Here is a 144,179-nt window from a genome sequence, read left to right as displayed (position 1 = left end):
AGAAACACATAAATTCATCCACCTGTAACATGGTAGACTAATGTGCCTGTGTTAATTCAGCTCCATATTATTGTGTGAAGTTGCACTGGGTTGGGAGTGGTTTTTTGTGTGTGTGTGTCACATTTTTGGTGAGCCAATGGCTGGAATGGGGTTGGACTAATTAGAGGCAGGTGTACTTGATTGCACTGATACACTGGTCTACTTATAGCCCACACTACAAACACTGCTGTGTCATTTTGTCTCTCTGTGCAGGTATGTAATGTGATAATCTGATATGTTTGGGATGGATGGGTTTTGCGCTATGAATTTTATACTGAAGGTGTCATTTTGTCTCTCTGTGCAGGCCAGGGCCTATTATATGCCACAGCCTAAAGGCAGCAGAGTTGCGGAGGCTGGAGTGACCACTGGCTATATGCTTGCAGGGTGGTGGGTCTCCAAGGACAACTTCTACCCCTTGTTAAAGGCAACATGTGGAGTGCAACTGGCCGTGTGGCATAGCTGGCTCTGGCCTTGGGACTGTGTGTTTTTTATTTGATTCATGAATGGGACACTGGACTGTTTTATCTTTTATCTCTTGATATTTTTTGTCAATAAATTATCTTTTAGAATTTTATTGACTGTCATCTTTTTGCCCACGACTGAGACGGTTGGTCAGACCTAAAATCTTTCTTTGGGTGTGTTACAACTGGCGTTGTCGACAGGATCTGGCCACCATAATCTGTAGTGGGCAAAAGCAAGATGACTGATCAGAGTGAATCACAGTCTGGCCCCAAATAGAGAAGCACCAGTTTCTAGTGCAGGGTTTAGGCCCTTTGGTATGATCCCTATGTTTAATATGGTCACAACTAAATTTAGAGGGAAGGATTCAGATATTAGTCTAGGTGAATGGAAAAGTAATTTGCAGACAACATTTGCTTTGCAAGGAATTCCTGTAGATTTTAGAGCAGAATTAACACTCTGTTGCTTGGAAGGCAAGGCTAAAAGAGAGATTTTAATTCTACCACCAGAGAAGCGTAATTCACCTGAGCTAATTTTTAATGAGTTAGATAAGTTGTATGGGGATAAAACAACTGCTTCGGTCCTGCGCTCTGTTCTTCAACGCTCGCCAAGAAACACATGAAGACATCAGTTCATTTGCACTGAGATTACAAGAACATTTTCTCAGGTTAAAGAGGAAGGACCCTAGAGGTATGAATGATGAAGATATTCTTCTCAGAGATCATCTGGTTGAAGGCTTGAGAGACACTGCCCTTAGAGGTGAATTCAGAACAAAAATTCTAATGAATGATCAGTTGACATTTGCAGAAATTAAAGCAGAACTAATCCTGAGGGAACACGTTTATGGTGAAATGGTTGATCCAGTCCAGTGTTTTGCTGCCAAAGGGGAAAGATACAAGACCTGTAATGCTAGGGATATAGAACAGATTAAATCAGAGTTGTGGGAGGACATGAACAAGCAAATGACCACACAATTCAATGATTTATCACAGACTTTGATCAAAGAAATCAGAACTTCATCAAGCTACACAAAAGACTTTGGACTGGAAACAGACTGACCAGTACAAATCAAGAAAGAAAGAAGGGAGCAGACCCAGAGTTTACTCAAACAGGTATGATGAACAAGGTAGCCCCATCTGTAACACTTGTTCCCAGCCAGGCCACATAGCGCGGTTCTGTAAAAGCAAGCCTAGATCTGGATCGTTAAACTAGACGACACCACTGTGGCGGCCCAGACAGTGGTTTGTGTTGATGCCAATGGGCCTCAAACTGATGCGAAAAAACTGATTGGAAAAGTTCCTAAAGTCAGCTTGTGTCTTGATGATGTCCCAATACAGTGTATTCTGGATACTGGATCAAATGTGTCACTGATAAAGAACAGCTACTTCTCTAAACACTTTGGCAGTAATGGTATGAAATTGAAGGATGCAAGCAGCTGGCTGGCGCTCGAGGCTGCAGATGGACTAGATATTCCATACCTGGGTTATGTATTGCTACATGTGAAGATTGGACAGGTGGAACTCCCTGAATGTGGGTTTTTTTGGTGATTAAGGACCAATGTTTAACCGACAGTGAAGGCGTCCTGGGTATGAATGTTATTTCACAATGTTACGAAAAAATGGATCAGGAGAAGCCATCAGCCTACCTCTCCTCTAGTGGGGCCGAACAGAGAGCTTGGACTGCTGCTTTTCAGATTTGTGCCAGTCAGGCACGGTTTGCAGCTTCAGATGGGTCCATTGGGTATGTACGTACCATAAATCGCCATCCTATACAGATTCCCACTCGGAGTGAGATGTTGGTTTGGGGTCGTACGAAGACTGGAGTGGACGGCAGGGATTATCAATGCCTGGTGGAACCTGTCAAGGTGGGTGAAGTCTTAATTGCTAGAATATTATCTACAGTCCATGATGGGAGGCTTTTGATTAGGGTCCAAAACCTTAATGACTCACCAATGTACCTTTACAGACATCAGAAGTTGGCTAAGACTTTTATTATTGACCCAGCAGATATCATACAAGAGAATAGTGTGAACATGACTCGTGTTGGTATAAACACAGTTAGAGTGAGTATGGACCAAACGCAAGCCCTGCCCAAGGAGAAATGCATGTTTCCTGATTTAACTGGTCTTCATTTGTCCACAGAGGAATTGGAGAAACTGCAGGCTTTATTGCATAAGCACCGAGCAGTGTTCGCTGTGCATGAGGAAGATTATGGATTGACAAGCACCATGCAGCATTCAATTTCTACGGGCAATGCTGCACCAGTCCGTGAGCGCTATAGACAAATTCCACCAAAGTTATATCAGGAGGTGAAGAGTTTGATTCAAGGTATGTTGGATGCTAACATCATTGTGCCTAGTTGCAGTCCATGGGCTTCTCCAATTGTGTTAGTCCGTAAGAAGGATGGGACACTTAGATTTTGTGTGGATTATCGTAAACTTAATGCTGTGACCCATAAAGATGCTTACCCTCTTCCAAGAATAGAAGAGTCACTTGCCAGTTTGGGTAACGCAAAGTATTTTTCCACACTTGATTTTGCCAGTGGATATTGGCAGGTTGGGGTGTCCCCACCAGACAGAGAAAAAAACTGCCTTCACTACACCCATGGGTTTGTTTGAATTCACCAGAATGCCCTTTGGCTTGTCAAATGCACCAGCCACCTTCCAAAGGTTGATGCATGTATGCCTGGGTGAAGAAAACTTACAGTCTGTGTACTTGTCTACTTAGATGATGTAATAATCTATTCTCCAGATTTTGACACCCACTTGGTTCATTTGGATGTAGTCCTTGGTAAACTGTCCAAGCATGGCCTCAAATTAAAACCCAAGAAGTGCTGTCTTCTAAAACCAGAGGTTCAGTATTTGGGCCATCGTGTTTCAGCAAAAGGGATTGCTCCAGACCCTGACAAGATTAAATGTATTCAAGAATGGCCTATTCCAACTACTGTGAAACAATTACAATCATTTCTGGGTCTGGCAGGCTGTTATCGGAGATTTGTGAAAGATTTTGCAAGAATTGCCCAACCATTAAATCAAATATTAGTTGGAGCATCACAAAATTCTAAGAGGAAGGATGTTCCCTTGTCCACTAAATGGAACTCTACATGTGACACAGCCTTTAGTGCTTTAAAAATGGCTCTAACATCTGCACCAGTGTTGGCTTTTGCTGATTTTAATCTACCCTTCATCTTGTACACAGATGCCAGCAACCAGGGTTTAGGAGCCATACTTGCACAAGTTCAGGATGGAAAAGAGAGGGTAATTGCTTTTGCTAGTAGGAGTTTGAGCCCTTCTGAGAAGAATGATAAGAACTATAGCTCCTTCAAGCTTGAATTTCTGGCCTTGACCTGGGCTGTAACTAAGAAATTTGCTGAATATCTGTATTGTGTACCCTTTACAGTTTACACAGATAATAATCCTTTGGTACATTTGAGTTCAGCTAAACTTGGTAGCTTAGAGCAGAGATGGGCAGCACGCCTGGCTAGTTTTCAATTTGAGATCAAATATAGGCCAGGGCGTATTAATCAGAGTGCAGATGCACTATCCAGATATCCATCACCCGTAGTATCTGAGGCTACAGAGGGACAAAGGGAAGAAGTAGAGGTTCCATCCTTTAAACAGGTTGAAGTAAATGTGGTCAGAGCAATGTGTGTTGGCGTAAGCAACTCTAACCAGGAGAGTTTACAAAATGTAACCTGTGGTGTGCCTCTGTTTCCTGAACGCACGCCATCTCAGTAGTCTGCCTTGCAAGGGGAGGACCCAACGCTAAGAAGGGTGGCCTGGTATCTACGGAGGGGCCATTAGCCAAATAAGCGTGAGAGGCAACAGGAGTCTAAACCTGTTCTGTCTTCTGCGGCACTGGGAACGACTGTCACTAAAAGATGGAGTGCTGTGTCAGACATTACGTGATACCAAGGAGGTCGATCCAGTAGTTCAACTTTTGGTTCCTGAGGGTGAGAAGGATTCTATATGGCAACTGTATCACGAATATGCAGGACACTGGGGTCCAGAAAAAACAATATCCCTCATTAAAAGAAGATATTTCTGTCCCAAACTAAATGCTGATGTTATAAATTGGTGTTCCCAATGTAAGGCCTGTGTCCTGCGTAAAGCAGCTGCTGCGAAACATGCTCCTTTGATTCCCATTAAGACATCTACACCCATGGAACTGTTGTCTGTAGACTTTTTGTCTATAGGTGGTTCAGAAGATCTGTATCATAATGTTTTGGTCATGGTGGATCACTTCAGTAAATTTGCTTGGGCTGCAGTTACAAAAGACCAGACTGCAGTGACAACAGCTAAAGCACTTTGGAGCAAGGTAATTCAGCCCTTCGGTGCACCGAGATGACTGCTGTCAGATCAAGGTCCTAACTTTGAATCGCAACTAGTGCAGGAGCTGTGTGAATTGTATGGCATAAAGAAGGATCATACAACACCCTATCACCCAGCTGGAAATGGGGCCTGTGAACGGCTTAATCTGACCCTTCTGGGGTTGCTGGGCACCAGAGATGGGCAGTAACGCGTTACTTGTAACGCGTTACTGTAATCCGATTACTTTTTTCAAGTAACGAGTAAAGTAAGGGATTACTATTGCAAAAACGGTAATTAGATTACCGTTACTTTCCCGTAGGAACGCTGCGTTACTGCGTTACTAAAACCGTGATTTTCTTGCGAGAATGTCTCATGACAGTGACGTAAGCGAGTGCGAGGTGTGTGACAACAGCTGTGTGCAGATCAACAATGGATCATATATCAAGTGCGGGAGAGAGTATGAGCGTGCAGCGTTTAAAGCATGGACGTACTGACCTTATTTTGAGTTTGATTCCGTAAAAAGTGACAAAAACATTAGTGTCCGTTGTGCGTGGGAAGAAAACTTATTTTTACAGCGAAAAAAACCCCTAAACTTCCAAGCAAGCACCGAGTGCGCTACGACGTAATGGGAAACTCACAGAGAAACTGCCGTATCCTTCCACTGACCGCTGCGGCACACCTGCACCAGGATAACCCTCCGCCTACCCTACTCCTGCTTTACAGGTGAAAATAGAGCAAAAGGACCGCTAGTCTTTGACTTTATTTATTTTCTGCTGTGTTTTACTTGCATCTGAAAGAGTGAGTGTAAACACACACATGTGTGTGTATATATATATATATATATATATATATATATATATATATATATATATATATATATATATATATATATATATATATATATATATATATATATATATATATATATATATATATATATATATATATATATATATATATATATATATATATATATATATATATATATATGTATATGTATATATATATATATATATATATATATATGTGTATATATGTATATGTGTGTATATATATATATATATATATATATGTATATACATATATATATGTATATATATATATATATGTATATGTATATACATATATATATGTATATATATATATATGTATATGTATATACATATATATATGTATATATATATATGTATATGTATATACATATATATATGTATATACATATATATATGTATATATATATATGTATATATATATATATGTATATGTATATACATATATATATGTATATACATATATATATGTATATATATATATGTATATGTATATACATATACATATATATATATATACATATATATATATATATATATGTATATGTGTATATATGTATATATATATATATATGTGTGTGTGTGTGTGTGTGTATGTATGTATGTGCTGGAATGTGCAGAAAATAGGTTTAAATGTTAAACTAATTTCTTCCAGTCACAGAATGGTGCATATAATTAAAATTTTGCTTCATGCATAAAGTTAAAAGATTAAAAATAACAAAACAAGTTTTAAAAAGAGACTTTTCCATTTGATTACATTTTGTATGATGGATTATGTAGAAAAAGTAGAATTGGGCTGAAAGATCTATCGCTTTATCGCCTATTCAGGTTGTAAAATGTTTTTAAAAAGTAACTAAGTAACTAAGTAACTAAGTAATTAATTACTTTTGAAAATAAGTAATCAGTAAAGTAACGGGATTACTTTTTTGGGGAAGTAATCAGTAATTAATTACTGATTACTTTTTTCAAGTAACTTGACCAACACTGCTGGGCACATTAGGTGAAGAGAGGAGGAACTGGCGAGATCACCTGCCTGAGATGATCCAGGTATATAACCATACAGTGCACAGTTCTACAGGATATTCACCACATTATTTGATGTTTGGAAGGCATGGATTTCTTCCCCAGGATCGGCTGATGGGCCGTAATGAAAATGTGGGCTGCTCTTCTGTAAGCAACTGGGTGAAATTCCATCAGAGATGGCTGCAGTATGCCTTCCGGAAAGCTCAAGACCATAGAGACTCTGAAATGTCCCGGCAAAAGAAATATCATGACCTGAAAGCAGATGCTCTTCCATTGCTGCCTGGAGAGAGTATTGCTACAGGACTTGAGAGCAAGGGGCCGAGGTAAGTTGGCAGATAGGTGGGAGCAGCGACCTTATGTCGTCATAAAACAAGCAGATCCTGATTTGCCGGTGTATGTGATTAGACAAGAAGGGGGAAATGTTGAGAAAGTGATGCATCGTAACTTAATGAGACCTTGTTTGTTACCTATGCAACATGATATGCAGAACTCTAGGAGTGAGGTGGAGACGGCTAGGCAGGAAGATTTAAAAACTGGAAATGCATTGCCACACACTGGTAGATCTCCAGCTGCTCCACCCTGGGTTGGGTTTTGGCTTCCTACAGAAATCCCTTTCGAGGCTGGCCCAGAAGGCATTGAGACAGGACCAGTTCATCAAGAACCCAGACGGTCAACAAGAACAACCAAAGGACTGCCTCCACAGAGATTTGGAGACTAATATTTATAGATTACATGGTCATTGGGACAATGACCATTTCAGCAGGGAGGGGTGTAACATGGTAGACTAATGTGCCTGTGTTAATTCAGCTCCATATTATTGTGTGAAGTTGCACTGGGTTGGGAGTGGTTTTTTGTGTGTCACATTTTTGGTGAGCCAATGGCTGGAATGGGGTTGGACTAATTAGAGGCAGGTGTACTTGATTGCACTGATACACTGGTCTACTTATAGCCCACACTACAAACACTGCTGTGTCATTTTGTCTCTCTGTGCAGGTATGTAATGTGATAATCTGATATGTTTGGGATGGATGGGTTTTGCGCTATGAATTTTATACTGAAGGTGTCATTTTGTCTCTCTGTGCAGGCCAGGGCCTATTATATGCCACAGCCTAAAGGCAGCAGAGTTGCGGAGGCTGGAGTGACCACTGGCTATATGCTTGCAGCGTGGTGGGTCTCCAAGGACAACTTCTACCCCTTGTTAAAGGCAACATGTGGAGTGCAACTGGCCGTGTGGCATAGCTGGCTCTGGCCTTGGGACTGTGTGTTTTTTATTTGATTCATGAATGGGACACTGGACTGTTTTATCTTTTATCTCTTGATATTTTTTGTCAATAAATTATCTTTTAGAATTTTATTGACTGTCATCTTTTTGCCCACGACTGAGATGGTTGGTCAGACCTAAAATCTTTCTTTGGGTGTGTTACACACCCTTTTGGCCTGTCTAGGTGGAGGTTAACTTTGAGTCGTGGTCAAGTCTTGTCAGCTTTTACCAGTCAGTCAGTTTGTTTTTATTTCCATTCATTCATTCATTCATCCATTCTTTCTTTCTTTGCGGATAGTGGAAACTATCGCCGCATTTGATTTCCACCCTCAGCAAAATGACGTCATTTCAAAAAGAAAAAGAACAACTTTAGATCGGATTACCTCGCTGAATCCTTTTTAGGCAGGGACTCTCATTTTCTAATTGTCCCAAATAAGTGGCTTTCTCCCGAGCCCATTTTAATTTGGAGAAGTTCACTTGTAACAATTTTCTCGACGACGTGTCGTACAGCGCTTTCTGTTCTAATCGTGCAGATTTGCTCAAACAGAGATTATCGAACAAAACTTTCAATGCACTGTGAAAGTATCAAAATAAAAAAGGCCTTGTTAAGTCATGACACAAGCTCCTCATCTCAGGAGGGTAAATCATACCATTAGCATGGTTTATCATACCATCATACTAATTGGCAGGCTCAACTTCACAACAAAAGAAAAGTCATCAGCTAGATTAACTCCAAATCATCCATCAGCCACACAACGCACAACATGACCCTAATATGTTATTAGATATGAGTTTAATCCCCAGGTCTGTGCTTTTCACTCATTTAGGCCACAGATCCATTTTATCCAGTTTTTCTTTTTTCCCGTCATCATAAAACGTGTGACATGTCATCAGCTATTTCACAAATATTTGTTCTTATGTATTCAGAGTTGTGTAGTTGTGTTGTCTAGGTACAGGATTCACTCGCACATCAAAACAGGAAACTCAGTGTTTGAGTCTCCACTCTAACAAACTCCAACACATCCCATTCACTCATGCTAGAATTCAGTCACCTTTCATTAATCTAAGAACGATCAACTAATTTGCATATCAGCTATTAACCCACTAAGATGACAGGACAACAGAAATGCATGTTCAAAATGTTATCACAAAAATAGAATTTCCCTCATACAGTAAATTACTTGTGCTGCATCAATCAAGCAGAAAGCATCTCCCAATTTACTATATTAACAACTAAATTTATTGTCTGATCACTGGTTGGTCAAACCAGAATCTTTTTTCCCACGAAAGTTAAACTGTTGTCCTGCAACCTAGAGAGTCAATTTTTTGCATTGGATAAATTCAGCATTTGATAACAAGTGTCTGTTAAATTTACCCTATTTTAACACCGATGAGAGATAAGCTAATTTTCATTGCATGTGTATTTGTGTTATTAGGCAGGTTTAATGCATGTCTGTGGAGCTGCATATCCAGCAGAGCATGTTCTTAAAGCTGCCTTTCCTACACATTTCTCTACTATTATTTAATCATTTTGTAACTGATGTGCTATGAGTCCACTGATCTTTGCATCACTTCTCATCACACTAAGTGACTTGGACAAGATGGTAAACAGACTCACATGCTTAAGATGTTGTCTAATCTTCATGAGCTCTCTTGTGTTTGGAAGTGTTAGTAGGGTCAATGCATGTTCTGCTTGTGTGTGTGATTTTGTATATGTTTCTTTTTGCAGTGTTTCAGACTGCTTCACAATTTTCCAACTTAAACAGTCAGTTTTGTTTTTCCCAGGTTTGCTAACCCAAATTTTGATTTCCCACTTTAAACACCAGCATTCTCACTTACTCTCACTGTTGTCCTCTCCCACTTCAACAGTCCAATAGCAGGCAGTTCTCTTTCATCTTTGTCCTGTGTTTCACTGTCTCTTCTTGCCATTTTCTCCAAAGGTGGCAAATGTCAAACTCCAACAGCCTCCTCAGTTCTCCTCAAACGTTCTTTTTACATGCACAGTGAATTTGCAGCTTGTTGGAAACACAGTGCCATTCATCCAATCAGGCAGGATGATGGGTTTGCTCTTCTTCTCTGACGCTGTTTGTCCACACTGCTGCTGCTTGCTGGGACTCTTTGCCCAGGACTTTGCTGCTGTCTCTTTATCTGCCATGTTATTGCTCTTTGGAGCTGCATTCCTTGTCTTCAGGGAGGAGTGAGAGCTCGCTTGCGAGTTTGAGAGACACATGGTGCTGTAAATAAGTTAGCCAGAAACTTGGCCTGAATGTTTCCAATGATGTTAAACTATAACTTTCTTCCGACCGCTGCATGTGGAAAATTGATTCAGGTCTGCTTTTCACCTGAAAGTGACAAACTAAGACATTTTCATTATTATTATCACTGCTTAATCAACACACATCTCTCTCTCTGTTTTTGTGAACAGTCCTTTAAGCAGAAAATGAGATTGTAGTTGTTCTTGGCTGATCAACACAAAACCTTTTTCCTATAATTATTTTTCATCTACAATGTAAATTTTGTCTCTTTTTCACTCTTTTTTTTAATTATTATTTTTTTTTTACAATAGCTGGTGACCCGTAGAATCACCGCTCTCACAATCAGAGGCAATTACTTTTACACAGCGCACAAAAACACTGTGACGTCAGACACATTCACACTCACTTTTTCATCTGTATAAATAAATCACATGGCTGATGATATGTGCCATGGTGATCCATAAGTATGATCACAAGTTTATTTAATTATTTTTCAACCCAATAAAACAAATAACAAAAACATGATGCTGATGCTATGAACACTCTACACACATGAGTCAAGATGCCGGAAAACTGCTCACGGAAACACTGCACACTCCAGTTATCATAGTTATCATAGTTTCTTTTCCCTCTCTTTTATGAGTTCTTAGCCAGATCTCAATCTGATAATGTGTAGCTTGCTCATCAGCTCAGAAGAGACCGCAACGCAGTTTGCACAGTGGTTTCATATTCATGTCAGCTTCTCCATCATGTAGTTTTCAGCTGTTTCATACAGGGTTCAGCATATTAGTTGTTTTCATAGGTGTGCTCTATATCTCAACAATGGCTCATATTAGGATGACAGTTTTTCAAACAGGTCAAGTGCCTCTATACACGTAATTAGTTTAAATATTTACCTATTTTACTTCATATGTCATTGTACTGAATTTGAGCAACCCTGAGCTTAATGCAGATTACTAATAACAACTGGTTAAATTAATGGTCTGGAGCACCGGCTGTTGTTGATCAGGGCAATCTAAAGAATCTGCGTTTTTTTGCTTTTTGTGGATTTCTCCACCTATTTGCACTGATTTTACCTGCTCCGGCTTGTTGTTTTTCTAACCATTTCTCATCAGGTGTTAATTTTAATTGTTTATTCTCCATTTTCAAAGATTTTGCTGGGCCGTCGCTGGCACGCTTGACTACAGAGTGGTTTACTGATACGGCCTTCAACTTCACCCTAACGGTGAAGCGGTATCAGTTTTATGAGATGAAACTCAACCGTTCTCCTTTGTCACCAGTACATGAGCCTCAGCAAAGAAAACAAAAATGGAAGTAGTTCAGCAGCGTATTGTGCTGTAAAATCAACTTACTTCCAGACACACACACATATAGACATTTGCGCGCTAATTTGTCACGAAGTATTTCACGGCTACCTCTAAAACCAGTCTAAACACAGTTCCTTTTGGCGAACTTAAACCTAATTTAATTTCTCTGTCTCAACGTGTTTTCATTTGCTTAAACGTATTTTAATTTGTCACGAAGTAATTTCAGCTACCTCTAAAACTAGTCTAAACACAGTTCCTTTTGGCGAACTTAAACCTATTTTATCACGTTACTTTAAACCTTTGCGGCCGTTTTATATACCAAAATAGTGTTTCTCACCCTCCGACGTCTCACTGGTGGTTCGGATCATCAGACTGAATCCCAGCGCCGTGGACCAGGCCACCGGCCCAGACCCGAATTCACGTCCTGGGGCTCTCTCCTCGTCTAAGAGGGCTGTGCGCAGGCTTCGGTGCTGGCTCCCCACGGCGTCAGGAATCAGTGCTGGATCCTGGAACAGAGTCACAGATAACAGTTCTGATATTTTCTGATCCGGCTACGAAGGACCAAATAATGTTAAGAGATATATTCTAAAACACTTCTTCAGTAGAGAATCAGAGAAGAGAAACACACAGATTTTCTTGCTAGCAAGGGCAGCCTCCAGAACTCACACTCCAAGAGTGAGGCTCAGAGACTAAGCACTGAGTACTGCCCTGGTCTTTTATTTATACACTTCAGTGAGCGTTTGTTCCATACATTGAAATGTGGAGGTGTGCGTGTGTGTGTGTGTGTGTGTGTGTGTGTGTGTGTGTGGGGTCAGAGTGTGACCCCATAAATGACTTCCCTAAACCTGCTGGACTGGAAAGTCCAACAGTTCATCTAAACAAAAGGCACTTAGACTAAAACAGATATTACTACGTTAATTCTACCGTAAAACAATAAGACAAAGTACGACCTTTTCCCATGCTCCTAGGATGTGGGGGTGAACGCCAGAACACCCTGGAATGTTACAAACCTCCTAGGATGAGACATTCTTTCAATATGCCACCAACTATATACTTCTAAACACAAATGATTACGTGCAGTATTCTACCATATACAAACTTATATCATTAAAATATTATACTGACTACTAAGTACAATTTTCCATTGACACTTCTTGATAAAAAAAGGGAGAAATATACTTGCCAACATATGCTATTCTACATGCTTTTAAACCATTTAAAATTACAATTCATAGTTTTATATGTGAATTATATAATGTTAAGTTACTATTAAACAAATGACTGACTAAGTATTTTAGACTTTAGTTTACTTCAGCCATATTCCATATAAATCAGGTATCATACAAAAATAAAAATAGCTTCAAATACAGTCATGACAATAAAAGAATATGACTTTAAGGACTTAACAACATTACTTCAGTTATACTACACCAACATCTCTGATACATCAGCACTAAGGGAATACTGAATGACCTGGTGGTTTTTGTCCATAAAACTACTCATCTAAGATTACCACAAAGTAACAGATCTCTCAGCAAAATTATGCAACATTTTAGCCACACTATTGCCCCGATCAAATCAGTGAGCTGGGATGTTTTACTCTAAACATGAACTACTGTTACAGCAACAGACATGGACTACTCATGTCCAACAACTCAATGTCCACTATGTGAAGGAGCCAAACACATGCCTTCTCCTCTCGTTAACTGAGATAAACTGCTGGCATATTTGTTTTTCATCTATACTGTCCAGTCTCTCCTGGTGGACATGGTAACACGTTATTCATAGTTACATACAATTTTAGACTGATGTGGGCTGTTGGATTATAATGTTATTTTATGCCATGTTAGACCCCTAATTAAAGATTGTGAATTATTATGTAGTTTTAGTTTGCATTATTCTCCTGAATTAGAAGAAGGTGATAACTATTACATTTGGTAAACTGATTTGCATTATATTAGACTGTTGATTTATTGTGAATGAATGATATTGTTTTATGATGCATTATACTGCTGAGTTATAAGAAATACTGTTCCAGAAAGTCATCGCCTTATTTGTCTGGTTAGAAGAGAACAGAGCATACTGCCCCATCTCAGCAGGAGCAGATGAACAGGGAGCCAAGGTCGTAGCTTAGGCGCTGTGTGAGAGAAAGAATGTGAATGTTTAGGCTTTTATGATTAGGTGGGGGCCACTAGAGGCTATAAGAGTTTGATCAAGGCTCCACCATTTTGAGATCTGATGCTGTCTGCTGTATGGTGTCCATCTCCCACGCGTGTGTTCATTAAATCATCGTTTGACTTGACCCGGCCGGACCAGTGTTGTTATTTTGGTTTTTCCTCCTGTATCCATCCCCAATATTTGAATCCGTAACAGTTTTGGGGGCTCGTCCTGTGGTATTGGGGTGGAAGTTTTGGAGGCTTGGACGGTCCGAGGTGGTCAGACGGGCAGACATTATCTGGCAATCGAACTGAGTGGACAGGTGCCTTTATGGGGGTTAAATGGGTTAAAGTCCCCATTGGTCATGGTTGGACCTGCCTCAGTCATACTCTTGTTTTAGTGTGTTGACTGTTGTTTCAAAGTATTATAAATTTTTCAGAGCGGCAGTTGGACTGCTGAGAAGCACAGTGCTCAGAGGTAACGCTTGCCAAGGCCGGGGACGCCTAGGCCTTGTCCTCTTTGAGGGATAGTCAATTGGTCACTGTGGAGCTTGGGGCACTCCAGAATAACTAGTGGTTGGACCACTTTACCGTTTGGAACGGTGTCTGTGCTTTTTTGGGCAGCAAAGGTTGGACCTTGGGTGTTGGACACTTTTAAATTGAGTTAGGGACTTTAGAGATGAGGCCAGAAACTGTTGGACAGATACTGGTTAATTGATCACAAAAAAGTTGGACTTTTTCGGTTGGACCGTTAACGTAAATTTGTCAAAATTGTTAGGCGCTAAAACTTTCAGGCCTGAGAGTGATTGTAAATATAAGACGTCTTTGTTATAGAATAATAGAGTTGGGTGTGAAATGGAGAGAAAGGCTGTGTGTGACGACAGCGCGCTGCAGCGCTGCGAGCTACTTTTAGACGGTGTGTAAACATGCAAATGAGGTGGCTGCTGTGAAGCGCACAGAGCATTTTCACTTCCTGTTTAGCGTGTTATTGAGTTTTATAATTATGATTTGCAAACAATGATACATGCCTGTAATTAAAACGCTGATTTTGCTGATTATAATATTACAAATAAAGTTTTGAATGACTACTGTGAATGTTTAATGTTTGGCTGGGTTTTGATCTAAAAGAGACGGCTTTGCAGCTGCTGGGGGTGAGTAGCTGTGTGTCTGTGACCGGAAATCTGCATGCCCATAAAAGGCAACTGCCTGACTGTGTGAACTATGCACCAAGAGAGAGAGAGAGTAAAATCTAGGCAGATGAACCAAAGGGATGTTTTAAGAAAAATAGTAAATGAATGTTTTAGTCTCTTAATACAGGTGGATTTCTCTCAACCTGGACACCTGAGTACAGGCTGTACTGTACCTGAGTACAGCGGCAAAAGGATAGATTAACAGAATTGGGACGACAGACAGGCCAAGCTCTGGCTAAAAATTTTACAGCTTGACCTCTCACTTTGTCCCCACCCTGAAAAGAGGCTTAAAGGACATCTTCTCCTCCAGTTATCGGTTACCATCACTGGAAATTTTCAGGCAAGTTTTTTGCTGAATTGTTTTTGGCACCATGTGTCCCTGAATCTCACAAGCAAGCTCTAATTCCTGGCTGAAGACATGGAATGTTGTTATTTAAGGTGGGAAATCAAAATTTGGGAAACAAAATTAAAAACACACACAACTAGAGAAATGCCTTGTTTGAGAAAAAAGTTAAAATAACCCACCCACAAACGCACACACACGCAATGAAGAAACAGCTTACACTCATGAACATGTGAAGATTTTCCAGCAAGGTTAAAGCAGCGAAACTTAACACACACCTGATGTTAAATGATAAAGTTTATCCACTACTAACAAATAAACTCTCTGGGTTGCAGGACAACAACTTGACTTCAAAAAGAAAGACACTGGTATGACCAACCAGTGATGAAACAACAAATTTAGTGGTTAAAAGAGTCAAATTGTGACATGTTTTCTGATGATTGATTAATACAAGTGATTACTGAATGAAAGAAAATTCCTTTTTTGGGCTATTAAACATGATCTTAAGAATTTTAACATGTACCTGTGTTGTCCTGTCAACTTGGTGGGTTATGACTTGATTATATAGTGAGAAAAAAAAAAGGGGGGGGGGGGGGGAGAAAGCTGACACAGGGCCTGGCCCCTCTCTGAATAACACAGCCAAAACAACATCATTTTCCTGTTTGTCTGCTTTTGTTTTGTTTTTGTTTTTTCTCTTTATGCTTGTGTCATCCAGGGAAGGACGGATGTTGTTTTACTTTGCTATGTTTTAATGTGAAGTGTGCTTATTTATTTTTTATATTGCATGTTTTGGTTGTGTCTTGTGGAGTGTTTTTTATTTATGCTGCATGTTTTGGTTGCATCCGTCAATTCGTCCTGGAGAGACTCCGCCCTTTCCCCCCTTTTTACTAATTTGACACACCTGAGAGGAACGGGAGTGGTAATTTATAGAGTGCTCAGTGACACATAAGGCTGGTGGAGCTTGGCGTTCGGGAGGGGAGGATACAGCGCCGGCAACCAGAGACGCAGAGCGAGCGGTCCGACTGCTGCAGCAACAGGAGGCCAGAGTACGCGTCTGCAGGGAATTGGAGGCGACGAGACGGGCCGGTGCCGATTGGCAGTTACAAAGAAGCGGCGGGCAGAGTTAAGAGCTCTGCCCACCCGGGGTAAGTCTCTTGACTTTCCCCTTTTAATGAATGAAAGCTGCCTAAAAGAGTAGTAACTGCCGCTGCCTCCCTTCTCTAGCACACCGGGGCGCAGAACGTGGAGAGGAAGGCGAGGACGCCGCCGGGTTCCCCTCCTGCACAGCTCCACTGGATTTTTAATTCTTAGTGACTCTTATATTGTGGCGGACGCCACTGGATTTTTAATGTTGTGTTTTATTGATTTTTATTGTGTTGTCCCCTGGCCAGGGTTGTTTTAATTCATTTTACATTTTTAACTATTTAAATATAATAAATTATATTTTAATTATACAGTTTTAAATTCGTGTGCTTTCCCTTGGCGGCTCCACTGCTCTGTCCGTTTGGAGGAAGGTTTCCCTCCTTTAAACAAACACTGTGAAAAACATCACCTTTGCTCCGTTACACTTGATTACAGGCTGATTTGTCGGCCTGGAAAGCCGAGGCTGACCTGGACTTCTGCTCTCCCCTCTACCATCTTGGCTCTCCCCTCTACCATCTTTGATGTGACCCTGACCAAATGCTACAGCAGCTGGACCCACAACAACAACCTGAAAATGTCAACAGTGCTGCAGGAAAACGATCTCATGCAGCGGAGACGGAGAACGTTAAATCCAAGGCCCGTTTCACTACACGGGGGAGATTTCCAGACGGCTTCAGCTGACAGAGCTGTGACGAGACGCCTATTAAGCCCGGATGAAAAGTGAGGCCGAGCAAAAGAATGCTGACCTTAACAACTCTGCATTAAAACTGTGCAGGACAGTGACGGACCAACACGGATGATCGGGCAGCAAAAAGGGCGTGCCAGAGACAGGAGGAGTAACTGAGGTCAGGAGGCACCTGAGAATGGACAAAAGCACTAGAAGAACATAAGCTGAAGGCACAGGTGTCGGGGCTTGGCCAGGAGCTGACCTCTGAGAAGAGCCGGACAGCAGAGCTGCAGAAGGCCATGGAAGCAAAGCAAGGAAAACATCAATAAACTTCAATCTGACGTCTATGGAAAAGACTGAGGTTTCTGCCCTCAGTAAGAGCTCAAGGCATCAGAGCAGAAACTGAGCATGGCTCAGGAATTAGCTGGCTGCTAATCGAACCCATCAGTCAGGCTTAGAGTCCCAGATAAAGGACTTGAAATCAGGCCGGAGTTTGCTGGAGCGGGAGGTCGCCAAACCTGACGAGAAGCTCCAACACCAGGAGCAAACCCTGAAGGAACTACAGAAGCAAAAGGGTCAAGTTAAGGAGGAGCTGGACAAGGAGAAGATGCAGGACACTGGAGAAAAGGACTGCCTCAATTGGGGCCAGAACCAGTATGGACAGAACTTTGGGCGGCAGCACCAATGGACGCAAACGGACTGAAAAGGAGGAGGGCAGGACCCCAGGGCACGCTTCAGGCCGTGATTTTCCCAGAACACCAGAACAGGAAAGTGATGAACACAAACACACACAAGCACACACATCTACATACACTGACTCAGAAGAGAAAGAGAAACACACATATGAACACATATGCACTCGTTGATTGACTGAGAAATGACACACACACACACACACAAATCGAAATGCTGATTCAATTCACTGAGAAGTGATCCACACACACACATATACACACGCTTGTGCAATGAAGAGTGATACACACACGCTGATGCAATGAAGAAGGCTTTACTAACAAATGCTATGCTGATACGCAAAATGCTGCACACAAACGTCCAAATACAGAATCTGTTACAACAACAAGAAGCCATTGATTGTTTATTGGTTAAATGCATTTCATGTCACCCAGAGGGCATTTGTGTAGATTTAGGGGACAGGGTCTAAAGCAGTTTGGTTATGAAAACAATGTCTGTGAGTGATGTCTGTTTATGGCTCAAGGCCTCGACTGAATTGTTTACTGTGCTTCACACAGCCTGATAAGGAGCAGTGGTACAGAGTGAAAATGATGAATTAACGGTGTGAGCCTTATTTCGGAGCGCCACATTTTTGTGATTGACATTTAATTGAAGGTGGAACATACTGAAAGAAAAAAAATATTAAAGAAAAGGGGGCCAGCCCTTGGATTTACGAACTGTGTCCGCCTATGTCTGGCAACAACAGTGAACCGCAGCTGTGTCCTTCCTCTGTGGAGCTAAGAAAAAATCCCGCTACAAACAAAAATTCTTCCGGTCCATTTTCCGATTTTCCAGCATCAGCATCAGACGATGCACAAGAGACGTGAAAGAGACGTGAAAAGAGAGTGCAGGAAGTGTGGAGTGGCTGGAAGACAGCAGCAAGAGTGAAAGGAAAGATTTACAAGGTGGTAATAAGATTTGCTATGATGTATGGCAGGAGTGGGGGAACTCTAGGCCTCAAGGGCTGGTGTCTTGCAGGTTTTTTTGATGCGTCCTTAATCCAACACACATCCAACATGTCTTGAAGTTCTCCAGAGGCCTGGTAATGAACTAATCATTTGACTCAGGTGTGTTGACCCAGGGTGATATCTAAAACCTGCAGGACACCAGCCCTTGAGGCCCACAGTTTCCCCATCCCTGGTGTATGGTTTGGAAGCAGTGGCAAGAACAAGAAACAGGAGCTGGATGGCACAGTTGAAGATGCAAAGTGTTTGTAAGGAGTGGTCACTCCTCCAAAAAAAGCTTTGCTGCATAGAGACAGATGAGCTGACAGAAGAAAGGTTTGCATGCCTCCCTAAAGCTGATCACATGACATGACCTTATATATTCATAGAGAGCTACTTTATTTGTCTTTAGTGGCTTTCTTAAATAAAATACACTTCATTACACATTGAATATTTTATTTGGTGACTTTGAGGAAATGTATTTGTATTTCCAAAAAACAAAGACTTCACTTGTCAGTTAATAATTAAAGTTGTACCCTTACTGCAGTTTTTCAGTATTAAACTTCAGTAATATTGAAGTTTAATACTAGAGAACAGACAATGTATTAGAGAACAGACAATGTATTTTCAAACAGAGGACTGACATCAAGGTTCTTACAGGTAGCTGGTATTTTGATCTATATAACATACTATCATTTTCATTTCAGATGACAGAAAGCCTGAATCGCCTGGGTGCCCTAGAATGCACCTGGATCCTGGTAATCCTGGTTTATGATTAACCTTGGTGCTTCTAGTACAGAAAAGAAAAACACCTTTGCAGAGGTGCAAGTGAGAAAGTTCCAGCTCTCTTTATGCATAAAACAAGAAAGACAAGAGTATTTGGTGACCTCATAAGGTGAACACAGGGGGAGAAAAAAGTAGACATTAATTTACTTGCATAAATAAACACAGTAAACACACTACAATGTGTCCATGTTTGATTTTATTTATTAATTCAAAACACAATCACAAACCTGGATAGAGCCCTTTTGTCCACTTGTGACAAGTAAAGCAAAGTGCATCTCCTGTCATTTACTAAAGTTTTATTATAAGGAATCTAATAAATTATGTTTGCATAAACTGAAACAAAATCATTACATAATTCTAAATATTAGGAGAACAGCGGTCCTTTAGAAAATGCAAATATATCATTATTTTGTGTTTAATGTAATGTTTCAATGATTTGGTGTTCTCCCTATTGAGGAAATGAACTATTCTGCATCTGAATCACATATTATATTTGTGGTCTTTTTATTCTATAGAAAGACAAAAAACACACAAGCAACTACATAGCATGTGTCCTGATTGTGGTTTAAAACAGATGATTTGAACTAGACTTTGATTTGTGCTTATTAATCATTGCGAAATAGTTGCAATGTCCAGGAAATGCATTTATGTATGGATATTTCCTCTATGGAAAATAAAGCTATTACATATTTGGTGTACTTTTTATCTTGCTTACTTCATCCACATCTGCAAGTTTTCCCATTTTTAATCAATTCCTTCCTCAGTCACACTCACTAAGGGTTGTATCACTAATCCCACGCCACACTGATCCACTTTTCAATAACTTCCTGCTACTTTGCCTGCCATTTGTATTTGTTCTATTGTACCTGCTTTGCTTAGCAAATTTTATCTATGCACCTGCCCAACTACTGCTTGCCTGTAGCGATTAAGTCACGTGTGATCTACCTGTTGTTTTTATGGTATGCCAGGGTTGACCGTGCATAACTATGTCTTATTTGTTCATAATACACTAAAATTGTTCAGTGCTCTTATTCTTTGATTTTTTTTTATTGTTGGCATTGATTCAGTTTATCCATATTCTTATTTTTAAAATCACAACAAAAACATAATTTTACTTGCATTAATATTACCAACAACTCCACCAGTAAAAGTTCCCTTGGCAACATGTTAGCAATGACTAATGTATAATGTAATGTGTCAACCTTTAAACCCAGATAAGGAGTGGAACTCCAGATTACAACAAAACTATGCCACAAGCCCTCTTTTTCCCCCATATTCAGCACTGTGGTTTTTAGTGCCAACAGACAACCACTATGATTACTCAGTGTCACCAGATAAGACACAGATAAGATTTGTCTTTTAGCTTATCTGACTAAAGAGCAGTCAGAAAAGATAAAAGACTTATCTGATTGTTTTTTAGAAGAAAAGAAAAAAAGCTAAAAGAAAAGTCTTTATCTTTAAATTTCTTATATTACGGGGAATTCATGGGCTAACAGAATCCCAGTAGTGAGTGATGAGTCTATCTGCTTCTCTCCACCCAGTGATAATTGCTCCATGGACGGTGGAGTAAAAGCAAGGATGGGTTGCCTCTCCAGCAAACAACACCTGCAGGGGCTGAAACACACAAGCAGTAAAAGTGAGAAACATTTTTCAAGGTTATATTATGTCACTTTCTGTCTAACTATAAAGTAACAGAAGTCAGTACTTCCCTGGGCAATATGACTCACTTGATTTACTAATAGTTCATCTGCTGCACACCATGCCAAGATATGTCACGTTTTCTACTAGCAATTCTTATCAAACTGTGTTGTGATTTGGCGCTATATAAATAAAATTGAATTGAATTGAACTGTGTTATCACTGGCATTTTTTATAGATTGAATAAACAAATGTGAACAAATGATGCATTTTTTCCAACAGGCTGCTAGTAACAAAGCGCTAAAGGATGCCATTTAAAATGGATTTTAACGGACAAAACACTCCTCTGAAAATGGTCAGGTACAAGGACTGGACTGAACATTTTTAAAGACATTCAAAAAAGCCTGGAGAATTCTTACTCAAGACCACTTTAGAAAAATGACATGAAAGTGTGGCTCCTTGGAAGCAAAATATTAGCGGTGGCTCAAGACGTTCTGTACCTGTGACAGAGTTTCCTGTGAAGGCAGAGGTTCCATCATGTTCTTCAGGTCCTTGGCTGTACAGCCTATGGCTGGATGACAGTAGGAACCGTATGTCCAGGGATCAGTGAACCACCGGGAACACAGGATTCTCTTTGGTGTGATCGTACCGTTTCCTACAGACAAATATGAAATAACCAAGGCTCAACCACTTCAGAAAATATATATAAAAAAACTGATATAAATAAATTACTTTTACTACCTATTAAAGCCTTCCCTCTATGTATGACAGCTTTCTAGGACTTGAATACTGTATATCAGTAACTATTTGCTAGCTCATTTCAGCAGGCAGTGCCTTATACAGCCTGCCCCTCCAATATGCCCCCTGTGACAGCCAGTGGGGTGGCCTTGTGTTCTTGTTTTCTTGTTGCCTGTTTCTTGCAGGTAAGCGGAGCTGACCCAGTTATAGATGCAGCACACCTGAGCAGGCCAGTCCCAGTATATAAAGACACCTTGACTGAACCATGGCTGTCTCTCTTTGTCTGTCACTCATTATGTTCATTTTGTTCTTCAGTTATGGCTGTTGTATTATTTAACTTGTGTTTAAGTTTCTTTACCTTATTTCATTAAACATATCTTACAGCCTTTAAAAGCCTGTGTGTGGTCTCCCACTTGCTTGTCACGTCCTTTGAGTCAGGTTGTGACACCCCAAACATTCTGGTTTATTAAAAAGCAGCAGCTGGATCAATTATGGATCAGTTATCTGAGAAGAATATTTCTTGCAGAAAAGCCTCAAGCTACTTTTAGATGCTCCCCTTTCCAAAACATGTTACCACATTAGGCAGCTCTGTATATTTGATTTGACAGATTATTATGGGTGCCCTTCCTGACGTAGTGTCCAGGCGATTTGTGTGTTTTCTCGGGCACAAACCAGGTAGCTTCTACCTTAATGGTGCCCATTCAATACCTATTCAATACTCGGTCTAACATGTACATTTCTGCACTAGAAGGTTTCAATCGAGGAAAATAGCTGCATAGTTTTCTACAATCAATTGTCATATGCACAGTGGCCTGTTTTGGGCATGTCAACATCAGAGGATAAACTCTGAAATCTGACCTGGTTTCATAAATCTATACTGAACTATTTTCCCAATACTAATATGTTATATATAAGTAAGAGTGTGATGACTATCAGCTTTTTAAAATATAAATACAATTTGTGCAAACATCATATTAGCAGTTTCAACCACAAACTCAGTCTTATTGCTGTAAGACAAAGATATTTAGGTAATAGTCATACACGTTTGCTGCTCGATTTAATGCCATTATATCTGCATATATACTCTGTATTACCTGAACTTGTTTTATTCCTATAACAATGAGATGTTTTATAGATTTCTAACGAAAAATTGAACTGTTGTGATGCTTGTGCATACAGAGAAGTTTTCTTAGGTATAACAACCTTTCATTTTAATTATTAGTCTCTTTGATATTTATTTTTTATCTTTAATTATGTTATAGAGGAAAGAGCTATAAGGGTTAGATCAGATATAAAACTTACCTGTGAATGTACGGACGAGCTCTGTGATTGACTCTCTCACTTCCTCCTCAGGAAGTGTCTCCATATACTCTGCCTCATGGCCACAAATCCAGCCACAGAGAACATGGCTATCCCTGAGAGTTTGTGTTAATCAACAAGAGAAGTCTGAATGGTGGTTTGAATTGCAAAGGAAACTTTATAGGAGGGAAAAATCATTAATGGTTCCTCAGATTAACATGTCACTTACGTTTCAGAAGGTTTATGCACAGTGAATGTCACCAACTTCCTTATCCAGGATTCACTCACATCTGACACTTGGTCTGACACAGTCTCCTGAAAACACAAAAGGGTTTATGTCCTCTCTGATCTCTGGCTCTAAAACACAAGTTCACACAATGTCTCTATTGTTTTACCCTTACTAGGCAACATTTCTGAGATATTTTATTGCATTATATACATAAAAACAAAGAAAAAGGCTCATATCTTTAATATTGTGCAAGAAAGTTTAAAAATATCTGTCAACCTGTTATTAAGACAGGTTCGGTACATATGAAACTATTCTGGCTGCTGCATTACAAACCTCGTCTTCCCACACGAGGTAGATGATTTCACAATCAGCATCCCACCACGGCGATTCAAACTCCACAAATATTTTGTCACATGTTCCAAATCCTAGCGTCTCGATCGACTTCAGCTTGTGGGCCGGGAGAGGAGGGTAGAACAGAGTGGAGTGGTGCTTCTTCAGATATCCTGACAAAAAGAAAACATATTAAAAAATTGCATAAACTGCAGCAGAGGGTTAAATCTAACTTGGTCTGTATTCCATTGTGACACTACCAAAACCCCGCCATTAAGATTAAGCTCTGACATTGGTCGTAACACGTAATTTACAATTAATCAATTTCATGCAGAGATACGAAAAAGAGGATGAAGTATATGAAAAGAAGTTCACCTAAAGGCACAGTGACAATAACGTGATCAGCAGCAATCCTCTCGCCATTCTCACACTCAACCGTCACAGGACTTAAGCCACACTCTGTGTTGCTCCAGTGGACACAGCTCACAGGGCAATTGTAGGTCACCAAGTCAGAGGGGAGTTCAGACATCAAGTTCTCAATTAGGCGCTCAAATCCTCTGCAAGATAAGATACATTAAGATGACCACAATGCAGCATCTGTAGTACATTGGTATTTTATATTTGATGTAATAATCATAGCTGTTGACAATAACAAAGTGATGATGAGTGTCCATGAAGTGTGCAAAACTTGACTCACTGCTTACTATTGAGGTTCATTATTTTAGAGCAGTGGTTCCCAAACCTTTTTTTGCTAGGCCCCCCTTTGTTTTACAAGAAAAATGTTCGCGCACACACACACACACACACACACACACACACACACACACACACACACACACACACACACACACACTTATTTTGCTCAATTGCGGTTTATTTCACACCTCAAACGTTTAGTAAACAATTAAAAATGACAGGTAGTAATAAAATAAACTGCTAACTCTTTTACACTATGGTCACACCTACACGGGTATTTTTGAAAACGCAGCTGTTTCGTCCACACGTAAACGGCGTTTCCAATCACCAAAAACGGAGATTTTTTAAAACTCCTTTTTTGCGTTTACCTGTGGAGGAATGCAGAGTTCCTCATGCAACTTCAAAGGTATGTGCCTTTTTTCACGTCACGCTGTGCGCCACGTTATTGTTTACATGAGCTGAATTACAGAATGGCGGATAGAGACGAAATACTGTTACTGTTAATCTGACTATCTTCAGTTTTTACAGGCTTACATACACATGCAGCTACTGTCCCTCCATTTAAGAAGGTAGAAGCGTCACGGTGTAATTATTTTACATGTAGTTGTTTTTTTTCCTGTAATAATAATAATATTCAACATTGCTATCAATACATTTTTCAAAAAATGCCTCTCTGTGCAAAAGGGGTTCAAAAACATAAACAGCTGTGGGATACTGTTTGTCCGTGATTTGAACCGGGAACAAATCGTGGCAGGATCAGCCTGATATTATTTGTATCCCACTGTAACTTTACTGTATAAAGAGCTAACATCTCCAACATGTCAGGAGTAGTTAGTCATTAAAAGAAGTGTTTGTGAACTAAAAATCAAGAATGTGGGATACTGTTTGTGCTTGATTTGAACAGCCCAGCGCTGCTCCCAACGCAGGGAAAACCAATTCTGCAGGGGAGACCTACCTTGGCACTTGTGCAGGTGAAGCCAAAGGGAAGATATGCTTCATCATATTTTCTAGTCTTTGGCTTAGAATGAAGTTGGTTTGGAAACATATTCAGCTATGCTTCATCTCCTGCTTTGCGTTTCTGAGGCCGCCCTGTGCTAGCAGTGTCCAAGCATTTTGTTTTTTCCCCCCTTTCATACCGCGCCCCCCATGCAATGGCTCTGCGCCGCCCCTAGGGGGCGGGCCCCACACTTTGGGAAGGTCTGGATTAGAGCATTAGAGAATAGAATAGCATAAAAAAATGATAATTTAATTCAAAAGTGTGACCTGCATATATATTATTTTTTATTCCAAACACCTAAAGTGAAACCTAATCACACAGTCTAATAATTTAAGATATTGGATTTCTGATTTTTCATGGCCTAAGTCATAATCATCAAAATTAAAATAAAAAATGCTTGAAATCTATCACTTTACACGTATGTTAAAATATACATAGCGAGAGAGAGAGAATATATGAGTGCCTTCTTTCTTGTGTTATAAAATTTTTATACTATCCACAGTCAGAGTTACGTCCTCTCAAAAAGGTCTCGTTTGTGAACTCAGAGAAAAACAACAAGAATATTATACAACCTTAAAGTTGTTTCAGCATGTGCTCCTGGTGATTTCATAGTCTTTCAAGACTTAGTCGTGGTAAGTGATTCTCTATATGAATTAAGATGCAGCGAATGGAAATCAGGCCCATGACCTTTAATATGGCAGAGTGCCAAATATGTCTAAGAGTTAGCTCAAGGACATGTCCATGGATCCTGTCTGGCTACTTTAAATATAATCTGTAGTGAATAAATAACAAATTATAAAGATTAACTGGGTGAAACTGGAGCAGTCAAGAGCATCTTCTATTTATTTAGTACGTACTTACAGACATCAAGGTGCCTGTATTTCATTGTCTTAGTCTTTATTGTGGATAAATTAGCTTTGTTCTTGTAAAACTAGACAATAAATGAATAAATAATAATTAGCTAATTGCTATAATAAAAACCACAGAAGGTTCTCACACAGGCTGATCAGAGGATTAAATGGTAAATGGCCTGTATTTGTATAGCGCTTTACACATCCAGTCATCCACCCATTCACACACACATTCACACACTGGTGATAGCAAGCTACATTGTAGCCACAGCCACCCTGGGGCACACTGACAGAGGCGAGGCTGCCGGACACTGGCGCCACCGGGCCCTCTGTCCACCACCAGTAGGCAACGGGTGAAGTGTCTTGCCCAAGGACACAACGACCGAGACTGTCCAAGCCGGGGATCGAACCGGCAACCTTCCGATTACAAGGTGAAGCCCCAACTCTTGAACCACGATCGCCCAACCAATAACCAATAATAAAAGAAACAATCTAAAGGACTAAGGATCTAAATCACTGCCACTTTAATTACTCAGTATTAATCAATGCAGCTTTACTCTTTGACAGCACTTGGTGGTGAAGGCATAAACTTAAATTGCTACAGTTGAGCAAATGACAAGTAAATGAATGGCATTTATGTTAACACCCTTTATGCATACAATGATGCACAAACCTTGGAAGCGTGCAGTCCACGCCACGTAGGCTCTTATGCATAGAAACCCCTGCCAGGTCTATGTCATCCATGCTATGAGTGGCACTTCCACAGCACTCAAACTTCAGCATAGTACTGAAGGCAGAGAGAAGCAGCTGCCTAGTGGTTTCATCCTCATCTTTCCACCTTCCTGCTGCTTGGTTCTGCGCCTGCACAAAATGCCAAATTTCAACAAAACAGATTTTTTTTTTTACAGCTTTTTATATCATCAGCAACACGCATAATTCAAAACAATGTACCTTTGTTCGCATGAAATGTCCTACACTCTTCCAGGATGTGTTTTTGAGATTTTGAAATTGTGAAGTGTTATCCAAAATCTCACGAAACAGCTCCTCAGCTGGTTCCATGCTTTCTGCACTCAGCCTCTGACCTTTGGGACAGAATTTAAAGTTGTAATAACAATCACAGCTTACCAAGCACGCTATTAATATACACAATGATGTGATGTGCTGAAGTACACTTGTGTTACTATGTCTGGTCACCTGAACTGCTGAACCAGTTGGGGACCAAGGGAGGATGTTCATCCACGTCTACGGCCTGGTTCTTTGGAGTGAGCGCTTCTGGAGGCAAGAGGTCATAGTCACGAGCCAGACAAAACAATGGGTTCTCCTCAGATGGGCCATGGATGTAAGACGCACCAATCTCTGTAATAGTGTTACCTGTCAAAGAAAAACAAGTCTTTGTGTACATTTACTTGCACAATGACAGTAAACTGGGAGGCCATTGTACTAGTAGATCAGGTTTCACAGAACTCTTTGTAATTCTGAGAAAAACTAAACACACCCCATGAGTCAACAGCTGGAAGAACCACCTATAGCAGCAATAACTATAAGTTATTCTTTACTGCATGACTTTAGTAGTCTCTCACGTCTTTGTAGAGGAACTTTGGCCAACTCTTCTTTATAATGTTGCTTCAGTTTATTGAGGTTGGTGGGCATTCATTAAAGCACAGCTCTGTTAAGGTCCCACATCCAATCGTGTTGAGGCCTGAAATTTGACTGAGACATTGCAGCACCTCAATTCTTTTCTTTTTCAGCTATTCTGCTTTAGTGCTTGGGATCACGATCCTGTTGTCTGACCTACTTTGGACCAAGCTTTAGCTTGTCAGACAGACACTCACATTTGACTTTAGAATACGTTGGCATACAGAGATCGACTCAACGACTGCAAGGTACCCGGGTCACACGCCTACAGCAGACTGCCAAAACCCTTTTTTTTGTGGTGAGGTTCATCCAGACTTTCACAGCACCTGGTTGCTAAGATGCACTTAGTTTTTCACGGTACTGCATAGTGTCCTGTAAAAACTTTAATGTGAGCTGTCTGTATGCACTGGCATCATTTTTGTGTTGTTTCACCATTCGGAAAACATCAGAAAGCTGCACAACAGTCCAAGCACTGAAACTGAAAATAAGTACAACAGAAGATGCTGACAGCAGCAGGTGATTAAAAGAGACAAGAACATGCTGGATCGCTTATCCTCCTAGATTGTCTGCAATAAAGATGCTCACACTTAGAAATTAATGTTGTTCTTACTAAGGGTTTAATTTAGTTGGTTTCTGATTTTCTGACAGTGTAAAGACGAAACTGACTAAAACAGAAAATACATATAAACTTACCCAGAGTTGCTGTTTTTATTCGTCCCCCGCTTCTTCCAGTCGCCTCAAGTATCCGCACATGACCATATCCAGCTTTGACAAGCCGGTGAGCCGCTGCTATACCCGATACTCCACATCCTATTATAACTATCTTTGGGTCCGCACTCGTCGCCATCCTTGGTTCGCATCAAACTGTAGGACTGTCACTCTCACAGCTTTCTCTCAACTTCACCTCGGGGCATGTATGAAATAAGATACAGTGTGACTCGAGCATACATTGGAGTGCGACTTATATATCGGTGTACCAAGGGCGTAGATTTCGTTTTGACATTGGTGGGGACCAGTGTTGGTCAAGTTACTTGAAAAAAGTAATCAGTAATTAATTACTGATTACTTCCCCAAAAAAGTAATCCCGTTACTTTACTGATTACTTATTTTCAAAAGTAATTAATTACTTAGTTACTTTTTAAAAACATGATTTACAACCTTTACAACTTTCAGCCCAATTCTACTTTTTCTGCATAATCATCATACAAAATGTAATCAAATGGAAAAGTCTCTTTTTAAAACTTGTTTTATTCGTTTTAATCTTTTAACTTTATGCATGAAGCAAAATTTTAATTATATGCACCATTCTCTGACTGGAAGAAATTAGTTTAACATTTAAACCTATTTTCTGCACATTCCAGCACATATATACAGTGTTGGGAAGGTTACTTTTACAATGTATTCCGTTACAGAATACAGAATACATGCCCCAAAATGTATTCTGTAACGTATTCCGTTACGTTACTCAATGAGAGTAATGTATTCCGAATACTTTGGATTACTTAATATATTATCATGCTGTTTACAACTACATGAATGTACTATTGCTGTGATTTATTACTGTTACTGAAGGTCCGCGGCTCTGAACCGTAGTAAAGGGACCTCTGGCTAATAAGGTGGGTTCTGTGTCGGCTTGTAGCCGAAAACTAGCTTTACTTTGTTGTCTGGGTCAAGTTTGCTAGCGAGAGACAGAGAGAGGCGTTGAAAGGCTGCTTCAACGGAACTTATTGTTTTTGGAGGAAAACACGAACACGGTGTACAGTCGAGTCTTAATAGCTTACTTACAACTGGGCTCGTCAGGCACTCTTCTTGGCTCCAGTGGTTATTATTATATTTACATGCTTCCAGCTCCCGTTTTTGCTTGATGACAGCTCGTACTTTTCCTTTTTCTCCCTCCCTCGCTCACAGACACATAACGTGTATGGCAGTCCATTCTCCCTGCAGCACGGACTACACTGCCTATGATGCTACATTCTTTAGAGCTATACCTGTAGCATTCTGCCTATTAGCTTAGCACAACGACAACAAAAAGGCCTCTCTCACCCAGGAAACACGCAGAGAGAGAGCGTCACCCTGTAACCACGGCAACCGTAACGCTGCCGCCTGGAACAACAGAACGTAGCTGTCAAACAAAACCCAAACAGTCCTGACCCGCCACAATATGAAACAGGGAAGTACAGCTGTGTAATCCATTTATTTCAACAAAGTAACTGTATTCTAAATACCACCCTTTTAAACGGTAACTGTAACGGAATACAGTTACTCATATTTTGTATTTTAAATACGTAACGGCGGTACATGTATTCCGTTACTCCCCAACACTGCATATATATATATATATATATATATATATATATATATATATATATATATATATAATTATTATTTTTTTGTGTTTACACTCACTCTTTCAGATGCAAGTAAAACACAGCAGAAAATAAATAAAGTCAAAGACTAGCGGTCCTTTTGCTCTATTTTCACCTGTAAAGCAGGAGTAGAGTAGGCGGAGGTTTATCCTGGTGCAGGTGTGCCGCAGCGGTCAGTGGAAGGATACCGCAGTTTCTCTGTGAGTTTCCCATTACGTCGTAGCTACTCGGTGCTTGCTTGGAAGTTTAGGGGTTTTTTTTCGCTGTAAAAAGAAGTTTTCTTCCCACGCACAGCGGACACTAATGTTTTTGTCACTTTTTATGGAATCAAACTCAAAATAAGGTCAGTACTTCCACGCTTTAAACGCTGCACGCTCATACTCTCTCCTGCACTCGATATATGATCCATTGTTGATCTGCACACAGCTGTTGTCATGAATGTCACACTCGCTTACTTCACTGTCATGAGACATTCTCGCAAGAAAATCACGGTTTTAGTAACGCAGTAACGCAGCGTTCCTACGGGAAAGTAACGGTAATCTAATTACCGTTTTTGCAATAGTAATCCCTTACTTTACTCGTTACTTGAAAAAAGTAATTGGATTACAGTAACGCGTTACTGCCCATCTCTGGTGGGGACAGATGATTTAGCCACTGAACACTGCCCTGTTTCTTTTTTTTCCTTTTCGTCTTTGCTTCTTGATAAAAAAAAAAGGGAGAAATATACTTGCCAACATATGCTATCCTACATGCTTTTAAACCATTTAAAATTACAATTCATAGTTTTATATGTGAATTATATAATGTTAAGTTACTATTAAACAAATTACTGACTAAGTATTTTAGACTTTAGTTTACTTCAGCCATATTCCATATAAATCAGGTATCATACAAAAATAAAAATAGCTTCAAATACAGTCATGACAATAAAAGAATATGACTTTAAGGACTTGTTAAGAGATATAGTCTAAAACACTTCTTCAGTAGAGAATCAGAGAAGAGAAACACACAGAATTTCTTGCTAGCAAGGGCAGCCTCCAGAACTCACACCCCAAGAGTGAGTCTCAGAGACTAGCCCTGAGGACTGCCCTGGTCTTTTATTTATACACTTCAGTGAGCGTTTGCTCCTTACATTGGAATGTGGAGGTGTACGTGTGTGTGTGTGTGTGTGTGTGTGTGGTCAGAGTGTGACCCCATAAATGACTTCCCTAAACTTACTGGTCTGGAAAGTCCAACAGTTCATCTAAACAAAAGGCACTTAGACTAAAACAGATATTACTACGTTAATCCTACCGTAAAACAATAAGACAAGGTACGACCTTTTCCCATGCTCCTAGGATGTGGGGGTGAACGCCAGAACACCCTGGAATGTTACAGACTTCCTAGGATGAGACATTCCTTCAATATGCCACCAACTATATACTTCTAAACACAAATGGTTACATGCAGTATTCTACCATATACAAACTTATATCATTAAAAGATTATACTGACTACTAAGTACAATTTTCCATTGACATTCCCTCCTGTTGTCAGTATAACTTTAAGTGAGATATCAGTATGTAACACCTTGTTGTACATTTTCTGTCACATCGTCATTAGTCACACAAAGTCTTCATGTTCCAACAGGTCGGAATCATTATCATCACTTGTAACGGCTATGTATGCAGCAACAGTGGAAAATATTATGCGGTTAATCATGAGTTTTAAACATGGCAGTATAGATATTACAAAGACACAAAATAAAAGTAAAAATATCCCAACTCCGATGAGTAGTCCTTTTAGCACCTGTAACCAGGAGCCAGTGTAAAGCCAAGAAAACCAGTCACTTGTATCACTTACTTAGTCCTGATTTTGGGCCTGCTGGATTTGTCTCAAAGCATTCAGGGCGTCAGTCATGTTTGATGAATGTACATCGTCTTTATGTAAGTGCAGCATGTGTTGTTGAAGAGGACACAAAGTCCCCCTTTCTCTGCTAGTATCATGGAGTAGTTCTTCCCTGGAAGTTGGTCCAGGAACACATATAGTGTGGGGTGTGTTGACGTGCTGGGCATATGAAAACAGACATAATAGTCTGTATTTGCCGATTCTGTCTTTGTCCTGTAAAGGTGAGCGTCGTAGTCAAGGTAACCAGGAGGGTCCACCTTCCCATGGCTACGTACAGGTCCGTCACACCCTACTACTTGGTTACTCTAGAGTTGGCCAATGGCTGGAGGTTGAAGTGCGAGCAATTCCCTACGGGCGCCCAATCAGCACTTCCCCCTCGCCACTGAAGCAACCAAGTGAGGGTGAAACTTTCCTCTACTAGTTGATTTCTGTGGAGGAAGTGGAATCCTCTGGGACCTCAACCTTTTTGCAGTGGCTCTGATGTATCCAGGAGGGTCTCTCTGCTATTTTGCAGGCAGGCCATCACCTCGCTTTAGGCCTTCATCCTGCGATAGGAATACTTATGACTCTTCTACTGTCCATCCTCTGCAGAAAACCCCTCTGTGGAAAGGGTGCTGGGTCCAGTTATCTTACTGCTGTTATGATCCCAGCAGTCTTCAGAGTGTCATCATATGCACAGTACAGTGACACAGCATTAGGTGATGTTCATAGGAAACTGCTGTCATCACCACCATAGCTTCTGGTTCCTGTGCTTTCACAGAATCATGATGTCATCCTCGAACTCCCTCTGCGCTGTCGATGGAGCTCGGCACGCTCCCCTCATCCTTCAGGTGCCCGTCTGTTGTCCACAATCTCCTCTGTTGGCCTCTGGAAATCCCCCTTGGCACAGCTCTCATTCCAACGCAGTTTCGTGGTCCTTGCTGTGGCTCCAAAGTCTGATCTCATGATGGGCCCCAACCAGCTCGACCTTTGACCTCAACCACTGCCTGTGCTGTCAGCTATGCCTGGAATGGTTCTTGTTTCTCACTGGGCCTCTGAAGATTTCTCAGGAGATGACTGCTGCACCTGTATTTCCTTGCTAGGAGGAAAAACTTCTATTTGGAGAGCATGTCAACAATCATCAAACCACATTCTTTAGTTCAGTGAACTTCACTTATAGGCCATCAAAGCCTCATCTGAACATGGATGCACCACTTGCATAGGTTTAATACCCGTTGAATGAACTGTTAATCACACAAATCGCTGCAAAAATCATATAAAACATAATTTAATGTTAATTCATTGTTTCATGTTAATCCTGGACCCCTCCTCTTGACGCATGGACACTCCCATGAGTCAACTCATCAAAACCAGATTCCTGTCTGAAAGAAAAAGGTTAGCTAGATCACGTCCCAGGCAACATCAGGGCATCTCCTCCTCTGGAGCAGCACCACCCCGGACCTATAATCCTGCAATAAAAGATGTTAGTGTGTTTTGCATATTAAGTTTGCTTAAAAACTGGCTCCGCCAGGAGCCTGCATACACACCATCATGGCCTGGAAAACAAGATCTGGAAGTGAAATCAAACTTCACACTTGTAAACAATTGTATCATAAGAGTGATAAAGCATTCTTAGAAAAACAAACATTAGCAATACACATTGACCATCCCGGTAGTCAGGCGCAGGTCGACAGGTTCCAGAGGTGCCATAAAAAGACCATAAAGTTAGCCATCCATAGCTGTGGAAAGAAGTGACACTAGTTTTCAACACAGGAAACACAGTGTAACAGCATCACCAACTCATAACCTATAAACAGTTTCTTCACACATAAACCCAGAAATCCTGTAGTAGAAAAACATTAACTAGTTGTCCTGGTATAAATTACATGATCAAGTCACATGAAGAACTGTAATGCTGTAGAAAAGAAATGTAAATGTTAGCGCTGCGCGGGTGTATACACTCTTTCTCACAGTAATCTCTGTGAGCAACACAAACCCATGAATAACACACCCCTGGTAGATTCACAAACACAGAAAGTGGCATTTAAAAGTTAAATCGGTATGCAACCTCGGATGTTGCTGTCATCTTTCTGCTCCTGTAAAAAGAAACACATAAATTCATCCACCTGTAACATGGTAGACTAATGTGCCTGTGTTAATTCAGCTCCATATTATTGTGTGAAGTTGCACTGGGTTGGGAGTGGTTTTTTGTGTGTGTGTATCACATTTTTGGTGAGCCAATGGCTGGAATGGGGTTGGACTAATTAGAGGCAGGTGTACTTGATTGCACTGATACACTGGTCTACTTATAGCCCACACTACAAACACTGCTGTGTCATTTTGTCTCTCTGTGCAGGTATGTAATGTGATAATCTGATATGTTTGGGATGGATGGGTTTTGCGCTATGAATTTTATACTGAAGGTGTCATTTTGTCTCTCTGTGCAGTAGTGATGGTGAGATGAAGCCTCATGATGAACTGAAGCTTTCCACCCAATTGGTCGACTCATGATTCGAAGCATTGTGATGATTCATTTGCTCTACTGCGCCATCAAGTGGACAATTCAAGTGAAGCGGGCTCTGTGATTATAATGATGTGTAAACCTCTAAACTGAATAAGTAAATTGTTTTCTTGGTTATTTATCCCGAATATTGTCTCAGTATGTGTGATACAAAAGAGAAAGTGGAAACTATCAGGACAGAGTTTTGGTATGATTGTGTAACTGTTAGCCTCAGACAGTCAGTCAATAGTATAATTCAGATCATAGATCAGTACATTTGCATATTTTTATAACTATAAAAAGAAAGCTGACACTTTCGAGACTTTATCTAATGTGTAAGCATCACAGCAGATGCCTTAGATTAGAATCAGTGAGCTGTCGGCTTTCAGCCCCGACCGTGCTGTCTGGTGAGAAAGGCGACATCTCACTGATTGTGATGAGTCAGCGCTTAGTGTTTACGTCTTTGTGCAGAATCGGTGTACCTGCTCTCATTTATTGTTTTAGCTGTTTGGTGGTGCTTGAAATGTAGTAATATTTATATTAAAAATCGATTCAGGATTTTAATGAATCGATATCACGTTATCCAAGCTAGAATCGATTTTAATCGATAATCAAAACCCGCTAGTACCTGTGTAATCATGCTTATGTACATCTGGATAATGACACAAACTAGTATTTGGCGCTTCACTTTTTAATAAACTAAAAGACAGAAATCAGATTATAGGATCTGTAGTGTTGTTTATTTATATTATGGTGCTTATCATTTGTGATATTTATTACTGTGTGCATACTTTATTAGGAGAGATAAAATGAAATAAAAAATCTCTTCCTTCCTGGTTCCATCGAAGAAGAAATGCTCAAGTAACTATGTAACACGTACGTAATCCAATTCCACAACACAGTGTGATGGGAAATCAGCTGTGTTTTTCTGCCCATTTTATTTCGAATCTGGCGCGAACCGGTGAACCAGTCCCTGAATCAGTCACGTGGTACGGACTGCCCGCAAGGCCTCGAACGTCACTGCATACGTAATAAAAGCAAGCCTCGATACGCGCTTCACAGAAACGCCCCCGAGATTACCCGACACACGATTCGACGCTTCGACACGCAGGACACATCACTACTGTGCAGGCCAGGGCCTATTATATGCCACAGCCTAAAGGCAGCAGAGTTGCGGAGGCTGGAGTGACCACTGGCTATATGCTTGCAGGGTGGTGGGTCTCCAAGGACAACTTCTACCCCTTGTTAAAGGCAACATGTGGAGTGCAACTGGCCGTGTGGCATAGCTGGCTCTGGCCTTGGGACTGTGTGTTTTTTATTTGATTCATGAATGGGACACTGGACTATTTTATCTTTTATCTCTTGATATTTTTTGTCAATAAATTATCTTTTAGAATTTTATTGACTGTCATCTTTTTGCCCACGACTGAGACGGTTGGTCAGACCTAAAATCTTTCTTTGGGTGTGTTACACACCCTTTTGGCCTGTCTAGGTGGAGGTTAACTTTGAGTCGTGGTCAAGTCTTGTCAGCTTCTACCAGTCAGTCAGTTTGTTTTTATTTCCATTCATTCATTCATTCATCCATCCATTCTTTCTTTCTTTGCTGATAGTGGAAACTATCGCCGCATTTGATTTCCACCCTCAGCAAAATGACGTCATTTCAAAAAGAAAAAGAAGAACTTTAGATCGGATTACCTCGCTGAATCCTTTTTAAGCAGGGACTCTCATTTTCTAATTGTCCCAAATAAGTGGCTTTCTCCCGAGCCCATTTTAATTTGGAGAAGTTCACTTGTAACAATTTTCTCGACGACGTGTCGTACAGCGCTTTCTGTTCTAATCGTGCAGATTTGCTCAAACAGAGATTATCGAACAAAACTTTCAATGCACTGTAAAAGTATCAAAATAAAAAAGGCCTTGTTAAGTCATGACACAAGCTCCTCATCTCAGGAGGGTAAATCATACCATTAGCATGGTTTATCATACCATCATACTAATTGGCAGGCTCAACTTCACAACAAAAGAAAAGTCATCAGCTAGATTAACTCCAAATCATCCATCAGCCACACAACGCACAACATGACCCTAATATGTTATTAGATATGAGTTTAATCCCCAGGTCTGTGCTTTTCACTCATTTAGGCCACAGATCCATTTTATCCAGTCTTTCTTTTTTCCCGTCATCATAAAACATGTGACATGTTGTCATGCACTTCACAAAAGAAGTTTGTTCTTATGTATTCAGAGTTGTGTATCTAGGTACAGGATTCACTCGCACATCAAAACAGGAAACTCAGTGTTTTAGAGTCTCCACTCTAACAAACTCCAACACATCCCATTCACTCATGCTAGAATTCAGTCACCTTTCATTAATCTAAGAACGATCAACTAATTTGCATATCAGCTATTAACCCACTAAGATGACAAAACAGAAATGCATGTTCAAAATGTTATCACAAAAATAGAATTTCCCTCATACAGTAAATTACTTGTGCTGCATCAATCAAGCAGAAAGCATCTCCCAATTTACTATATTAACAACTAAATTTATTGTCTGATCACTGGTTGGTCAAACCAGAATCTTTTTTCCCACGAAAGTTAAACTGTTGTCCTGCAACCTAGAGAGTCAATTTTTTGCATTGGATAAATTCAGCATTTGATAACAAGTGTCTGTTAAATTTACCCTATTTTAACACCGATGAGAGATAACAGGCTAATTTTCATTGCATGTGTGTTTGTGTTATTAGGCAGGTTTAATGCATGTCTGTGGAGCTGCATCTCCAGCAGGGCATGTTCTTAAAGCTGCCTTTCCTACACATTTCTCTACTATTATTTAATCATTTTGTAACTGATGTGCTATGAGTCCACTGATCTTTGCATCACTTCTCATCACACTAAGTGACTTGGACAAGATGGTAAACAGACTCACATGCTTAAGATGTTGTCTAATCTTCATGAGCTCTCTTGTGTTTGGAAGTGTTAGTAGGGTTAATGCATATTCTGCTTGTGTGTGTGATTTTGTATATGTTTCTTTTTGCAGTGTTTCAGACTCCTTCACAATTTTCCAACTTAAACAGTCAGTTTTGTTTTTCCCAGGTTTGCTAACCCAAATTTTGATTTCCCACTTTAAACACCAGCATTCTCACTGTTGTCCTCTCCCACTTCAACAGTCCAATAGCAGGCAGTTCTCTTTCATCTTTGCCCTGTGTTTCACTGTCTCTTCTTGCCATTTTCTCCAAAGGTGGCAAATGTCAAACTCCAACAGCCTCCTCAGTTCTCCTCAAACGTTCTTTTTACATGCACAGTGAATTTGCAGCTTGTTGGAAACACAGTGCCATTCATCCAATCAGGCAGGATGATGGGTTTGCTCTTCTTCTCTGATGCTGTTTGTCCACACTGCTGCTGCTTGCTGGGACTCTTTGCCCAGGACTTTGCTGCTGTCTCTTTATCTGCCATGTTATTGCTCTTTGGAGCTGCATTCCTTGTCTTCAGGGAGGAGTGAGAGCTCGCTTGCGAGTTTGAGAGACACATGGTGCTGTAAATAAGTTAGCCAGAAACTTGGCCTGAATGTTTCCAATGATGTTAAACTATAACTTTCTTCCGACCGCTGCATGTGGAAAATTGATTCAGGTCTGCTTTTCACCTGAAAGTGACAAACTAAGACATTTTCATTATTATTATCACTGCTTAATCAACACACATCTCTCTCTCTGTTTTTGTGAACAGTCCTTTAAGCAGAAAATGAGATTGTAGTTGTTCTTGGCTGATCAACACAAAACCTTTTTCCTATGATTATTTTTCATCTACAATGTAAATTTTGTATCTTTTTCACTCTTTTTTTTTTTTTTTTTTTACAATAGCTGGTGACCCGCAGAATCACCGCTCTCACAATCAGAGGCAATTGCTTTTACACAGCGCACAAAAACACTGTGACGTCAGACACATTCACACTCACTTTTTCATCTGTATAAATAAATCACATGGCTGATGATATGTGCCATGGTGATCCATAAGTATGATCACAAGTTTATTTAATTATTTTTCAACCCAATAAAACAAATAACAAAAACATGATGCTGATGCTATGAACACTCTACACACATGAGTCAAGATGCCGGAAAACTGCTCACGGAAACACTGCACACTCCAGTTATCATAGTTATCATAGTTTCTTTTCCCTCTCTTTTATGAGTTCTTAGCCAGATCTCAATCTGATAATGTGTAGCTTGCTCATCAGCTCAGAAGAGACCGCAACGCAGTTTGCACAGTGGTTTCATATTCATGTCAGCTTCTCCATCATGTAGTTTTCAGCTGTTTCATACAGGGTTCAGCATATTAGTTGTTTTCATAGGTGTGCTCTATATCTCAACAATGGCTCATATTAGGATGACAGTTTTTCAAACAGGTCAAGTGCCTCTATACACGTAATTAGTTTAAATATTTACCTATTTTACTTCATATGTCATTGTACTGAATTTGAGCAACCCTGAGCTTAATGCAGATTACTAATAACAACTGGTTAAATTAATGGTCTGGAGCACCGGCTGTTGTTGATCAGGGCAATCTAAAGAATCTGCGTTTTTTTGCTTTTTGTGGATTTCTCCACCTATTTGCACTGATTTTACCTGCTCCGGCTTGTTGTTTTTCTAACCATTTCTCATCAGGTGTTAATTTTAATTGTTTATTCTCCATTTTCAAAGATTTTGCTGGGCCGTCGCTGGCACGCTTGACTACAGAGTGGTTTACTGATATGGCCTTCAACTTCACCCTAACGGTGAAGCGGTATCAGTTTTATGAGATGAAACTCAACCGTTCTCCTTTGTCACCAGTACGTGAGCCTCAGCAAAGAAAACAAAAATGGAAGTAGTTCAGCAGCGTATTGTGCTGTAAAATCAACTTACTTCCAGACACACACACATATAGACATTTGCGCGCTAATTTGTCACGAAGTATTTCACGGCTACCTCTAAAACCAGTCTAAACACAGTTCCTTTTGGCGAACTTAAACCTAATTTAATTTCTCTGTCTCAACGTGTTTTCATTTGCTTAAACGTATTTTAATTTGTCACGAAGTAATTTCAGCTACCTCTAAAACTAGTCTAAACACAGTTCCTTTTGGCGAACTTAAACCTATTTTATCACGTTACTTTAAACCTTTGCGGCCGTTTTATATACCAAAATAGTGTTTCTCACCCTCCGACATCTCACTGGTGGTTCGGATCATCAGACTGAATCCCAGCGCCGTGGACCAGGCCACCGGCCCAGACCCGAATTCACGTCCTGGGGCTCTCTCCTCGTCTAAGAGGGCTGTGCGCAGGCTTCGGTGCTGGCTCCCCACGGCGTCAGGAATCAGTGCTGGATCCTGGAACAGAGTCACAGATAACAGTTCTGATATTTTCTGATCCGGCTACGAAGGACCAAATAATGTTAAGAGATATATTCTAAAACACTTCTTCAGTAGAGAATCAGAGAAGAGAAACACACAGATTTTCTTGCTAGCAAGGGCAGCCTCCAGAACTCACACTCCAAGAGTGAGGCTCAGAGACTAAGCACTGAGTACTGCCCTGGTCTTTTATTTATACACTTCAGTGAGCGTTTGTTCCATACATTGAAATGTGGAGGTGTGCGTGTGTGTGTGTGTGTGTGTGTGTGTGTGTGGGGTCAGAGTGTGACCCCATAAATGACTTCCCTAAACCTGCTGGACTGGAAAGTCCAACAGTTCATCTAAACAAAAGGCACTTAGACTAAAACAGATATTACTACGTTAATTCTACCGTAAAACAATAAGACAAAGTACGACCTTTTCCCATGCTCCTAGGATGTGGGGGTGAACGCCAGAACACCCTGGAATGTTACAAACCTCCTAGGATGAGACATTCTTTCAATATGCCACCAACTATATACTTCTAAACACAAATGATTACGTGCAGTATTCTACCATATACAAACTTATATCATTAAAATATTATACTGACTACTAAGTACAATTTTCCATTGACACTTCTTGATAAAAAAAGGGAGAAATATACTTGCCAACATATGCTATTCTACATGCTTTTAAACCATTTAAAATTACAATTCATAGTTTTATATGTGAATTATATAATGTTAAGTTACTATTAAACAAATGACTGACTAAGTATTTTAGACTTTAGTTTACTTCAGCCATATTCCATATAAATCAGGTATCATACAAAAATAAAAATAGCTTCAAATACAGTCATGACAATAAAAGAATATGACTTTAAGGACTTAACAACATTACTTCAGTTATACTACACCAACATCTCTGATACATCAGCACTAAGGGAATACTGAATGACCTGGTGGTTTTTGTCCATAAAACTACTCATCTAAGATTACCACAAAGTAACAGATCTCTCAGCAAAATTATGCAACATTTTAGCCACACTATTGCCCCGATCAAATCAGTGAGCTGGGATGTTTTACTCTAAACATGAACTACTGTTACAGCAACAGACATGGACTACTCATGTCCAACAACTCAATGTCCACTATGTGAAGGAGCCAAACACATGCCTTCTCCTCTCGTTAACTGAGATAAACTGCTGGCATATTTGTTTTTCATCTATACTGTCCAGTCTCTCCTGGTGGACATGGTAACACGTTATTCATAGTTACATACAATTTTAGACTGATGTGGGCTGTTGGATTATAATGTTATTTTATGCCATGTTAGACCCCTAATTAAAGATTGTGAATTATTATGTAGTTTTAGTTTGCATTATTCTCCTGAATTAGAAGAAGGTGATAACTATTACATTTGGTAAACTGATTTGCATTATATTAGACTGTTGATTTATTGTGAATGAATGATATTGTTTTATGATGCATTATACTGCTGAGTTATAAGAAATACTGTTCCAGAAAGTCATCGCCTTATTTGTCTGGTTAGAAGAGAACAGAGCATACTGCCCCATCTCAGCAGGAGCAGATGAACAGGGAGCCAAGGTCGTAGCTTAGGCGCTGTGTGAGAGAAAGAATGTGAATGTTTAGGCTTTTATGATTAGGTGGGGGCCACTAGAGGCTATAAGAGTTTGATCAAGGCTCCACCATTTTGAGATCTGATGCTGTCTGCTGTATGGTGTCCATCTCCCACGCATGTGTTCATTAAATCATCGTTTGACTTGACCCGGCCGGACCAGTGTTGTTATTTTGGTTTTTCCTCCTGTATCCATCCCCAATATTTGAATCCGTAACAGTTTTGGGGGCTCGTCCTGTGGTATTGGGGTGGAAGTTTTGGAGGCTTGGACGGTCCGAGGTGGTCAGACGGGCAGACATTATCTGGCAATCGAACTGAGTGGACAGGTGCCTTTATGGGGGTTAAATGGGTTAAAGTCCCCATTGGTCATGGTTGGACCTGCCTCAGTCATACTCTTGTTTTAGTGTGTTGACTGTTGTTTCAAAGTATTATAAATTTTTCAGAGCGGCAGTTGGACTGCTGAGAAGCACAGTGCTCAGAGGTAACGCTTGCCAAGGCCGGGGACGCCTAGGCCTTGTCCTTGTCCTCTTTGAGGGATAGTCAATTGGTCACTGTGGAGCTTGGGGCACTCCAGAATAACTAGTGGTTGGACCACTTTACCGTTTGGAACGGTGTCTGTGCTTTTTTGGGCAGCAAAGGTTGGACCTTGGGTGTTGGACACTTTTAAATTGAGTTAGGGACTTTAGAGATGAGGCCAGAAACTGTTGGACAGATACTGGTTAATTGATCACAAAAAAGTTGGACTTTTTCGGTTGGACCGTTAACGTAAATTTGTCAAAATTGTTAGGCGCTAAAACTTTCAGGCCTGAGAGTGATTGTAAATATAAGACGTCTTTGTTATAGAATAATAGAGTTGGGTGTGAAATGGAGAGAAAGGCTGTGTGTGACGACAGCGCGCTGCAGCGCTGCGAGCTACTTTTAGACGGTGTGTAAACATGCAAATGAGGTGGCTGCTGTGAAGCGCACAGAGCATTTTCACTTCCTGTTTAGCGTGTTATTGAGTTTTATAATTATGATTTGCAAACAATGATACATGCCTGTAATTAAAACGCTGATTTTGCTGATTATAATATTACAAATAAAGTTTTGAATGACTACTGTGAATGTTTAATGTTTGGCTGGGTTTTGATCTAAAAGAGACGGCTTTGCAGCTGCTGGGGGTGAGTAGCTGTGTGTCTGTGACCGGAAATCTGCATGCCCATAAAAGGCAACTGCCTGACTGTGTGAACTATGCACCAAGAGAGAGAGAGAGTAAAATCTAGGCAGATGAACCAAAGGGATGTTTTAAGAAAAATAGTAAATGAATGTTTTAGTCTCTTAATACAGGTGGATTTCTCTCAACCTGGACACCTGAGTACAGGCTGTACTGTACCTGAGTACAGCGGCAAAAGGATAGATTAACAGAATTGGGACGACAGACAGGCCAAGCTCTGGCTAAAAATTTTACAGCTTGACCTCTCACTTTGTCCCCACCCTGAAAAGAGGCTTAAAGGACATCTTCTCCTCCAGTTATCGGTTACCATCACTGGAAATTTTCAGGCAAGTTTTTTGCTGAATTGTTTTTGGCACCATGTGTCCCTGAATCTCACAAGCAAGCTCTAATTCCTGGCTGAAGACATGGAATGTTGTTATTTAAGGTGGGAAATCAAAATGTGGGAAACAAAATTAAAAACACACACAACTAGAGAAATGCCTTGTTTGAGAAAAAAGTTAAAATAACCCATCCACAAACGCACACACACGCAATGAAGAAACAGCTTACACTCATGAACATGTGAAGATTTTCCAGCAAGGTTAAAGCAGCGAAACTTAACACACACCTGTTGTTAAATGATAAAGTTTATCCACTACTAACAAATAAACTCTCTGGGTTGCAGGACAACAACTTGACTTCAAAAAGAAAGACACTGGTATGACTAACCAGTGATGAAACAACAAATTTAGTGGTTAAAAGAGTCAAATTGTGACATGTTTTCTGATGATTGATTAATACAAGTGATTACTGAATGAAAGAAAATTCCTTTTTTGGGCTATTAAACATGATCTTAAGAATTTTAACATGTACCTGTGTTGTCCTGTCAACTTGGTGGGTTATGACTTGATTATATAGTGAGAAAAAACAAAAAAAAAAAAAAAAAAAAGGGGGGGGGAGAAGGCTGACACAGGGCCTGGCCCCTCTCTGAATAACACAGCCAAAACAACATCATTTTCCTGTTTGTCTGCTTTTGTTTTGTTTTTGTTTTTTCTCTTTATGCTTGTGTCATCCAGGGAAGGACGGATGTTGTTTTACTTTGCTATGTTTTAATGTGAAGTGTGCTTATTTATTTTTTTATATTGCATGTTTTGGTTGTGTCTTGTGGAGTGTTTTTTATTTATGCTGCATGTTTTGGTTGCATCCGTCAATTCGTCCTGGAGAGACTCCGCCCTTTTCCCCCTTTTTACTAATTTGACACACCTGAGAGGAACGGGAGTGGTAATTTATAGAGTGCTCAGTGACACATAAGGCTGGTGGAGCTTGGCGTTCGAGAGGGGAGGATACAGCGCCGGCAACCAGAGACGCAGAGCGAGCGGTCCGACTGCTGCAGCAACAGGAGGCCAGAGTACGCGTCTGCAGGGAATTGGAGGCGACGAGACGGGCCGGTGCCGATTGGCAGTTACAAAGAAGCGGCAGGCAGAGTTAAGAGCTCTGCCCACCCGGGGTAAGTCTCTTGACTTTCCCCTTTTAATGAATGAAAGCTGCCTAAAAGAGTAGTAACTGCCGCTGTCTCCCTTCTCTAGCACACCGGGGCGCAGAACGTGGAGAGGAAGGCGAGGACGCCACCGGGTTCCCCTCCTGCACAGCTCCACTGGATTTTTAATTCTTAGTGACTCTTATATTGTGGCGGACGCCACTGGATTTTTAATGTTGTGTTTTATTGATTTTTATTGTGTTGTCCCCTGGCCAGGGTTGTTTTAATTCATTTTACATTTTTAACTATTTAAATATAATAAATTATATTTTAATTATACAGTTTTAAATTCGTGTGCTTTCCCTTGGCGGCTCCACTGCTCTGTCCGTTTGGAGGAAGGTTTCCCTCCTTTAAACAAACACTGTGAAAAAACATCACCTTCGCTCCGTTACACTTGATTACAGGCTGATTTGTCGGCCTGGAAAGCCGAGGCTGACCTGGACTTCTGCTCTCCCCTCTACCATCTTTGATGTGACCCTGACCAAATGCTACAGCAGCTGGACCCACAACAACAACCTGAAAATGTCAACAGTGCTGCAGGAAAACGATCTCATGCAGCGGAGACGGAGAACGTTAAATCCAAGGCCCGTTTCACTACACGGGGGAGATTTCCAGACAGCTTCAGCTGACAGAGCTGTGACGAGACGCCTATTAAGCCCGGATGAAAAGTGAGGCCGAGCAAAAGAATGCTGACCTTAACAACTCTGCATTAAAACTGTGCAGGACAGTGACGGACCAACACGGATGATCGGGCAGCAAAAAGGGCGTGCCAGAGACAGGAGGAGTAACTGAGGTCAGGAGGCACCTGAGAATGGACAAAAGCACTAGAAGAACATAAGCTGAAGGCACAGGTGTCGGGGCTTGGCCAGGAGCTGACCTCTGAGAAGAGCCGGACAGCAGAGCTGCAGAAGGCCATGGAAGCAAAGCAAGGAAAACATCAATAAACTTCAATCTGACGTCTATGGAAAAGACTGTGAGGTTTCTGCCCTCAGTAAGAGCTCAAGGCATCAGAGCAGAAACTGAGCATGGCTCAGGAATTAGCTGGCTGCTAATCGAACCCATCAGTCAGGCTTAGAGTCCAAGATAAAGGACTTGAAATCAGGCCGGAGTTTGCTGGAGCGGGAGGTCGCCAAACCTGACGAGAGGCTCCAACACCAGGAGCAAACCCTGAAGGAACTACAGAAGCAAAAGGGTCAAGTTAAGGAGGAGCTGGACAAGGAGAAGATGCAGGACACTGGAGAAAAGGACTGCCTCAATTGGGGCCAGAACCAGTATGGACAGAACTTTGGGCGGCAGCACCAATGGACGCAAACGGACTGAAAAGGAGGAGGGCAGGACCCCAGGGCACGCTTCAGGCCGTGATTTTCCCAGAACACCAGAACAGGAAAGTGATGAACACAAACACACACAAGCACACACATCTACATACACTGACTCAGAAGAGAAAGAGAAACACACATATGAACACATATGCACTCGTTGATTGACTGAGAAATGACACACACACACGCACACAAATCGAAATGCTGATTCAATTCACTGAGAAGTGATCCACACACACACATATACACACGCTTGTGCAATGAAGAGTGATACGCACACGCTGATGCAATGAAGAAGGCTTTACTAACAAATGCTATGCTGATACGCAAAATGCTGCACACAAACGTCCAAATACAGAATCTGTTACAACAACAAGAAGCCATTGATTGTTTATTGGTTAAATGCATTTCATGTCACCCAGAGGGCATTTGTGTAGATTTAGGGGACAGGGTCTAAAGCAGTTTGGTTATGAAAACAATGTCTGTGAGTGATGTCTGTTTATGGCTCAAGGCCTCGACTGAATTGTTTACTGTGCTTCACACAGCCTGATAAGGAGCAGTGGTACAGAGTGAAAATTATGAATTAACGGTGTGAGCCTTATTTCGGAGCGCCACATTTTTGTGATTGACATTTAATTGAAGGTGGAACATACTGAAAGAAAAAAAATATTAAAGAAAAGGGGGCCAGCCCTTGGATTTACGAACTGTGTCCGCCTATGTCTGGCAACAACAGTGAACCGCAGCTGTGTCCTTCCTCTGTGGAGCTAAGAAAAAATCCCGCTACAAACAAAAATTCTTCCGGTCCATTTTCCGATTTTCCAGCATCAGCATCAGACGATGCACAAGAGACGTGAAAGAGACGTGAAAAGAGAGTGCAGGAAGTGTGGAGTGGCTGGAAGACAGCAGCAAGAGTGAAAGGAAAGATTTACAAGGTGGTAATAAGATTTGCTATGATGTATGGCAGGAGTGGGGGAACTCTAGGCCTCAAGGGCTGGTGTCTTGCAGGTTTTTTTGATGCGTCCTTAATCCAACACACATCCAACATGTCTTGAAGTTCTCCAGAGGCCTGGTAATGAACTAATCATTTGACTCAGGTGTGTTGAACCAGGGTGATATCTAAAACCTGCAGGACACCAGCCCTTGAGGCCCACAGTTTCCCCATCCCTGGTGTATGGTTTGGAAGCAGTGGCAAGAACAAGAAACAGGAGCTGGATGGCACAGTTGAAGATGCAAAGTGTTTGTAAGGAGTGGTCACTCCTCCAAAAAAAGCTTTGCTGCATAGAGACAGATGAGCTGACAGAAGAAAGGTTTGCATGCCTCCCTAAAGCTGATCACATGACATGACCTTATATATTCATAGAGAGCTACTTTATTTGTCTTTAGTGGCTTTCTTAAATAAAATACACTTCATTACACATTGAATATTTTATTTGGTGATTTGAGGAAATGTATTTGTATTTCCAAAAAACAAAGACTTCACTTGTCAGTTAATAATTAAAGTTGTACCCTTACTGCAGTTTTTCAGTATTAAACTTCAGTAATATTGAAGTTTAATACTAGAGAACAGACAATGTATTAGAGAACAGACAATGTATTTTCAAACAGAGGACTGACATCAAGGTTCTTACAGGTAGCTGGTATTTTGATCTATATAACATACTATCATTTTCATTTCAGATGACAGAAAGCCTGAATCGCCTGGGTGCCCTAGAATGCACCTGGATCCTGGTAATCCTGGTTTATGATTAACCTTGGTGCTTCTAGTACAGAAAAGAAAAACACCTTTGCAGAGGTGCAAGTGAGAAAGTTCCAGCTCTCTTTATGCATAAAACAATAAAGACAAGAGTATTTGGTGACCTCATAAGGTAAACACAGGGGGAGAAAAAAGTAGACATTAATTTACTTGCATAAATAAACACAGTAAACACACTACAATGTGTCCATGTTTGATTTTATTTATTAATTCAAAACACAATCACAAACCTGGATAGAGCCCTTTTGTCCACTTGTGACAAGTAAAGCAAAGTGCATCTCCTGTCATTTACTAAAGTTTTATTATAAGGAATCTAATAAATTATGTTTGCATAAACTGAAACAAAATCATTACATAATTCTAAATATTAGGAGAACAGCGGTCCTTTAGAAAATGCAAATATATCATTATTTTGTGTTTAATGTAATGTTTCAATGATTTGGTGTTCTCCCTATTGAGGAAATGAACTATTCTGCATCTGAATCACACATTATATTTGTGGTCTTTTTATTCTATAGAAAGACAAAAAACACACAAGCAACTACATAGCATGTGTCCTGATTGTGGTTTAAAACAGATGATTTGAACTAGACTTTGATTTGTGCTTATTAATCATTGCGAAATAGTTGCAATGTCCAGGAAATGCATTTATGTATGGATATTTCCTCTATGGAAAATAAAGCTATTACATATTTGGTGTACTTTTTTATCTTGCGTACTTCATCCACATCTGCAAGTTTTCCCATTTTTAATCAATTCCTTCCTCAGTCACACTCACTAAGGGTTGTATCACTAATCCCACGCCACACTGATCCACTTTTCAATAACTTCCTGCTACTTTGCCTGCCATTTGTATTTGTTCTATTGTACCTGCTTTGCTTATCAAATTTTATCTATGCACCTGCCCAACTACTGCTTGCCTGTAGCGATTAAGTCACGTGTGATCTACCTGTTGTTTTTATGGTATGCCAGGGTTGACCGTGCATAACTATGTCTTATTTGTTCATAATACACTAAAATTGTTCAGTGCTCTTATTCTTTGATTTTTTTTTATTGTTGGCATTGATTCAGTTTATGCATACTCTTATTTTTAAAATCACAACAAAAACATAATTTTACTTGCATTAATATTACCAACAACTCCACCAGTAAAAGTTCCCTTGGCAACATGTTAGCAATGACTAATGTATAATGTAATGTGTCAACCTTTAAACCCAGATAAGGAGTGGAACTCCAGATTACAACAAAACTATGCCACAAGCCCTCTTTTTCCCCCATATTCAGCACTGTGGTTTTTAGTGCCAACAGACAACCACTATGATTACTCAGTGTCACCAGATAAGACACAGATAAGATTTGTCTTTTAGCTTATCTGACTAAAGAGCAGTCAGAAAAGATAAAAGACTTATCTGATTGTTTTTTAGAAGAAAAGAAAAAAAGCTAAAAGAAAAGTCTTTATCTTTAAATTTCTTATATTACGGGGAATTCATGGGCTAACAGAATCCCAGTAGTGAGTGATAAGTCTATCTGCTTCTCTCCACCCAGTGATAATTGCTCCATGGACGGTGGAGTAAAAGCAAGGATGGGTTGCCTCTCCAGCAAACAACACCTGCAGGGGCTGAAACACACAAGCAGTAAAAGTGAGAAACATTTTTCAAGGTTATATTATGTCACTTTCTGTCTAACTATAAAGTAACAGAAGTCAGTACTTCCCTGGGCAATATGACTCACTTGATTTACTAATAGTTCATCTGCTGCACACCATGCCAAGATATGTCACGTTTTCTACTAGCAATTCTTATCAAACTGTGTTGTGATTTGGCGCTATATAAATAAAATTGAATTGAATTGAACTGTGTTATCACTGGCATTTTTTATAGATTGAATAAACAAATGTGAACAAATGATGCATTTTTTCCAACAGGCTGCTAGTAACAAAGCGCTAAAGGATGCCATTTAAAATGGATTTTAACGGACAAAACACTCCTCTGAAAATGGTCAGGTACAAGGACTGGACTGAACATTTTTAAAGACATTCAAAAAAGCCTGGAGAATTCTTACTCAAGACCACTTTAGAAAAATGACATGAAAGTGTGGCTCCTTGGAAGCAAAATATTAGCGGTGGCTCAAGACGTTCTGTACCTGTGACAGAGTTTCCTGTGAAGGCAGAGGTTCCATCATGTTCTTCAGGTCCTTGGCTGTACAGCCTATGGCTGGATGACAGTAGGAACCGTATGTCCAGGGATCAGTGAACCACCGGGAACACAGGATTCTCTTTGGTGTGATCGTACCGTTTCCTACAGACAAATATGAAATAACCAAGGCTCAACCACTTCAGAAAATATATATAAAAAAAACTGATATAAATAAATTACTTTTACTACCTATTAAAGCCTTCCCTCTATGTATGACAGCTTTCTAGGACTTGAATACTGTATATCAGTAACTATCTGCTAGCTCATTTCAGCAGGCAGTGCCTTATACAGCCTGCCCCTCCAATATGCCCCCTGTGACAGCCAGTGGGGTGGCCTTGTGTTCTTGTTTTCTTGTTGCCTGTTTCTTGCAGGTAAGCGGAGCTGACCCAGTTATAGATGCAGCACACCTGAGCAGGCCAGTCCCAGTATATAAAGACACCTTGACTGAACCATGGCTGTCTCTCTTTGTCTGTCACTCATTATGTTCATTTTGTTCTTCAGTTATGGCTGTTGTATTATTTAACTTGTGTTTAAGTTTCTTTACCTTATTTCATTAAACATATCTTACAGCCTTTAAAAGCCTGTGTGTGGTCTCCCACTTGCTTGTCACGTCCTTTGAGCCGGGTTGTGACACCCCAAACATTCTGGTTTATTAAAAAGCAGCAGCTGGATCAATTATGGATCAGTTATCTGAGAAGAATATTTCTTGCAGAAAAGCCTCAAGCTACTTTTAGATGCTCCCCTTTCCAAAACATGTTACCACATTAGGCAGCTCTGTATATTTGATTTGACAGATTATTATGGGTGCCCTTCCTGACGTAGTGTCCAGGCGATTTGTGTGTTTTCTCGGGCACAAACCAGGTAGCTTCTACCTTAATGGTGCCCATTCAATACCTATTCAATACTCGGTCTAACATGTACATTTCTGCACTAGAAGGTTTCAATCGAGGAAAATAGCTGCATAGTTTTCTACAATCAATTGTCATCTGCACAGTGGCCTGTTTTGGGCATGTCAACATCAGAGGATAAACTCTGAAATCTGACCTGGTTACATAAATCTATACTGAACTATTTTCCCAATACTAATATGTTATATATAAGTAAGAGTGTGATGACTATCAGCTTTTTAAAATATAAATACAATTTGTGCAAACATCATATTAGCAGTTTCAACCACAAACTCAGTCTTATTGCTGTAAGACAAAGATATTTAGGTAATAGTCATACACGTTTGCTGCTCGATTTAATGCCATTATATCTAAATATATACTCTGTATTACCTGAACTTGTTTTATTCCTATAACAATGAGATGTTTTATAGATTTCTAACGAAAAATTGAACTGTTGTGATGCTTGTGCATACAGAGAAGTTTTCTTAGGTATAACAACCTTTCATTTTAATCATTAGTCTCTTTGATATTTATTTTTTATCTTTAATTATGTTATAGAGGAAAGAGCTATAAGGGTTAGATCAGACATAAAACTTACCTGTGAATGTACGGACGAGCTCTGTGATTGACTCTCTCACTTCCTCCTCAGGAAGTGTCTCCATATACTCTGCCTCATGGCCACAAATCCAGCCACAGAGAACATGGCTACCCCTGAGAGTTTGTGTTAATCAACAAGAGAAGTCTGAATGCTGGTTTGAATTGCAAAGGAAACTTTATAGGAGGGAAAAATCATTAATGGTTCCTCAGATTAACATGTCACTTACGTTTCAGAAGGTTTATGCACAGTGAATGTCACCAACTTCCTTATCCAGGATTCACTCACATCTGACACTTGGTCTGACACAGTCTCCTGAAAACACAAAAGGGTTTATGTCCTCTCTGATCTCTGGCTCTAAAACACAAGTTCACACAATGTCTCTATTGTTTTACCCTTACTAGGCAACATTTCTGAGATATTTTATTGCATTATATACATAAAAACAAAGAAAAAGGCTCATATCTTTAATATTGTGCAAGAAAGTTTAAAAATATCTGTCAACCTGTTATTAAGACAGGTTCGGTACATATGAAACTATTCTGGCTGCTGCATTACAAACCTCGTCTTCCCACACGAGGTAGATGATTTCACAATCAGCATCCCACCACGGCGATTCAAACTCCACAAATATTTTGTCACATGTTCCAAATCCTAGCGTCTCGATCGACTTCAGCTTGTGGGCCGGGAGAGGAGGGTAGAACAGAGTGGAGTGGTGCTTCTTCAGATATCCTGACAAAAAGAAAACGTATTAAAAATTGCATAAACTGCAGCAGAGGGTTAAATCTAACTTGGTCTGTATTCCATTGTTAAAGTGACACTACCAAAACCCCGCCATTAAGATTAAGCTCTGACATTGGTCGTAACATGTAATTTACAATTAATCAATTTCATGCAGAGATACGAAAAAGAGGATGAAGCATATGAAAAGAAGTTTACCTAAAGGCACAGTGACAATAACGTGATCAGCAGCAATCCTCTCGCCATCCTCACACTCAACCGTCACAGGACTTAAGCCACACTCTGTGTTGCTCCAGTGGACACAGCTCACAGGGCAATTGTAGGTCACCAAGTCAGAGGGGAGTTCAGACATCAAGTTCTCAATTAGCCGCTCAAATCCTCTGCAAGATAAGATACATTAAGATGACCACAATGCAGCATCTGTAGTACATTTGTATTTTATATTTGATGTAATAATCATAGCTGTTGACAATAACAAAGTGATGATGAGTGTCCATGAAGTGTGCAAAACTTGACTCACTGCTTACTATTGAGGTTCATTAGATTAGAGCAGTGGTTCCCAAACCCTTTTTTTGCTAGGCCTCCCTTTGTTTTACAAGAAAAATGTTCGCGCGCGCGCGCGCGCACACACACACACACACACACACACACACACACACACACACACTTATTTTGCTCAATTGCGGTTTATTTCACACCTCAAACGTTTAGTAAACAATTAAAAATGACAGGTAGTAATAAAATAAACTACTAACTCTTTTACACTATGGTCACACCTACACGGGTATTTTTGAAAACGCAGCTGTTTCGTCCACACGTAAACGGCGTTTCCAATCACCAAAAACGGAGATTTTTTAAAACTCCTTTTTTGCGTTTACCTGTGGAGGAATGCAGAGTTCCTCATGCAACTTCAAAGTTATGTGCCTTTTTTCACGTTACGCTGTGCACCACGTTATTGTTTACATGAGCTGAATTACAGAATGGCGGATAGAGACGAAATACTGTTACTGTTAATCTGACTTCAGTTTTTACAGGCTTACATACACATGCAGCTACTGTCCCTCCATTTAAGAAGGTAGAAGCGTCACGGTGTAATTATTTTACATGTAGTTGTTTTTTTTTCCTGTGTAATAATATTCAACATTACTATCAATACATTTTTCAAAAAATGCCTCTCTGTGCAAAAGGGGTTCAAAAACATAAACAGCTGTGGGATACTGTTTGTCCATGATTTGAACCGGGAACAAATCGTGGCAGGATTAGCCTGATATTATCCCACTGTAACTTTACTGTATAAAGAGCTAACATCTCCAACATGTCAGGAGTAGTTAGTCATGAAAAGAAGTGTTTGTGAACTAAAAATCAAGAATGTGGGATACTGTTTGTCCTTGATTTGAACAGCCCAGCGCTGCTCCCAACGCAGGGAAAACCAATTCTGCAGGGGAGACCTACCTTGGCACTTGTGCAGGTGAAGCCAAAGGGAAGATATGCTTCATCATATTTTCTAGTCTTTGGCTTAGAATGAAGTTGGTTTGGAAACATATTCAGCTATGCTTCATCTCCTGCTTTGCGTTTCTGAGGCCGCCCTGTGCTAGCAGTGTCCAAGCATTTTGTTTTTTCCCCCCTTTCATACCGCGCCCCCCATGCAATGGCTCTGCGCCGCCCCTAGGGGGCGGGCCCCACACTTTGGGAAGGTCTGGATTAGAGCATTAGAGAATAGAATAGCATAAAAAAATTATAATTTAATTCAAAAGTGTGACCTGCATATATATTATTTTTATTCCAAACACCTAAAGTGAAACCTAATCACACAGTCTAATAATTTAAGATATTGGATTTCTGATTTTGCGTGGCCTAAGTCATAATCATCAAAATTAAAATAAAAAATGCTTGAAATCTATCACTTTACACGTATGTTAAAATATACATAGCGAGAGAGAGAGAGAGAGAGAGAGAGAGAGAGAGAGAATATATGAGTGTCTTCTTTCTTGTGTTATAAAATTTTTATACTATCCACAGTCAGAGTTACGTCCTCTCAAAAAGGTCTCGTTTGTGAACTCAGAGAAAAACAACAAGAATATTATACAACCTTAAAGTTGTTTCAGCATGTGCTCCTGGTGATTTCATAGTCTTTCAAGACTTAGTCGTGGTAAGTGATTCTCTATATGAATTAAGGTGCAGCGAATGGAAATCAGGCCCATGACCTTTGATATGGCAGAGTGCCAAATATGTCTAAGAGTTAGCTCAAGGACATGTCCATGGATCCTGTCTGGCTACTTTAAATATAATCTGTAGTGAATAAATAACAAATTATAAAGATTAACTGGGTGAAACTGGAGCAGTCAAGAGCATCTTCTATTTATTTAGTACGTACTTACAGACATCAAGGTGCCTGTATTTCATTGTCTTAGTCTTTATTGTGGATAAATTAGCTTTGTTCTTGTAAAACTAGACAATAAATGAATAAATAATAATTAGCTAATTGCTATAATAAAAACCACAGAAGGTTCTCACACAGGCTGATCAGAGGATTAAATGGTAAATGGCCTGTATTTGTATAGCGCTTTACACATCCAGTCATCCACCCATTCACACACTGGTGACAGCAAGCTACATTGTAGCCACAGCCACCCTGGGGTGCACTGACAGAGGCGAGGCTGCCGGACACTGGTGCCACCGGGCCCTCTGTCCACCACCAGTAGGCAACGGGTGAAGTGTCTTGCCCAAGGACACAACGTCCGAGACTGTCCAAGCCGGGGATCGAACCGGCAACCTTCCGATTACAAGGTGAAGCCCCAACTCTTGAGCCACGATCGCCCAACCAATAACCAATAATAAAAGAAACAATCTAAAGGACTAAGGATCTAAATCACTGCCACTTTAATTACTCAGTATTAATCAATGCAGCTTTACTCTTTGACAGCACTTGGTGGTGAAGGCATAAACTTAAATTGCTACAGTTGAGCAAATGACAAGTAAATGAATGGCATTTATGTTAACACCCTTTATGCATACAATGATGCACAAACCTTGGAAGCGTGCAGTCCACGCCACGTAGGCTCTTATGCATAGAAACCCCTGCCAGGTCTATGTCATCCATGCTATGAGTGGCACTTCCACAGCACTCAAACTTCAGCATAGTACTGAAGGCAGAGAGAAGCAGCTGCCTAGTGGTTTCATCCTCATCTTTCCACCTTCCTGCTGCTTGGTTCTGCGCCTGCACAAAATGCCAAATTTCAACAAAACAGATTTTTTTTTTTACAGCTTTTTATATCATCAGCAACACGCATAATTCAAAACAATGTACCTTTGTTCGCATGAAATGTCCTACACTCTTCCAGGATGTGTTTTTGAGATTTTGAAATTGTGAAGTGTTATCCAAAATCTCACGAAACAGCTCCTCAGCTGGTTCCATGCTTTCTGCACTCAGCCTCTGACCTTTGGGACAGAATTTAAAGTTGTAATAACAATCACAGCTTACCAAGCACGCTATTAATATACACAATGATGTGATGTGCTGAAGTACACTTGTGTTACTATGTCTGGTCACCTGAACTGCTGAACCAGTTGGGGACCAAGGGAGGATGTTCATCCACGTCTACGGCCTGGTTCTTTGGAGTGAGCGCTTCTGGAGGCAAGAGGTCATAGTCACGAGCCAGACAAAACAATGGGTTCTCCTCAGATGGGCCATGGATGTAAGACGCACCAATCTCTGTAATAGTTTTACCTGTCAAAGAAAAACAAGTCTTTGTGTACATTTACTTGCACAATGACAGTAAACTGGGAGGCCATTGTACTAGTAGATCAGGTTTCACAGAACTCTTTGTAATTCTGAGAAAAACTAAACACACCCCATGAGTCAACAGCTGGAAGAACCACCTATAGCAGCAATAACTATAAGTTATTCTTTACTGCATGACTTTAGTAGTCTCTCACGTCTTTGTAGAGGAACTTTGGCCAACTCTTCTTTATAATGTTGCTTCAGTTTATTGAGGTTGGTGGGCATTCATTAAAGCAGAGCTCTGTTAAGGTCCCACATCCAATCGTGTTGAGGTCTGGAATTTGACTGAGACATTGCAGCACCTCAATTCTTTTCTTTTTCAGCTATTCTGCTTTAGTGCTTGGGATCACGATCCTGTTGTCTGACCTACTTTGGACCAAGCTTTAGCTTGTCAGACAGACACTCACATTTGACTTTAGAATACGTTGGCATACAGAGATCGACTCAACGACTGCAAGGTGCCCGGGTCACACGCCTACAGCAGACTGCCAAAACCCTTTTTTTTGTGGTGAGGTTCATCCAGACTTTCACAGCACCTGGTTGCTGAGATGCACTTAGTTTTTCACGGTACTGCATAGTGTCCTGTAAAAACTTTAATGTGAGGTGTCTGTATGCACTGGCATCATTTTTGTGTTGTTTCACCATTCGGAAAACATCAGAAAGCTGCACAACAGTCCAAGCACTGAAACTGAGAATAAGTACAACAGAAGATGCTGACAGCAGCAGGTGATTAAAAGAGACAAGAACATGCTGGATCGCTTATCCTCCTAGATTGTCTGCAATAAAGATGCTCACACTTAGAAATTAATGTTGTTCTTACTAAGGGTTTAATTTAGTTGGTTTCTGATTTTCTGACAGTGTAAAGACGAAACTGACTAAAACAGAAAATACATATAAACTTACCCAGAGTTGCTGTTTTTATTCGTCCCCCGCTTCTTCCAGTTGCCTCAAGTATCCGCACATGACCATATCCAGCTTTGACAAGCCGGTGAGCCGCTGCTATACCCGATACTCCACATCCTATTATAACTATCTTTGGGTCCGCACTCGTCGCCATCCTTGGTTCGCATCAAACTGTAGGACTGTCACTCTCACAGCTTTCTCTCAACTTCACCTCGGGGCATGTATGAAATAAGATACAGTGTGACTCGAGCATACATTGGAGTGCGACTTATATATCGGTGTACCAAGGGCGTAGATTTCGTTTTGACATTGGTGGGGACCAGTGTTGGTCAAGTTACTTGAAAAAAGTAATCAGTAATTAATTACTGATTACTTCCCCAAAAAAGTAATCCCGTTACTTTACTGATTACTTATTTTCAAAAGTAATTAATTACTTAGTTACTTTTTAAAAACATGATTTACAACCTTTACAACTTTCAGCCCAATTCTACTTTTTCTGCATAATCATCATACAAAATGTAATCAAATGGAAAAGTCTCTTTTTAAAACTTGTTTTATTAGTTTTAATCTTTTAACTTTATGCATGAAGCAAAATTTTAATTATATGCACCATTCTCTGACTGGAAGAAATTAGTTTAACATTTAAACCTATTTTCTGCACATTCCAGCACATATATACAGTGTTGGGAAGGTTACTTTTACAATGTATTCCGTTACAGAATACAGAATACATGCCCCAAAATGTATTCTGTAACGTATTCCGTTACGTTACTCAATGAGAGTAACGTATTCCGAATACTTTGGATTACTTAATATATTATCAAGCTGTTTACAACTACATGAATGTACTATTGCTGTGATTTATTACTGTTACTGAAGGTCCGCGGCTCTGAACCGTAGTAAAGGGACCTCTGGCTAATACGGTGGGTTCTGTGTCGGCTTGTAGCCGAAAACTAGCTTTACTTTGTTGTCTGGGTCAAGTTTGCTAGCGAGAGACAGAGAGAGGCGTTGAAAGGCTGCTTCAACGGAACTTATTGTTTTTGGAGGAAAACACGAACACGGTGTACAGTCGAGTCTTAATAGCTTACTTACAACTGGGCTCGTCAGGCACTCTTCTTGGCTCCAGTGGTTATTATTATATTTACATGCTTCCAGCTCCCGTTTTTGCTTGATGACAGCTCGTACTTTTCCTTTTTCTCCCTCCCTCGCTCACAGACACATAACGTGTATGGCAGTCCATTCTCCCTGCAGCACGGACTACACTGCCTATGATGCTACATTCTTTAGAGCTATACCTGTAGCATTCTGCCTATTAGCTTAGCACAACGACAACAAAAAGGCCTCTCTCACCCAGGAAACACGCAGAGAGAGAGCGTCACCCTGTAACCATGGCAACCGTAACGCTGCCGCCTGGAACAACAGAACGTAGCTGTCAAACAAAACCCAAACAGTCCTGACCCGCCACAATATGAAACAGGGAAGTACAGCTGTGTAATCCATTTATTTCAACAAAGTAACTGTATTCTAAATACCACCCTTTTAAACGGTAACTGTAACGGAATACAGTTACTCATATTTTGTATTTTAAATACGTAACGGCGGTACATGTATTCCGTTACTCCCCAACACTGCATATATATATATATATATATATATATATATATATATATATATATAATTATTATTATTTTGTGTTTACACTCACTCTTTCAGATGCAAGTAAAACACAGCAGAAAATAAATAAAGTCAAAGACTAGCGGTCCTTTTGCTCTATTTTCACCTGTAAAGCAGGAGTAGAGTAGGCGGAGGTTTATCCTGGTGCAGGTGTGCCGCAGCGGTCAGTGGAAGGATACCGCAGTTTCTCTGTGAGTTTCCCATTACGTCGTAGCTACTAGTGATGGGATTTCCGGCTCTTTTTACAGATCCGGCTCTTTCGGCTCGGATCACTAAAAAGAGCCGGCTCTTTCGGCTCCGAACCGGTTCTTCAGGTTGTTTTGTTGCTTTAATTATTTAATCATTAACAATAATATAAAATTATGCAGAAAAGGAATTACTAATGTAAAAAAAAGTGGTTTTATTTATACATGTTTATATATAGCCCCTAGAGACAAAGCACGTACAAACTCTAAAGCATATACAAACTCTAAAAAGCACGTACAAACTCCGAAACACATTTGTAGCGTTTACTGAACTTCCAAAACAGAGCTACCCAGATCACTTAAATTACACAATTGAAAGCATGTGTGTATTGTTTGTGTATTTATAGACAAGCACTCATATTTATTCAAATAATTAAAAAAAAAAAAAGTTAATTTACCTGTTACTACCACACACCAAATCCGGTTGTTGATACTTCCTGGCTTGTGTAGCCACTAGGTAACAAAAGCTCAACACTGCGCCCTAGCATCCTGGAGCACTTCTGTTGTCCTTTGTACGTGATTCTGAGTTTGTACGTGCTTCTGAGTTTTTACGTGTTTTGGAGTTTTTACGCATTTTGGAGTTTGTACATGCTTAGGAGTTTGTACATGTTTTGGAGTTTGTACGTGCTTTGTCTCTAAGGGCCACCATAAATATACTTTATTTATTCACTCCACATAAAATGTAATAAATAAATCATATAATACAAAAAACAACTCTTTACATTTTAAACTTTTAACTATTTAAATTTTCAGCTTTTTCCTTTTAAACAAATTTAACGTGAAACAACACAAAACACTGCAAACCACAACACAATTAAATATAAATTAAAATATTAAAACAAAAAGAAGATGCATATTCTCTGTCATATGGGCCTGCATGATTTCTGAATCCTTTATCATCTGCAACTGAAAATAGTGGATGATTACTATACCTTTCTAATGTGAGGTTGTTGCCCCTGGCTCTCTTTCTCTCTGGCTCTGTTCCTGTGCTACTGCGAGTGTAACTAACGCCCCTCCCCCCTCTGCCCAGCGAAAAGTACAGGCCACGCGCGGAGTTTAGCGGAAAAAAGGGCGAGAGAGAGGGTGAGAGAAAGGGAAAAAAACCCTCACGGCTCCCAATAAAGAGCCGGCTCGCGTCGTTCACTTCAAAGACCCGGCTCTAAGAGCCATTTCGTTCGCGAACGACCCATCACTAGTAGCTACTTGGTGCTTGCTTGGAAGTTTAGGGGGTTTTTTTCGCTGTAAAAAGAAGTTTTCTTCCCACGCACAGCGGACACTAATGTTTTTGTCACTTTTTATGGAATCAAACTCAAAATAAGGTCAGTACTTCCACGCTTTAAACGCTGCACGCTCATACTCTCTCCTGCACTCAATATATGATCCATTGTTGATCTGCACACAGCTGTTGTCACGAATGTCACACTCGCTTACTTCACTGTCATGAGACATTCTCGCAAGAAAATCACGGTTTTAGTAACGCAGTAACGCAGCGTTCCTACGGGAAAGTAACGGTAATCTAATTACCGTTTTTGCAATAGTAATCCCTTACTTTACTCGTTACTTGAAAAAAGTAATTGGATTACAGTAACGCGTTACTTGTAACGCGTTACTGCCCATCTCTGGTGGGGACAGATGATTTAGCCACTGAACACTGCCCTGTTTCTTTTTTTTCCTTTTCGTCTTTGCTTCTTGATAAAAAAAAAGGGAGAAATATACTTGCCAACATATGCTATTCTACATGCTTTTAAACCATTTAAAATTACAATTCATAGTTTTGTATGTGAATTATATAATGTTAAGTTACTATTAAACAAATTACTGACTAAGTATTTTAGACTTTAGTTTACTTCAGCCATATTCCATATAAATCAGGTATCATACAAAAATAAAAATAGCTTCAAATACAGTCATGACAATAAAAGAATATGACTTTAAGGACTTGTTAAGAGATATAGTCTAAAACACTTCTTCAGTAGAGAATCAGAGAAGAGAAACACACAGAATTTCTTGCTAGCAAGGGCAGCCTCCAGAACTCACACCCCAAGAATGAGTCTCAGAGACTAGCCCTGAGGACTGCCCTGGTCTTTTATTTATACACTTCAGTGAGCGTTTGCTCCTTACATTGGAATGTGGAGGTGTACGTGTGTGTGTGTGTGTGTGGTCAGAGTGTGACCCCATAAATGACTTCCCTAAACTTACTGGTCTGGAAAGTCCAACAGTTCATCTAAACAAAAGGCACTTAGACTAAAACAGATATTACTACGTTAATCCTACCGTAAAACAATAAGACAAGGTACGACCTTTTCCCATGCTCCTAGGATGTGGGGGTGAACGCCAGAACACCCTGGAATGTTACAGACTTCCTAGGATGAGACATTCCTTCAATATGCCACCAACTATATACTTCTAAACACAAATGATTACGTGCAGTATTCTACCATATACAAACTTATATCATTAAAAGATTATACTGACTACTAAGTACAATTTTCCATTGACATTCCCTCCTGTTGTCAGTATAACTTTAAGTGAGATATCAGTATGTAACACCTTGTTGTACATTTTCTGTCACATCGTCATTAGTCACACAAAGTCTTCATGTTCCAACAGGTCGGAATCATTATCATCACTTGTAACGGCTATGTATGCAGCAACAGTGGAAAATATTATGCGGTTAATCATGAGTTTTAAACATGGCAGTATACATATTACAAAGACACAAAATAAAAGTAAAAATATCCCAACTCCGATGAGTAGTCCTTTTAGCACCTGTAACCAGGAGCCAGTGTAAAGCCAAGAAAACCAGTCACTTGTATCACTTACTTAGTCCTGATTTTGGGCCTGCTGGATTTCTCTCAAAGCATTCAGGGCGTCAGTCATGTTTGATGAATGTACATCGTCTTTATGTAAGTGCAGCATGTGTTGTTGAAGAGGACACAAAGTCCCCCTTTCTCTGCTAGTATCATGGAGTAGTTCTTCCCTGGAAGTTGGTCCAGGAACACATATAGTGTGGGGTGTGTTGACGTGCTGGGCATATGAAAACAGACATAATAGTCTGTATTTGCCGATTCTGTCTTTGTCCTGTAAAGGTGAGCGTCGTAGTCAAGGTAACCAGGAGGGTCCACCTTCCCATGGCTACGTACAGGTCCGTCACACCCTACTACTTGGTTACTCTAGAGTTGGCCAATGGCTGGAGGTTGAAGTGCGAGCAATTCCCTACGGGCGCCCAATCAGCACTTCCCCCTCGCCACTGAAGCAACCAAGTGAGGGTGAAACTTTCCTCTACTAGTTGATTTCTGTGGAGGAAGTGGAATCCTCTGGGACCTCAACCTTTTTGCAGTGGCTCTGATGTATCCAGGAGGGTCTCTCTGCTATTTTGCAGGCAGTTGGAGTGGTCAGAAGGACTTGAAATGGCCTCTATCAACCCCCATCACCTCGCTTTAGGCCTTCATCCTGCGATAGGAATACTTATGACTCTTCTACTGTCCATCCTCTGCAGAAAACCCCTCTGTGGAAAGGGTGCTGGGTCCAGTTATCTTACTGCTGTTATGATCCCAGCAGTCTTCAGAGTGTCATCATATGCACAGTACAGTGACACAGCATTAGGTGATGTTCATAGGAAACTGCTGTCATCACCACCATAGCTTCTGGTTCCTGTGCTTTCACAGAATCATGATGTCATCCTCGAACTCCCTCTGCGCTGTCGATGGAGCTCGGCACGCTCCCCTCATCCTTCAGGTGCCCGTCTGTTGTCCACAATCTCCTCTGTTGGCCTCTGGAAATCCCCCTTGGCACAGCTCTCATTCCAACGCAGTTTCGTGGTCCTTGCTGTGGCTCCAAAGTCTGATCTCATGATGGGCCCCAACCAGCTCGACCTTTGACCTCAACCACTGCCTGTGCTGTCAGCTATGCCTGGAATGGTTCTTGCTTCTCACCGGGCCTCTGAAGATTTCTCAGGAGATGACTGCTGCACCTGTATTTCCTTGCTAGGAGGAAAAACTTCTATTTGGAGAGCATGTCAACAATCATCAAACCACATTCTTTAGTTCAGTGAACTTCACTTATAGGCCATCAAAGCCTCATCTGAACATGGACGCACCACTTGCATAGGCTTAATACCCGTTGAATGAACTGTTAATCACACAAATCGCTGCAAAAATCATATAAAACATAATTTAATGTTAATTCATTGTTTCATGTTAATCCTGGACCCCTCCTCTTGACGCATGGACACTCCCATGAGTCAACTCATCAAAACCAGATTCCTGTCTTAAAGAAAAAGGTTAGCTAGATCACGTCCCAGGCAACATCAGGGTGTCTCCTGCTCTGGAGCAGCACCACCCCGGACCTATAATCCTGCAATAAAAGATGTTAGTGTGTTTTGCAAATTAAGTTTGCTTAAAAACTGGCTCCGCCAGGAGCCTGCATACACACCATCATGGCCTGGAAAACAAGATCTGGAAGTGAAATCAAACTTCACACTTGTAAACAATTGTATCATAAGAGTGATAAAGCATTCTTAGAAAAACAAACATTAGCAATACACATTGACCATCCCGGTAGTCAGGCGCAGGTCGACAGGTTCCAGAGGTGCCATAAAAAGACCATAAAGTTAGCCATCCATAGCTGTGGAAAGAAGTGACACTAGTTTTCAACACAGGAAACACAGTGTAACAGCATCACCAACTCATAACCTATAAACAGTTTCTTCACACATAAACCCAGAAATCCTGTAGTAGAAAAACATTAACTAGTTGTCCTGGTATAAATTACATGATCAAGTCACATGAAGAACTGTAATGCTGTAGAAAAGAAATGTAAATGTTAGCGCTGCGCAGGTGTATACACTCTTTCTCACAGTAATCTCTGTGAGCAACACAAACCCATGAATAACACACCCCTGGTAGATTCACAAACACAGAAAGTGGCATTTAAAAGTTAAATCGGTATGCAACCTCCGATGTTGCTGTCATCTTTCTGCTCCTGTAAAAAGAAACACATAAATTCATCCACCTGTAACATGGTAGACTAATGTGCCTGTGTTAATTCAGCTCCATATTATTGTGTGAAGTTGCACTGGGTTGGGAGTGGTTTTTTGTGTGTGTGTGTCACATTTTTGGTGAGCCAATGGCTGGAATGGGGTTGGACTAATTAGAGGCAGGTGTACTTGATTGCACTGATACACTGGTCTACTTATAGCCCACACTACAAACACTGCTGTGTCATTTTGTCTGTCTGTGCAGGTATGTAATGTGATAATCTGATATGTTTGGGATGGATGGGTTTTGCGCTATGAATTTTATACTGAAGGTGTCATTTTGTCTCTCTGTGCAGGCCAGGGCCTATTATATGCCACAGCCTAAAGGCAGCAGAGTTGCGGAGGCTGGAGTGACCACTGGCTATATGCTTGCAGGGTGGTGGGTCTCCAAGGACAACTTCTACCCCTTGTTAAAGGCAACATGTGGAGTGCAACTGGCCGTGTGGCATAGCTGGCTCTGGCCTTGGGACTGTGTGTTTTTTATTTGATTCATGAATGGGACACTGGACTGTTTTATCTTTTATCTCTTGATATTTTTTGTCAATAAATTATCTTTTAGAATTTTATTGACTGTCATCTTTTTGCCCACGACTGAGATGGTTGGTCAGACCTAAAATCATTCTTTGGGTGTGTTACACACCCTTTTGGCCTGTCTAGGTGGAGGTTAACTTTGAGTCGTGGTCAAGTCTTGTCAGCTTTTACCAGTCAGTCAGTTTGTTTTTATTTCCATTCATTCATTCATCCATTCTTTCTTTCTTTGCGGATAGTGGAAACTATCGCCGCATTTGATTTCCACCCTCAGCAAAATGACGTCATTTCAAAAAGAAAAAGAACAACTTTAGATCGGATTACCTCGCTGAATCCTTTTTAGGCAGGGACTCTCATTTTCTAATTGTCCCAAATAAGTGGCTTTCTCCCGAGCCCATTTTAATTTGGAGAAGTTCACTTGTAACAATTTTCTCGACGACGTGTCGTACAGCGCTTTCTGTTCTAATCGTGCAGATTTGCTCAAACAGAGATTATCGAACAAAACTTTCAATGCACTGTGAAAGTATCAAAATAAAAAAGGCCTTGTTAAGTCATGACACAAGCTCCTCATCTCAGGAGGGTAAATCATACCATTAGCATGGTTTATCATACCATCATACTAATTGGCAGGCTCAACTTCACAACAAAAGAAAAGTCATCAGCTAGATTAACTCCAAATCATCCATCAGCCACACAACGCACAACATGACCCTAATATGTTATTAGATATGAGTTTAATCCTCAGGTCTGTGCTTTTCACTCATTTAGGCCACAGATCCATTTTATCCAGTTTTTCTTTTTTCCCGTCATCATAAAACGTGTGACATGTCATCAGCTATTTCACAAATATTTGTTCTTATGTATTCAGAGTTGTGTAGTTGTGTATCTAGGTACAGGATTCACTCGCACATCAAAACAGGAAACTCAGTGTTTGAGTCTCCACTCTAACAAACTCCAACACATCCCATTCACTCATGCTAGAATTCAGTCACCTTTCATTAATCTAAGAACGATCAACTAATTTGCATATCAGCTATTAACCCACTAAGATGACAGAACAGAAATGCATGTTCAAAATGTTATCACAAAAATAGAATTTCCCTCATACAGTAAATTACTTGTGCTGCATCAATCAAGCAGAAAGCATCTCCCAATTTACTATATTAACAACTAAATTTATTGTCTGATCACTGGTTGGTCAAACCAGAATCTTTTTTCCCACGAAAGTTAAACTGTTGTCCTGCATCCTAGAGAGTCAATTTTTTGCATTGGATAAATTCAGCATTTGATAACAAGTGTCTGTTAAATTTACCCTATTTTAACACCGATGAGAGATAAGCTAATTTTCATTGCATGTGTGTTTGTGTTATTAGGCAGGTTTAATGCATGTCTGTGGAGCTGCATATCCAGCAGAGCATGTTCTTAAAGCTGCCTTTCCTACACATTTCTCTACTATTATTTAATCATTTTGTAACTGATGTGCTATGAGTCCACTGATCTTTGCATCACTTCTCATCACACTAAGTGACTTGGACAAGATGGTAAACAGACTCACATGCTTAAGATGTTGTCTAATCTTCATGAGCTCTCTTGTGTTTGGAAGTGTTAGTAGGGTCAATGCATGTTCTGCTTGTGTGTGTGATTTTGTATATGTTTCTTTTTGCAGTGTTTCAGACTCCTTCACAATTTTCCAACTTAAACAGTCAGTTTTGTTTTTCCCAGGTTTGCTAACCCAAATTTTGATTTCCCACTTTAAACACCAGCATTCTCACTTACTCTCACTGTTGTCCTCTCCCACTTCAACAGTCCAATAGCAGGCAGTTCTCTTTCATCTTTGTCCTGTGTTTCACTGTCTCTTCTTGCCATTTTCTCCAAAGGTGGCAAATGTCAAACTCCAACAGCCTCCTCAGTTCTCCTCAAACGTTCTTTTTACATGCACAGTGAATTTGCAGCTTGTTGGAAACACAGTGCCATTCATCCAATCAGGCAGGATGATGGGTTTGCTCTTCTTCTCTGATGCTGTTTGTCCACACTGCTGCTGCTTGCTGGGACTCTTTGCCCAGGACTTTGCTGCTGTCTCTTTATCTGCCATGTTATTGCTCTTTGGAGCTGCATTCCTTGTCTTCAGGGAGGAGTGAGAGCTCGCTTGCGAGTTTGAGAGACACATGGTGCTGTAAATAAGTTAGCCAGAAACTTGGCCTGAATGTTTCCAATGATGTTAAACTATAACTTTCTTCCAACCGCTGCATGTGGAAAATTGATTCAGGTCTGCTTTTCACCTGAAAGTGACAAACTAAGACATTTTCATTATTATTATCACTGCTTAATCAACACACATCTCTCTCTCTGTTTTTGTGAACAGTCCTTTAAGCAGAAAATGAGATTGTAGTTGTTCTTGGCTGATCAACAGAAAACCTTTTTCCTATAATTATTTTTCATCTACAATGTAAATTTTGTCTCTTTTTCACTCTTTTTTTTAATTTTTTTTTTTTTTTACAATAGCTGGTGACCCGCAGAATCACCGCTCTCACAATCAGAGGCAATTACTTTTACACAGAGCACAAAAACACTGTGACGTCAGACACATTCACACTCACTTTTTCATCTGTATAAATAAATCACATGGCTGATGATATGTGCCATGGTGATCCATAAGTATGATCACAAGTTTATTTAATTATTTTTCAACCCAATAAAACAAATAACAAAAACATGATGCTGATGCTATGAACACTCTACACACATGAGTCAAGATGCCGGAAAACTGCTCACGGAAACACTGCACACTCCAGTTATCATAGTTATCATAGTTTCTTTTCCCTCTCTTTTATGAGTTCTTAGCCAGATCTCAATCTGATAATGTGTAGCTTGCTCATCAGCTCAGAAGAGACCGCAACGCAGTTTGCACAGTGGTTTCATATTCATGTCAGCTTCTCCATCATGTAGTTTTCAGCTGTTTCATACAGGGTTCAGCATATTAGTTGTTTTCATAGGTGTGCTCTATATCTCAACAATGGCTCATATTAGGATGACAGTTTTTCAAACAGGTCAAGTGCCTCTATACACATAATTAGTTTAAATATTTACCTATTTTACTTCATATGTCATTGTACTGAATTTGAGCAACCCTGAGCTTAATGCAGATTACTATTAACAACTGGTTAAATTAATGGTCTGGAGCACCGGCTGTTGTTGATCAGGGCAATCTAAAGAATCTGCGTTTTTTTGCTTTTTGTGGATTTCTCCACCTATTTGCACTGATTTTACCTGCTCCAGCTTGTTGTTTTTCTAACCATTTCTCATCAGGTGTTAATTTTAATTGTTTATTCTCCATTTTCAAAGATTTTGCTGGGCCGTCGCTGGCACGCTTGACTACAGAGTGGTTTACTGATATGGCCTTCAACTTCACCCTAACGGTGAAGCGGTATCAGTTTTATGAGATGAAACTCAACCGTTCTCCTTTGTCACCAGTACGTGAGCCTCAGCAAAGAAAACAAAAATGGAAGTAGTTCAGCAGCGTATTGTGCTGTAAAATCAACTTACTTCCAGACACACACACATATAGACATTTGCGCGCTAATTTGTCACGAAGTATTTCACGGCTACCTCTAAAACCAGTCTAAACACAGTTCCTTTTGGCGAACTTAAACCTAATTTAATTTCTCTGTCTCAACGTGTTTTCATTTGCTTAAACGTATTTTAATTTGTCACGAAGTAATTTCAGCTACCTCTAAAACTAGTCTAAACACAGTTCCTTTTGGCAAATTTAAACCTATTTTATCACGTTACTTTAAACCTTTGCTGCCGTTTTATATACCAAAATAGTGTTTCTCACCCTCCGACGTCTCACTGGTGGTTCGGATCATCAGACTGAATCCCAGCGCCGTGGACCAGGCCACCGGCCCAGACCCGAATTCACGTCCTGGGGCTCTCTCCTCGTCTAAGAGGGCTGTGCACAGGCTTCGGTGCTGGCTCCCCACGGCGTCAGGAATCAGTGCTGGATCCTGGAACAGAGTCACAGATAACAGTTCTGATATTTTCTGATCCGGCTACGAAGGACCAAATAATGTTAAGAGATATATTCTAAAAAACTTCTTCAGTAGATAATCAGAGAAGAGAAACACACAGATTTTCTTGCTAGCAAGGGCAGCCTCCAGAACTCACACTCCAAGAGTGAGGCTCAGAGACTAAGCACTGAGTACTGCCCTGGTCTTTTATTTATACACTTCAGTGAGCGTTTGTTCCATACATTGAAATGTGGAGGTGTGCGTGTGTGTGTGTGTGTGTGTGTGTGTGTGTGTGGGGTCAGAGTGTGACCCCATAAATGACTTCCCTAAACCTGCTGGACTGGAAAGTCCAACAGTTCATCTAAACAAAAGGCACTTAGACTAAAACAGATATTACTACGTTAATTCTACCGTAAAACAATAAGACAAAGTACGACCTTTTCCCATGCTCCTAGGATGTGGGGGTGAACGCCAGAACACCCTGGAATGTTACAGACTTCCTAGGATGAGACATTCTTTCAATATGCCACCAACTATATACTTCTAAACACAAATGATTACGTGCAGTATTCTACCATATACAAACTTATATCATTAAAATATTATACTGACTACTAAGTACAATTTTCCATTGACACTTCTTGATAAAAAAAGGGAGAAATATACTTGCCAACATATGCTATTCTACATGCTTTTAAACCATTTAAAATTACAATTCATAGTTTTATATGTGAATTATATAATGTTAAGTTACTATTAAACAAATGACTGACTAAGTATTTTAGACTTTAGTTTACTTCAGCCATATTCCATATAAATCAGGTATCATACAAAAATAAAAATAGCTTCAAATACAGTCATGACAATAAAAGAATATGACTTTAAGGACTTAACAACATTACTTCAGTTATACTACACCAACATCTCTGATACATCAGCACTAAGGGAATACTGAATGACCTGGTGGTTTTTGTCCATAAAACTACTCATCTAAGATTACCACAAAGTAACAGATCTCTCAGCAAAATTATGCAACATTTTAGCCACACTATTGCCCCGATCAAATCAGTGAGCTGGGATGTTTTACTCTAAACATGAACTACTGTTACAGCAACAGACATGGACTACTCATGTCCAACAACTCAATGTCCACTATGTGAAGGAGCCAAACACATGCCTTCTCCTCTCGTTAACTGAGATAAACTGCTGGCATATTTGTTTTTCATCTATACTGTCCAGTCTCTCCTGGTGGACATGGTAACACGTTATTCATAGTTACATACAATTTTAGACTGATGTGGGCTGTTGGATTATAATGTTATTTTATGCCATGTTAGACCCCTAATTAAAGATTGTGAATTATTATGTAGTTTTAGTTTGCATTATTCTCCTGAATTAGAAGAAGGTGATAACTATTACATTTGGTAAACTGATTTGCATTATATTAGACTGTTGATTTATTGTGAATGAATGATATTGTTTTATGATGCATTATACTGCTGAGTTATAAGAAATACTGTTCCAGAAAGTCATCGCCTTATTTGTCTGGTTAGAAGAGAACAGAGCATACTGCCCCATCTCAGCAGGAGCAGATGAACAGGGAGCCAAGGTCGTAGCTTAGGCGCTGTGTGAGAGAAAGAATGTGAATGTTTAGGCTTTTATGATTAGGTGGGGGCCACTAGAGGCTATAAGAGTTTGATCAAGGCTCCACCATTTTGAGATCTGATGCTGTCTGCTGTATGGTGTCCATCTCCCACGCGTGTGTTCATTAAATCATCGTTTGACTTGACCCGGCCGGACCAGTGTTGTTATTTTGGTTTTTCCTCCTGTATCCATCCCCAATATTTGAATCCGTAACAGTTTTGGGGGCTCGTCCTGTGGTATTGGGGTGGAAGTTTTGGAGGCTTGGACGGTCCGAGGTGGTCAGACGGGCAGACATTATCTGGCAATCGAACTGAGTGGACAGGTGCCTTTATGGGGGTTAAATGGGTTAAAGTCCCCATTGGTCATGGTTGGACCTGCCTCAGTCATACTCTTGTTTTAGTGTGTTGACTGTTGTTTCAAAGTATTATAAATTTTTCAGAGCGGCAGTCGGACTGCTGAGAAGCACAGTGCTCAGAGGTAACGCTTGCCAAGGCCGGGGACGCCTAGGCCTTGTCCTCTTTGAGGGATAGTCAATTGGTCACTGTGGAGCTTGGGGCACTCCAGAATAACTAGTGGTTGGACCACTTTACCGTTTGGAACGGTGTCTGTGCTTTTTTGGGCAGCAAAGGTTGGACCTTGGGTGTTGAACACTTTTAAATTGAGTTAGGGACTTTAGAGATGAGGCCAGAAACTGTTGGACAGATACTGGTTTATTGATCACAAAAAAGTTGGACTTTTTCGGTTGGACCGTTAACGTAAATTTGTCAAAATTGTTAGGCGCTAAAACTTTCAGGCCTGAGAGTGATTGTAAATATAAGACGTCTTTGTTATAGAATAATAGAGTTGGGTGTGAAATGGAGAGAAAGGCTGTGTGTGACGACAGCGCGCTGCAGCGCTGCGAGCTACTTTTAGACGGTGTGTGAACATGCAAATGAGGTGGCTGCTGTGAAGCGCACAGAGCACTTTCACTTCCTGTTTAGCGTGTTATTGAGTTTTATAATTATGATTTGCAAACAATGATACATGCCTGTAATTAAAACGCTGATTTTGCTGATTATAATATTACAAATAAAGTTTTGAATGACTACGGTGAATGTTTAATGTTTGGCTGGGTTTTGATCTAAAAGAGACGGCTTTGCAGCTGCTGGGGGTGAGTAGCTGTGTGTCTGTGACCGGAAATCTGCATGCCCATAAAAGGCAACTGCCTGACTGTGTGAACTATGCACCAAGAGAGAGAGAGAGTAAAATCTAGGCAGATGAACCAAAGGGATGTTTTAAGAAAAATAGTAAATGAATGTTTTAGTCTCTTAATACAGGTGGATTTCTCTCAACCTGGACACCTGAGTACAGGCTGTACTGTACCTGAGTACAGCGGCAAAAGGATAGATTAACAGAATTGGGACGACAGACAGGCCAAGCTCTGGCTAAAAATTTTACAGCTTGACCTCTCACTTTGTCCCCACCCTGAAAAGAGGCTTAAAGGACATCTTCTCCTCCAGTTATCGGTTACCATCACTGGAAATTTTCAGGCAAGTTTTTTGCTGAATTGTTTTTGGCACCATGTGTCCCTGAATCTCACAAGCAAGCTCTAATTCCTGGCTGAAGACATGGAATGTTGTTATTTAAGGTGGGAAATCAAAATTTGGGAAACAAAATTAAAAACACACACAACTAGAGAAATGCCTTGTTTGAGAAAAAAGTTAAAATAACCCACCCACAAACGCACACACACGCAATGAAGAAACAGCTTACACTCATGAACATGTGAAGATTTTCCAGCAAGGTTAAAGCAGCGAAACTTAAGACACACCTGATGTTAAATGATAAAGTTTATCCACTACTAACAAATAAACTCTCTGGGTTGCAGGACAACAACTTGACTTCAAAAAGAAAGACACTGGTATGACTAACCAGTGATGAAACAACAAATTTAGTGGTTAAAAGAGTCAAATTGTGACATGTTTTCTGATGATTGATTAATACAAGTGATTACTGAATGAAAGAAAATTCCTTTTTTGGGCTATTAAACATGATCTTAAGAATTTTAACATGTACCTGTGTTATCCTGTCAACTTGGTGGGTTATGACTTGATTATATAGTGAGAAAAAAAAAGGGGGGGGGGGGGGGGGGGGAGAAGGCTGACACAGGGCCTGGCCCCTCTCTGAATAACACAGCCAAAACAACATAATTTTCCTGTTTGTCTGCTTTTGTTTTGTTTTTGTTTTTTCTCTTTATGCTTGTGTCATCCAGGGAAGGACGGATGTTGTTTTACTTTGCTATGTTTTAATGTGAAGTGTGCTTATTTATTTTTTTATATTGCATGTTTTGGTTGTGTCTTGTGGAGTGTTTTTTATTTATGCTGCATGTTTTGGTTGCATCCGTCAATTCGTCCTGGAGAGACTCCGCCCTTTTCCTCCTTTTTACTAATTTGACACACCTGAGAGGAACGGGAGTGGTAATTTATAGAGTGCTCAGTGACACATAAGGCTGGTGGAGCTTGGCGTTCGAGAGGGGAGGATACAGCGCCGGCAACCAGAGACGCAGAGCGAGCGGTCCGACTGCTGCAACAACAGGAGGCCAGAGTACGCGTCTGCAGGGAATTGGAGGCGACGAGACGGGCCGGTGCCGATTGGCAGTTACAAAGAAGCGGCGGGCAGAGTTAAGAGCTCTGCCCACCCGGGGTAAGTCTCTTGACTTTCCCCTTTTAATGAATGAAAGCTGCCTAAAAGAGTAGTAACTGCCGCTGCCTCCCTTCTCTAGCACACCGGGGCGCAGAACGTGGAGAGGAAGGCGAGGACGCCGCCGGGTTCCCCTCCTGCACAGCTCCACTGGATTTTTAATTCTTAGTGACTCTTATATTATGGCGGACGCCACTGGATTTTTAATGTTGTGTTTTATTGATTTTTATTGTGTTGTCCCCTGGCCAGGGTTGTTTTAATTCATTTTACATTTTTAACTATTTAAATATAATAAATTATATTTTAATTATACAGTTTTAAATTCGTGTGCTTTCCCTTGGCGGCTCCACTGCTCTGTCCGTTTGGAGGAAGGTTTCCCTCCTTTAAACAAACACTGTGAAAAACATCACCTTCGCTCCGTTACACTTGATTACAGGCTGATTTGTCGGCCTGGAAAGCCGAGGCTGACCTGGACTTCTGCTCTCCCCTCTACCATCTTGGCTCTCCCCTCTACCATCTTTGATGTGACCCTGACCAAATGCTACAGCAGCTGGACCCACAACAACAACCTGAAAATGTCAACAGTGCTGCAGGAAAACGATCTCATGCAGCGGAGACGGAGAACGTTAAATCCAAGGCCCGTTTCACTACACGGGGGAGATTTCCAGACGGCTTCAGCTGACAGAGCTGTGACGAGACGCCTATTAAGCCCGGATGAAAAGTGAGGCCGAGCAAAAGAATGCTAACCTTAACAACTCTGCATTAAAACTGTGCAGGACAGTGACGGACCAACACGGATGATCGGGCAGCAAAAAGGGCGTGCCAGAGACAGGAGGAGTAACTGAGGTCAGGAGGCACCTGAGAATGGACAAAAGCACTAGAAGAACATAAGCTGAAGGCACAGGTGTCGGGGCTTGGCCAGGAGCTGACCTCTGAGAAGAGCCGGACAGCAGAGCTGCAGAAGGCCATGGAAGCAAAGCAAGGAAAACATCAATAAACTTCAATCTGACGTCTATGGAAAAGACTGAGGTTTCTGCCCTCAGTAAGAGCTCAAGGCATCAGAGCAGAAACTGAGCATGGCTCAGGAGGAGCTGGCTGCTAATCGAACCCATCAGTCAGGCTTAGAGTCCCAGATAAAGGACTTGAAATCAGGCCGGAGTTTGCTGGAGCAGGAGGTCGCCAAACCTGACGAGAAGCTCCAACACCAGGAGCAAACCCTGAAGGAACTACAGAAGCAAAAGGGTCAAGTTAAGGAGGAGCTGGACAAGGAGAAGATGCAGGACACTGGAGAAAAGGACTGCCTCAATTGGGGCCAGAACCAGTATGGACAGAACTTTGGGCGGCAGCACCAATGGACGCAAACGGACTGAAAAGGAGGAGGACAGGACCTCAGGGCACGCTTCAGGCCGTGATTTTCCCAGAACACCAGAACAGGAAAGTGATGAACACAAACACACACAAGCACACACATCTACATACACTGACTCAGAAGAGAAAGAGAAACACACATATGAACACATATGCACTCGTTGATTGACTGAGAAATGACACACACACACGCACACAAATCGAAATGCTGATTCAATTCACTGAGAAGTGATCCACACACACACATATACACACGCTTGTGCAATGAAGAGTGATACACACACGCTGATGCAATGAAGAAGGCTTTACTAACAAATGCTATGCTGATATGCAAAATGCTGCACACAAACGTCCAAATACAGAATCTGTTACAACAACAAGAAGCCATTGATTGTTTATTGGTTAAATGCATTTCATGTCACCCAGAGGGCATTTGTGTAGATTTAGGGGACAGGGTCTAAAGCAGTTTGGTTATGAAAACAATGTCTGTGAGTGATGTCTGTTTATGGCTCAAGGCCTCGACTGAATTGTTTACTGTGCTTCACACAGCCTGATAAGGAGCAGTGGTACAGAGTGAAAATTATGAATTAACGGTGTGAGCCTTATTTCGGAGCGCCACATTTTTGTGATTGAGATTTAATTGAAGGTGGAACATACTGAAAGAAAAAAAATAATAAAGAAAAGGGGGCCAGCCCTTGGATTTACGAACTGTGTCCGCCTATGTCTGGCAACAACAGTGAACCGCAGCTGTGTCCTTCCTCTGTGGAGCTAAGAAAAAATCCAGCTACAAACAAAAATTCTTCCGGTCCATTTTCCGATTTTCCAGCATCAGCATCAGACGATGCACAAGAGACGTGAAAAGAGAGTGCAGGAAGTGTGGAGTGGCTGGAAGACAGCAGCAAGAGTGAAAGGAAAGATTTACAAGGTGGTAATAAGATTTGCTATGATGTATGGCAGGGGTGGGGGAACTCTAGGCCTCAAGGGCTGGTGTCTTGCAGGTTTTTTTGATGTGTCCTTAATCCAACACACATCCAACATGTCTTGAAGTTCTCCAGAGGCCTGGTAATGAACTAATCATTTGACTCAGGTGTGTTGACCCAGGGTGATATCTAAAACCTGCAGGACACCAGCCCTTGAGGCCCACAGTTTCCCCATCCCTGGTGTATGGTTTGGAAGCAGTGGCAAGAACAAGAAACAGGAGCTGGATGGCACAGTTGAAGATGCAAAGTGTTTGTAAGGAGTGGTCACTCCTCCAAAAAAAGCTTTGCTGCATAGAGACAGATGAGCTGACAGAAGAAAGGTTTGCATGCCTCCCTAAAGCTGATCACATGACATCACCTTATATATTCATAGAGAGCTACTTTATTTGTCTTTAGTGGCTTTCTTAAATAAAATACACTTCATTACACATTGAATATTTTATTTGGTGACTTTGAGGAAATGTATTTGTATTTCCAAAAAACAAAGACTTCACTTGTCAGTTAATAATTAAAGTTGTATCCTTACTGCAGTTTTTCAGTATTAAACTTCAGTAATATTGAAGTTTAATACTAGAGAACAGACAATGTATTAGAGAACAGACAATGTATTTTCAAACAGAGGACTGACATCAAGGTTCTTACAGGTAGCTGGTATTTTGATCTATATAACATACTAACATTTTCATTTCAGAGCCTGAATCGCCTGGGTGCCCTAGAATGCACCTGGATCCTGGTAATCCTGGTTTATGATTAACCTTGGTGCTTCTAGTACAGAAAAGAAAAACACCTTTGCAGAGGTGCAAGTGAGAAAGTTCCAGCTCTCTTTATGCATAAAACAATAAAGACAAGAGTATTTGGTGACCTCATAAGGTGAACACAGGGGAGAAAAAAGTAGACATTAATTTACTTGCATAAATAAACACAGTAAACACACTACAATGTGTCCATGTTTGATTTTATTTATTAATTCAAAACACAATCACAAACCTGGATAGAGCCCTTTTGTCCACTTGTGACAAGTAAAGCAAAGTGCATCTCCTGTCATTTACTAAAGTTTTATTATAAGGAATCTAATAAATTATGTTTGCATAAACTGAAACAAAATCATTACATAATTCTAAATATTAGGAGAACAGCGGTCCTTTAGAAAATGCAAATATATCATTATTTTGTGTTTAATGTAATGTTTCAATGATTTGGTGTTCTCCCTATTGAGGAAATGAACTATTCTGCATCTGAATCACACATTATATTTGTGGTCTTTTTATTCTATAGAAAGACAAAAAACACACAAGCAACTACATAGCATGTGTCCTGATTGTGGTTTAAAACAGATGATTTGAACTAGACTTTGATTTGTGCTTATTAATCATTGCAAAATAGTTGCAATGTCCAGGAAATGCATTTATGTATGGATATTTCCTCTATGGAAAATAAAGCTATTACATATTTGGTGTACTTTTTATCTTGCTTACTTCATCCACATCTGCAAGTTTTCCCATTTTTAATCAATTCCTTCCTCAGTCACACTCACTAAGGGTTGTATCACTAACACCACGCCACACTGATCCACTTTTCAATAACTTCCTGCTACTTTGCCTGCCATTTGTATTTGTTCTATTGTACCTGCTTTGCTTATCAAATTTTATCCAAGCACCTGCCCAACTACTGCTTGCCTGGAGCGATTAAGTCACGTGTGATCTACCTGTCGTTTTTATGGTATGCCAGGGTTGACCGTGCACAACTGTGTCTTATTTGTTCATAATACACTAAAATTGTTCAGTGCTCTTATTCTTTGATTTTTTTTAAATTGTTGGCATTGATTCAGTTTATGCATACTCTTATTTTTTAAATCACAACAAAAACATAATTTTACTTGCATTAATATTACCAACAACCCCACCAGTAAAAGTTCCCTTGGCAACATGTTAGCAATGACTAATATATAACGTAATGTGTCAACCTTTAAACCCAGATAAGGAGTGGAACTCCAGATTACAACATAACTATGCCACAAGCCCTCTTTTTCCCCCATATTCAGCACTGTGGTTTTTAGTGCCAACAGAAAACCACTATGATTACTCAGTGTCACCAGATAAGACACAGATAAGATTTGTCTTTTATCTTATCTGACTAAAGAGCAGTCAGAAAAGATAAAAGACTTATCTGATTGTTTTTTAGAAGAAAAGAAAAAAAGCTAAAAGAAAAGTCTTTATCTTTAAATTTCTTATATTACGGGGAATTCATGGGCTAACAGAATCCCAGTAGTGAGTGATGAGTCTATCTGCTTCTCTCCACCCAGTGATAATTGCTCCATGGGCGGTGGAGTAAAAGCAAGGATGGGTTGCCTCTCCAGCAAACAACACCTGCAGGGGCTGAAACACACAAGCAGTAAAAGTGAGAAACATTTTTCAAGGTCATATTATGTCACTTTCTGTCTAACTATAAAGTAACAGAAGTCAGTACTTCCCTGGGCAATATGACTCACTTGATTTACTAATAGTTCATCTGCTGCACACCCTGCCAAGATATGTCATGTTTTCTACTAGCAATTCTTATCAAACTGTGTTGTGATTTGGCGCTATATAAATAAAATTGAATTGAATTGAACTGTGTTATCACTGGCATTTTTTATAGATTGAATAAACAAATGTGAACAAATGATGCATTTTTTCCAACAGGCTGCTAGTAACAAAGCGCTAAAGGATGCCATTTAAAATGGATTTTAACGGACAAAACACTCCTCTAAAAATGGTCAGGTACAAGGACTGGACTGAACATTTTTAAAGACATTCAAAAAAGCTTGTAGAATTCTTACTCAAGACCACTTTAGAAAAATGACATGAAAGTGTGGCTCCTTGGAAGCAAAATATTAACGGTGGCTCAAGACGTTCTGTACCTGTGACAGAGTTTCCTGTGAAGGCAGAGGTTCCATCATGTTCTTCAGGTCCTTGGCTGTACAGCCTATGGCTGGATGACAGTAGGAACCGTATGTCCAGGGATCAGTGTACCACCGGGAACACAGGATTCTCTTTGGTGTGATCGTACCGTTTCCTACAGACAAATATGAAATAACCAAGGCTCAACCACTTCAGAAAATATATATATAAAAAAACTGATATAAATAAATTACTTTTACTACCTATTAAAGCCTTCCCTCTATGTATGACAGCTTTCTAGGACTTGAATACTGTATATCAGTAACTATTTGCTAGCTCATTTCAGCAGGCAGTGCCTTATACAGCCTGCCCCTCCAATATGCCCCCTGTGACAGCCAGTGGGGTGGCCTTGTGTTCTTGTTTTCTTGTTGCCTGTTTCTTGCAGGTAAGCGGAGCTGACCCAGTTATAGATGCAGCACACCTGAGCAGGCCAGTCCCAGTATATAAAGACACCTTGACTGAACCATGGCTGTCTCTCTTTGTCTGTCACTCATTATGTTCATTTTGTTCTTCAGTTATGGCTGTTGTATTATTTAACTTGTGTTTAAGTTTCTTTACCTTATTTCATTAAACATATCTTACAGCCTTTAAAAGCCTGTGTGTGGTCTCCCACTTGCTTGTCACGTCCTTTGAGCCGGGTTGTGACACCCCAAACATTCTGGTTTATTAAAAAGCAGCAGCTGGATCAATTATGGATCAGTTATCTGAGAAGAATATTTCTTGCAGAAAAGCCTCAAGCTACTTTTAGATGCTCCCCTTTCCAAAACATGTTACCACATTAGGCAGCTCTGTATATTTGATTTGACAGATTATTATGGGTGCCCTTCCTGACGTAGTGTCCAGGCGATTTGTGTGTTTTCTCGGGCACAAACCAGGTAGCTTCTACCTTAATGGTGCCCATTCAATACCTATTCAATACTCGGTCTAACATGTACATTTCTGCACTAGAAGGTTTCAATCGAGGAAAATAGCTGCATAGTTTTCTACAATCAATTGTCATCTGCACAGTGGCCTGTTTTGGGCATGTCAACATCAGAGGATAAACTCTGAAATCTGACCTGGTTTCATAAATCTATACTGAACTATTTTCCCAATACTTACATATATAAGTAAGAGTGTGATGACTATCAGCTTTTTAAAATATAAATACAATTTGTGCAAACATCATATTAGCAGTTTCAACCACAAACTCAGTCTTATTGCTGTAAGACAAAGACATTTAGGTAATAGTCATACATGTTTGCTGCTCGATTTAATGCCATTATATCTGCATATATACTCTGTATTACCTGAACTTGTTTTATTCCTATAACAATGAGATGTTTTATAGATTTCTAACGAAAAATTGAACTGTTGTGATGCTTGTGCATACAGAGAAGTTTTCTTAGGTATAACAACCTTTAATTTTAATTATTAGTCTCTTTGATATTTATTTTTTATCTTTAATTATGTTATAGAGGAAAGAGCTATAAGGGTTAGATCAGACATAAAACTTACCTGTGAATGTACGGACGAGCTCTGTGATTGACTCTCTCACTTCCTCCTCAGGAAGTGTCTCCATATACTCTGCCTCATGGCCACAAATCCAGCCACAGAGAACATGGCTACCCCTGAGAGTTTGTGTTAATCAACAAGAGAAGTCTGAATGCTGGTTTGAATTGCAAAGGAAACTTTATAGGAGGGAAAAATCATTAATGGTTCCTCAGATTAACATGTCACTTACGTTTCAGAAGGTTTATGCACAGTGAATGTCACCAACTTCCTTATCCAGGATTCACTCACATCTGACACTTGGTCTGACACAGTCTCCTGAAAACACAAAAGGGTTTATGTCCTCTCTGATCTCTGGCTCTAAAACACAAGTTCACACAATGTCTCTATTGTTTTACCCTTACTAGGCAACATTTCTGAGATATTTTATTGCATTATATACATAAAAACAAAGAAAAAGGCTCATATCTTTAAAATTGTGCAAGAAAGTTTAAAAATATCTGTCAACCTGTAATTAAGACAGGTTCGGTACATATGAAACTATTCTGGCTGCTGCATTACAAACCTCGTCTTCCCACACGAGGTAGATGATTTCACAATCAGCATCCCACCACGGTGATTCAAACTCCACAAATATTTTGTCACATGTTCCAAATCCTAGCGTCTCGATCGACTTCAGCTTGTGGGCCGGGAGAGGAGGGTAGAACAGAGTGGAGTGGTGCTTCTTCAGATATCCTGACAAAAAGAAAACATATTAAAAAATTACATAAACTGCAGCAGAGGGTTAAATCTAACTTGGTCTGTATTCCATTGTTAAAGTGACACTACCAAAACCCCGCCATTAAGATTAACCTCTGACATTGGTCGTAACACGTAATTTACAATTAATCAATTTCATGCAGAGATACGAAAAACAGGATGAAGTATATGAAAAGAAGTTCACCTAAAGGCACAGTGACAATAACGTGATCAGCAGCAATCCTCTCGCCATTCTCACACTCAACCGTCACAGGACTTAAGCCACACTCTGTGTTGCTCCAGTGGACACAGCTCACAGGGCAATTGTAGGTCACCAAATCAGAGGGGAGTTCAGACATCAAGTTCTCAATTAGGCGCTCAAATCCTCTGCAAGATAAGATACATTAAGATGACCACAATGCAGCATCTGTAGTACATTTGTATTTTATATTTGATGTGATAATCATAGCTGTTGACAATGACAAAGTGATGATGAGTGTCCATGAAGTGTGCAAAACTTGACTCACTGCTTACTATTGAGGTTCATTAGATTAGAGCAGTGGTTCCCAAACCTTTTTTTGCTAGGCCCCCCTTTGTTTAACAAGAAAAATGTTCGCCCCCCACCCCCCCCACCCCGCGTGCGCGGGGTGGGGGATTCCCGCGAACAGCCCAGCGCTGCTCCCAACTCAGGGAAAACCAATTCTGCAGGGGAGACCTACCTTGGCACTTGTGCAGGTGAAGCCAAAGGGAAGACATGCTTCATCATATTTTCTAGTCTTTGGCTTAGAATGAAGTTGGTTTGGAAACATATTCAGCTATGCTTCATCTCCTGCTTTGCCTTTCTGTGGCCGCCCAGTGCTAGCAGGGTCCAAGCGTTCTGTTCCCCCCCCCTTTTTCATACCGCGCCCCCCCGCAATGGCTCTGCGCCGCACCTAGGGGGCGGGCCCCACACTTTGGGAAGGTCTGGATTAGAGCATTAGAGAATAGAATAGCATAAAAAAAATTATAATTTAATTCAAAAGTGTGACCTGCATATATTTTTTTTTTATTCCAAACACCTAAAGTGAAACCTAATCACACAGCCTAATAATTTAAGATACTGGATTTCTGATTTTTCATGGCCTAAGTCATAATCATCAAAATTAAAATAAAAAATGCTTGAAATCTATCACTTTACACGTATGTTAAAATATACATAGCGAGAGAGAGAGAGAGAGAATATATGAGTGTCTTCTTTCTTGTGTTATAAAATTTTTTATACTATCCACAGTCAGAGTTATGTCCTCTCAAAAAGGTCTCGTTTGTGAACTCAGAGAAAAAAAACAACAAGAATATTATACAACCTTAAAGTTGTTTCAGCCTGTGCTCCTGGTTATTTCATAGTCTTTCAAGACTTAGTCGTGGTAAGTGATTCTCTATATGAATTAAGGTGCAGCGAATGGAAATCAGGCCCATGACCTTTAATATGGCAGAGTGCCGAATATGTCTAAGAGTTAGCTCAAGGACATGTCCATGGATCCTGTCTGGCTACTTTAAATATAATCTGTAGTGAATAAATAACAAATTATAAAGATTAACTGGGTGAAACTGGAGCAGTCAAGAGCATTTTCTATTTATTTAGTACGTACTTACAGACATCAAGGTGCCTGTATTTCATTGTCTTAGTCTTTATTGTGGATAAATTAGCTTTGTTTCTGTAAAACTAGACAATAAATGAATAAATAATAATTAGCTAATAATAATAATAAATACTAATAATAAAAACCACAGAAGGTTCTCACACAGGCTGATCAGAGGATTAAATGGTAAATGGCCTGTATTTGTCCCTAAGGACCCCAAAGCGCTTTACACATCCAGTCATCCACCCATTCACGCACACATTCACATACTGCAAGCTACATTGTAGCCACAGCCACCATGGGGCGCACTGACCACCACCAGTAGGCAACGGGTGAAGTGTCTTGCCCAAGGACACAACGTCCGAGACTGTCACTGCCACTTTAATAACTCAGTATTAATCAATGCAGCTTTACTCTTTGACAGCACTTGGTGGTGAAGGCATAAACTTAAATTTCTACAGGTGAGCAAATGACAAGTAAATGAATGGCATTTATGTTAACACCCTTTATGCATACGATGATGCACAAACCTTGGAAGCGTGCAGTCCACGCCAGGTAGGCTCTTATACATAGAAAACCCTGCCAGGTCTATGTCATCCATGCTATGAGTCGCAGTTCCACAGCACTCAAACTTCAGCATAGTACTGAAGGCAGAGAGAAGCAGCTGCCTAGTGGTTTCATCCTCATCTTTCCACCTTCCCGCTGCTTGGTTCTGCGCCTGCACAAAATGCCAAATTTCAACAAAACAGATTTATTTTTTTTTACAGCTTTTTATATCATCAGCAACAAGCATAATTCAAAACAATGTACCTTTGTTCGCATGAAATGTCCTACACTCTTCCAGGATGTGTTTTTGCGATTTTTAAATTGTGAAGTGTTATCCAAAATCTCACGAAACAGCTCCTCAGCTGGTTCCATGCTTTCTGCACTCAGCCTCTGACCTTTGGGACAGAATTTAAAGTTGTAATAACAATCACAGCTTACCAAGCACGCTATTAATATACACAATGATGTGATGTGCTGAAGTACACTTGTGTTACTATGTCTGGTCACCTGAACTGCTGAACCAGTTGGGAACCAAGGGAGGATCTTCATCCACGTCTACGGCCTGGTTCTTTGGAGTGAGGGCTTCTGGAGGCAGGAGGTCATAGTCACGAGCCAGACAAAACAATGGGTTCTCCTCAGATGGGCCATGGATGTAAGCCGCACCAATCTCTGTAATAGTGTTACCTGTCAAAGAAAAACAAGTCTTTGTGTACATTTACTTGCACAATGACAGTAAACTGACCAAAGATTAAGTTGACAGCAAAGATTAAGTTGACAGCATAATTATCTTGAAACCTGATCTACTAGTACAATGGGAGGCCATTGTACTAGTAGATCAGGTTTCACAGAACTCTTTGTAATTCTGAGAAAAACTAAACACACCCCATGAGTCAACAGCTGGAAGAACCACCTGTAGCAGCGCTAACTATAAGTTATTCTTTACTGAATGACTTTAGTAGTCTCTCACGTCTTTGTGGAGGAACTTTGGCCAACTCCTCTTTACAATGTTGCTTCAGTTTATTGAGGTTGGTGGGCATTCATTAAAGCAGAGCTCTGTTAAGGTCCCACATTCGTGTTGAGGCCTGAAATTTGACTGAGACATTGCAGCACCTCAATTCTTTTCTTTTTCAGCTATTCTGCTTTAGTGCTTGGGATCACGATCCTGTTGTCTGACATACTTTGGACCAAGCTTTAGCTTGTCAGACAGACACTCACATTTGACTTTAGAATACGTTGGCATACAGAGATCAACTCAACAACTGCAAGGTGCCCGGGTCACACGCCTACAGCAGACTGCCAAAACCCTTTTTTTTGTGGTGAGGTTCATCCAGACTTTCACAGCACCTGGTTGCTAAGATGCACTTAGTTTTTCACGGTACTGCATAGTGTCCTGTAAAAACTTTAATGTGAGGCGTCTGTATGCACTGGCATCATTTTTGTGTTGTTTCACCATTCGGAAAACATCAGAAAGCTGCACAACAGTCCAAGCACTGAAACTGAGAATAAGTACAACAGAAGATGCTGACAGCAGCAGGTGATTAAAAGAGACAAGAACATGCTGGATCGCTTATCCTCCTGGATTGTCTGCAATAAAGATGCTCACACTTAGAAATTAATGTTGTTCTTACTAAGGATTTAATTTAGTTGGTTTCTGATTTTCTGACAGTGTAAAGACGAAACCGACTAAAACAGAAACTACATATAAACGTACCCAGAGTTGCTGTTTTTATTCGTCCCCCGCTTCTTCCAGTCGCCTCAAGTATCCGCACATGATCATATCCAGCTTTGACAAGCCGGTGAGCCGCTGCTATACCCGATACTCCACATCCTATTATAACTATCTTTGGGTCCGCACTCGTCGCCATCCTTGGTTCGCATCAAACTGTAGGACTGTCGCTCTCACAGCTTTATCTCAAGTTCACCTCGGGGCGTGTATGAAATAAGATACAGTGTGACTCGAGCATACAGTGGGGTGTGACTTATATATCGGTGTACATTATATAGTAGTGGTAACGCGTTGGCAGTCCGTGGACGGCACGTCTGCAGAGAGCGTCTGTTGTCGATGGAGGCAGTGGCAGGCTAGGTGAGTGGGCTACTCAGCCAGCCGTGGACAAGACTGAAGTTACAAAATACAAAGAGCTGAAGTGAAACAGAGTGTTAAAGGAAATGAAAAGCGCCCACTACAGCCGCGGTCTGTGCCTCTCTTGCTGTATTCATTATTATTTTTTAGCTCTTCTCTTGCTCCTGGTGGAAGTTATCTGTCCTTTCCTTCCCTGTTTCGGCCCACCTCTCAACCAATCACCGTTTGATCAACGCACAACGTCATCCACGTCTAGGAACGTGGAGTTGGAGGACTGCGCTGCAGCATGTTTGCGGTACTTGTCCGTAGGAAAACGCAATACACAAAATGAAAAAATTAACGGACCATAAACGCATCATCAGGAAGCGTCATTTCACTTTGTACTAACTTGTTTATAAGCAGTGACCACAGACACTTGACATGATTTCTCTGACATCAAACTGGGGAAAGGACCATAAAAGGCAAGAAAAATGAGAAATATAGTTTTGAAATGATATACAGACACATCTGCCCCAACAGCAATTTGGTGATTTTTAAAACTTTTAAAGCCCTTTTAAAGCCCTGTTTGTTAAATGTTAATGTTTTTCTGAGAGCATCTCCCAACCAAGCTGCAACTAATGCAAAATGAAACCAGTGCTGAAGTGCCAAAAGTCCCAGTTTCTCCAGTGGCCCCTTGATAGATTTAGCTACCAGTTCCTAGTTTGAAAAGTTGGAAGTGCCTTAAAACTCCATTCTTTTAACTGGCCAGCAGGCTGCTGTTGGAATGGACTCTAAGCAAAAATTTACAGGGGACCCCTCCAACCAGCGTTCATCACCATTATTTTATAAATAATCTCACACCCCTAACAGTACCAACAGTCCTATAAAATCCAGGTGTTTATTACTCCAGAAATGCCAGTGACCACATTTGTTTGTTCCTCTTCTTCTTCTTCTTCTTTTTTTTTTGCACTCCTAGAAAAATAATTCATAATGTTCCTGGCATGATTCTGTCCCCTTTGAGTCGGATGGAACCCCCTTAGAGAGGTTAGGTCTCGCTAACTGTCACTGCCAACTTTGCACATTGTAAGATAAGATAAGATAAGATAAGATAAGATAAACTTTTATTATTCCCACACGTGGGAATTTTTTTACTGCTGTAACTGATGTACTTTAAAATTTTCAGTCCTCCTTGCCCCCCACTTGACCTGTTATCTCAGTAAACTTTTTTTCAGATTATTTGTATTATACTAAATGGAATAACAGCTCATTTTGTAAATTATGGTTCTGATTAGAGCTCACTAAGCCTGTTTACATTGCCTATCAAGTTGTCAATCAAGTTGTGAGCCAGTGAGTGTGTAGTGTGCCCCAGTTTCCCAGTTAATTTAATCCATAGACAAGATGAAAGATGGTATCATTGGTTTGGGTCTTGCAGTTTTGTCATTTCTGCACCGGTGTAATTTTTCCACACAGATGGTTCTGTTTAGGTTGTCCCTACATAAATTGTTTTTGTGCATCAGTATTTCAATGGCCACTAGAGGGTGCTATTACAGCAAAGAAAAATGCTTTAACAAATGGCCTGTGTTTGTTATTTGCACACACATGAAAACAGCGAATTACAATAAGTTTTTCTAAATGGCATTTTAACTTCTATGCAGTACAGCACAATTAACATTGTATTTAATACTGATTTTCTCCCTTTAATTTTAAGATGATCTTAAAATATGATAAAACGTTTTGTTTTTGGGTTCAGAGATGAGATTGTAAGTAAATTTACAACAACAGGAACACCGATTGATAAAACAGTCATAATGTCAAGGTCCACACAGTAGCTCTTTGGTGAATGCAAATCATTACTATTGTTTTTATTTTTGGTTTACTGCTAATCAGTTGCCAGTCTCTCAAACCTATCAGCTAGGGTGCAAAGGCCAGGTTTTCACAGCTTCCTATGTAGCAGTTTTATTTGGATCACGGATATGTGGTTCAAGACCTCCTGTTTTGTGAATCAGTCATTGTTTATAGATGCAAACGATATATCTTTAAAAGCTTAACCATCTTCAGACAATAGCTGATGTTTTTGAAATTACTTTTCAGAAGTGTTATCCTTTTTTTTTCAAATGGAACATTTACATGCATGCAACAAGTTCAGTTGCAATGATCAATAGAACTTGCTTTTATTGACCACAATCAGAAACCAGAAATTTTCAGCTATGTAAATCCAATGTCTGCTTATAGTTCCTACTAACTTCCATGCATAGATATTTAGTTAGTTTAATATATAGCAATGTAACAGGATATCTTATCCATTTGCAGGAAAGGCAGACTCTGATGCTTATCAGGAATTTTGCACGAGCATATGTTTTTCATACTGAAAATTAAACCAGTATTCAAAGGCTCAAAAGAAATTACTGCAGCAAACATGACTATACTTTGAGTTTTTCCATTTCTGCAGGGTTTTAGAAGTTCATAAGATACAGCTTTCCTTAGCTGGACACAGTTAACCTTTAGCAATATTCCCTTAAGTAGTGGATAAATGTGACCAATCTTCCTCTTGCCCAATATTTCAAACTAAATTTGCTTTAGTAAGAAGATGAGCTCTGTAAATATATGTGAGATTAATGGTTGGGATTAGGGAGCATTATTGAATTACTGTTATAATCTCATAAAACAATAATAGTGAGTGATTGTAGGTCAGTGTTTAAAGTCAAGGTTGAGCCACAAAATATTACAAAAGTCTTGCCGTTTGTAAATCTGTGGGAAAAAGGAACAGCAATACTCTCTCAGGATACCTCTATTGTGTAATGCTGAAAGGTTCAGGGTTCACACACACACACACACACACACACACACACACACACACACACAAACGTACACAGACACACCTCATGGGAAGTAGCTGGCAAAGAGGGCTGCTTAGAAGAACAATGCTAATGTGTGTTCAGTCTGTGGAAACACAGGAAATAATAAATATGGCTGTGTGTGTGTGTGTGTGTGTGTGTGTGTGTGTGTGTGTGTGTGTGTGTGTGTGTGTGTGTGTAAGCCCAAGCTTAGCTTCATTATTATAAGACATCAAGCTGTATTTTTGAAGGACAACACTAAAGCTGATTTATTAGATAAAAAAGGTCCAAGTCAGAGAAAACATTACCAAAACACTTCAGTATAAATATCCATATGTGCAGTAAAGATTTTCATACAAAATGTGAATATATTAATAGAAGATATCTAAACAGTGATGCACTTAGTTGTAAAAATATTGACAGAATAGATGATACAAAGTGGTGACTCACATTTTCTCCTTTACCTCTACATTCACTAAAGTATCTGGAACTATTCCCATACTAAAACAACAATCATTAGTGTTGCACCCACCCATTCCCCTTACACATCAGCACGCGCCTATAGAAACAATCATGCTCTGTCATCAGTGTGAGCTCTGTCTTCAAGCTGATGCAGTATCATAGATTTCAGGGCACTGTACCTGCAGAGGTGGGGGGAAAAGAAACACTCGAATAAAGGCTTTGTGTTGCATGTCTACACTTACACCCAAATACATGTTTATTTATTACTGAAGGGTGGTATTATTTTAATGAAAAGACTGAACAAAGAACGTGTAATGAATGACTTATTCGTCAGACTGTCAGTGGAGCTTAGCTACTTAGAACACAAATCCTAAAAAAGAATACAGGTTGAGACAATTTGCTGCAAGTTAACTGTAACCATGAAAGGCACAATTGTGATTCCATCACTAACTTGTAGTAATTCCTGGAAACTTTATCCTAACCTTAAACCGGATCTTAACATTGCAATGTAATATTTTTCTTATGATGATGTGCCTTTTGTCTCCAGAAGAGAAGCAAGTCTGTTTCCCACAGAACTGTGTAAACAGACTCATAAGGCCACATGCGTCATAAAAGTACATACAATGTCAGGCTTAGTAGGCTGAAATCTCAGTCATATGAGGTGAAAGATCATATAAGCTTGCAAACAATAAGCCGTGACACTGTCCTTAACTGAAGAGTGACTGCCTTGTTTTGATTTAGTAATACTGACAGGAAATATGCATATTGGCTCCACATCATGAAATAAATCAGTTGAGATTTACAACATTTATGAAAGGAGAGACTCTTGACTTACTTTTTGGTCAGTTTGATTATTTCACGTTCCTCTTCCTCTTTCAGTTTTTCTACAAAGCTGTCTAAAACGGGAATCTCAAACTTTATGTACTGGGCAACCTGGAAAAAGATAAATTCAAACGTATCATTTTGAGGGAGAACTATCCAAATAAATGTTACACAAAACAAAGTTTTTTTCCTTTTCCCTGGTTTAGCACTAAGATGGCAGATTGTACTCATTACTGTTATTTATTGTATTCTTGTGCTTTTCAGTGCAACTGATATATTGTTTGCTTTTATGGAAAGGTCTGCATTGTGTGTGAGAGTGAATATTGTGACTGGAATTTGCTGAAATTGTGGCCCATATACACAGCCATATGGATGAATATCTGTAACTTGTGCACTTTGTGTTCACACCTGCAGGAGTAATTGGGGTGTCTGCACCCCATTCTTTTTTATTCTTTCTTAACTTCATTGAGATGCATAGATATAGTATACATAATATAGATGTATAGATATTTGTTTACCCATTATTTGTGACTCTAATCCTAATTTATACTCTGTTTAAAAAAAATTATTAATAAATATAACATTTACTGTTCATTATTAAATTGTTGTTGTGCCTGCTGGGAGCTCGGAAAATTTATATTTATCGTGTCGTTTTTAATTTTCCCAGACATAGCATAACATAAATTGGGGGCAAGTCCAGGATTTGCCCACAGTCCCTTTTTTGCAGAAAGTGATAATCAAACTGCTAAACCAAACACACACTCTTAGCACATAACACAAACAAAATAAAATATACTTTAAACTACAAATACTTAAATCAACACAAATATTTATTCCAAGAAAAAAAACCCTCAACTTTATTTGAAATAATCAACTGAACACGTAATGAACAGTTTTCCAGTTGTCTTAATACAAATAGTCAAAAGTCACTTCTGTGTTTTACCCAGAGAAAATTGGGAATAAATATTACTTTGGCATTTTGTTTAAAACTCTAATCTTTTAAAAACTATAAGATGACACAACAATAATAAAAGGACATGTCAATGAACAATGAACCGAAATCAGACAAGTGAGATTTGGCTTTTAGTTATTATTTTAAATAAAGGTAAAACTTTTGTTTACTTGTGCAAAAATAGTGTTGCCTTTCTTAATTTAGAGTGATTCAAATGATAGACTATTCGGGGAATGTACCGAGCAGCAACCTTATTTATATTACAGTGTTGTCACAGATTTAGTCATGTTAGCCATTGTTACATCAGTCCCTAAACAGGAAATCTTTTCTCAGCTTGCTAATTATAACCCAACTGTCTATCATTGCGCCATTGCTTTGTTGTGTGTCTACAGAAAAAAGAGAAAAGAAAAAAAGAAGTCACGCGCACAAGATAAAAGAAGAGTAGTGGCACTAAGCCCATCCTCACATCATATGTGACTTCCTCTCCCAGGTCCGCCTCTGTGATAAAGATCTTGGAAATTTTCTCACAGGGTCCATAAAGCACACGTGTCACCAGTGGGTATTCACCAACCCTCAGTCGTGTCCTTTCTGCAAGGTCATAAGCAAAGTAACACACAATTAGTAAGAAAAACATAAAAAAATTAATTAAAAAAAAAAAAAACACAACAACAACACAGATCGAAAGGTCTCACTTACCACCAGACTCATGCACCATGTAAAGAACAAACTCCTCAGCTTTATTCTCCACCTTAGAAGACAGAAGTATTAAGGCAGGCATAGAAAGCTTTTAGTTCAAAAACAATGTTGCTGTTATGCCAGCAGGTTAGAAGGACTGGTTTCCTTGAGTATGCTGCCTATGAAACTGTAGCTGTGTCCAGGCTAGCACTGTGTGTTTGTCAGTGGCAAGATCCAGTTTACCACTGATTTACCGAAATGATCACCCATGATAATAACTGCTTACTTCACTCACATTTTCAAGTATACAAAATTTATCAAATGAATATATTAATAAGGTAAATACTTGATTTTGATCAACTTGAAGTGAGACCGGTATCTTTATTGCTCACCCTAAACTTGTGTAGCAGCAGGTTCAGGACTTGTCCAGTTGTCATGGTGCTGTTTACTCTTACGTTAGTGACTGAACCATAGGCTGGAGTAAAAACAGATGTCTGGAGGCAAGAACACAATAATGGAAAAATTCACAACAGAAAATGCCTATGTAGAAGACAGAGTACTAGTAGAGGCGCTTTGCTTAATCGACACTTCAGTGTGGATTTCTAGGCTTGAGTGCCCTGGACATTTTCCACAGGAAGTCTAAAGCAGAAAGGAAATCTCTCACTCTGTACCTGGACTCTGTTCAAAAACAACATGCACTTATTGTATCTGAGAGACTGATGCAGGAACACAGTGTAACCCTTTTTTTCTCCTCCCTGTGGCACATTAATGAAATGAGATCACAGCTGGCTATTATAAAACTCAGCTAAAGCACAGGCACACCCACACAGGAAAGCACTGCCCCTCTGCACCTGGAGATGTGTCAACAACCAGAAACATTAACGGGTGTACTGTTCTGTTTATGTACCTTATGGTTGTAGAAGTGGCCGTTGATTGAGAACCTGTGTGTGCGCAAACGCTGCAGGTCTCTGGCAGTGTGAGTCTTTGACCTCCTCTGAACACGCATGAAGGAAGCATCACTCCTGGTCCTGAGTAGCTGGGGAGAGTCGTCCTCATCCTGACCACCCACGTCACCACCTCATTGAGGGAGACACGTAAAGAAAAAACACACCTGTTTTAACACAGGTACAATGATTCAACTGCAAATACCTAATCACCAAATAAGGTAGGAGCAGCTCCTGATTAGGCATAGAGAAATAGTCTAGAGAGCCTTATTAAGTTCAAAGCCAACCACAACATTTAACTGACTTTGAACGTGACATGGTTGTTGGTGCCCGAGAGGACTGTCTGCGTATTGCAGAAACTGCTGATCTATTGGGATTTCCGCATAGAACCCTCTCTAGGGTTTACAGAGAGCACTCCATAAAAGAGAAATTTCCAGTAAGCAGCAGGTGAAAATGCCTTGTTTATGTCAGAGGTCAGAGGAGATTTGGCAGACAGCTTTGAACTGACAGGAAGGGAATAGTAACTCAAATAATCACTTGTTTGTAATCGAGGACATGTATATAATGGAGAAGATGACCTACACTTTGAGACTGAAATCTGACAAACACCGAAAACAGTGGACAAAATGGATAGCTTATAAGACTCATTCAGCCCCATAGGGCAGGGACCTCTCCTCGTTGTTGTTGATTTTTTTTTTTTTTTCCCCTTTTCCCCTCTTCCACAGATTGGGTGTTCTTTATTTTTTTCTTTATTTTTTTTTGTGTTCTTTTTTTTTGTGTTTTTGTTTGCATGTACTATAAAATTGGAAAAAGTACTAAATAAAAAGTTAAAAAAAAAAAAAATAATCACTTGCTACAACCAAGGCATGCAGAACATGTTGAATCTCGAAGCAACAGCGGAGGACAACAACAGGTGCCATTCCTGTGAGCTAAGAACGGGAAACTGAGGCTACAGTTCACACAAGCTGACCAAAATTCGACAATAGAAGACTGGAAAAATGTTGCCTGGTCTGATTAGTCACAGTGTTTGTTGCAAGATTCAGCTAATATAGCGAGAATTTGATGTAAATGACATTAAAGTATGAATCAATCCTGCCCTGTATTAACCTCTCAGGCTGCTGGTGGTGGATTGTCAGGGTGGATATTTCTTTGGTGCGCTTTGGGCCCCTTAGTGGCAACTGAGCATGTGACATTTAAACCTCAGTTTTGTTGTCATAATCATGTCTGTCCTTTAATGGCAACAGTGTACCCATCTTGTGATAGTTGCTTCCACCAGGATAACGTACTATGTCACGAAGCCTAAATCGTGTCAAACTGGTGTCTTGAACATATCAGTGAGTTCACTGCACTCTCTGCAGTCACCAGATCTCAATCCCATAGAGCACCTTTGGGATGTGGTAGGCAGGAGAGTTGTGGATGTACAGCCAATAAACCTGCAACAACTATGTGTTGCTATCATGTCAATATGGACCAAAATCTCATAATTGTCTCCAGCGCCCTTCTGGATAAAGAATTAAAGCCGTTCTGAAGGCAAAAGGGGGTCTAATCCAGTAATGGTTATACTGGGTTAGACCTCCTTTTGGGATAATAAAGTGGAGAGTGGGTGTATATTCAATATCCTGTACTTCATACTAACATTAAATGTAACATTAAAATATGTGAACAAGCATTTTGGGGTTAGGGGAGAACATATTTCATACATTTATATCCAATAAAAACTATTCATCTGCTGACACATTCTTTTTACATGAGCAGCAGCAGCCTAGTTTTCAGCCTGCGGTATTTTCTTCCCAATTATGAGACAATTATTAGCATCAATAAGTAAAATGATTTCTTTATTTGTTATCAGCACCCTTGTTCAGTTAATTTTTTTAAAGCAATTTCTATAGTTCAATAAATACAATAATGTCCTGCAACTGGCAGGAAACCAGGATTTTTCCAATAATCAATCATAAATCAAACAGCTATTAATATGGTGTTAAAGTCAGACAAATCTTGCTCCTCAGAGCTAGCTCTGACAAATGAGTGTTACACTACAAGTTAACAAGAGTTTTCCAAATTAGCTTGTGAGACTCTCACCAGTACATTACAACTCTACAATCACAATCTATCTAAACTTATAACAGTAAAAAGTAGATCATATAGTATTAGTTGTGAATATTCATTTTTTCTTCCATATATTTTTTAATTTTGTCATATAATAGTGACCACATCACCACTGTATGACAAAATGTTAAACCACTGATTCCGATTGCCAAATTTTACAAATTTGCTGCGTTGTTTACCTTTGGTCATAAGGTGCCTCTGTGAGAAAACAGATGCTATCAAAACCACTTAGTGATGGCTTTGATAGAGGCCTTTCTAACAAGTCTAACTGGTTATTTATAGAGCTGGTGATCGGATTTCAGTGGCATCTCATGATCGTATGTGCCCAACACGTGAGTCTACCTGACCACTGTGCTTAATGAAGCACTTGTGGGACCATAATCTCCTTCAGTAGGTGTGTAATCTGAACTAATCCAGCAGGTTTGTGTGTGTGAAAGAGAATAGCCGCACGTGTTTCAAACTCACCTGCTGGTCCGGTTTCTCGGTCAAGCGAGTTATTATTAGACTCTGCTGACACCTGCTTCGCCACGGTAAATCTGCTGTTTTTGTAGAAGACAAACGAAGGGAAAATGTTTTTAAACCTCGAACACCAAGCGTATCATATTTGATACATGAGTTTTTATGTTATCTTTACATTATCAGTGTGATTTTAGCAGTGTGCAGTTAAATTGCACAATACATTTTTAAGCCATACATTGCACAAAAATGTCAGACGTAGCAATTTTTAAACTGTAGTATGATACAAATACAATAGAAATTACAAGTCAAATATGCAAATTGATAGTTACTTTTTTAATGTTAGACATTTCCATAAACATTCCAGTTTTAAAAATGAGAATTTTCTCGCACCTAATGTCATGGTTCAGGCTTTTACAAGGTTAATGTATCTTTACAGTTTATGTGAAGTTATTGTATTTACCTTGTTCTGAACTGGTGAGATGTGATTGAAAGCCTTAAGTAAGCAATGGATTTACATTTTTTTTTCCAGACAGCTAGATGAGCAAATTAGCATCTTTCAGATAATTATGATGCTACAGTAAAAAGAGAATTATCTTAGCTTAGCTCAAAGCTAGAATAATTGTTTTAATTATTCTGAGTATTGATGAAACTGCCAATCATTCTCTTCAGAAACATATCATTGGCTTTTGGCTTCAAAGTGCTTAGAAATGGACTGAAATTAGAAGCTGGCATTTGAATTAGGCCGTTATACCTGCTGAAACGAAATCTTTCATTGTCATCATACATCTGAAGTCTTATTGGTCGACATAGACCCCAGTAGATGTTCAGCAGCCCTTCAAGAACAAACTCTCCATCCTCCTGCATACAGACACAAACACACGTATGACAATAATTATCAGCAGTCATTGTCAGAGGGGATATCCTGCTGGCCTGCAGCCACCATGGTTCAATATCAGGTGTACGTGCTGGGACATTCGCTCACAGCTGCAGGGTGAGCTCTGTCATCTCTCAGAAACTGTGGAAAAAAGGGCGTGTCGCTTGATCCTTTTTACAAGAATGAATCACGTCTGGGAGGGCCGAAATGGAACAAAGTCTTAACAACTGCTGTGGGTCACGTACACGCAGGGGGCGAGTTTGTTGTTTTTGTTGAGAAAAAAAAGTGAAACTCTAAAATTAGAATCAATTGGAAACTATGCCGTACGTGCTTTGGATGTAGAAAACAAAACTGTTTGCTTTTACAGCTAAATGCAAAACAAAAGGCAGAACTAAAGCAGAAATCAAGGGCCTTCGGCGTGTTAATGTGAAAAATAAATCCAGAGGTTCAACAACAAGTCAAGGTTCTGTTTTGTATTAAAGCTAGATCAATGATAAATCAGATACCACACATCTGTGACTGTGATAACAGCCATCCACCACACTTTTAGGACGTCCGCTTGCCTGAAACAACTTGTTATATCACCACTATAACTAATTCATTACCCAGAAATACAATAAATATCATTTAACAGATTTGCTGAGGGAAAAAGCTGATGAATCAAATCATTATAGCAGTTTCAACAGCAAAGTAGCACAGATAAGAAATGGAAGAAATAATTTCTAATTCTCAGAAGCCCAACTGCTCAGCTGACACCAGTGAAAACAACAAGCATCGATTTTTAAAGTATAATTTTTAAGTAATAAAAAGTAAAATCATTGGAAAAGGCTGAATACACCTGGAATTCATAAGTCACAGAGAATTTTAAATATATGCAAGTTTTGACATTTCAATTTACATACATTCCAATAAGATTGAATCATTTCCACTGAAATGTAATAAATCTTAATGGATTCTTCTAATTAAGGAGGTGTTACATACAAACACTTGGCTTCACTAAGCTCAAACAGATTAATTATTAATTAAACAAGAACAAAACAATTCATATTAGAGGGCAGATATTTTATGTACTTTTTGAGCAGCTTGCATGTGATGCATCCTCGTGTATGCTCTGCTTTCATGCATTTCACTTGTGTGCATGAGACTGATTGTTGAAGTAACCACATGATTTGATGAGTTTTTATGTAAACAGTTTTTACAGGCGTCTGAGCCATTACGGACATAATCCTCATGTTTTGTTTTTTAAACTTTTAATATATATATATTGTATATGTATATGTATATGTATATATGGATATTTTTTTCTGTTTGTTTTATAACAAGGGATCAGGAGGAGGCATAATGGTTGGAAATGACTGAAAGAATAATTATGCTTGTTTTCATTTTCATAATGATAACAATCATAAATGTTAAAGAATGGAGAGAAGAGACAGAAAGTGGATTTCTGGAGGCGCTCACGGGGCTTCATTGTTTTGGAAATATAAACATTCAGTGCAGCTGCACCACTGAACCTCGCTGACCCACCACTCCTGAGTTTCCTGAACAGGCATGAACACACCCTCAAGTGCACGCACACAAATTCACACAGATGCGAGTTAGGTCAGCTGAGCTATTTTTGGATCTAGCGGTTAATCACTGTGCTGCAGCGTGCCTCTATAAAGGCTGGATACACACTCCAGTCCACTCAGACTCAACTGCAAAGACTGGACATCACTTCTATTTCTCTCTGCATGTCAAACCTACAACACAAGTATCAAAGGTGAGAATGATTCCTCTTTTACTTCTTCATTATTAGCTGTTCCTCAGGACTACAAATGAATTATCCCCACAAGTTATTTTAGAGAAATCCTAGAAGTGTATTCAACATTAACTAAAGAGTTATAAAATTAAGTTAATGATTTGGAAGTAATTATTTCCAGGAAACAATACAGAATAAGGAAAGGGGGAAAAAATCTTTCAGTTTAGCTCCTGTTTTTAAATTTAAAAAAAAATGGTAATGAGAATAATTAGGGATGTTTACAGATTATGTCAGATGTTTTAGCAGCACAGTTATATGTTGTCAAATATTAGAAATTAGAGCTATAATCTGTATTTCTTTTGATTTTTTCTTGAATAGAACCCCCTTCCCAGAGTCTAATTATTTTATTGTTCCTCTCCGCTGCAGCATGAAACGCAGACAGTTGTTGCTGTCTCTGCCTCACTTGCCAACCATTACCGAGACACTCGAGGACTTGCCTGTCAACCCTTCATCCTCCCAGTCCACCCAGAGCTCCCAGTCTCTAGAGGACTACATGACCTGCATCCAGGCTCTTGCCCGACCTGCTGAGGCCCCAAGCTACGGCCCTGTAAGACTCCAGAGGACCCCCAGGCTGCGGCAGTTCTCAAAGGCTCAGATGAAGCTCTCAGTTTCTGCCTCAGCACCTCGCGGGTCTCCGCGCACACTAAGGACTTCCAGACCTTCCAGTCTGAATCTAAACAACGGCACAGAGGATTTTTCCCTCAGGATGAGCAGAGAACGTGACTGCAAGGGAAAAGACCCAGTAGACTGGCTGTTTGGACAGATAAGGACTTAAAGAGAAGTTTGGTTGTTGTTGTGGGAAACCCTGGAGGTACTTTGGAGTATCCAAACAAGGAGCCACAGGAGGAAGTGAACTGTTGGTATTTGCTCGGTGATAAAATTTCTATGTGACTCATGAGCAAAACGAAGACTTATTTATTTTCCTGCACTTCTACATGTTTACATAAAGAAATATTTTGTTAAGATGTAAAGGCTATAGTTTGCAATAAAATACTAAAATAATCAACAAAGTCTGAATTAGCATGTTTTTGTTTCTGAGATTAATCCACAAAGAAGAAGAAGACTTAAAAAAAAACTCTTTGTGTGTTAAGTCACACTCTCTAAAAACAAAACAAAAATCTTTAAACATCTGAGATCTTTTGATAGACTTTTTTTTGGTTTTCTGTCAAATTAAACCCTACTTATTAAAAAAGGTAGATGATCCTATTCTACTGACAATAACAACAATTGTTATTTGCATCCATAGTGTGAGAGGTTGTGTCCGCAGGCAAGCAGCACATATTTTAGTGAAACCCTGTTACAGAAAGAATTTTACTCTATACTTCATCTACACTATATAACAGAGGTAAACATTTTAAAACAACACTTGAATGAGTAAATTCTAAATTCTAAATCTAAAATCATTCTTATAGCAGACCAACTCTCCTGCTAAAATAAACAGACACTCATGTGATCATGTGATCAACAGTCAAACAGCCACTGATTACATCTGGAAAGTAATGGAGTGAAAAAAGGGAAGGAGTGACATTTTTCACACTATATGGACAAATATACACTACTAATCTAAACCAATATTAAAATAGTACATTACATGTTTTTTTTAAAGTATTGATAGTTATGATATATAAAAATATGAAAGTCAGCATTCTGCAGGAGCATATATTTAATGCTGATACTTTCACTTACGTCAACTGAATATTTCTATTTTATTCAGTGTTATAATAAATATAGTAAAATATTGTGCAGTATCATACCAAAGCTACAGCTGTAGTTAAAATGACATCCTTTGACCTACTGCAACAAAAAATATAGTAACAACATTTGTAGTAAAATGCTTACATATCAAAACATCACTGATGATGATCCAAAGAATATAACATGTAATTATATTTAAAGACAAGTAACTATTTTATAGAAGTCCCAAAAAGTTGATTCTGTTCACCTGGAGTTTTCAGTTGGAAAAACATTTGGTCCAGATGAACAGAACCAACTTTTTGGGATTTCCTTAACCGGATGTTAGAACATGGATTAAGATATTCTATAGAAGGCATTTTAGTGAGAGTCCCCCCCCCCCCCCCAAGTAAATTCTAATGATAATATTTTTTATGCACGACTTGTAAATGGTCCATTTAATTTTTTTTGTCTGTGCTTCAACTTAAGTTCACAAACTTCTTCCATCACGGCTACAAATCTACCACGATGATTCCTCCCCCGTCTCCGTTTACCTCTTTTAGTCTCAGCATGCTAGTGACATCCAGCGGTGAGAAATGGGGGCTACATTTCAAAACCTGGATTCGGCCACTAGAGTGCGCTATATACTCACTGACGGACACCGGAGGTTAATAGAGCAATATTATATACCAACCAACCTACCACTCCTGTGCAACGTCCAGGAGTGGCTGAAGTGAGCCCAGTGTTTACTTAGATCAGGCTGAAACCTTTGCACCATACAACAGTGTGGTAGCCTTTATAGTCTGAAAAATACACCCAAACAGTATCCACCGTTTACGTTTAAGACAAACCCAGATGCTGAAGTGCTCTTTAGCATGTTTTGAAACTTAGCTCTGCAATCTGAGGAGTGAAAGGAGAATTTGACACCTCCGGCAGTCTACACCTGCATTATTACAGATATTGCAGTGATACTCTTTAAAAGTGTACATGTTAGAATTTGTTTTCTTCCCACAGGTCCTGGGGTTGTTTATTCTGGATGGTACTACTCTTCCACCTCAAAGCACCTGACATTTCCTCCTCCTCCAGTATGACTAATACACATCACCTGACTACACCTTTAGAATTTGATCATGAGTGATTCTTAAAAACAATACATATCTCTGCAGCGTCCAACCGCCACTTCACATGTGTCTTTCCAAAGACAACCTGAATGATTGTGCAAGTCTGGCTTTGTCTAATTACAGACACATATTTTCTAGTAATTCACAGGAGGAATTTTCTACTTTTATCTTATAATCAAGGAGTGTCAGTACAGTGCAATATTTGTGAGCCGTATCTACAAAATATCTACTGTTTAGTGGATGAAGATGAAGCATGACCCTGTGGTCAGATTGCTCTTGATAACAGTTGACAAAACAAAGAAACTACTTTCAGCTGCTCCCTTATTCATAGGGGGTCATCACAGCTGGTAGTTCGGCGTATTTCATTTTGCAGGGTTTTCCTTTCTGACACAACTCCAAGAGGATTGTGTTTCCTCCTGGAATCGAATAAGGGGTCTTTCACTCCAAGGTGAAACCATGTGGAATTCACTTTCATTTTTCAACGAAACCTCCACCAAGACAGCTCACTCACTGGGCAGTATTTACTTTTAAGGGAACAGTATTGTATTTTGTATATATTAATACTTTTTTCTTTGCTCTTTTTAAACGTAGTTTAGGATGTTTTTAGTGCAATAAAAGTGAGTGCAACATACAGATTTTGTCATTTGCCCCACTGAAATCCGTTTAAATATACTTGACATAATTTTGAGTATAATTATGCTTTACTTGTTTTTGTTTATGTGGATCTAATACATGTGTAGCATTCATTTGTTAAGATGTCCTGACTAAAATGTCCTTTAAATGTTAAGTGATAAGTATCAAGTTAAAAAGGTTTTTGATCACAAGTTTTTTAGTTTTCCAAAAAAGTATTCATATTTGGGATTATTGGACATGCATTTAAATTGTTATGTGGTACTGGTTAAACTGGTTTTGGTATATCGATATATGCTGTTAATGTAAACAATGACAATAAGCACTATTATCACTTGAAGGAGAGGTCAGAGGTCAAATGTGGCATGATATTATTTATTTCTATACAGTACTTTGCATATGTTGACAATACATACCACACTTTATACAGTTTCTAAGTTCTAAGGCTTTTTGGTAGCACTTCCACCAATAAATCATTAGACTGACCTTGAAGACCTTGATGGATGTGAGCCCAATTTCAATGGACTGTTAACACAACCCCACTCGTCACCCCTACAAAGTTTTATCAGAATTCATTCAAAGGTTTTCGAGCTACCACGTTTATAGACAGAATGGCACACACACATGCAAACACTACCAAAAGCATAATCTCACTGGTAGAGGCAACTATGTTTATAATCTAAAAAAGTGCTTGATGATTTATTTATTTTATGACTTATTCCTGCATTTCCTGTGGTACAACCATTATAAAAGACTGAATTCAAGACTGAATTGTTCAGTCTTTCTGTACACACCTTGTAAGGTGGAGCAATTAAGAATAGTTGAAGAAATCCTGAAACTCAGACAAGCAGTAAAACAACAAAAGGTAATGCTTTGAATGTGTGTTACACTGTACTTACTCTATGATAACAGAGACAGACTTGACAACAACCATGCAGAAGCACATTAAAACTTCTCCTAGCAGAACTGTTTTAAGGAATGGGAGTTTTCACAGTACAATCTAAACAGTGGGACAAACAGTGGGTGCGTGAGAATTGAGCAGATAGTGGTATGAAGAATTCACAGCAAATGGCTGGGCTTTGTGTCCTGCTCCCTGCACCCTTGACCCAAGCAGCTTCTTAACCCTAAACCAAGTGGAGTACATCCAGCTGTGAAAACAGGCCCTTTTTCTTGTTCTACATGGCCACTATGTTTGTCATTGTCCAGCATTTGAGTGAAAACAGCTTTAGGTAATCAGATTGAGTAGCTTGTTTGCCAGCAAAATTAGCATTTAGGATTTACTGATGCACCCTAACCAAAAGTCCCTGTCAACTGTTCTCATGCAGCTAAACATAGACATAATTCATTTTTATTTGTCCTTGCATCAACATTACTGCTGAGCAATAATTCTCCACTGAGAGTGTATTTTCAGTTAAAATGAGACAGCATTTGAACTTTACCACTACAATAAAGCTGATATTTAATTATCAAGAAAGCCAATACATTGTTCTTGACAAAAATAAGTAATATGAATCTAGTAAGAGTTGGTGATGTGTGACCTGTAAAGTTAGCTTATGTGTATGAATCATTGTCACTGTGAATGCGTCATCGTCTTGTTTTGCCCGTGACACAGATTCTCTCTGTGTCTGCTGCTGCTGCTGTTGTTAACTGGAATATTGAGTAATAGCCGAAGGCAAACATACATCTGAAGCCACTGTGACATCATCCATGGGTTTGGGGCTCCACTCTTTGATGTGTTGAATTTTTGGATGCTGCCATGTTGGTTTCTTGGAAGTGACCACATGTGAACAAGAGGGTGGAGTTCTAAGTTATCAGCTAACACTAATAAACCTGGGTAGAAAGCTGCATTTGTAAACTGTATGGATGCAATGCACAGACACATTTAACTATAATTAATGCATGGTAAAAAGCACCTTTATCATAAGTAAAAGACTAATAAAATACTGGAATTTCCCTCACTGAAACTGAAGCAGACTTCTGTAGTCTGTACAACACAACAGGCCATATTATTAGTTAAACAAGTCAATTAAAAGTCTCCAAATACACACCAACAGCACACACAAACTGAAGAGGCCCAGTTTAATCACTTAAAGTAGTGGAAGTGAGGCACTGCTGACGTTATGAACGGGCCTCGGGGGTCCACACCCACCCAATAAAGTCACTGTGCCCCGTCAGCTGAATTCTACTGCTATACTTTAACTATAAGTTACGCTAATTCATACAATATGGTACTGAAAAGGTTAAAACACCCATATCACGGTGAAGTTATTGCAGTACCAGCTCACTTTAATGATTTGGTTCACAGTAGTTTAGTGCTTCTGGAGCAGTCATAACCAGCATGACAAAGGAGGGTACTGATAATGTGGGCTTATGCATGTCAGACTTTGGGAAGTACCGCTCATATATCGTTGAAGCTAAAAAGAGGTCATTTGTCTGCTTGTACAATTTGTTTCAGAGCATGACCCCACCAGAAAATTGCAAAACAAATGAAAATGTGTTGAGGATATTGTGTGCTCTCGGTTAAAAGGTCTTGTTTTGCTTTGCCTCTGTAAATAGAGCCTTCAGTTTTCAGATCCTCTTCTGGGGAACCAGCACCCAATTTGGATTTGAGAGACAGACACCCTTGCTAATTTTAAGATCCAGCTTGAAATTGTACTTTTTGATAAAGCTTATAGTTAGGCCTGGATTACGGGACCCTGAATCTTTTCTTTGTTATGCCGCAATAGGTTTATACTGTTGGGGATTTCCCATGATGCACTGAGTGTTTCTTTTTCAGTGTATAAACTCTGTGTGTTTATACACCACTCTGAATTTTTATCATTAGTAATAATTAATCTCTGGCTCTCTTCCACAGCATGTCTTTGTCCTGTTTCCCTCCCCTCGGCCCCACTGGGTCATGGCAGATGGCCGCCACTTCCTGAACCCGATTTTGCTGGGGGGCTTCTTCCGGTAAAGAAAAGGAATTTTTCCTTCCCACCGCCACCCAACTGCTTGCTCACAGAGGGTCATCTGACTTGTGGTTTCTCTGTCTTTACCTTACAATGTAAAGCACCTAGTGGCAACTGTTGTTGTGAATTTTGGCACTATACAAATAAACCTGAATTGAACTGAAATATGTTTGTTTGTTTTCTGGGGGGAGAATAGCAACGCAGCATGAGCTGAAGGCCCCCCAGTCAAAGTTACCTGTTCATACGTTCTGCTGACTGTGATGGTGACGCCTAGCAGACATCTGTTAATTAAACTCAGAAAGGCTCTATATCCACTATCCCTACGACTTCAGTATACAGATAGCTGTGTAAGAGTCATTCACCCACTCAAAGTGGTTCTGAGTGGGGAAACTTCATGGAGGCCAAAACCAGCCTCCTGTGGCACTTCCGCATTGGTTTCATTTCTGGAGGTTGCCCCTCGGTAATAATACAGAAATCACACACATAGCCCACACTCCAATCATTGCGAAGTGTTTTGATCACAGACACTCTGGACCCCCTGCAGTATGCCTACCGGTCCAATAGGTCCATGTCAGACACCATCGCTGCTGCCCTTCACTATTCACTCTCCCACCTGGAAAACAAAGACTCATACATCAGGGTACTTTTTGTTGATTACAGCTCCGCTTGCAATACTGTCATCCCACACAAACTCACAAGCTGGTAACACTTGGCCTGCACCCCACCCTATGTGACTGGCTACAGGACTTTTTGACTGGCAGGCCCCAGTCCGTCAGGATCGGCAACAGGACTTCAGCCAACCTCACCCTCAACACTGACAAGACAAAGGAGATGATAGTGGACACAAGGAAGAAGAGGAGGCCTCACCCACCGCTGTCTATCTGGGGCCTTGAAGTGGAGAGGGTGAGCAGCTTTAGGTACCTGGGCGTCTACATCTCTGAGGACCTCACCTGGTCACTGAACACCACACAGCTGGTCAAGAAGGCTCAGCAAAGGCTGTACTTCCTGAGGAGGCTGAGGAAATTTGGTATGTCGGCCAAGATCCTCAGCAGGTTCTACAGCTGCAATGTGGAGAGCACCCTAACTAGTTGCATCACTGCATGGTACGGCAGCACTACTGCTATGGGCCGCAAACGCCTGCAGAGAGTGATAACAACCACAGAGAAGATCATCAGAACTCCGCTGCCCTCTCTGCAGAGCATCTACCATCGTAGAGTCCATCCTCAAAGACCCCACACACCCCCAACACGGACTGTTCACACTTCTGCCCTCGAGACGAAGGTTCAGAAGTGTGAAATCCAGAACATCCAGACTCACTAACTCCTTCTTCCCCACTGCCATCAGACTCTTGAACAGCTGACCCATTTTGAACAGTAATAATAATTTTTTTGCACATCTGGTCATCTTACACATTAAGCCAGCATATTAAGCTATAGCTCTTTTGCACACATCTGTTTCAAATCTCCATATTTTGTCTCCTTTTCTGCCTTCAGCTATTTATTTGTACTATTTGTATTTATATGTTCTATTTCTGTTGTATACATTAATCGGCATCTATGGGTGGACATCAAAGCAAAGAAAGAATTTCATTGCACAAAGAAATGCCTTTTCTCTTGTGACACATGACAATAAACACTTTGAATCTTGAATCTCATGTGGTGGACTTCAGTAGGGTCCTTCCCCCCCCCCCCCCCCAGATAAATCCATATTCAGCTTAGATAAACAGAAATTTTAATTTCATTTTTCATGTTCAGCAGAGCTGGGGGAAAAAAATCAGCTCTGACATACTGTTATAAACTTACAGTGGTTCATTCCACCACTGTATTGTGTACGAAGTCATTCTTTATGGAAATTAGAAGGAAAAATGTTTTATTTAATCTCTTCTTATCACACATTAAGGCTTTTCCTTTTTACACATTTCAACCACTTTGTATTTTAATATTATGGTTAATGTTGTAATAGCACTGGTGCCTCTGTATCCATGCTGGGTCTGTGGCTATGGGGGATTTTCCCAAAAGTGACAATGTAGTGAGTCTCACTCTAGGGGCACAACAAGAGGGACAGATCTTGACCACCTTGCCCTCTCTCTCTCTCTCACTCACTCACACACACACACACACACACACACACACAAAGCACACATTGCTTCCTCCTTAAAAAACCCGCTGGTAAACGCAAAGGGAAACTCCCAACCAAAAATCCTAAAGAATGAATATCTGACAAATAACTAAAACTTTTGCAAACAGCTTTACACCCACAACAGCAACATTTTGCAGAAAAAAAATGTTGTGCTAAGCAGACTTTGATGAAGAAATTTTGAAACTCTTGTTTCTCCTTATATCTTTATTTTGAGGGAAATAGGGGCTTTTTGTGGTTTGCCGACTGCTTGTCCCAAAGGAAAAAAAACACAGCACTCTCAGGTCTGTGTTTAGAGCAGTCTCCACATTGGAAACCAGTTCGGTCTTGAGACTTTTTTCCTCATCATTTGGCTGAAAACCAGAGTGCTGGTTTGTAGCAACTGGTTCCAGTTTTGTTATGTGCGTGAGCCATTTTATGTAGCGTGTCCTGCATTCCAGCAAGGCAATTTTCAAAACTGCTCTGGTCACCTCCCCCCCTCCAGCACTGTCTCTTGCTAGGTGGTCCATGAGCCACTCGCTTTTCCTACCTCACGAGTCCTCAGCTGGAAGTTTTTCCCTTCATGGTAACAGTTGTACGTCTTCAGCAGTGATAAGATATCAGACCTGAGCATGAACACACAAAAGGATGAATCAGTTTTAAAAGTGAGAGCACTGATAAAAATTTAATAAATGTGAATTTCTACTGTAACGTAAAAACTGTCCAGTGATGGAGCAAGGAGCACTTACTTTGGTATGAGTTTCTCCTCACTGAGCTTCACGTAGGTCTGATGCGCACTCATTCTGACTAGAGTGCAGCTGTGGCAGAAAAACATCAAACACAAAAAATAAAATATGCATGTGATGCTAATGTACCAATAATTTTCACTGTGAGAGTCTGTGTGGATTTAAGCAGTGAACGGAAACGCAGAAATACATTTAAAGCATATAATAAGAATAGTGCAACTTAGTGTTATTTGCTGTCATACTTTTTCCAAAGTTGGAGATCTTTGGGATGTTTTTTCCTCTTGTAATGAAAAGGATTTCAAATATTTGCTCCAGTGTTAATGGCAAGGACAGTGGTTTAGGAGAAATCACATGACATTGGCATGGAGCCATCATGTTGTATCATGTTGCAATAGAGCAGCGCAAATGGCAGAAAACAACATCTTAATCTAATTAAGGGGTTAATGGCCGCTTCAGTGGGCATCTTATGTGTAATTATATGTAAAACAAGCGGACAAGAAAAAAAAGACAGCAATCGCTGCATCATTTATGTCTGTGTCACTTGTGTCGTCTTCTTTTTTGTTTCAGAATCTAGTGGACAGCACAAAACAAAAGGGAAACCTATTAATCAATGGGTGCTTTTTTTCTGGCAAAAGCAGGAGAGATGTCCCTGATCCTTGCCCAGATTCCTGTATCCTGATACTGTGGAGGGAAGGTGGTACAGGGAAATTCCTCGCTGGGAAAACACACCACGTGGGGGAGGAGCATGAGTATAAAGCAGCCAACATGTGGTTCTGGGCTCAGTGTCAACGTCCTTCAGCATGAAGCTTAATCCTCAGTCCGTCTGTGCGTTCGCTATCCTTAGCCTTTGCTGTGTACTGATCACAGGTAAGAGTCTTTTCACTTATCCATGCTTACAACTAAAACTCACTCTTTTTCAGGGTTTGCAGTAACTTAACCTGTGCTGTTGGTTGGACTGAGCTGACTTTTGATCTTATTACAATTTCTGTGCAGTGAGAGAGTCAAACAGCACATTTATCCCAGGGAGATGTGTTTGTCCAAAAACACAACAGGGTGTCAGAGGTCAACTGAAGGCACTCAAAGTGTTACTACCAAGCTCTACTTGTCACAACGTCACAGTCATGTGAGTACCAGATACTGCAGACACACTTTCACCTCTTCAGACATGTGTGCACTGAGTTGATTGTAAACTAAAAGTGTTGTTTCGTGCGTTTTTCAGAGTCACCCTGCAAAGAAACAATAAATCACTGTGCCTGAATCCAGAAGCGCCGATGGCCAAACAGCTGATTCGCTGCTGGCTTAGGTGAGATTTATCTGTTTGTCACTGGTCAGTAAACTAATGAACACATAGGGGATACACCCGTCTTCAAAGTTCCTGTAGATTGCAACCAACAGTGTCTTATAAGTTGCCCAGCCGGTTTTTGTAACAAAGCACGTGGTTGTACTGCTACTTAATCTTTCCTACTGCTTTGCTGCTTGAGAATCAGTAACAAATTTCAGTTGCAGGTGAATTTATTGCACAACAAAAGAATACAAATTTCTATCAGACGAAGAAAAAGGGTCTGATATTAAGTACTGATACTTATTGCTGGATTTTCTAAGCTCATCTTTTTCTTAACTGTGTTCCTTTATGTTTTTCCCCCTCCAGAGTTCAGCAGTTGGGTCGTGATGTAAAACTGTGTCTACAAAGGAAGAAAAGGAGAGGGGGCCAACGCCAGCAGACTCGACAGAGGAGAAAAGGCCAAAACAGGAAAGTCTCATCCTGAGACTCTCAGTAGCTAGTCAGACCAAGGAAGGAAAAAAATGACACCAAGTATGTACAGAGGAGAAGTGTGCGCAGGGGAGAAACTACTGTAAGGCCACTTGTGTCTTTTCTCTCTCTTTATGTCATTGCAGACATTAAGCTTCTTTAAATTGTCTAAGCTCTACATCAAAGTCTCCTTATTATTTCATTCTAAATGACTAATGTATTGAAGCAAAGCCCTGGAGGCTCATAAATGAAAAAATAAGTCCATGGTTCTGTATATGCAGCTGGGAAGACCAACTCGAGATTTTGTGGTTTATATTTATATGACTGCTTGATGTTTTATACTTTTTTATTTTAAATAAACATATCTGAACAATTCTGTGACTGTGTTATTTTGGCTTAAGCCTTTGATATTCTTAATAATTGAAGGAAAGGAAAGGGATTATTTCCTTGGCAGGGTATGCGAGGTCACCGAGCAGACAGCCTCAGCTTAAGCTAATAAACTAAAGGATTCAAGTCAGCTGCAGGAATAAAGCAAATTGTTTTCACTTAAACTTTGTATTGGTATCTTAAATTTATAACCTATAACTAACCACGTGTTGTTTTTATAATCTGGATGCATGACATCCTTTTCCATGGCTCTTACCTATGATCAGCAGAGAGAATCCCTAACGTAAAAGCAATGGAGAAACTGATCACCATTACTGTGCATAGTGGTTATTGTGTATACTGAATTTTATGACTACAATGGTTGGTGGTGTTGCACAATAGATGCGGAAACAACTAGGTGATCAGGGTGTGGATTTTGTAATGTTTTATGATAGCTAGTTAAGCTCAAGATCCGTTTGAGATTTCGTGTAAATCATGTGACACCCTACTGGAGTCAAAGCAGAATATACAGACACAGAGAGAAACTTAAGCAATAAATACTTTTTCTTGCACTGCATGAACTGAATAAGTGAAGCATGCACTGACCTGTACCATTTCCCCCTCCCAGTGTTTAAAGAAGAAAAAAAAGTAGAAGTATGTGAGCTAATATGGAAAGTGAAAGTCCTCAATAACAGCACCTTTGTTAAGGTGTTCATTTTAGGGACTTTTCTTATTTGTTGTGGGAAAGTGGCGATTCCTTTGGAACCAGGTATTTATTAGGTATGACAGGATTCTTGTAGATGATGCAACAGGATAACAGTATTGGTAGACAGCTATAGAAGAACTCAGTATGTTTATAGTTTAATTATCTTTACCACTAAAGGATTTTTATGAGAGGCAAGTAAAGGCCAAGGTGTAAAGTAATATCTACATTTCACCAAAAGCTAATGAAGAGGAAAGAAGTACAACACTAGGAAAAGGGAAAACAAAAAATATAGTGATTGAAAAAAACCCGACTGAAAATGAATTGTTATTCTAAACTTCAATGCTAATTTCTTAAAAAAGAAAAATCTTGATAGTAATCTTGGCCCTTTATACAAACCGCTTAACACATTTAAGGCTTGTGGGGTTTTTTCCCCTCACCTGATAACATACTACATTTATCTGATCATAAGATTATATTATAAGTAAAGTGAAAATCTTCACCAAGAACATGTTTATGCAACACGCAGATTAGTCACCAATGACATAGAATAGATGATGCTATGGTGCCATCTAGTGGCTATTGCAAGATAGAACTTATGAAATCTTAAAGCAGTGTGGTTCCCGCTTAATGTGCCTCTATTACACACTCAATTTATTATGTACACCTGCCCCACAGTTCTTTATGCAAATAATCATATACCAGCAACTAAATACATTTAAGCATATAAATATGGTCAAGGTGACCTAGTGAAGCTCAAAGCTTTGAATGTACTTTGAATGTTGCATGGTTGTTGGCGCCAGACAGGCGGTCTGAACATTTCAGAAACTGCTGATCTATCGGGGTTTACAGAGAATTATCTGAAAGGGAGAGTGGCATTTCTCTGGGGAAAATGTCTTGCTGATGCCAGAGATCAGAGGAGTATGACCAGACTGCTTTTAGTTGATAGGAAGTAACTCAAATAACAGCTTATTACAAAGAAGGTATATTGGTACCTTAAAACAGATGGGATCCAGTAGCAGATACCAGAGTGGGTTCAGCCAAGGATAGAAAACTAAGGCTACAATTCACACAGGCTGATCAAAACTGGAAAATAGAAGATTAGAAAAATGTCACCTGGTCTGATGACCCTCTGTCTCTGCTGCAAAATTCAGATGGTTTGCGCAAACGACATTTAAGCATGGATCCAACCTGCCTTGTATCAGCGGTTCAGTCTGGTGGTAGTGGCTGCTTCCAGCAGGATAACACACCGTGTCACAAAACTCAGATTTTTTCAAACTGGCTTCTTGAACACAGGAGTGACTTCATTGTACTCAAATGGCCTCCACAGATCTTAATCTAATAGAGCACCTTTGGAATGTGGTAGAATGGGAGATTTTCATCATGGATGTGGTGCTGCAGCAACTTTGTGATGTTATCCTGTTAACATGGACCAAAATCTCTGAGGAATGTTTCCAGCATATTTTTGAATCTATGGCACGAAGAATTAATGAAGTTCTGAAGGCAAAAGGATGTCCAACACAGCACTAGGAAGGAGATAAAGTGAGTACTCAAGTATATACTCACTCACCACTAATCTCTGAGTATAAATATCTATAATGAGTCAACCTTTATTTACAGGGACTGCAGTCTCTTTCACACCAGCAGGAGACAAAGGCAGCTTTGTGTGCAGCATTAGTGCAGATTTTACTTTAAAAACAAAAAAACACAAATGTCTGAGCTATTTTTTGGTCTCAGTACTTCCTGAGATTTTGTCACATGACAAAAAAATAAGGGAAGTTAATCAGTTAAAGTAATGCTGTGTGACTTATTTATAATAAATACTGTTCCACTTTGATACTCTCTATATTCAATCTGGAACTGGCCCATTCATGGTGACTTTAATATGAGTCATTAAATCTTTTATTCTCAGAATCAAGGGAGGCAGATCTTTCTGAAAAAAAACCCCTCAGTCATACAGGAAATGATTTTTTTCTAGATCTTTAAGCAAAAACAGAACTTTGTCCGGTAGAGGAGAAAAAAAAAACAGAAGAAAAAATGCTTGCATGAGCAGTGTTAGCCACCACAGAAATCAGGAAACAGACTGCCCCATACTGTCTGACTGGGAAGTGATCTCTGGGAGGTGATTCAACCAATTCAGCCAAATAATAGGAATAACAAAAACTAAACAAAATAGAGAGAAGTTAAAGATATAACCTTAACAAATCCTCCTTGTTGGGGTTTACAGAATCGACAATTAAGTCCACATTTATTTCATGCATTACTGAGGCAACAACACCTGTCCTACCTCCCCCTTTAATGACCTCTGCCCATCGCCAGCTTCAGCTAAGCAATGTGCTGACAAAGTATGTGCATACAGAGATGGTCAGTCTACCTTTCATACATATTTATACACAATAATGGGTTTATAAATTTTCCATAACTTAAAGGTTTCCAGTCTGTCACCATTATTATGAATTATTCAACAATCACAAATGGCTATACGGTAGATGGGCCAAACGCTGTGCGATGAAAATTCATTTTATTTGGCTGGGCTCGGATTTCGGTGAATTTACATCGTCTGCGTTTTCTCAGCTTTTCTCTCCTATTCAGGCATCATCTTTGTGTGCAAGCTTCCTCGGTGGACAAAGAGCTTTCATTGCAGGTCTGCTAATTGGTTTGATCATCGCGAGATTCGTATCCAATTATCACACCTACACCGGCAACTGCGCCCGAAGACAATTCAGTCCCACGCATAAAATGACCCGGAGAGCTCCAAATAAAGCACTCAATGTGAATTTCCGAAACATATCTCAACAATAAAGTATAAATTTCAAATGCTAATGAGGCAGACAACGCTGATCGGCAAATCACGGCTGACTTAGAGATTTAACGATAACGAACGTGGTTTCTAACTGCAAATAGTAGATCATATGAAGGCTAACGGAAAGTTTCTTATACTAGTCAATACTCCCAAAAGCAAAAGACAAAACAAAGCGTAATTTAACCTGCATCCAACTTCTGAGCATCTCTTCTTATCAGACTATTTTTTATTTGTTCCGGGCTTTTATTGCAGGATGAAAGTTAATGTGCCTTCTTTAAACGCAACTAAACATAAACTGAATCATTTTGAGCCTTACCATAACAGAGTGCGTCCCCGTTTTCTTCCGTATCACCAGTGTTATATGCCTCTTTTCGTTATCAGTTTTCATGCCTCCTTGGCAGTGCGGTATTCTGAGCCGAGAGATAAAGGTGACATCCTGAATATCCAATAGCAGTCCGCGTTGATACACCGCAGCCAATCACACTCGAGCATAGGCGGGCTGAAACAGGGCTGCATACCTCTCCCTTCTTGATCAAGGTGGCTCTGGGGCTTTGCTTTAATCCTATCAGCCAGAAGTGTTTTAAATTGTGGTCTTCGCCACACTAAGGGTGTTAAGACTCAGCTCTAAGACTATAGGTTTAATTTAGAGCTTTGATTGAAAGTTATATGAGTTAAGTGAGATTTGTATAAAAAAATACACGTTATCCATGCAGCATATTTTGGTTTCTATTGAACTGTTCTATTGAACACAAATAATACTCTAAATAATAAATAATGTATTCGTAGAGTATTCTTGTTATTGGATGTTTGTTTTCCATATGAGTAACAAATGTAGTTTTGGTTTATTTGCTATCGAGGGTGAATTTTAACTTCAATATCCACTTCTGAGATATATCCTTTAAATTCTTTTTGCTGTTACATATTTAGCGACAGGAAAAATCTAATTGGTTTACCAACACCATCAACAACGACCCACTCTGCTGTATTTTTCCAGCTAGGGGAAGAAGTTCCTGTGACCTGTTAAGATTGTTTTCACCCATCCTGTTTTTGAGCCTGGATCTGCCATCTAGGAAACTATTGCAGGGTGGAAACACAAACTGTAGGAAGTGCCTCTCTCTCTGTGTCTGAATAGGATTCATGATTTAGCATGCACAGAGGAAGTAAGTTGTTCCAGCAGCTGAACGACTTCCCTCATTCTGACGGATGTGGACATGACAAAGCTGCCGGAGCGCTTATAGAAGAGGGCGAGAAATAGTGCCGTTCTTTTCCTCCCGTCTGTTTATAGGTCAGTCAGCTGCTAATTGAACAAAGATCATTGTGAAGATAATAATATAGCTCAGGTTATGGGCCAGTGAGCAGCCTCAGCAAAATCCAGACAAAGACTCTCTGTTCTTTCCACAATACAGGAGAAGGTCTTGTCCCTCTGGAGAGGATACACATGTCATGACATAAAAACATATCGAAGCTATTTATGACACCAGGTGATACCATGCTGGTTGTGTAACTTTGTGAGAAATATGTGGAATAACCCTGTTGTTTAACCTTCAGGTTGTTCATGCTATCTGGCCTCAGTTCTCGCTGAGGTGCCTTCTGATGAATAGGGCTCTCTGTTTATATTGATTCTCTCCTTAGCTGTGATGCCACAGAGAGGTTTCCTCTAAGGGCTACATACAGTTATATATTTATTGTTCAGTGAACAAAAGACTGAGGAATACCCTGTGTGTGTGGAGTGTGTGTGTTTTGACAGAACAAGACAATATTGATTTATGACCTGAACAAAAGAGGAATGCCCATGTAGAGTCTCACATCCTTTGTAGCTCAATAAAATAAAAAGGAAAACAATAGAAACATCAATGCTGGCTTTTTTCTATTCACTTTTGAATTATAATTATAGTAAAAATAAGTGCAATTCAAACTGTCTGATTCACTCTTAGTGCTCACCATATGACCCTTTATTGATAAATAATTTACTGTGTTTGGCTAGACGTGTTTTGGGTGAAGCCTGTAGCCGTGCTTTCGGTGAACGATCTGATGTTTCTTTCATCACCATATTAACATGGACACTCCTCCCAGAGCTCTGTCTCCATGGTCACCGCTCGCACACGACAAACACACAATGAGGGCCGACGCATGCACCTGCACAAGCTCCACTGCCTGCTATACTCTCAGTCACATTTGCACATGTTTTCTCTGAATGAGTGAAACAGTTGATCTAATTTATGACCTTATGAATAATGTATGTGGCAGTAATGGATGGGATTGCTGGGCATTAATGTCTGCTCTTCATTCAGTGCTGGCTTTGACAAAAACAACAACAACAACAAAAAAATAAAAAACAGGCCTTAATCCACCCACATGCACATGTTGGTACAAATGGTTTCATTTATTTGAGTGCATGCATTTGAAACTCCAACTTTTAAATTTGTACAAGACTCCAAAAATATACAAATCAGTCAAATATTTCATAAAAATCATTTTTTATAGCTTAATCACATAAAATAAACCTTATTGTGGAAGACATTGGTGCTTTCTACAAAAAGTTGGTGCAAGACCGGCTGGTTGTACGGAGTATGCGTGAATGCATTATTCTTTATACATCATTTCCATTGTGTGTTATCAGTAAGCACAGCGACATTCAGTCAGTAATCATAGGTGCAGTGTCTGAGGTGGTGTCTGGCTCACAGTATCCATCCATCTCTTCCATCTCCCTCTCCACAGGCTCCTCCCCACTTCTAAAGCATATTAGTCTCTTCTCTTTCCACCTCCTCCTCCTTTCCCCATCTGTGTCTTTAGGTGTTGTTGTCTGCTCCAGCTCCAGCATAGCCTGGATGCTGTCTCCTCTCTCTCCGGTGCTGAGGCAGTTGTCTCTGCTTGTCGGTGCCAGCCCCTGTCCTCTCCTGCCTGTCACCATATGGAAGAATGAGAAGGTGCCGTCTGAGCCCGTGCTTTCTGTCACAAAGACAGCAGTTGGACCTTGGTTGCTGAAGCTCTCCTGCGGGCTTTTGGGAGGTTTGGTCTTTGTTTTCTTGCTCAGTATGAAGTTGAAAAAGGCTGTCACCAGAAGCATTGTTCCTGAAGTTAGAATAATAATGTCACCATTAATTTTCTATGCTACATCTATGCTTTTTATGCTTTTCCATGATAGGATCATCTGCTGCTGAAATGCCACAACAACAGGAAACAGTAATGTGAAGTATTGAACTTGCTGGTGTTGTTTTACCTGGGATGATTGCATGCCACACTAGCACAGGGTGCAGGAAACAGACCACTGACATGATGGAGTAGTATAGGAACTTATGAAAGCCTCCAATGCGAGCCATCTTCCCCCACAGTACAAACAACTTCCAGTCTGGAGGGCAGCTGTAGAGATATCAGGCAAGAAGGCAAGAGAAAAGTCAGGATTACTTTACATTATTACAGTTTAGACTGCAGTTTAGACTGCAAAGTTCAAAGTTTGAAAACCTCAAAGAATTGTGAGTTATCTTTGCTACAGTAGCCATGAGGGTTGTGTACTCACGGCAGACACATGGACAGGAGAGAATCCAGGAAATAGGCTAGTTCAAGAATCATGATCCCAATAAATGAGACTCTGGGGGTAGAAATTGGACAATGATGATATACTCAGTAATTTCTACACTTAAAAAGCAGCTGCAAGTGCTCAAGATATTATGGTTACATATGGTAAAGAAAACTTTTGTGACAACTGCAATTTTCTTGTATTTAGTTTACAATTATCTAATCCAGCAATAGAGAAAAATGCACCCAGACTAACCAGTATTACACACTAACCTCTTTTAAGTGTAATTGGTGTGTTGTGTGTTACTGTGCGTGAGGACGGCATCCATCTGCACTAACTTTATGTGTAGTGATTGAATAAACAGTCATTCGTTTCTAGTGTCCTTGGAGAGATGTTTTCTGTTGTCTCTGTGGGAATTTGTCTCTGTACTACAGAGATAATAATAAGAATCAGGATATGTCCTCTGTTCTGCCCTCTGCACCCTGCTTCAACTTTCTGAGTCCTTCCCAACAGCTCCTCTCAAGTGTGTTTATTTATCAGAGACTATAAAAGCATGTGCAGTGTTTTTCTAAACCATCTTCTTAAAGCCCTTGGGTCTTTTGCTTTGCCAGCTTTCAAAACCAGGCTGTGTATTTGTAACTCAAGAATGCCACCAGAGTCAGGAGTGCTTGTAAATCCCATCAGTAAGTCAAGAAGTAGACTCAAAAAGTAAGCGCTTACATTAGATAGATGCCAAGGCTGTTGAATTCTCCCTGATGTAGTGTTTCCACTCCCACAGCACACAACACTGAAAAAGACACGGGATAATAATTCAGCTTAATTCATGGATTTGTTGGTGAACAGATTCTGTCCACCAGATGTCAGAGTACGTTCATGAATTTTTCTGTGCTGGATGCTGGAATGCAGCCGAAGGTAACCTTCTGTAAATGCTCTCAGTACTTTCACTGGGATTAAACACTCTTGTGTGGTGTTTTCAGTGTTCTTTGGATTTATTTTGCTTTAAAAGTTGTCTCTATAGTGTTCTGTCAGCCACAGTAATTTAAAGCCGACTGAATGTTTTTCTCAAGAAAAGGGCAACTGTCTGTAGCACAAGGGATTCAAGTTAAAGTCACATTTACATACCACAGGAATGGTGGTACTGACCTAGTGATGTACATTAAAGGTATTTAAAGATGCTTAATTTAAGCAATTATTGCAATTGTTCCTGTCATGGTCACGAAACTTTGGTAATAACTTACTCATGCTTGCAATTGCCATACCAATGTCAGTAGGTAATTTTACTTGAGTGGACATATCACACAGTCACGCAGCTAGTGCCATAAAACGCCATCAATCCATGAGATCTGTGCTTTAGCATCAAGATAGTAAATCTCTTCAGCAGATAATGCTAACTGTGACTTAACTACACTTCTATATGGTAAATGTCAAACTAATGCCAGCAGTTGGTTAGTTTAGCAAAAATGCTGGAAGCATGGGTAAACAGCTGACTTGACTCTGTCCAGATGTAACACAATCCACCAACCAGCACCATTCAGTGTTCCTTTAACAGGAAGTTCTCCCAAGCTGTGTGCTGACAACAATAAAATACCTTTCATGCTACATGAAAGGAGACTACTGTGCTGGTGCGACACAAGATAAGAAATGACATGACAGCAACATTTTTAAAACTTTAAACAAAAGTGCATTTTATTAACCAGCCATTCTCTTGTGAGATAAGCCCGGTTAAATGGGTATTGCTGCCAAACACATGGAAGCACTTTCTCTGGCCTGCTTACCAAAAATCAAGAGATTCAGTGATACAATCTGCAGCAGAGGGAAACTCGGGTAATGTGGCTAAATGGTTTCTAGTAGTTTGGAGAGTATGTGAGGATTTAAAGCTGCATATAGAGCAGCTGGATATTAACAGAGCTGCTCCCTTCATGTACTGTGAGCATGTGGAACACACACAGACACCAACAGGCCAACCCAGACATGTGAACTCACAGCAGACTGCCAGCCAGAGGCACACACACATAGACATTTACCAAAAATAGACTGATACACACACGCACACATAAAAATAATGCACAGAAAGCTCATGTGGGCGCGAATGCACAACAGCTTGTGATTACATAATCCCAATAACCCAGCTGGACGCAGAGACTGTTTGTGTCATGTGTGGCACATGCTTCTCAATAAATATTCAGAGTCTGCAGATGTTTAAATTTAAGTGTGTGTGTGTGTGTGGGGGGGGGTCCCATATTTTTCTGAAGGAAGCAACAAGCAGACAGCTTTTGTGATGATTTACTGAGGCAAAGACAGCTTTGTACAATCTGTCCCTGTGTGTCTGAGGAAAACAGAAAAGGAGGGACAATAACGTAAATCAAGTATATGCTCTATATATCAGCCAAGACAGGGCTTAGTGCTCTTGGAGATCAAGACTATGTCACAGTCTGACCTTTTAACATTGTTTTTACAGACATGATGGGTGCCTCTTCCCCCGAGGAGATGTTTTAAGATTTTTAGAAAGATCTATAGGTGCACCCAAAGAATCTGGCTCATACTAAAACGAGAAGAGACACACATGACGCTAAATGAAATCTTTTGCTTTTCTCTGCTTTTTTTCATATTTATGTCTTACCTGTGGATGTAGAAATGCCAAGGAGCCTGCAGGTGCACTCGATTACAATCCACCACATTCTCTCTAAGCTCCCCATGACCTCAAAAGTTTCACCTTTGTAAAATATATATATTTTTTCCCAGCACCTGATCGTTATAAAAGTAGCATTCTAGATGCGTAGTTGAATCCTGGCTAGATGAACAGATGGTAGAAAAGCTAAAACAGAGCAATGCAGCACTTCCATGATGTGGAGCCTGTTACCTCATGAAGGTTTGTGGCTGAATGCCCCTGTTGCTGCAGTAACTGCTAATCACACACACACACACACACACACACACACACACACACACACACACACACACACACACACACACACACACACACACACACACACACACACACACACACACACACACACACACACACACACGTCAAGGAGAAACTATTGAGCTCAAGGTAACTTGCTGACCATTTTACATTTGTCATTAAAGCTGGTTAAAAATTAAATCCATTAAAAACCCATCTAGTACCTGATCCAAAGGTATTTATTTTATAAGCTGGAATGCAGAGAAGATCACTGACCTTGCTTTTCACCCAAATAATTTCTTCTCCTCTCTTTATAACATGTTTTCTTTCATCTGATTTCACCTTATTGTGAGGTTGTTGGTGATTCAGTGCAACCAAACCATCTGGAAGACTTCAAACAAACACCATCTTTTTTTCAAACCCACACTTCAACGTACAACCATCATTTTGGCACCCACTGATCCCAACTTTGTCTCAGCAGAATGAGCACTGATGAAATATACAGCAGCTTGCGTCAGTAAAGAAAAGGCCATTTTTTATGGGTTTGCACATATTATAAACAAACTGCACTTAGTATGCAGTGCAGTGCATGCCTGATTGGCTCGCTGCACTTTGTGAAGAGTGGCTACAATGGTATAAAAACAAACAGATACCTTTTGACATACATTCAAATGTAGCTCACATAATCAGGTGACGCAGGTTTCAATGAGGTGTAAGCTTGTTCAGGCACAGCAGAGGCCTACTGGAACAAGCAAGTCAGATTTGCAGAGTTCACACAGGCATACCCACACTGACTCCTGTCAGGGCCAAAGTAAGCTGCATAAATCTTCTTAATCTACAACAAAGACACTTTTGTGTTTTTGTACCAGTTCAACTTGTTTCCGGATATTTGTGGCATTTATGGTATTGAGTGAGTGTGGATGAACTGTGTGGCAAAAACAACAGATACTAAATGTGTAACAACAAATCCAACTGTACATTTGGTGCCACTTTTTGAAGGGAAGGCAACATCGTTCAGATTGTTCATGTCTTGTGTGACTGAAATGTCTGTGATAGTTTTTACAAACACTGGATAAGATCCAGTGATTTTTTTCATGTGTGCTACGAACAAAAATTTCATTGACATTTGTTTATATGTCATTGTAACTTTTTGATGTACTCATTTAGGACACACAGTCATGTCCCCAGTCTGAAGGAAGTACAGCAAGATCCTCGGGCGAGTTTCCCTTTGCCACAAACTTGGATTGTGACCAAACAGTGCAGACGCATAATGATGCATTTTTGTGTGGTACTATAATATAAGGATCCTAACAGGCTAAACTAAGATGGAAAACATAGGAAATAGCAAATATCATAGGTTACCTACGCAACATCAGCTTGTCCACATTGTTGATATGAACACATCAGCATGCAATGATGTTCAAAGCACTGTATAGAGTCTCTATAGCTAAAGACAGACAGTTTGTTTTTTTTGTATATTCACATTGTATGCAGATCGACTTTAGAAATCCTGCATGAAAGGATCCAAAATGCATTTGATTATTTGAGGTTTTCACTGACCATAACCCTCAGATATGTCATCACCATGATGTCACCCACTGGTTTGTCTGTTTCTGCTTTGAAACCATGGGTGAAATGATTTGACTGTCACCATCTTAGTTTTTCTAAACTGGAAATGAGGAGTGGGAAACTGTGAACACTACAAACTCACACAGTAGCAGCTTTCTAGCCTTTTCATTTATTTTGCTCTAAATAAGACCATATTTCCCAAAATAGCGATTGTGCGCTGTGACTTGTAAAGAATGACTGAGACTTTAAGCTGACTGGGAAAGTGTTTATTGAGGCAATAAATCACAAGAATGATTAGGTTCTCTTATTGCTTCTTTTCTTTGCGATTTCATTTTGAAAACAGAGAAGACGCCCCCTGCTGGTCTGGGGGAAAAGCATTTCAGCAGTGACTTCTCTTTTTAGAACAGCCATACTTTACGTAACTCTAAATCATCTGTGGTCTGGATGCTTCTCCTCTGGGGTCTCTAATACTTTTGGATCACAGAAACCAATTTTGTCCATAGTCTGTGCTATTGTACGACTGTAGCCAAACACTATGACCTCTCAAATCGGATTTCAAAGTGTCTTTTGTGTCACTCGCATCGGCACGAACAATGACATTAAACAAACACAACAGTTTAACCACACTTTTAATGCAATTGTGTTGATGAAAGAAAAAAGGGAGGTAGAGAAAATCTTGGTTAAACAACATGCATGTTTAGACTGCAGTGCATTTTTGCACATGAACTACACACGCTTGAGGGAGGAGGAATGTGTGCTGTTCTGTACCATCATGGCCACAGTGGGCAGTGTGTGTATGTTTATTTGACTCTTATGATGACATATAAACAGCCTTATAACTACATAATTTATGGTAATCAGTCACTGTGTAGTGTTTGGGGATCCCTGCAGACATTTACTGTACATCATGAGTTACATGGCAATCATTTGGATATGCCAGAGGGTGGAACAGTTTAAAGAATTGAGTGATCGCCATCTGAGATTGTAAATCTAGTGTTACAGTATAAATACAGTCTCATGGTTTCATTTGGCCCGTGCAGCTATATGGACACATGTCATCTTTTAACATGGCTCAGTTTAACAAACTGAGCTTCTGTTCAGACTTCACGTTCTCTCACTCTGTAATCATCTCTGCTTTATCCATCCTCACCATTCTCATCATCTCTGCTTCACACAATTCTCTCCAGCCTATGGCAGTGAGACTTGAGATTAATTGTACCTTTTTTCAACCACATTCCCCCATCTAGCTACTCTCAGTCTGGAATAGTTGTCTGGTGCCTTTCTGAACCAGTGAAAACAGCTCTAATCCTAATTAAACCAGCAACTTTATTGGCCTGTTCTAATGCTTTGCTCAGACAATATCTCCATTATCCACTTTATCTCTGACATGCTATTTTATCCAAAGGTTAAGCTGTGAGGATTGACTGAATTAATTCCACTGTGATACATGATAGAATATGGATATATAAACATAGCTGTATCGAATCTTAGTATTAAACCACACAGAGGGATTAATCTCTGCTTTCATGGATCCTAATGACTTCATTTACAAATGCACGGAGTCCCCTAGTGGTTGAGAGGTACTGGTACACTGCAGCTCTGAATGACCTGTATGGTCATTGTCCATCAGATCCATGAACTGAGGGAGATATTTACATACTGACACTGAGCAGGAAAAAGTCATTTTTAAGCTCTTCTAAAAATTACATTTCTAATTATACCAAAAGGTCAACAGCATTAATCAGAAAGATGAAGTACAGACATGGGAAACATCAGAAAAATATGTGGTTGTGAAACAATCAAAAAAAAATATGGAAAGTTTCGGGAACCGTAAAAGGGTGTTTGCACTTTGATTTGGTCAGATGAACCACTTTTTAAAGAAGGTATTGTAGCGTTTGTGTGCTGCACAGTGCTGCCCACAAAAAAGCTAAATTCTACATCCCGATGGATGAAATTAATTTTTGCGTGCACACGACGAGCTTGAGTCCAATATCGATTGTCATCTTAACTCTTTTTTGGTCTCTCTCCTAGAGAATTTAATTGAAAACAACTGAGAGCAAAAGCATTTCTTACTCAAGCCACATCATACTAGTGGCCTGTACGGTGAGATATGGGCTGAGGTTTCAGTGCTACGAAGGCTCACTTCTTAGTGGGATATATTACAGTTGCAATTTGTGCTACAGCCTATAGACCAACCAACCAGTTATCTGGAAAACAGTGTCCCCTTGCCTAGAAGATCATTAAACTCTCAGATGAGCCACGTGTGGAACTCAGGGCTGCTCTGTATAGGTCTATCATGAGGGAGTCTGTAGTTTTCGGAGAAAGTCTAGCTTTCCCTGATGTGTATCAGTGAGATAAAGATTCTCAAAGACGTGAGCTTTATTCCTGGCTTCATTTATTTCCTCGGCTGGCAAAAACATTTCATCATTCTATCAGCATTTTTCTAGCAGCATTAAAGCTCCAATGTTTGAAGGTAAGCCTGCTTACTGGTTAAAATACTTTTCTTATTTGTGCTTTGTTTGCACAACATTTGGTCTTACACACCGCAGGATAATGGTACATGTAATCTAAGAATTAAGCTAATGTAAATACATGTTTGTAATTGAGATCTACCTTCACGAGTCACTGATTGATAAGCCCATTAACTTACACATTTAACATTTCTTTTGCCAACTTTTCTTCTTAGCCTTGGCTGCAGCAGCAGTATTGCTTTCAGCCCCTCATATATTTTCAAATTCCTCATATTTCTTTCATAGATGCTCTCTTTTGAGAAATATTGTATGTTACTCTAAACTTGTCCATGTTTGGTCCTCTGGTGCCATCTTGTTCCTTTCATGTTATCGAGCTCGGATAGATTCACAAAACCTGCGCTGACTTATGGAGTTCATAACCACGTTTGTGTGACTGATTAGGGTTGATGCTGATATTGGGCTCAGCAAAGCCACATTACTGAAAAAACATCATTGGTATGTTGAACTTGCTTTGTAGTACAAATTCTCACATACCAGTGAATTGTGTATATACTGTAGTGAGAGTTCATCGTTGGCTTCTCGGTCTGAGCACAGCTGGATGAATGCGCTGTTACATAAATACTTAACCCCAATCTTTCTCCTTCAAAGCTAATGTTAAGCTAATGTGTTAAGGTTTTAATTTAAACAGATTCACTTCTTCTGAAGTACAATCCCATTTCTGAAAAGGCTTCAATGATATGCAAATCTCATAAACCTGTATTTTATTCGCAATCAAAGACAGAATGCACATCAGATGTTTGACTCGAGAAAGCGTACCATTGGAGGAAAAAAAATGAGCTCATTTTGAAATTGATAGCAGCAACACATCCCAAAAACAAAAGGTAGGACAGAACCATGTGTACCACTGTGTGTTTGTAATAATAATAATAATGATGGATTGGATTTATATAGTGCTTTTCAAGGCACCCAAAGCGCTTTACAATGCCACTATTCATTCACTCTCGCATTCACACACTGGTGGAGGCAAGCTACGGTTGTAGCCACAGCTGCCCTGGGGCAGACTGACAGAAAAGAAAAGTGTCTTGCCCAAGGACACAATGACCAGGACGGAGAGCCTGGGGATCGAACCGGCAACCTTCCGGTTACAGACGTGCTTCTCAACCCCTTGAGCCCCATCTGTAACCGGTGACCTTCCAGTTACAGATGCGCTTCCCAACCCCCTGAGCCACGGTTGCCCCCAACTGTAGCAACAGTTTGTAAACATCTGGGAACTGAGGAGTCCAGTTGCTGGACCTTAGAGAGAGGAATGTTGTTACATGCTTGTTTGATATGAGATTTTAGCTGCTCAACAGTTCTCTATCTTCTTTCTCATATTTTTTGTTTCATGATGTTTTAAATGTTTTCATTTGATGTAAGGTCAGGAGTGCAGGCATGCCAGTTCAGCACCCAGACTCTCCTTCTATGAAGCCATGCCATTTCATGCAGTAATAGATGCAGTATGTGGGTTTAGTATCATCATGTTTATACCTTTCCAGATGTGCAAGCTGCCAATTCCATAGGCACTAATGTAGTCTCATACCATCAGTGATTCAGACTGACTGAACTGAGTACTGATAACCAGCTGGATGGTGCCTCTCCTCTTTTGGTACAGTGTCTAGAATTTCCATTATTTCATGTTCGATTCTTCTGACCACAGAAAGGTTTTCCACTTTGGCTCAGTCCATATTAAATGAGTTTTGGCCCAGGCAGGGTTTCTAGATCATGTTCACGTATGGCTTCATCTTTGTACAACAGAGCTTTAATCTGTATCTGTGGATGGCACAGTGAACTCTGTTCACAGACAATGATTTCTGGAAGATATATGAAATTAAAAATCATTACATTCTGTTTTTATTTCCATTTTACACAGCATCCTGGCTTTTTTGGAATTGGGTTTGTATGAGCATATGACTTTTAGAGATTAGCAGCTCTTGTTCTGATGATTTGTGTTTATTGGTAACTGTCCTCACTTTACAACATATCACAGTGAGCTAAAACAGTGCTTTCTTATTTGCCCATTATCCTGCTCATAACTTGTCTTTCTTTAAGTCATTTAGTCTGCCTGTTTTTCATCCCACAAAAAGGCCTAATTAATAGAAGCAAGGTAACTTTTTTCCCTGACAGGTGATATCAGATGGGCTGTCGAGCTAGGTGAAGAATTTCCTTTCAGCCAATGATAGAATGGCAAAGCCCCCCCCCCCCCCCCCCCCCCCCCACACACACACACACACACACCCCTGCCAGTCTAGTCTGATGTTATACCAAGCCATCATCTTGAGCTGTTACAGGGAGTAAGTATCATAACAAATCTTTTAGTAGAGGTTGGAATGCAGTACACACACATACACATATATGCACAGCATTAGATTAACACACTGATAATAACCAGAGATGAGAACTGTTAGCAATCCAGAGTTTGGCTTTGGTACTGAGGAGCTCTGATATTGCTTCTTTAATTTTTGCTTTTAGAATCAGCATTTCTGTCCCACGAGCAGTTATTCTGCGGTTCCAGCATAAAGTCTTTAAAGATGAAGTATTTGCCCTGTAACCAAAAGGTTGCAGCAAAAACACAAGCCCGCTGGTCCCTTCAAACTGATGGCAGCCTCTCACATGCCCCGGTCATCTCCTGCTGGCTTTGCTAGACATGTCTTCTTCAGCAATCCAAATCCAAGAGAAAGCAATAGATCTAAAATGATTTAAATATATGAATAAAAGATTCTTTAAAACCCACAATATTCTCCCTTCAAAACATACATTATAGCCGTATAGTATCCTCTCCACCACGATAAAATCTGAGATGGTGCAGTGTTTCATTGAAAACAGAAAAAAAAAATCTCATGACATAGTCTGCTGTTTCTTTGTTGACATCCAAAACTTAGTCATAAAAATCTGCTCTTTATTTATTCCTTGTTTCAAATCAGGAGTAGAAGAAAAGCTTTCACGGCAATCTGGACTGGCTGTAAAAATTATCCGAGGAGGTCCTTGGAGACGGAAACCTAAAAAATCACAACCCGGTTATCAAAGGAGAATGAAGCAATGCGGAGAAGAGATGCTCAAGTCAGCGACCTTAAAGACACTCGTGAGAGTAATAGACTTTACAGTCTGACAGTGAATATGGGAGTATTTTTCATCCTGCTTATATCATAGTGCAACACGAGAGCTAACCTGCACTTTTGTGTTCACATCAAAGAAAACAGTGAGGGTCGGCTTGGAATCCAAGTTGAAAATCATCTTACTGTATGGTCCAGTTGGGAGGTGTAAACTATGGTCATGCTTCACGAAAGCTTGTGTCACTAAAAAAGATAAATATGCAGGTAATGGTTACACAGAGACTCCTCTGTGTATTGAATATCAAATGTATAACTGAATGTACATCATGCTGTGTACATGTATACCATGATCATTTGTAGCCAGACCAGTGTTGGAGATATAACTGAACTAATGTTTCAACATTATTAATGCCCCAATGACAGCTTAGCTTTTTAACTGTTGTTTGTGTAACATACAGCTGCCTGATTCATCGTGGCAGAGAAGGCAGCCAAGTCTACAAGACAGCTCTGGAAAATGGGATGGAGGGAACCAATTTCAGACTTTTTACTTTCATGGCATTCACAGGTTTGCCTGACCTCCCTCATTGTCATTCATACTACACCAAAGTGATCCTGTTTTGTCACTATCTGGTGTAAATTTGTAGTTTTTTTTCTAGTTTTTATTTGTTAGTAAACTGTTATTATGTGATAATCTGACTGTGACATAATGTGAATTACTGTCCCGTGATTGTAATTACTAGTAATTTTACACATTTATTTATGCATTCTGACAGATTTCTTTCATTTACTACAGCAGCATAGCAGCATTTCTTTAAAGATAGATTTTTCTTTATAAAAAAAATGTTGAAAACTGCACTTGCTTTCATATATATATATATATATTAAATAGGGTTAAATGTGTAGTTAAACATTGACAGAATGGTGAGTTTCACGTGTTTGGCCCACTTGAGATCAAAGGGGACTGTATGCGGTCTATGATATAAAATGAGTTTGACATCTCGGGAAGACAGGCATGAATGTTATTGAAGAACTTCCTTTCCCCTTCCAAAATATGTGCGTTTAGGTTTAAAGATAAATATGTTTATATGTACATATGTGAAGGATTAAGGGAATGGATGGGGTGAGGGTTCTTAAAGATACTGTATGATATATCTAAAAAAATATATATATACCAGCTTTAATGCCATGCCAAGTTTTGTTAAGAATTTTAGTTTTGATTATTTGTTTCCTGTATTTGTGGCTCCTGTCAGGTTGTAGCCTTTCCAAGGTATAACATCAAAATAAAACAAAACTCCAAATAAAATATAATATTAAAAAAAAGGTCTTTTAGGCAAACAGTGATACAATGGACACATACAGTGAGTACAAATCCATCCAATTAGCATGCACCACACAAATGACTGCTTCATACTGAAGTACACTATTTATACAAGTTTGTCTGTCCCCTGTGTGTGGGTCAAGACCACTAACTGACTTTAACAGACACAGACGGGCATTAGTTTCATATTTCTGCATTTAAGGGACACTGGAGTCCAACCAAGAGAAAGTTCAGCTTCTGTTTGACTTATCATCAAGGATTTGGATGAATGCCTGTGTGCCAAAGTTTGAGATTTCAGAAGATAAAATGACTTTGGAAGAAACTGAATGGTGTGTTTTTGTCCTGAAGGCAGTAAAAAGAGACAACCTGTGCTCCATGTGCTATCCTGTGGTTTACTTTTACAGTTGTGAGCTCAGTCTAAAGACAGCTAATAAATTGGAAGATTAAGTTCAAGATCCAGGTTAAGAGAGCAGAGTCATGTTTATTATATAATTATATACTACACACTATAAACACCGTGTTATTAGTCATGCCTACTGCCCTCATACTGAATATCAAAAGAAAAGTCATCACCCTGCCAGACTTACACATGGCTGTGTTTCATAAGTACGTGGGGCGGTCAGGGTGAGGGCCATCCCTCAGCTTTAAGTGCTTCCATGCTGCTGCGTTTTGCTAACCACAGCTGGTTGCCCAATGGTACCAATGAGAGGAGGCCCCAATCAAGGACAGCCCAAGAAGATTGCACCAGCTGCTCCAAAGTTTGCATGCTTATACTTTTACACATATGTGTACACGCTAGAGAAACATGACATTTTGTGAGGTAGCAAGTCTGGAGTCAAGCATCATAATGAGAAAGATTTCTTAACTTTATCAGTATATCAGAAAATACTAGTCAAACATAATGTGGCCAATGGGGTGCAGTTCAACTGAATTCTCTCTGCGTGCTGTGGATGTTGGCCAGACTTTTAATTCCCAAAACATGAACTGAAATGATTGCATAGGAAAAGTAACTCTCTTTGGAGTTATGAGAATAGGGATATTCAATGACAGAAATGTAGAACTCGTTTATTCTGGCATCCACAAAAATTTGTGTCCAAATGAAAGGGGAGCAAAGGTTTATGACTACGACTTTGACTTTATGGGAATGATGGCTACAGCTCGTCCTGAGTGTATATTTGTTAAGCACCTGTCATGTACATAAATCACAGCAGACTCATGTGTGAGGACACACAGGAAGAATGTACTCAGCTAATCTGATTCCATAACGGGATGCACTAACGAGCTCCGAGTGAGAACAGATGGACTTTGAATTAAATAACAGAAAACAAGGCGAACTTAATATTTTGTTTTTAAATCACCAAAAAAAAACCTCTTACAAGCTAAAATTGATGTTGAAAACAGAATTTAATGATGATAGAGGAGTTACCAGTGCCTGTATGCTCCAGTGCCAATATGTATAACACTGACACCGACGCCATTCGTGTCCGACCTTTCGCAGCTTCGAGCTGAACCTGTGACCCGGTCCGACCACACAGAAGCACTTCGTCAGCAGGGTCAAGGCTGCATTTCAACCCTCACTGTGAGGTGAGACATGCGTGTAAATGCAAGGAAACCACCTTGCGACCCTGACATCATCAGGGGGTCATCTTTGCTCAGGCCAGTTGCTCTGGCAACATTACTTAATAGAAAGGGGCCAGTGTCTTAAACATATTGGTAAAATGTTGGATGCTTGTGGGGGTGTGAGTGAAAGGTTAGGGTAGAAGCTGATCAGTTTGAGTGGTGAAAGGTTAAGTGTGAGGTCAGAGGGATTTCATGATGAGTGCCTGCAAAGTGTGAAAATGTAAAGCTCTCATTTCCAGGGTTACTGGAAGTGGTGAGCATGAGGTGAGAGATCCCCGGGGTCCCTTTCAGGCAGGGCTCATTTGTCCAAATGGAAAAAACTCAGCAAAGCAATAAGTCATGCATGATGTCTGTGTTTATACTTAACCACACACAGCAACCGAACACAAGACCCTGGCATGCCCTAAATGTAAATAAATATGAAGAAACATGTTTCTGTTGTAATAACTTCAGTAGTGATGACTGTAATTGTTTCTGTAATTGGTTATCCCAGAGTGGAAGGTGTAAATTCCTAGAGGTGGATGGCATTACATTAATTATTTTCTGCTTGGATGCCCACCAGGGGTAACCCTTGTTTCTCTTTTCTGCAGGATTTCTGTCATTTTTCAGGCCTGCTTCCAAAACAAAATAACCGGCTGCACATCAGAAGTTAGTGAGAGTTAGTGAAACCCAGAACCTATTCTAATGGTCACTGAAGCACGGCTTTAAGGGTACAGCGGAGGTTGTTAAATGGCATCTTTATAAGAGAAATATTTTAAGTAAGAGTAGTTTCCATTAAAAGGAAAATTCAATTTAAGTTACTCTGGCTTTCACCCAGAGCTTACAAAACAGTTTAACCGCCTCTGAATTTCACCTGCCTTAAAGAAATCTCCTTGTTTTCAAAAGTGAGTTTTCCAAATGAAATGAACACCTGATGTCTTTTAGTATTTCCTCTGCTCTTCATCGGGTTATAGTTGGCAGATGATGTGCGATTCAGCAAAGCCAGCCTGATGCCCCCAGTTTTAAAATGTAAGAGCAATAAACAAAAACTTAAAAGCCAGTGGGTACAGAGGATTAGCAAATTTGACAACCTAAACAACACTTACACACAAGCTCAGCAGAGAAATGATCCAATGGCTTTGTTTTGCTTTGGGGAGGGATTTTGCTGGTATGTTTTGGGTACACTTGTCCCCTCAGAAAAAAGGTTTACTGCACATCAAAGTGTTCTAAACAATCCCCCTTTTCTGTAATTAAATATTTCTATCATAATAGAAATATCCTTTACCAGCATGACAATCACCCCTTTCATTTAGGGGTAACCCAAAGGTTTAGGAAAATGTGCAAATTAGATGATGTGGCTTTGGCAGCCTGTATGAAAGAGTGATGTTGGACCGATGTGCCAGACAGTGCAACTGATTCCAGTATCTGTAAAACATAAGAGAATTGTTTTTGATGGTATTCCATCCCTTAAGTAAAGCTCAAAGGGCATGTAGTATAAGCACAGTTGCACGCTGAAACTGCTTTGGCAGGCACTTAGTGGTTTTCCTTTAATTTGTCAACTTTAGCACATGTACTCTTAAATCCTCCTTACGTGCCAAATTACAGCTGCATCTAGAAGATCACTGATTAAATCATATTGACCTTTTTCAGCATTTGTTACAGGTGTGCAAAACTTTCTCTCAGTAAAAGAATCGAAGTTGACATTTCAGAAAACACATTGACAATTAGCCACAATTAACCAGACAAGTAAGCTAAGTACTCATGGATTGTGTTATTTAGTTACATATTACTATTTGTATAATGATACACTAACGTGACAGTTGTCAAGGTTAATGGGAAGATTGGAAGATTCACTGTTTATTTACAGTGAATAAATATATTTGCAGACACAATGCAAAAAGGGAATAGTGCTCCAAGGGGTCAGGGGAGGGAATCCACTCATCCTATATTTACAGGTAAAACTCTCTCTCTCTCTCAAACTCTGGGTTTTGGGAACACAGACATAAACAAATGAGCACAGATAGAGAAGAGAGGAGAGAGAGAAAACTAAAGGAGACAGACAAAGAAAGCAAACCTGGAGCAGACAGCCAGGGAGGACTGAAGGACCATGACAACAATTTAAATAATTTTTTATATGTAATAATTGTTAGCTTTATAATTGAACTTATTTAAAACAGTTAAAGCTTTTTTTTTCCTAGAATGCTATTCTCCTTCATTTCAGCATAAACATAAAATTTATAGGATACTATTATAATAAAAATACAATAACTTTCCTCTGGTGCTTCTGTTGACCTAAATGAAAATGGAAGATTTAATTCGATATCACATACCACAGTTTGGGAAAAAATTTGCAGCTGCCAAGTTATCTCGATGCTGCACCTTGTTCAAATTTCACGGTCGCTTTGGTTGATGAAGGTTGAATAACGATATATGCTTGCGGTCCTCACCTCTAACACTTTGGCCTCTGGCAGCTGAAAAATAAAAAGATGAATGATTGATCAAAACATGATGTGGGATTACAGCTGAAGGTTTGCCGTCAGCAGTTCTGAGCTTTGGCATCTTGACTGAACACTGCCATAAAAGAGGTGTACTTTCTTCCTTACGTAAAGTTAGAATAAAATATAATACACCATAGCTGACGCAGTTAAAATGGCAAAGCAAACATTACACATATAAATAATCACTTAAGCACAAGAGGAAAAGAAAGCAAACACAGCAAAATAAATGACGGGTTTCACTCATTTTCTTTAGTAAAATACATGCAGACATTTTTTTTTTTTAACAGTTACAGCATTGATGCTTGCAGACAGCCCCTCCTTTCCTTACACACACTCCAACATGTGCCAGACGTGCGCTTACTAACGCACAGGTCATGGATTGTCCTATAAAAACACATGTGTTAACTGATTCGTCACATGCAGAATAAAAACACAGCGAGAAATGATTGCAAAGGCTTTTTTATGCAGTCAATTTTTCTTGTCTTTTTTTATTCAGGACAAAAAGCAGTTTATCAGCATCGTAACACAAACAGAGCGAGCTTGATTAGAAATGATTGGCCAAGCACACTGCTTCACATCATAAACTGCGGCATACTTTATTAATGAGTCTGTGAGCGGTCCCATTTTATGTTGAGCATAATAATTGCAATTAGTGTTTGACAAAATGTTTATTTTCTTTTGAATATACGTCACAGTACAAATTGCAGCTGTTGTTTCTAGAAAGCAACTTTTCACTGGTAAGTGGGAAACAGGCAATCAGATAGAGGGACCTTTTTTTTTAATGGTGTCCTAGTTTATTCATGTGATGAGCAACTGTTTCCACACTTTTTGCCTTTTTAAGTTGGAACTCTTGATGTAGATCATCGCCCACGCTTGGCGGAGGCCACATGCAAAGAGAAACAAACAATTCTGTTTTAGGTGAAAAACAGAAGATTTGTTCCACAAATTGACCCTGTGTTTGGGATGCTTCCCTTAGGAATCCATGACCACAGCCTAAACGAAAGCCAGACAGATAAATTCACAGCAAGCATTTGTTCCTGAGACCCACACAGACACACACGCATACGCACACATCTATCTAGGTGACACAAGTGTTTGGTTTAAACTACCACTAGAAGAACATAGTTACTTATGTACAGAAACCAAAGTTTTGGTCTCCTGCAGAGCCAATTTAACCAGCATCACTAAGCAATAAGCTAGGTTTATGTGTCTGATTCCAGCCTCAATCTTTATCTGTGTGAAGGCTACATTTTGATGGCATTTGTCTTAAAGAACCTCGTTTACAGTATAAGCCATAACCACTTGAGTGGAGTGCATGTAACTGAGAGAACAAGGTGGGACAGGAAACCAGCCTAATCCAACAGGATCACTCCATTAAGCCACAGACAGATTCAATTAAAGGGAAAAATAATTACCTCTTCCACAATAACATAACACATGCAGACAAAAACAGTCCTGCCTCAGATGCTTAACCACTCACAGCTTGACATGTGTGCAAATATTTGAGCGTGAAAGAACAAACTGAAGTTCGAGCATTGTTTTTTTTTCATCCTAAAAAAATGTGTGGCCGAGTCCGGCGTGGAGATTCTGATTTCATGGAGGAAAGATCACCTCAATAAGAAACAAATGCTGCCCTCTGTGTTTGTTAGGAGTCGAAACTATCTCCCTCAACGCGAACTGAAGTAGAATGTTAATAGGGTCTAAATTAACATTGTTTAGTTGTCTTCTATGTCTTTCTAAGCAGCCTGGTCCAGCTGCACAAATATGAACTATTTACCCTCAGGGAGTATCACTAACATATCATACTAGAGCCCTGTGGCAGACGCCCGACAGCCATGCCAATCGAGACAGAGTTTAAACCCTAGAAATGAAATGTATGGATGGGACACTTAATATTTCAGAACAGCAGAAACTGCCAAGTAGAGTCTCGACCGCAAACATGGAACCAGAATAAAGGAAGTTTCCTAATTTCTTACAGAAGAAGCCGTCATGCCTTTATCAAAATGATTTTTATGCCTATTCTGATGAAAGAGGGATTTGGTAATTATGGTAAGATTATGAATGGAACTATGACTCCATTCTCCATTGTATGTCCCGTATACTTACAATATAAAGTAACAGCTCCACATCAAGAGCCAAATGAAAATGTATCTGTAAAAATATAAAGCTACAGCCAGAAGCTTTTTGTAATAAGTAGAAACAGTCAACTAGGGATTTACTGATCCATGGCCCCCAGCAAAATTAAGTTTGTTTTTAATTTTTTATCTGATTTAAACAGACAACATTGTGACCTGCAGTGTGAAAAGAGATCCAGTAAAAGAGAGTCTGGAGAGGTGGCTGTATGTTTTGGAAAAAAACATGAGTGAAAGTCAGCAGAAGCCTGTGTTTAAATGAGAGGTGAAAGGAGTAGATACCTGACGTAAATACCTGGGATCAACCATCCAAAACGACGGGCATTGCACAAGCGAGGTGCAGAAAAGAGTGCAGATGGGGTGGAGTGGGGGGAGATGAGTGTCAAGGGAGATGTGTGGCAGAAGGATAGCAGCAAGTGAATGAAAGGAAAGGTTTACAAGGTGGTAGTGAGCCCTGCTATGATGTATGCTTTGGCGATTGTGACACTAACAAAAAGGAGATGTGGCTGAGGAACAGCTCAGGTTGCTCAAGTTGGAGCCAAAATCAGAGAGGAACGGCTGGGGCGGTTTGGATATACGCAGAGGCGGGATTGTGTATGTATTAAACAAAGGGTGTTGAATCTGTAGCTGTCAGGCAGGAGGAAAATAGAAAGACCACATGGATAATTCATGGATGTATTGAAGGAGGACATGCAGAGGATTGGTGTGACAGAGGAGGATGCAAGCGATAGGGTGAGACGGAGACAGATGATCTGGTTTGGCCATTTCTAAATGGAGAAGCCAAAAGATAAAAAGAAAGAAGATGATTAAACAAACATAAAATTAGGCAGCTACCGAGGTGTAGAAAGGTGAACTATGTTACTTTTGGACAGAGTCAGAGCTGCTCTTTTCTGCTGCTTCCAGTCCTTTAGTAAAGCCAACTTGCTGCTGGCTCCAGGATCATAGTTGGCGGATAGCAGGTGGTATTGGTCTTCTCATTTAACTCTTAGCAATAATGAGTACAAGGAGATTACCCAAACACAAATGTTCACATTATAATTTCAGGTTTAATTAACACGCTCAATCATTACAGTGTTGCAAACACCAGAGATCCCTTTTAACAACCAGTCTCTTCTTGCTAAGAAACACAGCAGATAATTAACCATTCACCTATGTCATTTGGTCACATATAGAGTCACAGGCCTGCACCACAGTTCAAAAGCTTCTTTTATCTCTGTTTAATCCTTTTACAACTACTATATGTGTTAAAATGTGACAGAAAAAAAGTTCTACCCCCTCTTCCTCTAGCCTTAATTTCCTCTCATGTTATCAGATTTTTATAAGGTTTAAGATAGCTTCTTACTAACCAGAAGCCCCCTGCGGGTCCCCAGGTCTGGCCAGGCCAACAGACAGCAGGTAGTCAATAAAGGCTCACTTTATGGTGGTCTATTGCAGGCCTGGGAAGAAGACATCTCTTATCAAAATCACAGCACGACACAGACCTGCTAACCAGCCTCTGATAAGAGAGATTTAGCAGGAGGAGAGGAAAAGCAGCAGGTTGAAAGGATCACAGTAAAATATAGAAAGGAAGTCATGCATCAAGGAGACAGTTTAGCACAGAGGGTTGTATTTAGGTACTAAATTCTAACCTGCAATTTTTTAAATTGCCACATGTTAATGATGCAAGTTTAGCTTGCTCATTGAAACAAACCAAATGCTGCTCCCATTCCTAATTATTATTTAAATGTTGAGGCCTGCTGTGATTGCTAGGGAGGTCTGGAAAGCAGACATTTTAATGCATGTATGTTCACAGCAGGGTGCCTTGTAGTAAACCCTTCACATGTTTGTTGGCCCACGCTTTTAAAGCGCAGTTAAGATTTGCAGAAAACCCCCAGAATTAGAGCCATATAGCTCAAAGTCTCAGCTTTTGTACCTGAGTGTGTTTGTAAGTCATGTTGCTCTCTGTCATTGCCACATAATAAAGGCAAAAGTGGCTCATGCTTATATGATCATTACTGAGTGTTATGACCAAAAAAACCCCCAAAGAGCTCAAGCTCTCTAAAGTGGTGTGAGATGGAGACTAAGCAGAGGTTTCTTTCTCTTCTGATTGGTCTCTGTATTTTTATTCTACGTGTCCTCTTTAATTGGATTCGAGGGAAAGCCACAGCAGCTGAATAGCTGCCACACCAGCACACAGAAAGAAAGACATACAGTTTCAGTCAAAGTGGGCTCGCATTTCAACGGCCAGCCAACATCTGAACAGTGGATTATCACTGCTTTTGGACCGCTGTGCACCTCCTGAATGGCCTTGATTCCCTGGTAATGGCACCCATACATTTGTAAAGTAAGGAAGTGAAAGACCAAGTCGAAAAAGAAGAAAGGGGAGAACCTTATTTCACATTCACCTCCCGAAAACCTTTTCACTGCACATACAGCGCTCAGACACAAAGCTGCTTTTGTCTGAAGAGTCTGGGGTTAACAGAGACTTGTTAGGGTACAGAAACAAAGCCACTGGGTACCTCTGTGCACACAAATATAAATCAGTTTATATTAAATAAATAAAAACTCATAATGACAAAACATTTTTTCTTTCCGTCAAAGGCTTTTCTCATTGTTTTTTAAACAAACAGAGTGGATGTTGTGACATAAACAGATACTCTACAATAGATACTTAAAATCTGTGTGGGAACGGGAACTGTTCTCTTTTTTTCCCATCAGTTTGTGCAGCTAACAATAGCTTTGGCAGTGCTACATGATTGAACCATGCTGTGTTTATGCAGTTGTCATACAGCAAAACCGGGAAAACACGCTAATAGAAGTAACTTCACAAAGAGGGCAGAAAAACACGAAAGTCTATCTCAGTTGTAAGCTAATTCTAATTCCAGACTCGCATAATTGTTGTGAATTCGATTAGAATTTTAAAAAAGCCTCTCTTGGTTCCACTTCATACGCTCACATAGTCCTCAAATGCGTGGACCTTTTAACAGATGGACTATTTGTGCAATGAGAAAAACCATCGCTCGGTTCTGTGCAGTCAAAAGGCTTTTACAGGAGTGTGAAGTCATTGTCGCTGCAGAACAATTTAGAGAAGATGGATGAGGAAAAGAGAGGAAAGGGGGAGAAGAGAAGAGGTATATTTGTGAACAAGCTGCTAAGCCATGTAAACCAAACAATATTGGTCTTTTTTTCCCTCACCGTGAAAAAATAGGCTAGAGAGGAACAACAGAGACGTTAGAGCTTTTTGGGACATCCCGCTGCGGGTTTGGCAAGTCACAAGCTTAAATTGGACTATATTTTTCATCTGTCATTTGTTCCTTTGTATGGTGCTGGCATCTTATTTCACTGACACCCTATAGCCTTTTCTGTTTTCATTCAGGAGTGGTGAGGGATCTTCAGAGTGTGTAATCCTGTTGCTGTTCCTGCTGCAGAAACAAATTAACTCCCAATGAAAGTTTGATGGCTTCTGTTATACGCAGTGTTTAGCAACACCTGCCTGAACACCGATTCTTTAATGCATGTGTGTAACAGGCGAGCACTTTATGACTTTTAAAAGCATGAAAAAACAACAGTCAGGCTTGCAGAGGTGCTCAGACCACATGTAGAGACCCGAAAAGAGCACTTGTAACAGCTGATGTGCCTACTTAAAAGACCCCATAATCAGATTACATGTATGTGATGCTTTTGCAGCTTTGTAAGACAGCCCTCCTTATGCAATTGTGTTTTTATGGTTGTTGTTTTTTTTTAACTTTTTTAGAAGATATGACATATGTTATCTGATAAAACACTTACATTAGATAAATCATAGTGATGATTTTTTATTATTAAGAAGAAAAAACTGAATATGCTACCACACTTTCACTCAAATGGCGCTGAGTAATCCTGACCTAAATTTTTGACCTCCTCTGAAAAGTCCATTAGGAAATGCATAAAAAAAGATGATCATACTCTAAGTACATATGTATAAATCCTATTAAAGACATCCCTTTGATGTCTTCTGCTTGCAGGATTTTGGATTTCCTTCCACTTTATGACAATAGCATGTTGGGCTACAATAAACAAAAAATAATCACTTTCATTTTACTTTCATTTACTGGAATATCTTGTGGAAAAAATAAAATAATGACATAATCTATTTGGTTCCAAAACATCTGGAGTTTTTCATGCTCATGAAATGAAAGTGGGAGATTTTGAGATTGAAATGATGTAGCTTCATAAATATGCAGAATTTGTAGTTTATGGACAAGATTTTTGAAATTTAAATATTTGTGATTTCCACTTGTAGTCTTCTTGCAATCCCATGGCGCTACAAGCTTTCACAGTAGGGATTCTCACGACAATTGCATGGCAGGTATAAGAGAGAGAAACATAAGCCGGGATGTTTGCTGTTCCCATTAAAATTCCTGTTTAAACATACAGAAATTTGTATTTACTTTATGGTGCACTAATAAAACATAAAAAGCCATAATTTGCATCAAGAAATAACATTATTTATTAGACTGTAAACAAACACAATACCCTAATTAGACACCTTGCACCTTAATAATGGTCTAATTCAAAGCCATGTATAATTTAGCCCAAATAACCACACTTAACCAGTATTATACCAAATTACTTTGGATTTAGCCCTAAATCCAATGTAATTTGGTAAAACACTGAGCTCAGATAACAAGAATCCTGCATATTTTTTTCATTTTCTTAGACATTTGTTGCTTATTAGAAAACTAAAGTCAAAGCACATAAGAAAATATTGTGCATACCCTCTGCAGAGTGGGTTTTGTTCAGAGTGCTGTGGAGTGTGTAGGTGATACTTCCTTGATGCTTGTACTCCCATAAAGGTTAAGGCCTGTCACAATTCAATCCCAGTGGGGTAATATTAGCCTAATAGTAGGCCAGGAAAGCAGCCAGGGTGCTGATTTTCCATCATTAGAAGCTCGTTAGACTTTCTTAGAATGTAATTTTCAAAACATTACATCAGAACTGTACTGCAAAATTCAGACCTAACAAATGCAGGTCAATTGTATAATTTTGTCTAAGCATTGTATTATACCAAAAGCACTCACAGACAGCCATGGCCAAGAGTTTAGCTGTAAAGAGAAATGATAACAGATAAAGTACAGCATTAACGTGCGCATCTATAGTTGCTGAAAAGGTTGAAATTCCTAAAAATTATATGGCACAATTTCTGTAAAGCACTCACAGATGACAAGAGGCAGCTAAAAATAAAGATTTCTGGACTTGTCATTCCTTTAGCTTCGCCTCACCGATTAAGATAGCACATTTCATATTTTACACAAGTAACAGGTGTGAATCCCAGTGAGGAAATACCAATCAGATCAGAAGCTGTTTTTGAGTTATGTTCAAGTTCAAGTTCAAATTTTATTCGCCACATGCAGTGGCAGGTTGCCCTGCAGTGGAATAAACCCGTCCCCCGACCTTACACACACGACACAGACATCACATGGGGGATACAAGTCAGAGAACGGTTGCATTACAGAAAAAACACTGAAATGTACAGTGTTTTATGGTAACCTTAGTTTTGTGGAGAGATGTCCCAAGGATGGATTTAGACTCAGTCTGCATTGCCTAACCTCCAGGAAAGAGTCCACTCTTCCTCTGCTGCACCTCCACGCTGTGGTGAGTTAATGAGGAACAGAGCGTGGTAACATTCACTAATCAAAGCCAGCTCTGGAAAACAGGGCTTCAGCTGGCTGCTCATTTTTCTCCTGCACCTCTTGTTACTTTGTCTTTCCTCTGCATCATCTGTTCCCCTCCCCTGCTCCTCTCTCTTGTTACCTGTTGTTGACCGTGCTTCTCGGTTACCTTTTCTACCGTTCTTATCATTTGCATCCCGTATTCATCTGCCACCTACTCAGAGAACATTTGTGACGTATGCACGCTGCTGTTAGTGAGCCCACAGGAGGCACACGGCCTATTAAGAATACCAGAGTAGCAGAGGCAAATACCTTCAGGCCAAACAACCAGCATGTCAAACACGTCGCACACATAATCACAATTATCCAGGAACATTTAGAACTCCACGGCTCTGTCTACATCCTAACATTGCACACAATCTATTTTTAATATTATTATATACATTCGTGTGTGGTTTTGTGCCTTTTTATTTATACCCATGTGATTGTATGTCCATGCACATACAAGCGGACACCTAATCCCCTTCATGTTCATTTATGCCTTCATGAAAAATCACCTTCCATTTCCCTGCTGGTGGATTACTTCAAAGCTGCCAAGCAGGATGAATAACATGTAACAATATCTCGTATTTGTCCATGTGAAATAGGACAAGATACTCTGTCTTCGCTTCTCTGCTGGTTCCATTTCCTCAGTCTGATTAATAGGTTTTTGATTGCAGCTACAGCGAGAACGAGCCCGAGAACAGAGCTCCATGGCTGCTCACTATTATAGCCTCCTAAGTTACACAGAGAACGCATAAAAGTGACGGTTATGTTAAGCTGCTCTGTCGTTTTGACTGACAGCTGTAGCCTTAACTCTCCCTTTAAATGCTGCTTAAGTGTTTTATGTAGTGACCTGTGCATGCAAAAGCAGTAAAGAGACAGCAGCTGTGGTGTTACAGCTCAGCAGAGGACTGACAATAGAAGTACCTTGGGGGTTGTCCAAGAAGAAGTGGCGAAAGGAAAGGGTGGGAAAGTACTTTCTTTAAAACTATGCTACGATTCCTCGATAATTGTAGTGCAGGAAATGTGATATGTCCAGTGCACTTACCAAATTAAATTCATGCACAGGAGACTGGAGGCTGCAGGTTGTTCCACAGGTAATTATTTTCAGCCTGGACGATGTGCAGGTTTGCTTGGCTGGTAGACAAAATTGTGTTTTCTTTGTTCAGTCAATATCATGTTTCTCAGTCTTCTCATTAGCTCCTGATGAATTTCTGATATGAAGTCCAAACATGTAAAAGCATCTCTCTGGGAGCCGTGGGGAAGTGGATAGTTTTAGATCATGCTGTCAGAGTAAAATGAAAAATCTGCTAACTTTAGGGAGCTGAATGCTTTTTCAGCCCTGGACATTTCAAGGATTAGTATTGTAGCGCTGTTGCATATTTAGGATAAACATGATTACTTTTTTGCAGAATGAACAGTAATAAAGGGAAAAGCAGTGATTTGTAAACTTATAGCTTGACATACACAACTGTGGTAATGAAATATAAGCTGCAAAAACTCAAACAAGTACAACTGCATCTTGTGTTACTTTAAGACAATGCATCACACATATTTTTAGATCAATGCTTTGGTCTTTTTATTGTAATTAAGCAGCCACCTTTGTGTTCACTCAGTTTCAGCCTACGCTAGACTACTTTACAGATCAGGCCAGACTGACTTTTTGCTCTTTCTGACACTTATTCAACTCTTTCAGCATCTCTCAGAAACCTTAGACCTATGGCTGCTTGATGACAGACAGAATCAGTGTAGTCAGCAACACTTGTGCTGTATAACACACAGGAATGAATGAATAATGAAATATTAACTGACTCCATGTGTCCTTTAAGCCATTTTTATCACAGAAATGGATCAAGTTTAAGGACGAGCCAAAAACATCAGCTTTGTGAGGATACACTGACTAATGTAGGAGCCAAAGAGGATAAAAAGAAATGAAGGGGGGAAAACAAGGGGGCTAAATAAGGGATCATGTGTCAGTGTCTTTGTCAAGAATTAAACATGTGGCTGGGGCTGAAGCACGGGGGATATTGTTTGTGTTGTGGTTTTCAGTTTTGGTGACAAAGTAAACTGCAGGAGCTTTCGATTGTGAGAAAAAGTGTATCTGGGTCTGTGTATCTGCCCTGGTATTTAATGTGTGTCTATGTACAGTTGCAACACAGTAACAGTTAGCTGGACAAATGAGTCTATATACAAGTTTGTAGTTCAATGACTCCAACATACGCAGAGTTGAGAAACTACAATAAAAGGAACAAAATACGCACTGATCTCTTTAACAGGTCAGACAAAAGCTAAAACTTTGGTGACTTATCTTTATCGCATTTTGTGAGAGTGAGTCACAAATCTCTTTGACCCATCAAAAAAACCTGCTTAAAGAGAAAAAGAATTAAGCCACATTTCTTCAATTTACAAAACCGTGACCTCATGAAACCATATATCATCACTCTCGACTTCAAAAAAGCAGAACCGGCAGCGTTACCCTGAACGCTAATGGGTCCCTGAGCTGTTTCTCTGCTCCTCCTGGGGAGCATCACACAAGCAGCTGACGGATTTTTGTTCTCGCGGCCGGACACCACCAGGTGTCAAACTCTATGGATCCACCACCAAGTTGCTCCACACCAGCTGTGGCTCATGTGCCCTTTTCTGGCATAAATTCACAGCTGAAACTATAAAAACTAGCACAACTGACATTTATTTCATCCATTTAATGTCAATTGAGCTTTTCTTTTGTTATTCTAGAGGGAAAAAACACATCTACTCTATCTCAGCAATGCAAAACCCATTCTATTGTTACTTAATAATAGGAAAGTCATGTCTGGTGTCTTGGCGACAGTTACATTTTTTTTTTTGCACTGCAGAATCATGTTTTGTTTGTTGCGAAAAAGAAAAATGTAAGTACTTTTGTTCATGACAGCACTGTGACGCACATAGAATTTTGTGCGGTTCCCAAACTATTTTGGATGATGATATAAATGATAAATATCGACACTGATTGTTTACAATTTGAAGCAAGAAAACAGAGAGAATTAATTAGCAGACGAAGGGAGGAAGCTCTTTACACAGTGAAGAAGAGATGGAACAAACATGAGGATTATGCTTAGAAGAAAATAGTGAAATTGTGCAATTTTATTTGAGTGGATCTTTTATTAGTTTGGATAAAATGAAGCAGAAAACCTCTCTTTTTGCGCTTTTAGAAGATCTTACCAGTGGTAATAAAGCCATTGTCCAGAGCATTGTTTCCCATTGATTCAACATCTATTGCTAAAGACTTTGTCGACAGCCCATTGAGGTGGTCCATATGGTGGTAAGGAGGCACCGGGCTCGTGACTTTCTGGAGGACATAGAGAAAACCAGACAAAAGGCTGAGCCAGCAGGCCCTCAGCCTCACAGAGCCTCAATGGACCACTGGCAGATTCCCTACTGGGGCTAGCTGCCTGTACGTTCTCAAACCAGTGTGATCTATGGAAACTGGCAACCCCACCATAATACGTTCAGCCATCCATACTTCAGCCCCCTTGCACCACATGGTCTCTTTTTAAAGGTGAATAATGGTAGAGGAATGTTTAACAATCTAGTGGCATGTGACATACTTGCATTTTTCTACTTATCATCAACAGCATACAGACCCCTTTTAAATGAGTATGTTTAAACATTTGTTCTGTAAGTGTTATGCTGATGAGACTAGAGAAATTTAGACATTGTGCAGTCTGAACGGATCAGGAGATTTGGTACAGTAGGCGAGGAATAAACAGTGTGTATGTATGTGAAGTAGGGATAAATATGTAAACTGTATTTAGACATTTATGAGACATGTGACATTTTCAAGCTTCAAAAAAACAAAACCTCTGGAGGACACCTGCCTTCACAACTTCAGAGAAAAACCTTAACTGTTCCATCTTACCTTATTCTTTGAGAGTACAGTAAGATACGACTCACGAAGAGAGCAGATGGACCCCTACAGTGATACCTCCCAAACCAGACAGATGGGCTACAGAAGACTATGCTGCAACTCAAAGTTACTGGATGTTGGACAGGTGTGAATAACACATAGCAGGTAGACATGTGTGTGCATTATATACAAACCACTATCGACCACTATAGCCATCAGAGGTAGAGCACGGCGTTCACCAATTGGAAGGTCAGGACAGATTGGAGCAAATCGAAGTATCCTTGGGCAACATCCTGAACATCCTGTGAGTGTAAGCGTGTGAACTTTAGACAAGTTTAGAAAAAAAAGTGCATTGAGTGCTCAGAGTAGAAAACCCCTATATAACTATCAGCCCATTTATCATTTACAATCATGCGAATCAATGACCCCAGAAATGTGAGACCTTTTTCTGTTTCATTTTTAGAAAACGTACCCTAATAAGGGTTTCTATAAACATTTGCATATGCTGAGAAAAAAAGAAAAGTTTTATTTCGGGAAAACACAGCCAGATAATGTGAAAAAAACAAAACAATTGGGAAGATGTTCTGCCAAATCTGCTTATGTAACCACACTATTATAGTCCATTCACCTCTGGCCAAGAAAGTAAATCTTGCTTACTGTTGAGAAATGTCGCAATACTTGAATGTGCTTTGACTTCTCTCCCATGACATGTCACAGGTTGCCCCCCACTGACAGCCTGAACTATGCGCATAGACCGAGTAGATGTGAGAGCATGTGTATGTACTTGTGCTTGAGACAAATGACTTCCATTTGCCTGTGTGCTTGCGCAAACCCCGCTGCACACGTTTGCTGTTTGTGCAGGCTCACAGGAAAGTGCAGTGAAGTGAGCATAACCTGTAGATTGTAGCGACATGTCAGGCATCCTGTGTGAGAACAAGCAAGGTTGATGAGGTGAGCACTTTGATCTGAAACTCTTCACTCCAAGCTGAGAGGACGCTTACTGAAATATCAGGGCCTTCGTGCAACGCTCTTTACTTTTTCCCTACTCTGTCTTTCTAACACGCACGCTTGGAGTTAGCCTTTGTGGCCTGTGAGAGAAGTCAATATGTCCTTTCAGCTGTCAGCTAATTTTACCCTCCGTGCGTCTCCTCCCGTGCGTCTGGTATCCATGGCTTCATTCATCATGAGATCCAAAACACAGACAGCCTGCAACAAATCTAACAAAAATGTCTCAGAATTATGAACAAACAGGTTTACAAAAAGGGTAAGTATTGGTTATGTCAGGACTTTATTGTCACAAACACTTTGGTCATAAAGCAGATCTTGCCAACACAACAGAGGAATTGTCCTTTTTACTTACGATACCGGCTAGAGAGTTAAAACAAGCGCAAAACAAAGTTATTCTCCTTGAACAACCATCTTCTATTCCTCGCTCATTTTCATGATAAAGTGTGCTGTCAGCAGGTGGTTTGCTTTCCCACAGTTGGTGTGATGAGAGGATATGTCTGCAATAACTGAAAAAAGAAAGAATAGAAAATACAAAACCAACCACTTAGTCACATTATTCATGTTGCTCTGAGATTCTGAAAAAAATGTCTCAAAACACAACCTCAGTCTGTGTAAATATAAGCTTTGGTTGTCTGTAGTTTCTATTTACTTAGTGGAATTGCATGGAGTTCAGTTGTGTGTATTTAACTTAAACAATCTAAAAAGGTAATTATGGTGTTAACGCATTAGTATAAGGTATCATTTGATGAACATGTGAATAGGAATAAATTTCTCAGATCATATAGCATATATATATATATATATATATAGAGAGAGAGAGAGCATATACACCCACACATTCTCCAAAAGGCCAAAAGTGTTGTATGCTCTTTCTACACCACATTTTTTACTTTTTGGAAACATTAGTGTATACTCACAAAAATTCTTCCCACTTTTACTTATGTAGGGTCATGACCAGTTATAACATGAAAAACCAAGAAGCATGAAAAAAGCATGCGCAAAAAAATGTTTCTCTTTCTTTTCAGCAGCAGCTTTAAGGACAGTGCAGAAGAAATCGTGCCAATTGCTTGAAGGTACACTTTGGATCTTACCCGTATTTTTTAGGAAATAAATGAACAGCTACCAACCAGCTTACTGCCAAGTCTTCTTCCATGTACAAAAAAAAGAAAAAAGAAAAAAAAAAGAACACTTTTATTAAACACTTTCGTCAGAGGCATGTGCACACTTGCGCGCGCCTGGGGGTCTCTCGCGCATTAATAGGCTCTATCCGAAAATCCTCCTAAAACACCGGAAATAATAAAAGCTCCTACAAAATAAAAGAATGACAAAGTCATTAATATAGGATTTAACACAGATCTATTAAAATGACGGCTCATCTATGACGTGTTTTTTCTTAAAGTGGTTTTAGTTACAATTTGACGCCTTATTACTTCATAAATATCCGTTAAAGTAAAAAAAATCTACTTTTACTTTTACCGGAAACACCATTTCTTTATGGTAGCTTGACGCAGTGGTGCCTAATTTAACACTCCGCCGGTGCCCAGTCTGTCAGAACTCCTCTGGACTTTACTCTGAGCAGTTTCGGAACTCTTTGACATTAACGCAAAATGGATGTGAAACTACTGGCGGTCGTGGCTGTACTCATGGTGATGATATATGCACCTCCAGCGCAAGGTATGGGTT

The 144,179-nt window shown here is 39.9% G+C and overlaps 8 protein-coding genes and 1 pseudogene across 8 annotated transcripts in view; 4 read left to right on the top strand and 5 right to left on the bottom strand.

Annotated features, from left to right (window-relative positions):
• Positions 1-19,632: 19,632 nt before the first annotated feature.
• Positions 19,633-28,704, bottom strand: LOC148099925 (peroxisomal N(1)-acetyl-spermine/spermidine oxidase-like). The gene is made up of 10 exons (XM_087849713.1): positions 28,551-28,704; positions 27,417-27,593; positions 27,174-27,304; positions 26,896-27,083; positions 24,054-24,235; positions 23,682-23,851; positions 23,349-23,434; positions 23,123-23,235; positions 21,583-21,737; positions 19,633-21,058 (listed from the first exon to the last, which is right to left on the bottom strand). The coding sequence occupies exons 1-10, from the start codon at positions 28,702-28,704 to the stop codon at positions 20,927-20,929; spliced, it is 1,488 nt and encodes a 495-aa protein (XP_087705839.1). The 3' UTR covers positions 19,633-20,926.
• An 18,882-nt stretch (positions 28,705-47,586) lies between these two features.
• On the bottom strand, positions 47,587-56,652 carry LOC148099924 (peroxisomal N(1)-acetyl-spermine/spermidine oxidase-like). Its single transcript, XM_087850500.1, has 10 exons — positions 56,499-56,652; positions 55,365-55,541; positions 55,122-55,252; positions 54,844-55,031; positions 52,013-52,194; positions 51,636-51,805; positions 51,303-51,388; positions 51,077-51,189; positions 49,536-49,690; positions 47,587-49,011 (listed from the first exon to the last, which is right to left on the bottom strand). Exons 1-10 carry the CDS (start codon positions 56,650-56,652, stop codon positions 48,880-48,882), a joined length of 1,488 nt encoding a protein of 495 aa, XP_087706626.1. The 3' UTR covers positions 47,587-48,879.
• Positions 56,653-75,611: 18,959 nt separating this feature from the next.
• On the bottom strand, positions 75,612-84,271 carry LOC148099923 (peroxisomal N(1)-acetyl-spermine/spermidine oxidase-like). Its single transcript, XM_087849712.1, has 10 exons — positions 83,706-84,271; positions 82,502-82,678; positions 82,259-82,389; positions 81,979-82,166; positions 80,035-80,216; positions 79,657-79,826; positions 79,324-79,409; positions 79,098-79,210; positions 77,561-77,715; positions 75,612-77,036 (listed from the first exon to the last, which is right to left on the bottom strand). Exons 1-10 carry the CDS (start codon positions 83,857-83,859, stop codon positions 76,905-76,907), a joined length of 1,488 nt encoding a protein of 495 aa, XP_087705838.1. The 5' UTR covers positions 83,860-84,271; the 3' UTR covers positions 75,612-76,904.
• Positions 84,272-87,129: 2,858 nt separating this feature from the next.
• rassf4a (Ras association domain family member 4a) lies at positions 87,130-111,252 on the bottom strand. The gene is made up of 11 exons (XM_006808004.3): positions 111,149-111,252; positions 105,214-105,282; positions 105,015-105,090; positions 94,059-94,165; positions 93,314-93,387; positions 90,706-90,875; positions 90,191-90,292; positions 89,820-89,871; positions 89,590-89,711; positions 88,185-88,282; positions 87,130-87,528 (listed from the first exon to the last, which is right to left on the bottom strand). Exons 2-11 carry the CDS (start codon positions 105,264-105,266, stop codon positions 87,459-87,461), a joined length of 924 nt encoding a protein of 307 aa, XP_006808067.1. The 5' UTR covers positions 105,267-105,282; positions 111,149-111,252; the 3' UTR covers positions 87,130-87,458.
• Positions 95,828-96,989, top strand: LOC102797809 (uncharacterized). The gene is made up of 2 exons (XM_006808002.3): positions 95,828-95,940; positions 96,346-96,989. Exons 1-2 carry the CDS (start codon positions 95,912-95,914, stop codon positions 96,752-96,754), a joined length of 438 nt encoding a protein of 145 aa, XP_006808065.1. The 5' UTR covers positions 95,828-95,911; the 3' UTR covers positions 96,755-96,989.
• Positions 102,744-103,709, top strand: LOC148099922 (uncharacterized; annotated as a pseudogene).
• On the top strand, positions 105,998-107,334 carry LOC102798110 (growth-regulated alpha protein-like). Its single transcript, XM_006808003.2, has 4 exons — positions 105,998-106,077; positions 106,204-106,333; positions 106,430-106,513; positions 106,859-107,334. The coding sequence occupies exons 1-4, from the start codon at positions 106,011-106,013 to the stop codon at positions 106,974-106,976; spliced, it is 399 nt and encodes a 132-aa protein (XP_006808066.2). The 5' UTR covers positions 105,998-106,010; the 3' UTR covers positions 106,977-107,334.
• A 1,944-nt stretch (positions 111,253-113,196) lies between the features above and the next one.
• On the bottom strand, positions 113,197-117,206 carry tmem72 (transmembrane protein 72). The gene is made up of 5 exons (XM_006808001.3): positions 116,970-117,206; positions 115,070-115,136; positions 114,350-114,421; positions 114,053-114,192; positions 113,197-113,904 (listed from the first exon to the last, which is right to left on the bottom strand). Exons 1-5 carry the CDS (start codon positions 117,043-117,045, stop codon positions 113,468-113,470), a joined length of 792 nt encoding a protein of 263 aa, XP_006808064.1. The 5' UTR covers positions 117,046-117,206; the 3' UTR covers positions 113,197-113,467.
• Positions 117,207-144,054: 26,848 nt separating this feature from the next.
• cxcl12a (chemokine (C-X-C motif) ligand 12a (stromal cell-derived factor 1)) overlaps positions 144,055-144,179 on the top strand; it is a 5,999-nt gene continuing 5,874 nt past the window's right edge. Inside the window, exon 1 of the mRNA XM_006808000.3 lies at positions 144,055-144,170. Coding sequence (XP_006808063.1) covers positions 144,104-144,170 — 67 coding nt within the window. The 5' untranslated portion in view covers positions 144,055-144,103. The remainder of the gene's footprint in view (positions 144,171-144,179) is intronic.

This window comes from Neolamprologus brichardi, chromosome 13 (assembly GCF_056152115.1).
Source record: "Neolamprologus brichardi isolate AB-2024 chromosome 13, ASM5615211v1, whole genome shotgun sequence".
Taxonomy (NCBI): Eukaryota; Metazoa; Chordata; class Actinopteri; order Cichliformes; family Cichlidae; genus Neolamprologus; species Neolamprologus brichardi.
Note: the sequence above shows the minus strand (reverse complement) of the source record. Positions and strands in the feature narration are given on the sequence as shown.

Excerpts from the sequence above, each read along its gene's own strand:
- LOC148099925 (XM_087849713.1), bottom strand. The coding sequence starts at position 28,704 with ATGGCGACGAGTGCGGACCCAAAGATAGTTATAATAGGATGTGGAGTA. Across the intron at positions 27,084-27,173 it reads GACATTTCATGCGAACAAAG|GCGCAGAACCAAGCAGCAGG; the intron begins GTACATTGTTTT and ends CATTTTGTGCAG. Across the intron at positions 24,236-26,895 it reads GTGGACTGCACGCTTCCAAG|AGGATTTGAGCGCCTAATTG; the intron begins GTTTGTGCATCA and ends CTTATCTTGCAG.
- LOC148099924 (XM_087850500.1), bottom strand. The coding sequence starts at position 56,652 with ATGGCGACGAGTGCGGACCCAAAGATAGTTATAATAGGATGTGGAGTA. Across the intron at positions 55,542-56,498 it reads AATAAAAACAGCAACTCTGG|GTAAAACTATTACAGAGATT; the intron begins GTAAGTTTATAT and ends TTTCTTTGACAG. Across the intron at positions 55,032-55,121 it reads GACATTTCATGCGAACAAAG|GCGCAGAACCAAGCAGCAGG; the intron begins GTACATTGTTTT and ends CATTTTGTGCAG.
- LOC148099923 (XM_087849712.1), bottom strand. The coding sequence starts at position 83,859 with ATGGCGACGAGTGCGGACCCAAAGATAGTTATAATAGGATGTGGAGTA. Across the intron at positions 82,167-82,258 it reads GACATTTCATGCGAACAAAG|GCGCAGAACCAAGCAGCGGG; the intron begins GTACATTGTTTT and ends CATTTTGTGCAG. Across the intron at positions 79,410-79,656 it reads ACCTCGTGTGGGAAGACGAG|GAGACTGTGTCAGACCAAGT; the intron begins GTTTGTAATGCA and ends TTGTGTTTTCAG.
- LOC102797809 (XM_006808002.3), top strand. The coding sequence starts at position 95,912 with ATGTCAAACCTACAACACAAGTATCAAAG. Across the intron at positions 95,941-96,345 it reads CTACAACACAAGTATCAAAG|CATGAAACGCAGACAGTTGT; the intron begins GTGAGAATGATT and ends TCTCCGCTGCAG.
- rassf4a (XM_006808004.3), bottom strand. The coding sequence starts at position 105,266 with ATGAGTGCGCATCAGACCTACGTGAAGCTCAGTGAGGAGAAACTCATA. Across the intron at positions 90,876-93,313 it reads CCGAGAAACCGGACCAGCAG|GTGGTGACGTGGGTGGTCAG; the intron begins GTGAGTTTGAAA and ends TCCCTCAATGAG. Across the intron at positions 88,283-89,589 it reads GAGAGGAAGTCACATATGAT|GTTGCCCAGTACATAAAGTT; the intron begins GTGAGGATGGGC and ends ATCTTTTTCCAG.
- LOC102798110 (XM_006808003.2), top strand. The coding sequence starts at position 106,011 with ATGAAGCTTAATCCTCAGTCCGTCTGTGCGTTCGCTATCCTTAGCCTT. Across the intron at positions 106,078-106,203 it reads TTGCTGTGTACTGATCACAG|TGAGAGAGTCAAACAGCACA; the intron begins GTAAGAGTCTTT and ends ATTTCTGTGCAG. Across the intron at positions 106,334-106,429 it reads TGTCACAACGTCACAGTCAT|AGTCACCCTGCAAAGAAACA; the intron begins GTGAGTACCAGA and ends TGCGTTTTTCAG.
- tmem72 (XM_006808001.3), bottom strand. The coding sequence starts at position 117,045 with ATGGGGAGCTTAGAGAGAATGTGGTGGATTGTAATCGAGTGCACCTGC. Across the intron at positions 114,422-115,069 it reads AGCCTTGGCATCTATCTAAT|AGTCTCATTTATTGGGATCA; the intron begins GTAAGCGCTTAC and ends TTCTACCCCCAG. Across the intron at positions 114,193-114,349 it reads CTCCTGTCCATGTGTCTGCC|CTGCCCTCCAGACTGGAAGT; the intron begins GTGAGTACACAA and ends ATATCTCTACAG.